General features: G+C 40.6%; 2 protein-coding genes, 1 long non-coding RNA gene and 1 other non-coding gene across 5 annotated transcripts; 2 read left to right on the top strand and 2 right to left on the bottom strand.

The window, feature by feature from the left end:
* Positions 1 to 16,934: 16,934 nt before the first annotated feature.
* Positions 16,935 to 17,881, bottom strand: LOC122687515 (cyclin-dependent kinase 2-associated protein 1-like). Its single transcript, XM_043893046.1, has one exon. The coding sequence runs from the start codon at positions 17,755 to 17,757 to the stop codon at positions 17,494 to 17,496; it is 264 nt and encodes an 87-aa protein (XP_043748981.1). The 5' UTR covers positions 17,758 to 17,881; the 3' UTR covers positions 16,935 to 17,493.
* Positions 17,882 to 43,514: 25,633 nt separating this feature from the next.
* Positions 43,515 to 84,581, bottom strand: LOC122687514 (T-cell receptor-associated transmembrane adapter 1). Of its 2 annotated transcripts, XM_043893043.1 has the most exons (6): positions 84,368 to 84,581; positions 67,989 to 68,099; positions 60,127 to 60,163; positions 52,440 to 52,501; positions 50,263 to 50,348; positions 43,515 to 44,496 (listed from the first exon to the last, which is right to left on the bottom strand). In XM_043893043.1, exons 1-6 carry the CDS (start codon positions 84,372 to 84,374, stop codon positions 44,218 to 44,220), a joined length of 582 nt encoding a protein of 193 aa, XP_043748978.1. In that variant the 5' UTR covers positions 84,375 to 84,581; the 3' UTR covers positions 43,515 to 44,217. The 2 variants fall into 2 exon arrangements, with proteins under 2 accessions (XP_043748978.1, XP_043748980.1); XM_043893045.1 differs by lacking the exon at positions 60,127 to 60,163 and having other exon boundaries at positions 84,368 to 84,385.
* Positions 55,066 to 55,137, top strand: TRNAC-ACA. Its single transcript has one exon. It is a non-coding gene; the product is annotated as a tRNA-Cys (tRNA).
* Positions 84,582 to 84,704: 123 nt separating the features above from the next.
* Positions 84,705 to 97,237, top strand: LOC122687528. Its single transcript, XR_006339164.1, has 3 exons — positions 84,705 to 84,975; positions 95,414 to 95,535; positions 96,323 to 97,237. It is a non-coding gene; the product is annotated as an uncharacterized LOC122687528 (long non-coding RNA).
* Positions 97,238 to 144,179: the final 46,942 nt, after the last annotated feature.

Below are 144,179 nucleotides of genomic sequence, written 5' to 3'. Positions count from 1 at the left end.
TAAATGGGTGTGGGTGGGGGGCAAACCTCTGAGGTCCCACCTCTAGTTTTCTATGATTCCATGGAGCTTTTATAATGCAGGGAATGACACCTCAGTCCTTCAAAATGATAAGTTGTTTAGAAACACAATTTTTTTTCCATTTATTTTTATTAGCTGGGGGCTAATTACTTTACAATATTGTAGTGGGTTTTGCCATACATTGACATGAATCAGCCATGGATTTACATGTGTTCCCCATCCCGATCCCCCCTCCCACCTTCCTCCCCATCCCATCCCTCTGGGTCTTCCCAGTGCACCAGCCCTGAGCACTTGTCTCATGCATCCAACCTGGGCTGGCGATCTGTTTCACCCTTGATAGTATACTTGTAGAAACACAATTTAAGAAGACTTGTTTGAACCAAATCTCAGGAAGCCCAGATAATTTCAGGTTCAATGGCCAATGAGTTTCAGGCTGCTACCCATGGGCTCTGGTTCTAGTTGTTACTTTTTGTCCTATCTCTCTTTCTGAGACTCGCCATGAATGGAAGGGAGGGCCCGTGACAGGCTGCCTACATAGAAGTCACCTGCATGCCTTTTCCAAAATAAATGTTTTTATATCCCTGGTGGTTCTAACGCATGACCAGTTATCTGCTCACATCTGAGAGACCCATCCCCAGGGTCATCCATCCACACTGTCTCCCAGCATTGACCTTTAAGTTCTCTGGGGCCATGGAGTCCTGCATAATTCATTTATATGATACATACAGCAAAAAAGATCAGTCTTGTATATATGCATGCATGCAGACTAATTTCAACCTACTGCCTCCTTCACCCCTGTCAATACAGGGTATTTCCCTCAGTGAGTGTTTCCCTCAGTGAGTCTGTCTCCATGCACATGAAATGAGATTAAAAACACTCCAATGAGTTATGAAGATGACACAAGAGGCCATATGTAAGCGCTGAGCAAAGTGCCTGGCCTCCTATATGCTTAGTATGTGCTTGTTCCTCTAAAGTCTAGAATATTTAAGGCCTTAGATATATAGAGTTAGGGCTCCTTTTTAGGTAGTAGATTCCATTCTGGCCTAAAGCGACACTATATGCTTTTCCCAGACATTTTAATCCCTTGGTTCTCTAGCTATTAAAGGTATGCAGCTGACAGCCCACCAGGCTCCTCTGTCCATGGGATTTTCCAGGCAGGAATACTGGAGTGGGTTGCCATTTCCTTCTCCAGGGCATCTTCCTGACCCAGAGATGGAACCCACATCTCCTGCATTGCAGTTGGATTCTTTACTGACTGAGCTATGAGGAAAGCTTCCTCTCTAGTTATATTTAATTGGCCCTTCTAATGAAGTCTGAGAGAATCACTGTCTATGAACTAGTCAGTATTTGGGTAGGCAAAACTTTTAACACACCCACATGGAATGGATTATCTGTCAGCTGCAGAGCTTTGATATTTTGTCCAAGCTCTTCAGATGACAATGAACCCTCGTATACATTTTCAGACAAGAGTCTTCCAGTTAGACTGCACTCTTGGTCCCTGTTCCAGCACATAGTTCATTTCTTCTGATCATGCACTTTACATTTCTATAACACTATACTTTTATGAACATTTTAAGAAATGTAAATAGCAGTTTAAGAATTTAGATATTACAATTATTTTATGGACAACTGTATGAGAATATTGAGTAAAAATGTCCAGAACTTGACCCCCTTTGCTACCAAGCTCCCGCCTCCCATACCACCAGCTGCTCTAGGCTACATCATCCCTGGATTACGAGGGGAACCTCCTATAGACTCTCTGCTCCCACCTTCGACCCTCCAAAATCTTAATAGAGTAGCCAGAGTGCTCCAACTATAGCAAAACACAGAGCATGTCAGTCCAGATGCTGTGTGGCTTCTGCTGCATGCTAAGCCACTTCAGTCACGCCCAATTCTGTGACCCCATAAGCAGTAGCCCGCCAGGCTCCTCTGTCCATGAGATTCTCCAGGTAAGAATGCTGGAGTAGGTTGCTATGCCCTCCTCCAGGGGGTCTTTTCCTGACCCAGAAATCTAACCTATGACTCCTGCATTGCAGGCAGATTCCTTACTTTCTCTTGAAGTGAAAGTCAAAGTTCTCCTCTCGGAGTGGCCTTCAGGCCTTTGTAGTCTGCCCTCCTCTCTCCTGTCGCCTTTCTCAACTCTCTGCTGCTACTCTTCCTCTCTGTCATCCTCTGCTCAGCTGCAGTAGCCGCTTTCTCTTCCTAACACATCTCAGGCACCAGCCCTCCCCAGGGACGATCTTCTTCTCTCGGACTGGTATGCTTTTCTCCAGATAGCAACAAGGCTTTTCCTCTCACCGGCTTCACACTTTATGCTTGACTGTCTCCTCCTCCATAAGGTCTTCCCTGACCACCTACCTAAAGTTGCAAATATCTTCTCTCTCCACCCCCACACTCCCTAGGCCCCTTCTCTACTTAACTAGTACATGGAATAAGTGTATCTTCTAACCTACTATCTCATTGGTTAATTTGCTTCTTGGCCTCTTCCCATTAAAACAAATTCTACAAGCCAGAGATTGTCAGTTGTTTGATTTATTAACATATCTCCAGCACTTAAGACATAGCCCAACACATAGTAACCACTCAACAAGTATTTGTTGAATGAGTGGAGGAATGTGAAACTTGATAATGATTATGCATCTTAAGGGTGACTGGTGCTAACAGAGCCCTTCCGAATCTCTCCGCAGAGGCTTTCTTCCACTCCATGTGGCCTTTCCTTATGTCATGGAGGCCAAAATGAGGAATAACTTCTTCCCTCATCCTTCAAATTACCTTCTGTATGAGCTCATATAATCCAACTGATGCTGCCATTTAAAAAATGCTTTTGAAATAGGCTTTTAAGCACTTTCTTGATCACATAAGAAAATCATAATGTTATCTTATCACAGCTGGCTAATGCTTTTGTTTTTCAATTTGTTCATTTTCTTACCAAAATGATATTTGTGTATCTATACTCTGATTAGACCCTGATGCTGGAAGGGACTGGGGGCAGGAGGAGAAGGGGACAACAGAGGATGAGATGGCTGGGTGGCATCACTGACTCAATGGATTTGAGTTTGAGTAAACTCCGGGGGTTGGTGATGGACAGGGAGGCCTGGCGTGCTGTGATTCATGGGGTCTCAAAGAGTCGGACATGACTGAGCGACTGAACTCTGATTACCTGAATTAGCTATGAATGGTTTCTGGGTCTTTTTAGAATTAAAAACATATTCTCAAAGAGTAGAATATGTCACCATTGAGAGCAAAATGGCTCTCAAAATGTGAACAGATTTTTAAACAGTTAAAAATTTAAACTATTAGATCAAAAATTAAAAGATGAACAATTAAATATATTTGTACCAGTGTGACAATGTATTTAAAATATAAAAGTTCAGACATTTATAGGTAAAATACAAACTCTGAAGATTACAAGTTATCAAGAAAAAATCTGCAAAGGAGAAAATACAACTGATTATTGATCAACAAACACAAAGAAAAGTTTTTAAGGTCACAGATAATAGGAAAAAGCACCACAGATTTGAACAAAACAATTTAACATGTCAAACTTAAAGTTTATTCTAAAAGTCAATCATGAAATGGTAATATTTGGGGATGTGGGCTACTAGATATAAATAAGGTAATTCCTTTTGTACTATTTTGCAACTTTTCTGTAAATCTAAAATTGGCTCAAAGTTTGTAAAGAGAATAGATGGCTTTGCTCTGTCTCTATCCCTTCAATGATTTACTCTGAATTACCACACTAGGGTAACAAGGCTTTATGTGGGATCTGCTTTCTTCTTGGCAGTTGTCTCAGCATTCTTCACCCTTTCCCATATACAGTGCAAAATCAGCTGGTCAGTGTAAAATCACTGTTGGGATTTTCCACCAGAATGACATTGAACTTACAGGTCAGCCTGGGGAGAATGAGCTGAACGACAGGAGAGGTGTGTGTCTGCCTCTGTCGGTGCTCTCTGAGCTCCTTTCCCAGGTCCTGCATGTGGGATAAAACTGAATCTGATCAGAACTTGCGTGCATTGCTCAGTTGCTCCAGTCATGTCCAGCTCTTTGTGACTCTTCAGGCTGTATCCTGCCAGGCTCCTCAGTCCATGTTATTCTCCAGGTAAGAATACTGGAGTGCGTTGCCATTTTTCCCCTCCAGGGGATCTTCCCAACCCAGGATCGAACCCAGATCTCCTGCATCGCTGGCAGATTCTTTACCACTGAGCCACTGGGGAAGCCTGATCAGAGCTTAGATCTCTCCAGATTTACTAGCTGGTCTGATGGGTATATTTTTCCACTTGGATTATTCCCTTCTGATAAAATTTTAATCTGGTATAGAAAATAAAGCATATTTCTGTTTTCTAAACTAAGTCCTGTTTTAACAGGTATGTGTATCATGGTTTAGAGTAAATAGATGACCCTACTTAAACCACCTTAGGAGTAGAAGGTGCGGATTAATTCCAAAGAGTAGTCAACAGCAGAAACCTAGCTCAAAATAGCTCAAGTGTTTAATAGAAAAGGGAATCTACTCACACAACAAACATGCAGACAACGAAATATACGGCTCAAAGAACACATCAGTTCTCTGGATCTCATGTCCAGTTGTCTTTGTACTTGGCCTCATTCTCCCCTCAGGCCACGGATGAACCTTACCTGAATTATTTTTACAACTCTCCATTCCAAAGAAAGGGAGCTTCACAGGCTAAAATGATCTGCTTTGCCTTTCTGGGCATTTAAGTTCAGGGCCACTTCTAGATGCTAAGTCCTCTCTATATAACCTGGGCAAAAGGAATTATTTATGTAAGACAACCTAACTCACTAGAGTTGGGTTCCCTGCTGGAATAAAGGCCTCAGAGTAACAAGGTGTGTTTTATAGGTCATAGAGATACGCTAGGTTCCATATATACAGAGATATATCAATGCACATGTTCTTGTGTGTGTGCTAAGTCACTTCAGTCATGTCCGACTCTTTGCAACTCTATGAACTGGGGCCTGCCAGGCTCCTCCATCCATGGGATTCTCCAGGCAAGAATACTGGAGTGGAGCCATGCCCTCCTCCAGGGGATCTTCCCAACCCGAGGACTGAACCCGCGTGTCTTACATCTCATGATTGATAGGCAAGTTCTTTACCACTAGTGCCACCTGGGAAGCCCTCAAGGTTTCCTAAATCCCAAATGCTAATGTTGAAACACCTTGTATGCATGTATGTACTTGGAGATATCTTGCCTTTAACAAGAACTTCCATGACTATCAAAGAGCCGTAAAAGAGGTGGACGCAGATCTCAATGCTTCGTCACCAAGAAAAAATTCCAAAGAATCAGTAATTATGGGGGTATAGGGAGTGGGAGTCTCTAGTTTTACTTAAAATTCAGGGTGTGGTGGACATAATCATGTTGCCCAGGTTCCTCCTCAAGGAAAGACTTATTGATCCAGTCACTGAGCATATTATCATTAGACAAACTCCAGCTGTCAGCGCCGTCTGAGATTGTGCCAGATGCAGAGAGTGGCCTCATTCAAGGTCATACCCTGGTGGTAGGAGGGGATGGCCCACACGGAATAACTGATAAAGGGCAGGGGAGAAAGCCCTAGCCATTTCAGACCAAGAATAAGCACTCTAGGATCACTTCCGCTCCAGAGCGACTCAGTGGGGTCAGACAAGGCTGTTCAGCCTGCATCACAGCTGATTTTCCCCTTGCTTTCCACTGGTGTTGTTCACAGGTGCTCCATAATAAACATTCTGCACACTATCCCATCTCAGAGTCTGCTTTCCAGACAGTCTAACCCGCAACAGTGGTCTTTCTATTGTTGTTTTTCAGTTGCCCAGTTGTCTCCACCTCTTTGCGACCCCATGGACTGTAGCAGGTCAGGCCTCTCTGACCCTCACCATCTCCCGAAGTTTGCCCAAGTTCATGTCCATTGCATCGGTGATGCCCTCTTCTGCTATCCTCAATCTTTCCCAGCATCAGGGACTTTTCCAATGAGTCAGCGGTTCACATCAGATGACCAAAATACTGGAGTTTCAGCTTCAGCACCAGTCCTTCCAATGAGTATTCAGGGTTGATTTCCCTTAAGATTGACTGGTTTGATGATCTTGCTGTTAAAGGACTCTTAGGAGTCTTCTCCAGCAACATATTTCGAAGAAATCAATTCTTCAGTGCTCCGCCTTCTTTACAGTCCAACTCTCAGAACTGTTCGTGACCACTGGGATAATCATAGCCTTGGCTATAATGGACCTTTATCAGCAGAGTAATAGATCTGCTTTTCAACACACTGTCTAGGTTTATCACAGCTTTCCTGCCAAGAAGAGAATGTCTTCTGATTCATGGCTGTAGTCACAATTCACAGCGATTTTAGAGCCCCAGAAGAGGAAATCCGTCACTACTTCCACTTTTCCCCCTCTATTTGCCATGAGGTAATGGGGCAGGATGTGACGATCTTAGTTTTTCAGTGTTTAGTTTTAAGCCGGCTCTTTGACTCTCCTCCCCCACCCTCAAGAGGCCCATTAGTTTCTCTTCACTTTCTTCTGTTAGAGTGGTATCCTCTGCATATCTGAGGTTGTTGTTTCTCCCACCTATCACGATTCCAGCCCAGCGCTTCTCATGATGTGCTCAGCATATAGACTGAATAAACAGGTAACAGACGGCCCTGTCACACTCCTTTCTCAATCTTGAACCAATCAGTTGTTCCATACAGGATTCTAACTGTTGCTTCTTGATCAGCATACAGGTTTCTCAGGAGACAGATGGTCTGGCATTCCCATCTTTTAAGGAGCTTTCCACAGCTCATTACGGTCCACTCAGCCTCAGCTGTTTGCACTCATCTCCCATGCTAGCATTGTCATGCTTAAAATCTTGCATGCTAGGCTTCAGCATTTTGTGAATCAACAACTTCCAGATGTCCAAGCTGGATTCAGAAAAGGAAGAGGAACCAAATACCAAATTACCGACATTTGTTGGATCATAGAATAAGCTAGGGAATTCAGAAGACATCTACCTCTGTTTTATAGACTATACCAAAGCCTTTGACTGTGTAGTCTTTCTATATAAAAGTATATAATAGTATATTCTTGAAAAGCCACATATTCTGCAAAAATTGTGCTTGAAAAATTACCAGGCTTTTGGAAAGTATAGTGCTGGACGGAAAGTATTAAACGATGCAAGTATATAAGTCAAACAGACACATACACAAAAACCAGTAAAAATTGTAAGAAAATACTAACCAGTTAAGTAGACACCAATGGCCTTAAACCCCAGCTCAGATTCCTCCATCAGTACGTGCACCCCTGAGAGTGTTTGCTTCTGGTAGAGGCCAACTTCATCAAAATTAAAATGAAAAGGTAGCTTTCATCAGTCACCTTTTCTTAGCCAAGGGGAGAATACATCTTTCACAGATTCTTTATCTGCACTCACAGCCTCACCAGATAGTTTAACAATATGGAAACTGAGGCAGTTCAGCCACTATTTGACTAAAAGAAGACACTCTTACAAGACGCTTAATTTTTGTGTTTTTTTTTCGTTAAGTTTTCCTATATTGTTAAGGTTTTTTCTTGAATTGTGAAAAAACTTGCCTTGATCACTTCAAAACACTAATAAGATGAAAATTTCATGTAGGGACCAAGGCAGTTTCTGTGTTATACGGACACCAACCCCTGACTCATTTCAAATTCAAGACGAGAAAGAGAGAAGACTGTGTCAGAGTTCGGAAAAGGAGACTCTAATCATGTATTATCTCTATTAAAATTTTAAATGTGTCTATATGAAAGAGGCATTCTGGAGAAAGGGAAACTAAACGTGAGTGATACTTTGGTATAAAATAAGAGCAATAAAACAGACACACAACATGATTTTTTCAGCTTCCCCTGACTCTTTGGACATTAATCCCTGTATTAAGAACTGTTCTTCACTGTTCATTTGTTACTTGTAGGTTTACTGATCTGCCACCAGCTGAGTCAGTCTTACCCACTGTTCTTGCATTTTCAGTTCATTTGGTGACAAAGGCACCAGGCAGAGTGAGGATTCCGTTGTCTTAGGCTTCCCAAAGTTGCTTCCACATCCCACATTGCTGAACATGATTAAAGGCAGTTTAGTGCAATAGAAATAACCTTGATCTGATGTCAAAAGACTTGGATTCTATTCCTAACGCTGCCCCCAACAATATGGCTTCAAAGGTGGAATAAGTAATGGATACAAAATTAGCAAGACTGATGGATGCAACTTTCTGTGCTCCCCTCATCACCTACCACACTTACGTCTAAAACACCAACCTCACCAAATAGCTTCCAATTTTCACTTCTACAGCTTGTCTCCACACTTACTTCCCTAGCACTTAACTGAAAGACAAAGTTAAAAACCGTGGAAGTATATAGTAGGGACCAGCCAGACGTGGACAAAAAGATGCGTGCACCGACTTTGTGTTTTAGTTGAAATGGTTCTGACAGCCAGGCTCAGGAGCAGGGAACAGCTTGCCGATGCTGACTTACAGTGACTACAGTCAGTTTTGGAAAGGATGTGATGGTTAGGCTGTTCTACTCTAGTGAGCAGTTTATTAGGTTGGAGATGCCTGTGAGAATTGAGCTGTTGGTGGAAAGTTTGTAAAAGACAACATCCTTGCTGAGTCTTGACATCTAAATAGTTTACAGTGAGAATTCTTAAGTTGATTTGGATTCAGCATTTTTGTTGTCTCTTGCTTATATAAGTTTATATTTTGAATTTTTTTCCCAGATAATTTTTCCTCTCCTAAGAGGAAAGAGATTTTTGTTTTAGACAGTAGACATAGTAAACAGAGTCCTGAATTAGCACTGCGTCTCATTGATTGATGTCACAGAAAGTGAATCTACACAAAGAAAGTCGCTAATGAAATGGGAACATGATATTACACTTGCACACTCTCCTGTCTGTGACAATGTGACGTATGCATGAACTTAGTCCACAGAGGCAGATATGTGGAGAATGTAATAACTTTTCTGTAACTGGACTTAAGATTACCATTCTTAGTAGTGGACATGTAGTCTCCATTTAAAGACTCTTTCCTTCTTTCACCTGTTGGTGAACTTACACCAACGTCACCAACCTTTCCAGCTGGTCCTCTGCAAGCATCCTTCTGCACAGAATCACTCAAGCCAGTGAAACAAGAGTTTGGTTCAGGAGCAAAGGGAAGTTTTGACGAAAGACTGGAGAGGTGCGGACAGACCTGAGCTCCAGGGGACACGTCCGCCCAGAGAAAGGCCCTCGGGGTCTACTTTGTAAAGCAGGGATCCCATCAGTGAGGAAGGAAAGGGTGCGGTTCTCACGGGGCTGGCGCAGCTGTGCTGCTCAGGCCCCAGGTCGCAGTGCGACGACAGCGTCTCTGTTCAAGGCCCGCTGCTGCCGTCTTGAATCCGCACTTGCCCTGTGAGCTACGTGGTGAAGGGCTGGGTTTGAGGCCTCTGCACATGGCTCCCTGTGAGCAAGTGCAACTAGGCTAAGTGGGAGGAAAGAGAAAGGTTAGACTTTGTCACCCAGATTTTATTTTTATTTCTCAGGATTTGTTAATGGGCTTTGCTGGTGACACTGATGTATTGGAGGGTGGAATCTGGTGTGTGTTGCCGTATGTCCAACTGACTTCGTAGTGATCAAGGATCATTATAAATACACTAGAAACATTTAAAACAAAATGTCACAGGCACAGACAATCGAAATGGATGCGTGTAGTAACTAATTAGTACAGATGGACCGCATGGACTGATGCCCTTGGCCTTTTTGGTCTTCAACTATCGGTTCACCCAAGCTCATCATTTTGTCCCCCCAGAACATTCTGAGCCATACTCAAGTGCTTCATGGGAGCAGTAAATGTGTTATACTATACCCATCTCACTTTCGGCCATAAAAAGTGTCTTCTTTACTGCTCCTTGGAATTATGGGCCTTGCATCTTCATGAATTCTACTCAAGAATTGGAGGAGGAGGTTTGGTATCAGAGGGTTACCCTGCTCTTGCCTTCCTCTTCCTTGACGGGGTTTGGGTTGGGTTTGGACCAGGTTAGAGGCAGGGATCAGGTACCTGAAATAGGGCAAAGATAATTTTTAGAAATCCTCAATTTCTAACTTTGTTTCCTATTAAGTTCTTTCTAAAGAATCTTTAATAGTAAACAGCATAGCCTGGCTCCTCATATATTCAAATATATCCAAAATTTTGTTTAGGACAAAAACATCATGGTCTGAGTCCTTCACCGTCCTTTGTCTTGACTCTTGGCAAACAAGGGTCATTTTTCTGTTCTGTTTCCCATCTACTGAGACAATAAATGTTGTCCATTAAACAGAATAGATGTTCACAGCATAATAAAAAAAAACTCATAGTGGTAAAACTGATCAGCTACTGCATACCAATCCACCATATCAGCTTCAAGCATCTGATCCATCTGTCAAGTCTCTACATCTCATTCATGGCCACAGGCTTCCTCCTTGAAAGCCCACCCAGCCTTTGGGTCACTCTATTAGGAAGCTATTTGTTGAAATGGTCTGAAATCTGTCTGTATATAACTTTCCAAGTTATTTAGGAGAAAACCACCAGTCACTTTGGTATTATCACTTTTCTCTTGATCTCTCTTCAGATAACCAGTTCTGTTCACCACTTTAATGACCCGAGTGAGGGCAGACCCCAACACCAGCGCAGAGATGGAAAATTGACTTTTTGGACCACACTGTTTTGTGTGACTTTTCTACCATCTAAATTCCTGCTCCAGATCTCTGCTTCCCGATTAGTAGTATGGGCGATCAGCTCTTTATCAGCATTCCTTATGGTCCAGTGAAAAGAATTCCAAGCCCAGTTGGCCTGTGTGTAAGGGAGGTAATTCATCCATCATTGGAATTCAAAAGCTCCACAGGTCATCCATATGAGGCTTTATAACGCTCTGCTTTTTCTGGCTTTGTCTGTGAGCCTCAGTTCACAGTTCACATTGTTCTGCCTCTGTGCTTTCTCCATAAGGGGACTTTGGTCATTTTTCAGTTTCTCTTCAGACCATGCTTCCTCTTGACTTACACAGCCTTTGCTTTGCTGTGACTACTCTCAGAAAAGATGTTGTTGTTTTTTTTTTTCCTATTTATCCAGTACTACTCTCCTTCAGCATTTCACATGATACATCCTTGAGTAAATGTCCCCAAATTCCCTAACAACATTCCCTGTTTGTCTTTTTTCAGAGTCATTGATTTATACTTGCTTGTATGATTATTGATTTTCCTCATTCTACCCTCAGTTATCATTCAACTGGCAAATGGCAGGAGCTGCAAAATAGTTCTTGAATGAATAAATAAACGAAAAGTTCATACCTACATGTGAAGCTAAACCTGAGGCCACTGACTCGGTACGTCTTTCTCCACACTCCCTCCTCTTTTTATCTCTAAATGTTTCCTTTCCCTCTTTGACTGCAGTGCCTGTTTCACTGGAAAAAATGAAATGGAATAGAATGAAATAGACAGGAAAATGTGTGTAGTTTTTTCCTGAAGGCTAATCACAGGCTATGGTGATGATTATACTATGGAGTCACCCAGAACTCGCTCAATGAGCAACGTGAATCTATAGGTAAACAGTTTTTCCCAGGGTTTGAGCTGAATATTGCAGAGAGGTTGGAAAAGGAAAATGGTGAAAAAAAATTTCCAAATGTCATTTACGTTGCTTTGTATTATTTACAGTATATCTTGTTAAGAATTCCGCCTATTAAAGGGTGAAATGGCAGAATCATCTCATAGTTGATATAACAAAACTCTACTCTTTTTCATATTTCCTATCCAAAATGTAACATATCTTTGGATGTCATTATAAATCTTTTGACATATCATTTCCCTTCTGATGTAGCCCACCAGGTTACACAAAATATTACTGAAATATATCATTTTTCACAGAAATCAGATATGTTAATTTGAACATTTAAAGTAGTCCTAAACAAAGTCTTGATTACATTTTTATAACTAGTAATGTTTTCTCCATATGATTTCTTTCCAGCAGCAGTTTTAGAAACCTACCAGGCACGATATTCCAGCAATATTATTCTGACCGTTTGTTTCTTTAGAGAGATGGTATTAGACATTCTGTTGACATAATTTTGAATGATAATCTTGTACATTGGTCACAAAAAAAATTAAGCCTGATAAGTGATGGCAATTTGAATATGAACAGTTTACTGTCAAGCCAATCCAAGCCTCATTTTCTACAGTTATAATTAAAGTTGATAAACTCAGGAATAAGATATACGTTTACAGAAAGATGGCTTCAAGTAAGTTAAAAGTAGCTTATTTGGAACTGAGTAACAAAAAATGAGGCAGATGTATGATGCAGACATGTGGATCAGTTGCATTACCAAGAATCCATACAAGTTTAGATATGGAAAACTCTTCTGCAAATAATTCAATTACACACAAAAAAGTTAAAGACATAAAATCACCACCTGAAGCACTGGTCACTTTAATTTGTTTCCAGGACTGTTCATTTGGGGGAGAGACTTCTTTGGTTTATACTTATGCTTAGAAAAAAATTTATTAAACTTACATAAAGAAGATATGGCAATTTGTTCAGTGATAAGACACTGTTGAGAGTAAGATAGTTTGATTTCAAAATATTGTTCTTTGGGTTTTTCCCAAAGTAATCTATAAAGGTAGTCTGTGATCCAGCCATGAATTTGGGGGGCTTAACTGTACTGCATCACTTTGAAATCCATCCTCCAATTTAATATGAGATGGGCTAGGAAAGGTGAGCAAAATTATAACCAGTAGTAGGAAAGTGGGTTTTTGGAAGTAAGGGAAAACAGGGAGCTGGAGAGTAGACAGAGAATCAAGATAGGTGCACTGGAAATGCAATACCTACATCAGCTCTAAATTGCTGTTTCTCCCTGGGCAGCCCCTGAGCCCCTGCTGTGAAAAATGGGACATTCGTGCAGTGCCATTGAATGTCCAACACAATTAACATAACGTGGACAACGCAGTGACCTCCTGGTGTGAAATAATTGGTGTCGTTATACAAATGAAAATTAGTAGCTCTCTACATTGCCCTCTGTTCTGACTCAAGTTAGGAAACGCATTTTTTTCTATGTAGGCTAAGACTATCCATTAAATACACACTCTCAGCTTGTTTCCTAATTTGAAAATTATTCAGTATTTTCCAACTACATTCTTCTGGCAGAAATACATTTCAACAAAACTAGTGTGATAAGAGCTAGTATACCTTATATACTGACTGAAGAGATTAAAATTTTTATTTTAATCAAGTAAGGTCATATCAAGTAATTAAAAAATGTGTGGTTTATTTTGGATCATGAAACATTAAAATGCAGACACTATAGTAGAAGATAAATTATTTTTCTCCAATTTGTTAAGATTTGTTAGGATGACCTTTTGACTAAAGAAGTCATGAGGAAAACCAGACCAATGGTCATGTAGCTCAAAGAAAAAATCTCTAACCAAATCTAGATTACATGAACTAGGACTCAAAGTGATTATGCACAAGTATATTATTCTCAACTGAGTGGAAACCAAGGTTTTTCCTTTATTTATGTAGTTTGATGTACAATAGTATGTTAATTTCAGATGTCAAATTGCTGTGTACATTTGCATACATTGCAAAATGATCACAAGTCTAGTAAACATCTAGTCCAAATGAAATTGTTACAGTATTATTGACCACATTCCTTGTTACATTAATAATTGCATCCCCATGGCTTATCTATTTTATAACTGAAGGTCTGTGCCTATTAATCTCCTTCTCCTATTTCTCCCAAACCCCCACCACCCTTCCCTCCAGGAAGCATCTATTTGTTCACTGAATCTGTGAGTCTGTTTTTTTGTTTTGTTTCTTAGATTCTGCTTAAGTGAAATCACATGGGGTTTGTCTTGGACTTATTTCACTCAGTATAAAACCCTCTTGATCTACCATGTTGTCACAAAAGGTAAGATTTCTTAATGGCTGGGTAATACTCCATTGTACTATGGATCCTTGAAGAACATGGGCTAGAACTGTGCAAATCCACTTAGACACTTTTTTCATTGCTAAATGCATACTTCAGTACTGCACAATCTATGGTTGACTAAATATGTGGATATAGAGCCAAGAATACTGAGGGACAACTGAAGTTAGGGTCGGCTCCCTTAACCCTCATGTGGTTCTAGGATCAGCTGTGTGTGTGTGTGTGTATATGTATGTATATATATATACACACACACATTTTTTATTAATATCAACGGACACAGGTTGCTTGCTTATCTTGGTTATTGTTAATAATACGGCAATGAACATTGGGGTGTATATATCTTTTCAAATTAGTTTTTTATTATAAGCAAGCATACAGAATTGAATGCTGAATCATACAGTATTTTTTTTTTTTTCAGTATTTTTAATTTTGAGGAGCCTCCATGCTGTTTCTCCTAGTGGCTGTACTCATTTACAATCCCACCAACAGTGAACGAGGGTTCCCTTTTCTACACGTCCCCTTTGTTTCATTTTTTTCAACCACTTCTTTAGAAGGCAGGAGCAGCAGCCATCGCCCCAGGTAGGGCTGGATGGCCCTTAAATGTATGAGCTGAAATGAAGTTGCATCTACACTTACCTAACCGCAGCCCCCACTGAGCCTACTGCCCAGGGAATTCTCCAGATAGAAAGCTAAGTCCATGAGGCTCTTTGCTGCTAGGAGAGTAGAATTGATGAAATGGGCAGAAACGGAAAGAGATATTCATTAGTTTAATTCATGAAATATCTATTGTAGACCTCTTGTCTGTTGGACTCAGAGAGACTACAGATAAGAGGCAATAAAACCAGACGTGCACCATGGCTTCTTTGAGTTTCCATGCCAGTAGGCATTATTAACCAAATAAATGACATTAGGAACAAAAAACCACAAGTCTTGAGAAGCACTGTGAAAGACAGCAAGGACAATTCAACTCAGCGTTTTACAAACAACGGTAATTCAATTTTCCAGTGGATGTGAAGTTTTCATTACCCTTTCAGAATAGCTTTTGAGATCTTGGAAGGGGCTTATGTCACTGCCTTTCCTTGTTTCTTTGAAGGATGTGTGGTTGAATTGCTGTAAAAGAACAAGGAAGTGAAATTATGTAGATTTGCTGTTAATGTTATCTGCAAGAAAATAAAATTCTCCAGAAAGAAATATTTTAATTTTATCTTAAATTAATCAGTCACTACTTGTGCGGGCACAGCAAAACTTCTCAAACCTTGGAATCAGATTGGATACCATATTTTCTGTTTCCATATTGATTTTCACATAGCAACTGGTTTTTGGTTAAACTTTTATTTCTAGATAACTGTAGATTCGCATGCAGTTGTAAGAAAAAAATGCAACTTTTTCTGTACCATTACTCAGTTTCCTTAATGGTAACACCTTGTACAACTGTAGTGTGATATCACACCAAGACATTGACACTGAGAGAGTCAAGGTACAGATATCTGCCTGGCCACGGGATCTCTCACCTTGCACTTTCACAGCCCCATCTTCTTTCCTCCTCCCTCCATCCCCCAAACTCCGGTAACCACTGACGTTCATTTCCTTAAATTCGGTATTTCAAGAATCATACAAATGAAACCACGTGTGTAACACTTTTGAGCTGGCTTTTTAAGCTCAGCATAATTCTCTGGGGATCCATTCAGGTCGTTGTGTGTCAACAGTTGTTTGTATTGCTGAGGACTCTCCTGGGGGCTCAGTGATAAAGCATCTGCCTGCAATGCAGGAGACCCGGTTCATCCCTGGGTCAGGAAGACCTCCTGGAGAAGGAAATGACAACCCACTCCAGTATTCTTGCCTGGGAAATCCCATGGACAGAGGAACCTGGCGGGCTACAGTCCATGGGGTTGCAAAGAGTCAGACAGTACTGAAGAGACAGCACCTACATTCCGGAGTAGGGATAGATTACAGTTTGTTTCACCATCTGAGTTGTTTCTGGTTCTTAAAGATTATGTAATAAAGCTGCAAGCTATAAACATTTACATACAGCTCTAGGGTAAATATCCAAAAGCGATTGTTGGGTCATACAGTAATTCTTATTTTTTTTTTTTTTTTAAGGAATTCCCATATTGCTTTCCAGAGTAGCTGTTCCATTTTACATTCCCACCAGCAACACGTGAATAATCCAGTTTTCCCACTTTCTCACCAGTTTGTAGCTTGCCACTATTTATTAAGCCATTCTGATAGGTAGTAATACCTTATTATATTTTTTCCCCTTTTCTAATGGACTAGATTTATTAATTTATTTAAGGCAATTAGCATGTAAGTTGTCCGGCCAAAGGATTTGTGAAACATTACACCAAAAGGAGAGAACAGGCGGTGAGAAACAGCCCCCGCTGCCCCGGCCCAGCCCGGTCCCCTGGGCGCGTGCCCGTCCTCAAGAGGCCCAGGAGGAGCAAGGCTCCATCCATCCCCGGTCCCCCGTCTTCCCGGGGCGGCGCCCGAGAGGCGGGCCGGGCCCGGACACGGAGGCCTACACACGGCCTGCAGCAGGTCTGGGGCACGGAGGGAGTGGCCTAGCCCCGGTACGGACCGAGCCCGGCACCAAGAATGAGTTAAATATCAGAGCCCTAAAGTCACTAGCAACAGCATCACTGCGCCCCGCCAGAGGCGGCAGCGACCGAAATGTGGTGCTCGGAATACCGAGGACCCCCCACTCCTTCGCGCCCGCCAGGAGGGAGAGGAAGCAACGTCAGTCACTGCTTTAAGGTGCAAAGCGATAGTCCTGCGAGAGGACCGACCTCCTCACAGTTTTGCGTTTCCCTGATGGTTAATGGGTGAGCAGCTCTCACGTGCTTATTTGTCATCTGTATATCCGATTTAGTGGAATGTCTTCTGCCTATTTTCCAACTGGATTTTTTTTTTTTTTTTTTTAAATCTACATACAGTCTTAGGAAAAATTTCAGGGGTCCTTGTTAGGTTTGGTTTGGGAGGTTGCTCTTTCTTCTGTATTTATAACTTGTGCATTTTAGAATGGACTTCAAAGCACTAATAATCATGCAAATATGCTTAAGCAAAAAAGAAGTTACATTAAGCAGAATCTATACCGTATGGCAAACGAGGGGACTGGCTACTAGGTTAAGTGTGCTGTCAAGTCTGTACTACTGAAAAAAAAACTTCAAGGTATATCAGCTTGTGAAAAGGAACACTGAACAATGTGGGTTAACATAAATGTATTCAAAAGAAAACCTGACACTGGTATCTCAGAGTCAAAACTAGTTTGCTGTAAGACAGGTAACTTCTACGTGCATCTTTTGAATCAATGCTTTTAAAAAAAGAAAACAAAACCACAAACACCTGGAAAGTTCCTAACTATTTCCAATGTAACTCCTAATCAATTGCAAAATCTTTCCTCAATCTTAAAGAGACTGTAGATTCAGAGCCTAAATGAACCACGGGAGGGGCAGAGGGACGAGAAACTGAACTGGTTAACTTGAAAACAAAAGTTTCATCTCAATAAGGGAGGTGAACTGTAACTTCTCCTCTGGGAAGAAGCTGGAAAACCTTCCAGGCTCACAAGGCAGCTAGGACCTTGCGTTTCGTTCCGTTTCAGCCAGGCACTCCCGCACCAATCCTCGGGCATGGATGATGCCTTGTTTTAGTCTCTCCATCGCACTCTTGCTGCCCGCGTAGGTGGGTCTGATCGCCTTCCCCAGCTCTTCGATGATGGCCAGCAGCTTGGCATATTTGCTCTGGGGCACCTGGCTGTTCCCAGTACCCTGGGTGTAGCCTAGAGATGGCGGCCCGTAGTCACTCAGCAGCTGGCGGTACTGTGAAGACGTGGCCATGCTGGTGGAGGGCGGGTGGACGCTCCCAGCGGCGTTGAGGAAGGCGGCGGGCTTGTGTGCGGTCAAGTTCGGTTTGTAAGACCCCGAGCGGCGAGGCGCGCCGGGGCGCAGCGGGGCCCGGCCCGCTAGGGCGGCGGCGGCGAGGCGGTCCCGGCGTCCGTGCGCCCGTCCGTGCGGCCGCCGAGCTCCCGCGCCCTTTTTGTTGTTGACGGCTCGGGCCGCACTGGCAGATATGGCCGTCCCTCACCCTGACCTGGATTTTTTTTAATAGTTGAATTTTGAGCGTTCTTTATATATTCCAGATATTCATCTTTTGTCATGTGTGTTTTACAAACACTTTGTAGACTATTTCTTTTTAATAGGATCTTTCATAGTCCAAAGCTTTTAATTTGATAAAACTAATTTATCAATTTTTCCTTTTATGATCAGTACTTTTGGTGTTATTGAAGAATTCTTTGACTAACTCTAGAGCCTAAACATTTTCTCCTATGATTTTTTTTTCTAATGGTTTATAGTATTTGACATTTAAGTCTTATCTGTTTTGAATTAATTTTACGTACAATGAGATTTGAGTCAAAGTTCATCTTTGTGCCTACAGATGTCTGTTTGCTCTGGCATGTTTAATTGAAATGACTCTGTTTCCTGTACTGAATTGCCTTTACAACTTTGTAAAAAAAATAGTTGGATATATTTTGGGTTCCTTATATATGAGTCTATTTTGAGTAACCTATATGTCTTGAAATTAAGTAAATGGATTACAATCCCTTTATCTTTTCCAAAATTGTTCCAACTATATTAATAGCTGTAGAAATATTTAATTTTGTATAAATTTTAGAATATACTTTTTTATATCTAAAAATATTGCAGAGGTCTTTATTTCCCTCATGAATACAGAAACAAAAACCTTGGTAAAATATTAACCAATAGAGTTTGGCAATATAGTAAAAAAAATTATAAACCATGACCACCAAGCATAGTTTACTTCAGGGTGACACTTGTCCAGCGTTCATAAAAAAATCAGTATCATTCACCCTCTTAAGGGACTGAAGAAAAATGATCATATGATCACATGATGGTATCAATTGATGCAGAGAAGACATTTGACAAAATTCAACACACATTAATGACATGAATGTCTTTGGGTTTATCCTGTTTGGGGTTTGGTCCATTTTTTCATCATGTAGATGTGTGTCTTGCTAAATTTGGGAAATTTTTAGCCACGTTTTCTTCAAGTACTTTTTCGGCTCTGGCTTTTTCCTCCTTTTCTGTGGCACCACCCTAGTAGGGATTCGGGGATATCTCTTTACAGCATCGCGAGTGTGGAAGTCTAGGCTTCTTACTCAGGCTTTGCTTGCAGGCTTGGAGGTGGGGCTGCAGTTTTCTCTATGGCATTTGACCGGAGCTGAGCAGTTACTGTCTAAAAGATTTTTTGTTTTGTTAGGCGGCCTCTTTCCTGGCCCTTTAGCTAAAGAGAGGAAGCTTTTTCGTTTGTTTGAACTCATTGGCATTTTCAGGTTGCTCATCTTCTTTAGTTCCAAACAGGCAAATTCTGGGAGATGGCAAGGGGCAGGAAGGCCTGGAGTGTTGCAGTCCATGGGGTAGCAAAGAGCTGAATACAACTTGGCGAATGATCAATAACATGGGACGCACCGGATCAAAAGAAAACCCAGAGAACTCATGACTCTGTTTCTTGGGAAGCTAGGTTGCTGGATGGTTTGCTGCTTCCCTCAAGTTCTTCTGTTTGTCTTATATCACGCTCAGGGGTTTTCGTTGTACTTAGTGGGGGAAATAGGAAAATTATTTATATTCCATCTTCCTGGAAGCAAATGTCATTTTTTTCAATTAGTGCATTTTCATTCAATAAATGCTTTGAGTTTCATACATAGAAGGATCTAAAAAACTCAGAAAGGAACATGAACACTCTCAAAATACACACCCAGAATCCAAGCACTCTTCTTTGCTGCTGCCGCTGTGGCTCAAACCATCATCTCCCATCAGAATTACTGCAGTTATCTCAAGGTTACTCTCCCCTTGACTGCCTACTATTAAATCTAATATAGCAACTGGGGAGACGCTATTAAAACAGACTAATCACTGTGCTCAAAATCTTTCAAGGGTTCCCTGTCACCAAAGCCAAACTCCACTGGCCTCTGTGGTTGCATTCATTCCCCCTCCCTCCCCCTCCATTTACCTGGAACTCCTTTCCTCCTGTTCTCCCTGCCGCAGTTGCCGTCACAGCTAGACTGCTCACATGCTGGACACAGTCTCTTTCACTGGAAACGCTCTTGCCCTGTCCATCCTCATGAGTAGCTCTTTCACCTCCTGCAAATCCCAGTTGTTACCTTCTTAGGCCTTTCTTGACTACCCCACTTAAAACTGTAACTACCCATCACTTCCTCTCCCCGTTATATCCCTCTTTTTGCTCTATTTTCTCTGCAGTTTTCCTTCTAATAGATCAGACAATTTACTAATTTGTTTATCCTCTGCCTCCTCCCAATAAAATATAAGCCCCACGAGGGACATGGTGTCTTGTCTGCTCTTTGCTGCGTTGTCCACATCAAGAGCAGTGCCTAGCATAGACTAAGTGCTTGATAAATAGCTGCTGAATGAATAAATGCCCTGTGTGTCCAAGTTTCAATGAGACAAATATCTTCATGGCACAGCAAATTGCTCTAATGGTCCAATTGATGGGAACTCTGGTGATACAAAAGGAATTCTAGTCAATCTTCCTTTGGAGCGCTTATGTATAGATCCGTGTTCTCGTGTTCTACCCCATGTGTCTCAGATCCTCCCTCTGTTTCTTATTATCTGTCTCATTCTAGACCCACTACAAATTTTTTTCAGTAATTAGAAGCCTAAAAGAATAACAAGATTGACTTCGGTCCAGTGATATTGTCATACCGTAGCTTGAAAAAATCCTTAGATCACATTATAGGTTAGTGGCCAGGGCCTACCCTTGGGTCAGTTGTGGGTCAAGTATGTGTATAGTATGTGACCACCTCAGCTGGATAAATTGCTTTGGGCAGTTCTCTCAAAAGCAGCAAGTGGGCAAGGCAGAGGCCCAGAGAAGAGTAGATTCTTTTCTCATATGCAGAACCACTCTGTCGATTTGCAAAAAATTGTACAAATTTAAAATCCTTAAATTCTTTCCTTGACTATGATACCTGTGTACAGGTTAGCCCAGACATTAGAGAAAAAGAAACCAGATTATGATTCTGCATTTATCAAAGAGCTCTCTGACCTTTTCGACATTCTATCTGGTAGAGGACTTTGCCCCTTGAAGAACTTAAGAATCTATGTGCAAGAAATAACAAATAGTTTGATTTGACTCAACTTTTATTTTTGACAGGAAATTGAATTTCAATACAAAACAAACAGAAGAAGTCTTTCCTCTTGAGTTTATGCATTGTCAGAAAAGTGACAACACTCTTCACTTTGCAGTATATCCTAGAGGGATCCCGCAAGACCCTTGAGAGTTATTGGGGGAGGGGGGTGCCTTGCTTCAGATCGTATGGCTCCACTACAGTGCTTTTTTGGGCTCTCTGAGCCTTTGGAAGCATACATAAATAAAGTAGAAGTGTCAGAACTAAGTGCTGAGAAGCATGATAGGTAAGGGACGGCAGTCTGGAGTCAGTATGGATTTGGAATTTTTGGTTAAAAATTCTTTTCCGGCTCTACTGGGGCAAAAACTGTTTCCAACACACAGGGCATAATTAGGCTCAGTGTAAAATCTCTCACATTTTATGTGATATGAAAATACTTCATATACAAACTGTTATGTGACAAGCAGCTTTCAAAACACAACAAAAAGATGAGAAAAAAATATTAAACATATTTTCTTTCCCAGGAAATTTCTATCACCTCCAATAGCTGTTGGTTATTACGCTGTTTGGTGGGCTTCTTCCTTACCGCCATACCTAATGATGAAAGGAAAAAGCTATTATGAATAAATCATGATGAAATTATTAAAGCCCAAAGAACCAATGGAATGATTTAATGAGTATGTTTTAGTTTTGGAAAAATGGGGCTAGTTTCAAATTTTAACAGAGACTTTTGTTTTCACTTCAGAATCTTTTCCTTTTCCTTATTGCACACAAGATACTGATTATTAAGCAAACATTTGTTTACTTTTCACTCAACAACCAATTGACTTTGAAAGTAGACTCAGAGTTTGCCTTTTGCTGGTGACGCATAAGCAGGTGCTATTAAGCAAAATGCACATACAGATAGCTGCTTCCACTCACCTGCCTTATGGAAGACTCCTTTATAATTGAGTAAGCTTCAGTTCCCCTGATTAGAATGCAGCATTACCCAAATTGAAAGGAGGTAGATTAAATAGTAGCGTGTCTGAGCTTACATGAATTATCTTCTGATGACATTAGAATGACAAGTGATTACCATGCTTTTTTCATCTTCATTTGCCCAATTATCATTGTTTAATTATCCTAGATAGAAAGTAAGGCCAATAAAATTGTCAAGACAGAAATTTGTATCACTTTTGTACAGCTTTATACTAATAAGCAGTAACCAAATAAAATGATCAGGACACAGAAGTGTTAACATTTAAAAAGTCAATTTGATGATATTGCTTTGTTAGCGTTTAGTACACTTACTGTCAGGGCCACCTGAGGCAAGGACAGTTATTAAACAAAGGCCTTGAAAGAAGTTGTGCTCCGTATGTTTGCCTTTCCTCCTTTTCTCTGGCTGTAGTGGTGTGATTTATTTCTTCAAGAGAAACCCTGCTCATTTGGGTTGGTGTGTCTGAGTAGATCAGACTCTGAAGCAAAAGTTAAATTGCTTTTATTGTGAGAGTCAAACTGATTCTGGCTTCATCCCTTCAGTTGTTGAGACTGTGTGAAATTCAGTCTGGAGTGTGTTTGGAAGCCCCTCCACGTCTCTAGGGGGAGTCTTTCGTATTGTCTGAGCGGGAGGTCCTGCCAGCACCTCCGCTCCTGCTGCCGTCGCTGTTGACCTGTTTCTCTTAGGAGTCCTCCCCCTGTTCTGTCTCAGAAACCTTCAACACCACTCTCAGAGTGACTCAGATTCAGGGCCTGATTCAGAGCCTGCTTCCAGGAACATTTCACAGCCAACACCAAATATGGGGCCCCAGGAGTAACTAAGACACATTTATCTGCCCTTTGAACACGCCCCCTAAACACCCACCATCTCGCACATGCCTGCAAAAGCCCTCCGTCTTTTTCTCCTCTCTCTCTCCTGCTTCCTTCCTCCTCCTCCTCAACCACCTGCCTCATTTTTTGGTGTGCCTCATGTCCCAGCAACAACTTTTCTCCCCAACTTTACTCTCCTTCAAAAACATTTTGGCTATTCTTGGCATCTACATTTCTATATAAATATTAGAATCAGCCTTTAACTTTCACAAAAGAGCCTATTGGAGTTTGGATGGAATTACGCTGTGGCTCAAACAGTACAGAATCTGCCTGCAATGTGGGAGGCGGGGTTCAGGCCATGGGTCAAGAAGATCCCCTGGAGGAGGAAATGGCAACCCACTCCAGGATTCTTGCCTGGAGAATTCCATGGACGGAGGAGTCTGACAGACTCCAGTCCATGGGGTCACAAAAGAATAGGACATGACTGGGCAACTAACACTATAAGATCTCTATTTATACAAATATAAGTAAATGTAAAATATGCATAGTTTTATTCCTCCAGCCTTGACTTAGTTACACAAAAGGCAGCATACATTATACACTATTACAGACTTTAAAAAAAATTTTTAACCTATACCCTGAAAGCTTTTTATATCAATGCACAATGTGTCTTCATTCTTCTTTATAGTTGCATAGTATTCAATTTAATGACTATATCAGAATTCACTTAAAAGATTCATATTGCTTTCTAAATTTTGTGTAGAAATATAATTTCAAAGATATCCTAATATGTCCTAATGTACCTGTAGAATGAATGCCTTAAAATGGGAGTGCTATAGCAAAGAGCAAGTGAATTTGTAATTTTTAAATATATTGCCAAATTGCCCTCCATTGTGTACTGTTTTATATTCTTTACCAGTAGAGTAGGAGAGTGCCTGGGCTTCCCTAGTGGTACAGATGGTAAAGAGTCTGGCTGCAATGTGGGGGACCTGAGTTTGATTTCTGGGTCAGGAAGATCCCCTGGAGTATGGAATGGCTACCCACTGTAGTATTCTTGCTTGAAGAATATCTTGCACAGAGGAGGCAGGTGGGCTACAGTCCATGGGATCACAAAGAGTTAGACACGACTGAGCGATTAACACATATACAGGAGAATATCTGTTTCCACTAGGAAGATTGTAAAATATCGAGCCAAATTTTGTAACAGTTGTAGAGTAATTTAGTTTTTCTCTTTTTTTCTTTAGTTTTGGTAAATTTGTATTTTTCTAGAAATTTATGCATTTTGTCTAAATGTCTATTCATTTCTGTATACATTTGTTAGTAAGATTCTAATTCAGTTCAGTTCACTTGCTCAGTTGTGTCCTACTCTTTGCGACCCCATGGACTGCAGCACACCAGGTTTCCCTTGTCCATCACGAACTCCCAGAGCTTAATCAAACTCATGTCCATCGAGTTGGTGATGCCATCCAAAAGTCTCATCCTCTGTCATCCTATTCACCTCCCACCTTCAATCTTTCCCAGCATCAAGGTCTTTTCCAGTGAGTCAGTTCTTTGCATCAGGTGCCCAAAGTATTGGAGCTTCAGCTTCAGCATCAGTCCTTCCAATGAATATTCAGGACTGATTTCCTTTAGGATGGACTGCTTGGATCTCCTTGCAGTCCAAAGGACTCTCAAGAGTCTTCTCTAACACCACAGTTCAAAAGCATCAATTCTTTGGTGCTCAGCTTTCTTTATAGTCCAACTCTCACATCCATACATGACTACTGGAAAAACCATGGCTTTGACTAGATGGACCTTTGTTGGCAAACTAATGTCTCTGCTTTTTAATGGGCTGTCTAGATGGGTCATAGCTTTTCTTCCAAGGAGCAAGCATCTTTCAATGTCACGGCTGCAGTCACAACTGCAGTGATTTTGGAGCCCCCAAAAATGAAGTCTGTCACTGTTTCCACGTCTATTTGCCATGAAGTGATGGGACCGGACTCCATGATTTTAGTTTTCTGAATGTTGGGTTTTAAGCCAACTTTTTCCACTCTCCTCTTTCACTTTCATCAAGAGGCTCTTTAATACTTCTTCGCTTTCTGCCATAAGAGTGGTGTCATCTGCATATCTGAGGTTGTTGATATTTCTCCTAGCAATCCTGATTCCAGTTTGTGCTTCATACAGCCAGACAATTTGCATGATGTACTCTGCATATAAGCTAAATAAGCAGAGTGACAATATACAGCCTTGATGTACTCCTTTCCTGATTTGAAACCACTCTGCAGTTCCATGGCCAGTTCTAACTGTTGCTTCTTGACCTGCACACAAGTTTCTCGGGAGTCAGGCAAGGTGGTCTGGTATTCCCATCTCTTTCAGAATTTTCCACTGTTTGTTGTGATATACACACTCAAAGGCTTTGGCATAGCCAGTAAAGAAGAATTAGATGTTTTTCTGGACTCTTGCTTTTTTGATGATCCAGCGGATGTTGGCAGGTTGATCTCTGGTTCCTCTGCCTTTTCTAAATCCAGCTTGAACATCTGGAAGTTCACGGTTCACATACTGCTGAAGCCTGACTTGGAGAATTTTGAGTATTACTTTGCTAGCGTGTGAAATGAGTACAGTTGTGCGGTAGTTTGAACTGTGGTGTTACAGAAGACTCTTGAGAGCCTGTTGGATTGCAAGGAGATCCAATCAGTCCATCCTAAAGGAAATCGGTCCTGAGTATTCATTGGAAGGACTGATGCTGAAGCTGAAACTCCAATACTTTGGCCACCTGATGCGAAGAGCTGACTCATTGGAAAAGTCTCTGATACTGGGAAAGATTGAAGGCGGGAGGAGAAGGGGATGCCAGAGGATGAGATGGTTGGATGGATGGACATGAGTTTGAGTAAACTCCAGGAGTTGGCGATGGACAGGGAAGCCTGGCGCGCTGCAGTCCACAGGTTCACATAGAGTCTGACACAACTGAGCAACTGAACTGAACTTGAAGATTCCTTGGCATTGCCTTTCTTTGGGATTGGAATGAAAACTGACCTTTTCCAGTCCTGTGGCCACTGCTGAGTTTTCCAAGTTTGCTGGCATATTCAGTGTAGCACTTTCACAGCATCATCTTTTAGGATTTGAAATAGTTCAGTGGGAATTCCATTACCTCCACTAGCTTTGTTCATAGTGATGCTTCCTAAGGCTCACTTGACTTCGCATTCCAGAATGTCTGACTCTAGGTGAGTTATCACACCATCATGGTTATCTGGGTCATGAAGATCTTTTTTGTATAGTTCTTCTGTGTATTCTTGTCACCTCTTCTTAATAGCTTCTGTTTCTGTTAGGTCCATACTGTTTCTATCCTTTATTGTGCTCATCTTTGCATGAAATGTTCCCTTGATCTGTAATTTTCTTGAAGAGATCTCTAATCTTTCCCATTCTATTGTTTTCCTCTATTTCTTTGCATTGATCACTGAGGAAGGCTTTCTTATGTCTCCTTGCTATTCTTTGGAACTCTGTGTTCAAATGGGTATATCTTTCCTTTTCTCCTTTGCCTTTAGCTTCTCTTCTTTTCTCAGGTATTTGTAAGGCCTCCTCAGACAACCATTTTGCCTTTTTGCATTTCTTTTTCTTGGGGATGGTCTTGATCCCTGCCTCCTGTACAGTGTCACAAACCTCCATCCATAGTTCTTCAGGCTCTCTGTCTGTCAGATCTAATCCCTTGAATCTATTTGTCACATCCACTGTATAATCATAAGGGATTTGATTTAGGTCCTACCTGAATGGTCTCGTGGTTTTCCCTGTTTTCATCAATTTAAGTCTGAATTTGGCAATAAGGAGTTCATGATCTGAGCCACAGTCAGCTCCTGGTCTTGTTTTTGCTAACTGTATAGAGCTTCTCCATCTTTGGCTGCCAAGAATATAATCAATCTGATTTCAGTATTGACCATTGGGTGATGTCCATGTGTAGAGTCTTCTCTCGTGTTGTTGGAAGAGGGTGTTTGCTATGGACCAGTTCATTCTCTTGGCAAAACTCTGTTAGCCTTTGACCTGCTTTGTTTTGTACTCCAAGGCCAAATTTGCCTGTTACTCCAGGTATCTCTTGACTTCCTGCTTTTGCATTCCAGTCCCCTAGAATGAAAAGGACATCTTTTTGGGGTGTTAGACCGTTCAACTTCAGCTTCTTCAGCATTACTAGTTGGGGCATAGACTTGGATTACTGTTATATTGAATGGTTTGCATTGGAAACAAACAGAAATCATTCTGTCATCTTTGAGATTACATCCCAGTACTGTACTTCAGAGTCTTTTGTTTGCTATGATGGTTACTCCATTTCTTCTAAGGAATTCTTGCCCAAAGTAGTAGATATAATGGTCATCTGAGTTAAATTCACCCATTCCAGTCCATTTTAGTTCACTGATTCCTAAAATGTCAATGTTCACTCTTGCCATCTTTTGTTTGACCACTTCCAATTTGCCTTGATTCATGGACCTAACATTCCAGGTTCCTATGCAATATTGCTCTTTACAGCATAGGACCTTGCTTCCATCACCAGTCACTTCCACAGCTGAGTGTTGTTTTGCTTTGGCTCCATCCCTTCATTCTTTCTGGAGTTATTTCTCCACTGATCTCCAGGAGCATATTGGGCACTTACCGACCAGGGGATTTCATCTTTGAGTGTCCTATCTTTTTGCTTTTTCATACTGTTCATGGTGTTCTCAAGGCAAGAATACTGAAGTGGTTTGCCATTCCCTTCTCCAGGGGACCACGTTTTATCAGAACTCTCCACCATGACCACCATCTTGGGTGGCCCTACACAGCATTGCTCATAGTTTCACTGAGTCAGACAAGTCTGTGGTCCATGTGATCAGTTTAGTTTTCTGTGGCTGTGGTTTTCATTCTGCCTGCCCTCTGATGAGTAAGAGGTTTATGGAAGTTTCCTGATGGGAGAGACTGACTGAGGGGGAAACAGGGTCTTGTTCTGATGGGCGAGACCATGCTCAGTAAATCTTTAATCCAGTTTTCTGTTGATGGGCGGGGTTGTGTTCCCTCCCTGTTGTTTGACTTGAGGTCAAACTATGGTGGAGGTGATGAAGATAATGTCACCTCCTTCAAAAGGTCCCACGCAGGCACTGCTACACTCAATGCCCCCAACCCTGCAGCCGGCCACTGTCGACCTCCGCCGGAGACTCCTGGACACTCGCGGGCAAGTCTGGGTCAGTCTCTTGTGGGGTCACTGCTCCTTTCTCCTGGGTCCTGGTGCACAAGCTTCTATCTGTGCCTTCTAAGCGTCTATTTCCCCAGTCCTGTGTGAATTCTGGCAGCTCTATAGTGGGGCTAATGGCGGCCTCCTTCAAGAGGGCCTGTGCCATACCCAGGTCTGCTGCACCCAGAACCCCCGCCCCTGCGGCCGGCCACTGCAGACCCAGACCTTCACAGGAGACACTGAAATACCAGTCTGGCTCAGTCTCTGGGGGGGGGTCTCTGGGTCCTGGTGCACACAAGCTTTGTTTCATCCCTTGAGCATCTCTGGCAGGTAAGGGGTTTGATTCTAAATGCGATTTCGCCCCTCCTACCATTTGCTGGGGCTTCTCCTCTGCCCTTGGACGTGGGGTATCTTTTGTCGGCGTTGTCCAACATTCTCCAGTCGACAGTGGCTCAGCCCCGAGTTGTAGTTTTGGAGTTCCCCCGGGAGAAGGTGAGCATACATCCTTCTACCCCTCCATCTTATGTCACCAATGTTAAGGTTCTAATTATCCTAATATTTTTCTGTATTGGGGGACATGAGCCCCTTCTCATTCCTAACATTGTATATTAATGGCTTCTCCCTATTCTTAATCCATTAAACTGAATAGGATTTCTCAACTTTGACAGTTCGGGTCAACGATTCTTTTTAATAGGAGCTGTCCCGTGCACTGCAGGATTTTTAAAAATTTATTTTTTAATGGTTGGCTGTGCTGGGTCTTCACTGCTGCACAGGCTTTCCTCCAGTTTCCGGTGAGTGGGGCTGCGCTAGTTGCATGTGCAGGCTTCTCACTGCGGTGGCTCCTCCTCTTGGAGAGCGTGGGCTCTAGGCACCTGAGCTTCAGTGGTGGTAGCGTGCGGGCTCAGTGGCTGGGGCTTGAGACATAGGCTTCAGTGGTTGCAGTTGGGTCTCTGGAGCACAGGCTCAGTAGTTGAGGCACACTGGTTTAGTTGTGGCATGCGGGACTCTCGGGATCAGGGATTGAACCTGTGTCTCCCGCATCGGCAGGCGGATTCTTTACCACTGAGCCCCCAGGGAAGCCCCCGTGCAGGATTTTTAGCATCACCTTTGGACTCTACCCACGACATGCTGTTATAGCCATGCTTTCCGGGAAACAAACTCACTCAGAAGGACAATGCAGATAGTGGAGTGCAGTTTATTATACCGGCGGGCCCAAGGCAGAGTCTCCTCTGAGCCAAGGACCCCGACCAGCATTTGTGAAAATCTTTTATACCCCGTGTGTACCTGTCCAAACCCACCAGCCCAAATCCCTTGAGGCTTACAAAGGAATGGTAAATACAATCACAATAACCCCATCATTCACATGTTATGTGTTCAAACGGTTAATAATCAATAAGCCTGTGGTTATATTCCAACCAGTTAATAACCGATAAGCCTGTTGTTACATTTCGATAGATACTGTCCGGAGGCAGGGGTGATTAGTGTCTGTTTTCTCTTAACCTGGATGTGATCTTCAAGATTCCCCTGCCCAGAGCGGGTCTTATCCTTCCATTGTCATTCCCACAGGAGCTAAGCACAGAGTTCAGAGTCCATTGGAGAGGCGGCCTAGCAGGATCAGCACAGACAGGCCTGAGATGGAGTCCAGGCCCTATGAATTCCTTCTTCAATGCCAGTGACACACGCCACTCCAGGTTGTATTTCCAATTACAGTTTGTCTTCAGTCATTGCTGAATGTTCCCTGGGGAAAGGTTGGGCGAGGAGGAAAGCAAAATTGCTCTCAGTTGCAGATCACTGATCTAGACGTTTGAAAGAATTGACAGTGTACCTTATCAAATGATTAACTTTGGCTTTGCAAATTCTATATCTTTTCCTAATTAATTGCTGCTCTTTGATTACTTCTCTATTTAGACTTATGTTTATCGCCAACATTTTACAGTTGATATTTAAGGCTTGGTTTTCATCCTGTTTTTTTAACATGAGCTGTTAAGACTACATTTCCTTCTAAGTAGCAGTTAAAACAACCCACAAGTAGGTGGAATCATAGTTCAGTTTTACCTCTCAGTTTTAACTTTCATTATTCTTTTATCCATGGGGTATTTAAAAATGTGTTTATCATTTCCAAATTTACTTACTTTTTTAACTTATTTTTTAACAAAATCAACTTCTATCTTAATTGTCAAAGAATGTGTCTGTAATTCTGCTTTTTTGACATGTACCAAGGCTTAGTTTATGGCTTAGAATGTGGTCAATAATTTTCATAACTCTTCTATGTGTTCCTAAAAATGTCCAGTTACTGAATATAGTTTTCTGTAAAAGCCCACTGTCGCAGTTCCTCAGATTTTTCATATCCTGTATTAGTAGCATAAATGACTGAGGTTACTTGAGGTCAGATGAGGCTGGTCTGAGAGGCTCAGGACACCTACTGTCAGTACTCCTAGGGCAGGGAGACCTAAGATCTGGGCCAACTTGTAACCTTTCACAGCATAACAGTTTGCCAGAGCACAGAAGCTTATAAGTTTTTCATTGAGTCAATATTAACTATATTTTCTGCATCTTCCAAATCCTTATTGATTTCTCTGTGTATTAATCCATAAATTACTGGGAAAGTTGTGTTTAAGTTGATGTGGCTCAGGGCAGGCCGTGACAAAATATGCCAAAGTGGTATATTGATTATTTTAAAGATATTTAAGAAACAGCCAGTGCCAGAAGGACACTCTGACCCTCTTTGTCCCCTTCCTTTGCTCCCCTGAAAGTAGGAGATAAATCTCCCATGTGACAGGTAGCCTCCCTATAGCAGGAGGTAGAGAGACATGCTTATCACCAGAGACAGGCAATTAGGGCTGAGAAGGCTGTATAAACAAATTCTGTTAGATTCTTCACTAATTAGTACTCAGACCTACGCTTCTTTGTCCTGTCAGTTCCTCACAAATTTATTGTTTCTTTACCTAAAATGTATGAAAGCTTCCTTCTTTGCCTTGGTACCTTTTCTGAGTCTCAGGTTTTTGGGAAACCCCATAGCTGGTTTTAGAAAAGGCAGAGAAACCAGAGATCAACCTGCCAACATCCACTGGATCATTGAAAAAGCAAGAGAGTTTTAGAAAAACATCTATTTCTGCTTTACTGACTATGCCAAAGCCTTTGACTGTGTGGATCACAATAAACTGTGGAAAATTCTGAAAGAGATGGGAATACCAGACCACCTGACCTGCCTCTTGAGAAACCTGTATGCAGGTCAGGAAGCAACAGTTAGAACTGGACATGGAAAAACAGGCTGATTCCAAATAGGAAAAGGAGTATGTCAAGGCTGTTTATTGTCACCCTGCTTATTTAACTTCTATGCAGAGTACATCATGAGAAACGCTGGGCTGGATGAAGCGCATGCTGGAATCAAGATTGCCAGGAGAAATATCAATACTCTCAGATATGCAGATGGCACCACCCTTACGGCAGAAAGTGAAGAAGAACTAAAGAGCCTCTTGATGAAAGTGAAAGAGGAGAGTGAAAAAGTTGGCTTAAAGCTCAACATTCAGAAAACTAAGATCATGGCATCCGGTCCCATCACTTCATGGCAAATAGATGGGGAAACAGTGACAGAATTTATTTTTCTGGGCTCCAAAATCACTGCAGATGGTGATTGCAGCCATGAAATTAAAAGACGCTTACTCCTTGGAAGGAAAGTTATTGACCAACCTAGACAGCAGAGACATTAAAAAGCAGAGACATTAGTCAACAGAGGTCCGTCTAGTCAAGGCTATGGTTCTCCCAGTAGTCATGTATGGATGTGAGAGTTGGACTATAAAGAAAGCTGAGCGCCGAAGAATTGATGCTTTTGAACTATGGTGTTGGAGAAGACTCTTGAGAGTCCCTTGGACAGCAAGGAGATTCAACCAGTCCATCCTAAAGGAGATCAGTCCTGGGTGTTCATTGGAAGGACTGATGCTGAAGCTAAAACTCCAATACTTTGGCCACCTGATATGAAAAGCTGACTCATTTAAAATGACCCTGATGCTGGGAGGGATTGGGGGCAGGAGGAGAAGGGGACAACAGAGGATGAGATGGTTGGATGGTGTCTCCGACTCAGTAGACATGGGTTTGAGTAAACTTTGGGAGTTGGTGATGAACAGGGAGGCCTGGTGTGCCGCGGTTCATGACAAAGAGTCGGACACGACTGAACAATTGAGCTGAACTGATAGTTACAAAGCTAAATTGGCTTTTCTTCTATTAATCTGTTTTATTTCAATTGTTATGCCAGCCAAAAGAACCAGTAAAAGTAGAGGAAAAATTTCCTCCTCAGAGTCTTATTTTTATACTTTCTCTTTTTGGTTCTGTAAATTTTGGCTTTATGATATTAGGTACATATGAATTAGAAGCACTATATATCTTAGTAAATGTTAAGTTTACCAATTGCAGTGCTTTATTATTGTTTTCTGTTGTCATGTCTGTTTTGCTTAACACTATTGTAACTGTCAACTTATGTTATTTGCTTATTATATCTGTTTTTAATCTTTATTTTAAACTTTTGTATCCTTTTTTTTTTGATATATTACTTATAGGACATTTATAGGTGGATTATTCCTCCATTCTCAAAATATTTGTAAAATATTATTCCTGATAAGTTAGTTGACTCACTCTCCTAGTTAAAACAAGAAAAACTGCAGTCATTGGCTTTAAGTTTTTTGATCACGATTGTGACAAAATTGGAAAATGCTAGTGATTATTTCCTGATGTGACTTACAACAAGTATTTTTTAGGTTGGTACAAAAGTAATTGAAGTTTTGGACATGAATTTTAAGTCACAACTAGGCTCAAATACATCTTTACTAATAAAAATAGGGACCATTGCAATCAACATATTTTTGCCAACGAGAAATAAGTCTGTTTATTCCTGTAGTGTAAAAATCCATGCTTCAGGATTCGCTGAACTCTTGGAAAGCATTTTCTGCCTTCTGCTGGTTGTAGAAGCATTTTCCCTACAACAAGTTGTCAAGATTCTTGAAGTGGCACTCGGTTGGCAAGAGCTCAAGTGAATATGGTAGATGAGGTGTAACCCAATTTGCTCAACTTTTGAAGCATTGGTTGTATAACCTGTGGTTGGGCGTTGTCATGGAAAATAATTGGGTCCTTTCTGTTGACCAATGCTGGCTTCAGGCATTACAGTATTCAGTGCATTTTATCAGTTTGCTGAGCACACTTCTCAGATGTAATGATTTCACCAGGATTCAGAAAGCTGTTGTGGATAAGGCCAGCAGCAGACCACCAAACAGTGACCATGACCTCTTGGCCCAAGTTTGGCTTTGGGAATGAGCTGTTCATTGTTTGCTGTTTTGTAAAATACCCTTTGTTGCATGTCAAAATCCAATTGAGGAATGATTCATTGTTGTTGCATTGAATAAGAGAACACTCCTCAAAATGACAATTTTAAAAATTTGTAGTCAGCTCCTGAGGCACCCACTTATTGAGCTTTTTCACCGCTCCAATTTGCTTCAAATGCCGAACAACTGCACAGCAGTCGACATTGAGTTCTTTAGCAACTTCTCATGCAGTTGTAAGAGGATCAGCTCCGATGATCGTCTCAGCTGGCCGTTGCCAACTTCCAGTGGCCAGCCAATGTGCTCCTCATCTTCAAAGCTCGCATTTCCTCTACAAACTTCTTGAACCACCACTGCACTGTACATCATTTGCAGTTCCAGAGCCAATTGATGTTGTTGATGATGATGATGCAATTTGTCTCTGCTGCTTTGCAACCCATTTTCAAATAAGGAAATTGCTCAAATTTTCTTTTTGTCTAACATCATTTCTATAGTCTAGAATAAACAGCGAGTAATAAGTCATTAGGAAAAAAACAAAGTGAGAAATGTGCATTAAAATGATGTATAACATAACCACATTTATTTTAGGACATATTCCAATATCATTGCAAGGTTCAACAATGCAAAACCACAATTACTTTTGCACCAACCTAATACAATCTTAAAAAACACTGAGAAGACAGTTATAATACTGTCAGCTTGGGTAAAATAACTAATCAGAACTGCAAATTTCTTTTGATTATTATTACAGGGCATGGCAACAATCTCTAAAGTCTTCAAAGTCTTATAAGAATCTTATCTTTAAATGTTGCTTCCAAGGACAAATTTATATTAATAGAACAGTTATGAATATTCACAAATCCCCTTGTTGCACAGGAAACACAATTGATATTCTTGTGAATACTCTCTATTTAATACTTTATCAAATCAGACCATTTGAATTTGTTTTATGATGTAGAAAGCTCTCTGTAACTTCAGGAGAGAGGGGACATCGTTTCTTTTAGACTCTTGTTAATTGTGAAGACTTCTACTTTTTTAATGCGAGTCTTTGTAAACTTCATTACTTAGCATAAAAAGTAAAGAGCAGGCCTGTGACCTCATTTTTACTTGCAAAAATGGAATAAGAGATGAATGGGATTTTATTTATTAACAGTGAGAGAGGGTGCATACAGCATTAATCTTCCACATTCTGATTTTGCAAATGAGATATGTACTATTTCTCATTGAGTGCAAAGTATGCAAGAATGGCAAAATGGACAAGACAATGTCAACAGATCCAGGAAAAGGTATTCCTTTTTTTAGGATAATTAAAGTTTCAAAACTATAGCACACAGGACACTGCAGCGCTCCTGGCTGGAGGAGGAAGGAACTTGCTTTTGCCCAAGTGCCCTGCAAGAGGCTGCAGACCTGCCTCCCTGGCAGAATCTGGCCACCTCGCATCCCCACCGCTCTGCTCTGACCTGTAACCCTGCAGGCCACGTGATTTACATCTTCGCTGGGACCTTGTCTTTCAGAGCCAGCTAAGCTGACTGGGTTAGGTCAAACCGATACCAACTCGGTAATTAAAAATACAGCAAGTATTATTGTCCTAACAATTTTAGAGTAAGATTTAGAGTGGATGAAGCATAATCAGTTAAGAGATAATTGTTGGCCTTTTAAAACTGGTTGTTTTAATATCTATTTAAAATGTCTGTAAATGTCTTGCTGAATTTTCAGTGATCTCCTTAAAGCACAATTCTTTTGTGTCTCCTCTGAACTTGTAATAACCAATAAAGGTATGCAAGTGTAGTTTTCAAAATCATACGTAATAGTCTAAATTTAAAAGGAGGAGAAACAAGCTTATGCATATGTGAGGAATCTCAATATGCATTTTGATTCCTAAAAACTGGCTTTTCTATGATCTCTAAGATTATTCTTAATAGTATAAAACAGATACTAACCGTGGATGTATGTCAATGGGTCTCATTTTACAAACTCCCCTGCACCCTAAAGGACACAATTTTAGCATTCCTTATTTCCTCTTGGAGAAAATTAGCTAAAAAGGGAAACCAAGGTATTTGTGGATGCATGACTTAGATAAGGCCCGCCTGGAAGTAAACAGAAAGCTCAAAATAGCAATGGCTTAAATAAAACACATTTCTCTCACGTTAAGAAAGCTGGACATAGTTGGCCCAAGGTTGGAGCGATGCCTCATGTGTCAGAGGCTTAGCTGCTTTCTGTTGCTTCTCTGGCTGCCAGCCTTAGATCTAACACGGCTGTTCAAATTCATCCAGCACATCTTTTTAATCGAAGGATAGTTGACCTACAACACTGGGTTAGTTTCTGGTGTGAATCAGCAAAGTGATTCAGTTATTTATACTGTTTCATATTTTCCATTATGGATTATTATGGATTATTAGATAGTTCCCTGTGCTAAGCAGTTGGACCTTGTTGTTAACTCCAGATTATACCACCCGCATCCCACTTCCCTTTTGGTAACCATAGGTTTGTTTTCTATGTCTATGATTGGTTTTGTACACTTATTTGTATCATATTTTAGATCCCACATATAGAGGATATGGTGTGTTAAGGCCTGTTTCCATGTGTGCTCAGCTGTGTCCAACTCTTTGCAACCCCGTGGACTGTAGCCCACCAGGCTGTGTCCATGGAATTCTCCAGGCAAGAATACGGGGTGGGTATAGCCATTTCCTCCTCTAGGGGATGTTTCCAATCCCAGGGAATCAACCCTGTGTCTCCTGCTTTGGAAGGCAGATTCTTTTACCACTGAGCAAACTGGAAAGCCCTAAAGCCCACTTGGTCACCAATAAAAATATCAAGATTCTGTATCGAGAAAGAATAAATGGGATTATGGAAACTAGAGGACTACTGGCAGTTTGCCTCTGCTGGCTCAATAGCATTCTCTCCATTCTTTTGAAGAATACAAAAACACAATAATGCTTAGTTCAGAAATTAATCTTTCTGTTAGTAGATTTTCAGGTGCTGCTATTGCTTGTGTGATAACGGCCTGTATCACAGTCAGCTGAAATTTGTCCCACCACCAGGGTTGTAGACTTCCCAAGAGTCAGTTCAGTTGCTCAGTCGTGTCCGACTCTTTGCAACCCCATGCACTGCAGAACGCCAGGCCTCTCTGTCCATCACCAACTCCCGGAGCTTACCCAAACCCATGTCTATTGAGTCAGTGATGCCATCTAGCCATCTCATCCTCTGTTGTCCCCTTCTCCTCCTGCCTTCAATCTTTCCCAGCATCAGGGTCTTTTCCAATGAGTCAGCTCTTTACATCAGGTGGCCAAAGTATTGGAGTTTCAGCTTCAGCATCAGTCCTTCTAATGAACACCCAGGACTGATCTCCCTTAGGATTGACTGGTTGAATCTCCTTGCTGTCCAAGGGACTCTCAAGAGTCTTCTCCAACACCACAGTTCAAAAGCATCAATTCTTCAGCTCTCAGCTTTCTTTATAGTCCAACGCTCACATCCATGACTACTGGTAAAACCATAGCCTTGACTAGATGAACCTTTGTTAACAAAGTAATGTCTCTGCTTTTTAATATGCTATCTAGCTTGGTCATAACTTTCCTTCCAAGTAAGCGTCTTTTAATTTCATGGCTGCAATCACCATCTGCAGTGATTTTGGAGCCCCCCCCCAAAAATTCAGCCATTGTTTCCACTGTTTCCCCATCTATTTGCCATGAAGTGATGGGACCAGATGCCATGATCTTAGTTTTTTGAATGTTGAGCTTTAAGCCAACTTTTTCACTCTCCTCTTTCACTTTCATCAAGAGGCTCTTTAGTTCTTCTTCACTTTCTGCCATAAGGGTGGTGTCATCTGCATATCTGAGGTTATTGATATTTCTCCTGGCAATCTTGATTCCAGCTTGTGCTTCTTCCAGCCCAGCATTTCTCATGATGTACTCTGCATATAAGTTAAATAAGCAGGGTGACAATATACAGCCTTGACGTACTCCTTTTCCTGTTTGGAACCAGCCTGTTGTTCCATGTCCAGTTCTAACTCTTGCTTCCTGACCTGCAAGAGTCAGTGGTGTTTGTCTTCTAAACTTGCCTGCTATGCTTGTTATTGTAATTACATAAGGCAACTATTATGTGTCCTAATGATATATGAGTATGTCTAGAACTTTCTGAATGATAAATAAGCTTACTGTTTTGCAAAGAAAAAAATGTGACTTGCTTAAAAATTGCTGCCAATTTAGATGTGGGTAAAGTTCCCATAAAAATCTTGGAAGAAAAGGTCTAGAGGAATTCTGCACTTAGATTTCATCACAGATGTTTCTTACATTAAAGAAACTAAAACTGGGGCTATAGACATTATTTTATGGATAGTGAGATTTATATAAGAAAGATGGCATGAAATTCCCATCATAGACTTTTTTAAGAAATGGCCTTGGGCCTACATCAAAGGTTTAATAAAAGATGTTTATACATTTTAAATTAAAATGCTAATGGTGCATTTTTATTACTCAACACTTGGACCAGTTTTTAAAATTAATCTATTGTCTCAATCAATTTAGATGAAAACCAAACTAAATGTCTAACTCTCAAGTTTGGTGATGGATACTGACTTGTTAAGAGAGCTAATTATATCAAAAGTGGCCAAAGATAGTACTGACTGAAGCACTTATTCCATTCTTTCCATTTTGGTTTAAATAAAAATTTCTAAATAAGATAGCTTTCCACACCCATGTTCAATATTAGACAAAACTGGGCACAAAACCAGGTGCTACCTGTAACACTGAAAATTTTTTTGCAAGTTTGTTTTGGATTTTGTCTTTTATAGGGATGGACATGACTTTAGCATCCAAAGTCACTGAAGTGGTGACCTCTCTTTCCCCTAAAAATGGGATAGAAGACTGCTAAAGGCAAGGCATTTAAAAGCAAGTGGCATTAATAAAATACTTGCCTATGAAAACACTTTAATATGAACCTGTTGTGGCAGATGTCTTGGTGTTTCCTGAAAGCCGTAAACTCTCATTTACATGGATATATATTTAGATTCACCCTAAATTAGAGACGTTCTTAGTATGTGAAAACTGCAATTAATTTTTGTTATTTTTCAACATTTCTAATACTTTTTCTTCAGTTTGTCTTAGTTAACCTTTTTTATTTTTAAATATGAGAAACCTAGTATATTTATTTATTTTTATTTTTAAAATTTTTAAAATTAATTAATTTACTTTACAACATTGTATTGGTTTTAGCCATACATTGACATGAATCAGCCATGGGTGTACATGTGTTCCCCATCCTGAACCCCCCTCCCACCTCCCTCCCCATCCCATCCCTCTGGGTCATCCCAGTGCACAAGCCCCGAGCATCCTGTCTCATGCATCCAACCTGGACTGGCGATTCGTTTCACATATGATAATTTACATGTTTCAATGCCATTCTCCCACATCATCCCGCCCTCGCCCTCTCCCACAGAGTCCAAAAGACTGTTAAATACATCTGTGTCTCTCTTGCTGTCTCGCATACAGGGTTATCATTACCATCTTTCTAAATTCCATATATATGTGTTAGTATACTGTATTGATGTTTTTCTTTCTGACTTACTTCACTCTGTATAATAGGCTCCAGTTTCATCCATCTGATTAGAACTGATTCAAATGTGTTCTTTTTAATGGCTGAGTAATATTCCATGGTGTATATGTACCACAGCTTTCTTATCCATCCATCTGCTGATGGACATTTAAGTTGCTTCCATGTCCTGGCTATTATAAACAGTGCTGCGATGAACATTGGGGTACACGTGTCTCTTTAAATTCGGGAGAAACCTAGGATATTTAAAGTAGAGATGATTATGATTAAATAGATAGGATGTAGGGACAATCCAAAACTTGGGCCTAAGGTGCTTTTAACTAACTGAAGGGGTCAAATTCTCAACTTATCCAGTTCTGCACTTGGACTGCTGTTTAAATTCTGAATCTACAATATATTTGTGAAATATTGGGCAAGTTAATCTTTATCAGCCTTGGTTTTCTCATATGTAAGATGATAATAGCATCCATCTTTTAGGGTGTTACATGGTTACATTAGGTATGCAGATAAGTACTTAGCCCAGTGTCTCGCACTTGGTAAGTTCTTAATAAATTAGAGTTGTTATGATTCTCTGATTGATCACAGTCTTGAATTCCATTCTCTAGCAACAATCTTCTTGTGTTTGCTCTTGGTTTCTGCCCCCTGGCAACTGTGACTTGTTTCAGTTCAGTTCAATCGCTCAGTCGTGTCCAACTCTCTGTGACCCCATGAATCGCAGCACGCCAGGCCTCCCTGTCCATCACCAATTCCTGGGTTGTTTACCAAGCACCAAGTTCTCTTTAATAGCATCCTGTTGGCTCTGCCCCCGCTGATAGTGCGTCTTCTACGCCACTCTATAGGTTAGATAGCTATCTTGGTTCAGGTACCCACTTCAGGCACAGTCAGCCATGACTTAGAGGAAGCTGTGAGTAGGCAGGGTGGCTCCTTCGAAGAGGTTAAAGGAACCCAAGCATCATTACTAGTGCATCTGTTGAATTTGTCTTATTATCTTCTGTGAACTTTAATGTTCTTGTTTTTCACTGTCTTAATATAAATTATCAATTCTTTTTATCACATGAAGGCAAAACCTCAGAGATTTAAGTATATGTCAAAACTAATCATACTGCTTTTAATCTGCTAGAAATAAGTCCTTTAATACCAAAGGAAAATTAGTTACTGCTCCTGCTCTTGAGATTTGAGTTGAACTTTTTGGAACCTTAAGACATTTTCAGTGAAAATCTTAAGACTGTGGAATTCATCTGTTTTTTCAGTCAAAATGTTCTCTGTTTTCTTTACATTTTTTCAGCTGAAATGTGAAAGTTTATAATGATATGTAATACTAAAATAACAGATTTATAACTAATAATCCAGCCATGAAAATAAAATGGAATCATAAAATACTGATATAATCTAGAAGATGTCATAAAAAGAAGAAAACAAGAACAAATGGGACAAATAAACATGTCAAAAGTGTTGCTTTGAACCCAATAATATCAATAACTGCACTAAATGAAAATAAATGCCCCAATTTAATGATAGCTTTTCAGACCAGATTTTTTAAAAAAGCAAAACTATATGTGGCCCACAAAAAGTGCCCTTTAAGTATAAAAGATATAACTAGGTGGAAAAGGTATAAAAAGATATTTCATGCTAACATTAATCAAAAGAGCTAGAATAACAATATTAATATTAGACACAGTAGATTGCAGAGAAAACAATACTACCAAGGATGAAGATGGTTATTTCATAATGATGAAGATTAAATTCATCTCAAAATAATGCTCTGAACATGTATGCCCTAATAGAGCTTTAAAAAACATGAAGCGATAACTGACAGAATGGTACAGAGAAAGAGACAAATGTACAAATACAGTCAGATCTCAACAATCTCCTCTCAATAACTGATAGAACACATAGGAAAATCAGTGAGGATACGCATGTGTGTGCATGCTCATTCACTGCAGTTTTGGCCAGCTGTAGCCCACCAGGCTTCTCTGTCCACGAGATTCCCCCAGCAAGTATGCTAGAGTGGGATGCCATGGCCTCCTCCAGGGGGGTCTTCCTGACCCAGGGATTGAACTCACGTCTCCTGTGTCTTCTGCATTGGCAGGGGGGATTCTTTACCACTAGTGCCACCTGGAAGACTTGAAAAACTCTTATCAACCAAATTGACCTAATTGACACTTACAGAACACTCTATCAACAATAGAATATACATTTTTCAAGTGCACACCGTTATCCACCAAGATAGACTATATTCTGACAGTAAAGCCGCAATAAATATAAAAGGATTCAAGTCATATGTTCTATGACCACAATAGAATTAATTTAGGAGTCAACAGAAGTATCTGGAAAATCCTCAAATATTTGGAAACTATAAAATACATTGATAAGTAACCCATTGGTTAAAGAAATCAAAAGGGAAATTGAAAGTATTTGAAATGAATGAGTATGAAAACAGATCAAAATTTGTGGGATATAGCAAAACAATATTTTAGAAAGGGGACATTTATGAGACTGCCTACTTTAGATTTTAAAAGTTTTATATTAATGACCTCAGCTTCCACCTTAAAATGTTTTTTTAAAAAAGAAAAATGAAACATAAAATAGGCAGAAGAAAGGATATAATATAGATCAGAGGGTAAGTCAATGAAACAGAAAATGTAAAAACAATAGAAAATTGAACGATAACTTTTTCAGGGAATCAAAATTAACAAACCTCTAGATGGATAAAAATAAGCAAATTATCAGTATAAAAGAAAAGTCACTACAAATTCTACAGATATTAAAAGAATAATAGAGAGTATTTGAACAATTTAATTCCGATGAATTTAACAAATTCCCCAAAAGACACATTCACCAAGATCACACAATAAGAAATAGGTAACTTAAAGAGCCCTGTATTTATTAAAGAATTTAAATTTGTAGCTAAAAATCTTCCTAATGGGCATCAGATATATCTGGTATACAAAACTTTAAAATATTTTGGAATTCAAATGATATAAACCACAGGCAAAAAATTCAAATATTTCTAGATGCCAGGTAAATAATACAAGTGAATCCTGTGAAATAATTACAGGAAAAAATAGCTGCCATAAACACAATCTAACTTTATTGAGCCATAGTAATATATAAACATGTAACAACATAAACATGATAGCAAAAATTTTATTTTAAATTAAACATTAAACACAAAGTCAATATATATTATTAACTCCATTTTGGTTCTTTGGAATCAGAAACCTGACTTCTTCTGACCTTAGATACTAATATTTCTTGCCTTTTCTATGGCATTGTGGACAAATTGAAATATTTTGTAATCAGCATTTAATTTTATACAGATTCATAATGGAAAATAATTATTGATAGAAGTAGGTACTTTCAAATAGGGATAGAAGTTTTACACAAAATGTGCTCTTCCTTCCTCTCTTTATGTGGGTGGTTCTTTCTCATTGTTCAGTTCTCAGAATTAAGACTTCCTTCAGAGATGCCCTCTCGCTGTTATTATCTCTCATTTTTTTTCTTAATAGTATTTCTTTTTTTTTTTTACTTAGTAGCTACACTTTTCTTTAGCTTCCCTGGTGGCTCAGATGGTAAAGCGTCTGCCTGCAATGCGGGAGACCCGGGTTCGATCCCTGGGTTGCAAAGATCTCCTGGAGAAGGAAATCGCAACCCACTCCAGTATTCTTGCCTGGAGAATACCACAGATGGAGAATTCTGGTAGGCTGCAGTCCATGGGGTCGCAAAGAGTCGGACATGACTGAGCGACTTCACTTCACTTCACTTCACGCTTTTCTTTAACCTAATACTCATCTTCTATCCTAGCCTAGTTCAATGGGTGCAGAGCCTGTTTCCATCATCACTGTTTAACTTACAGCATCAACTGCCACGGGATTTCCACAGATAACTGAAGAGTCACTAAAACCTTCTAAGCTCTAGTCAGAGGGCAGGAGCAATAGCTGTCACGTATAATGTTTTTGTTCAGTGATTTTGACCCAATTGTCTACTCCAAATGGAGCAAGAGAGAAAGCATTTTAGAAAAAAAATTTTTGGAGAGCAATTTAAGAGCACTTATTAGCGTTTAAACAGGGCACACACTTTGACCTAGCTCTTAGCCTTTCAGAAATATAATCTATAGAGCCTTATACAATGCACACCTTTTAAAGCAACAATCCTTTTCCTAGACATTCAGCCACAAGAAAGTCAGACAAGTACCAAACATGTGCAAAGACGGATTCTCATTAAAATGTTATTTGTAAAAGCAAAAAACCAGAGATTGGAAATGAGCTAAATGTACTTCAAAATTATTTAAGTTTTCGTACAATCATCAATGAAATACTATGCAGTCATTAAATTTAAATTATTATAGTTAAAAATAACAGTGGAAAGAAATTTATGATATATTAAGTGAAAAAAGTTTAAATAATATGTGTACAATCATCATTCCCCCTTTTCCTTTTTTGGTTAAAAAAAAAAAACTAGTGGGCCTATAAATGGGTATATGTATGTTCATGCTTGGGGCTTTCCTGGTGGCTCAGAGGTTAAAGCATCTGCCTGCAATGCAGGAGACTGGGGTTCAATCCCTGAGTCGGGAAGATCCCCTGAAGAAGGAAATGGTAACCCACTCCAGTATTCTTGCCTGGAGAATCCCATGGAGAGAGGAGCCTGGTAGGCTACAGTCCATGGGGTCGCAAAGAGTCGGACACGACTGAGCGACTTCACTCACTCACTCATGGTCATGCTGAGAAAAATATCTAAAAGAATATATAGAAAGTTGATCATGGCAATTATCTCTGGCTAGTGGAATATCTAAATTATTTTTGATACTATTTACTGTTATAAGGAATATGCATTAATTTTATAATTTCTAGAACCAAAATTTCCATTTGTGAAAAATATTAAAAAGCCTACCCCTCTACTCTTAGAAATAAGTTTAAATGCCTCTCATGCTTTTCAATTAGAAATTTCCTCCAATTATGGGATATTTCACATTCACAAAGGAGAACTTAAAAAAAATTGACTTCTTTCAACATGATCAAGAACATATGCTTAAAACCTTTTTTCAGGTCAGGTTTATATCACTGAGCATTGTTCTGAAGTTATAGCTTCTATCAGGATCAATCTGCAAACTTTATTTTATTCACATTTGACTACATAGGTGTTTTTTAAGTGAATTCAAATAACTAAATAGCTAATGTGTATGGTATTCCATTTGGTGTGCATAACATAACCTCTGGATAAAAGGTACGCGTCCATCCCACCAACAGACGATCAGATCATCAACCTGACAAGTCATGCTGTGTCAGATGGGTCTTCATTTCTTTGACAAATGCGTCCAGCAAGAGCCACTTCACTGAGCCAGATCGTAGTCCAGTGAGTGTAAACTTTCTTTCTGGGCACGGATCAATCCAAACAGCCTGATGGGATCATCATGAATGTTTTCCTCCATTGCCTCGCTTTCCGGTGGGAAACTGTCCACCAAAGTGGTCTTAGAAAGGCTGATATCCATTGCATGCATCTGCCCGTCTCCATCCTTGTCTGACAAATGAGTTTTCTGTTTCTTGGGCTTTCTTCGCTTCCCCTCATTGTTGTGATCTAATGAGGCATAGCACATCCTTACTTCAGTTTCCTGAAAGAGAAAGGCATGGTAAGTTTTCACTGTTAGCCATTCTTTAACTTTGACCTCTGGGAAACTCTAAAGCCTACCAAAAACACACAAGTTTGTTTTCTGGTCTTCATGGCCTTATTTGCCAAATTTGTCAATTAGAGTGATAACTACAAATCGTAAATTCAAGATTTTGGAGTGGAAAATGCTTAAAAGAAAACAGTTTTCTTTCTTATACTCAGAATACACGTGAACTTTTTAGATGGATTTTTTAACCATTTTCTCCCCCTGCATTCACCTCAGGGAGTGACTGCCCTGTACATCACCTACCAAGTAACAAAACTCTGATTTGTTAAACTGGGAGCAAAGCATGACAGGAAGGAATATAACCAATCAAATATGCTCTACATATGTTTAATAACTGGCTATTTGATACCCACAAAAGTCCCTACTTTCTCTACATTTGAGACTCAGAAGTATAAGGTTAACAGGGTTTATTTGTATTACTGGGACTTCCCTGATGGCTCAGTCAGTGAAGAAGATACTTGCAATGCAGGAGACCCAGCTTTGATTCCTGGGTTGGGAAGATCCCCTGGAGAAGGGAATGACAATCCACTCCAGTATTCTTGCCTGGGAAATCCCATGGACAGAGGAACGTGGCAGGCTACAGTCCATGGGCTTGCAATGGTTGGACGTGGCTTGGCAACTAAACAACCACCAACAACCATTTATATGACCAGCATTTGGCAAGAGTTGCATTTCCCATTTTCCCGTATTACTTCCTTCCTGTGTACCTGTCCCCAGATCCTCTTGGAGCTCATTTAGTTTGGTCTTGGATTCATTTGCATCCAAGAAAGCCTGGTGGTCCTCTCTGGCCTAAAGCTGGGTCAATACTGGATTAGGAAGGGCAGGAGACTAGAGAAACTTGCAGAAAGCAATAAGCCTGAAGACAAGATCTTGAATTTGGTGTTTGAAATGGGACTGAATTCCAGCTGTGACATTCTGATCATGGGACCTTGGGCAGTTTGTTTTCTAAACTATCAATATTTTTAACCTCTGGCTATCAAGTGAGAATACCTATCTTAGAATGTTGGGTGGGAACATCCCCTGGAGGAGGGCAAGCAACCCATTGCAGTATTCTTGCCAAGAGAATTCCATGGACAGAGGAGTGTGGTGGGCTACAGTCCATAGGATTGCAATGAGCTGGACATGACTGCAGTGACTTAACACACATCTTACAATGTTATTAGCAAATGGAGGTAACTTACAGTTGACCCTTGAACAATGTGAGAGTGAGGGATGCCAACCCCTTGAGCAGGTGAATATACATATAATTTATATGTAATTTAATATTAAATATAATTTTATAGTCTGCCCTCCATAGCCACAGTTCTGCACCCACAAATTCAACTAACCCCTTGCTCTATAGCTCTGGAGTATGCATCTAGTGAAAAAACCCCATGTTTAAGTAGACTGCACAGTTCAAACCTGGTTTTCGAACCAAGATAAGGTCCAAGGTATGGTGGTATTATAATTATCAGAGCTGTAGGCTAAAACTTTAGAACAGCCTTTGAATAAACAAAAATAAGGGTTTACCATTCAGAGTAAGCCAAAGTTATACCAATCTGTGGGGTTTTGGGTAAAGAAGCAACATTTGGATTAACAACCCCCCGATGCATGGATTAGCTTTTCCCTGTTGGCACTTGTTTTCATGCTAAAAGTCTTATCTCCTTTACCAGGCAGGGAGATGTTTCTATTTACAACCTCTCTGGTATCTTTGGTCTGACTTTATTTCTAAAATAACTTCTGGATAATTGTAGATAGGTAACTGGTATCGTTGCCATTGCATCTCTATACTCTGCCAGTTAGCTCATATTGCTATTTTCAAATTATCTTCCTAAGGCATAACTTTTATATTTTACCATCCTGGACCCAAAACTTTAGCCTAGAGTCTGAGTTTTATAGCATAACAGTCAAGGTTTCCTATGCTCATAATTCACACCTTCTATTTGATTCCCAGTACTCCCGTACATAAACTCTCTATTTCAAGCAAACTAGACATTTCACTGCTTTCTTAACATACATCATGTTTTAAGACCTGATTTGCCTTTGCCTAGATAGAGAGCATGTCAGTGAAGTTAGCAAAATTACCAGAAGGCATTCAGTAATATAAAGGGGTGGGTAACTTTTTTGACTGTCTAGCACTTTGTTCTATTCCCTTTCTTTAATAAATTCTCCACTTTGTTTTAGGAAATTTCTTTCCTCCATCTGGTCCTGGAGAGCCTATCAATTACAATACTATCCCATCTCAGCACAGGAATAAGCATTTGACCCAGGCTGGAACCAATTACACTATCCATTCTCCTGTCTACAGAAGCTGGGCCAAGGGTAGGCATATGACTTCAGCAGAGCCAATTACATGGCCTTTTAGGGACTGAGGTACAGGTGCAGAAGTAGAAAAGATATCTTTCCCTGGATTTGGGAGAAAGAAAATCTGGGTCTCCTGTGGCTTTCCCAGCCTCAGTGGAAGAGCCTGTTGGTAATAGAAGAGAATAAAGTCAGTAACAAAGAAGTAGGGAGAAGAAGTGGAGGAGCCCTCATGTTCAGTCATTTCAAAAACAAGACACCCTCATATCTCAGCTACATGAGCCAGTGATTTCCTTTTTATGATATAGCTTGAATTGAATTTTTGTACTTATTACTGAAAGCATTCCAAATGTTTGGTCAACAACTGGTCAACATTTATCAAATCCTGCAGAGGTCAGCGAATGTGAGTCTTGAGAAAAGACCACAAATTGTACGCGTAATGGTCATTTGTGATTTACCAAGTACTGTTTCAGTTGAATAGATGGGTGGAAAACATACGTGCGCTGCATGCTCATGCATGCTCAGTTGTGTCTGACTCTTTGCGACCCCATGGACTGTAGTCCACCAGGCTCCCCTGTGCATGGAATTTTCCAGGCAAGAATATTGGAGTGAATTGCCATTTCATCCTCCAGGGGATCTTCCTGACCCAGGGATCAAACCTGTGTCTCCTGTCTCCTGCACTGGCAGGTGAATTCTTTACCACTGAGTCGTCACCTGGGAGGCCCAGAAAATATATAGACAGGGATAAAAAAATATGTGTATCTGTGACTATAAATGAAAACTGGAGAAAAGTAAAAACCAGTTTAGGAATTAGAGACAAAAACAGATTGAAGTAAAAGTTTTGTTGTTTTGTGTTTTTAAATATTGCAGAGATTTGCGTATATTTGTAAGTCAATAGTACTTCATTTATTTAAAGAAATGGAGACAAATAATTGAAGGTACAAGATCTTGGAAGAAGTAGAAGAAATAGTCAAGAGCCCATGTAGGACTATTGGCTTTGGAAAGGGGAGAGGATGCTTCTGACATGGAGGGAAAGGAGGGATGGGTGAGGATTTGATGTGAGGATAAGAGAAAAATAAGTTCATATTCGTGCCCCTCAAATTTTTTAGGGAACTCTCATGAACCCATTCTTTCACTAGATTTCCCAGTCAACTCTTCCTGGTTAATAGTATAGACTGAAATTGCAACTTTTGAACTGTATACATCATTTTCAAAGGACAAGGGGCTTTTTCCTGTTTCCAATATTTGATCCATCAAGCTTTTTTTGCATTGCATTATGGATTCTTCACACTTTTGTAACTGACCAAAGTAACTGAGTACCATAGTAGCTAACTGGGCAGTGTTTTGATGATAATTGTCATTGTGACCCCATGCACTACACAGTTCATAGAATTCTCCAGTCCAGAAAACTGGAGTGGGTAGCCGTTCCCTTCTCCAGGGGATCTTCCCAACCCAGGGATCGAACCCAGGTCTCCCACATCGCAGGTGGATTCTTTACCAGCTGAGCCAGCAGGGCAGCCCAGGAATACTGGAGTGGGTAGCCCATTCCTTCTCCAGTGGAAATCTTCTCCACCCAGGAATCGGACCACGGTCTCCTGCATTGCAGACGGATTCTTTACCAACTGAGCTACTAGGAGAGCCCTCTAATAAAATGGAACTGAGCAAGTCTAAAGAGATTACTTCTGGTGGGATAAATTGGGAAATTAGGATTGATCTTTGCACACTGCTTACTATATGTAAACTAGATAGCTAATAAGAGCCTACTGTATAGCACAGGGAACTCAACCCAATACTTTGTAATGATCCATGTGGCAATAGAACCTATAAAAGGGTGAATATACATACATAGCTGATTCACTTCATTGCAAATCAACTATACTACAATAAAAATTAATTTAAAGGTAGCGATTACTTCTAATTTGTGAAATTAAATTTGTGAGAAGGATACAGACTAATTCCCTTAGAAGTGTCTTTAAATATATAATTTATAAAATAGCAGACTTCTAAAGACACTTTAAAGCACAGCACAATTTCCTCTTGAGTGTAAACCAGATGCAGCATAAATAAGGCTGGCCCATTTAATTTACATGTATTAAACAGCAACAGAAGTCTCAGTTCTATTATAACTAAGGTGCTGTGGATCTCTGTATTTCAGGTGGTATAGTTATATTTTAACCTTTCTCAAAAGGTTTTCTTTTTATTACTGTGAATTTTGCAAATCATATTATAACAAGCAGTTTTTTCATACCTTTTATCTAAAATACATTTAACAATTAATTGAATGTCACATGGCAGATTTGTCCATGAGAGAGTTATTTTACAGTCTGCTTAAACCTCACCACATCTTGTTTTCATAAAAAAAAAAAAAAATTAAGAATTTGATTTTTAGAAGGCTCCTATAAAGAAAAAGGAAATTCTATCTTAATGGGAAGTTTCCAAGTTTTGACCATCTTTGGGAGGAAAAGGTTTTCTGTCAAGTGGGACTAAGTTCGGATTCTGTTTCCCCACTTAGTTTCTGAGTCTCTAGGGCAAGTTTTATATCATCTCTGTCAACTGGGAATAATCATGCTGCCTCCCTCATAGGAATATACAATGCTAATGCCTATAGAGCGCATAAGGCCAGTCTGACGCATGACGACTACATAAGAAATGCTGGCCCTCTGCCTGCTTCTAGGAAATAGCATGAGAGCACATAGCAAAAGGGATGGGGCAGGGAAGGGGAAGAAAGGACCGTTGTAACGGAAGTTTATAGCACTTCAACCGCACATACACGAAGCATTGTCAACAGTAGTGCTATGTCTGAGGAGGCTGAACTGAGGTGGGTAGGAAAAGTGTAAACTACCCATTTCTTCTTGGGTTTTTCTATTTCTGCTTATGCTTTAGTCCTGCCTACCCCCTACAAACCACATGTAAATCTTGCCATAAGACAATAGCCATAGAGCTTGTATTAAATTTACACTCATTTTCCTTATAAAACAGAAGTATGTTCTTTTATAGTTAATTTCTTTTCACTAAGGTCCTTCTCTCCCCATCCACCTTCCATTCCTGACATCTAGGTCTTCTGAGCATTCTGTATGTGTCACTTTTCATAATTATTTCTATGATACATGTAACTTTTTTTTGCCCTGAAAGAAAAAAAGCTTAATTATTTAGGAAGAGAATCCACTTTTCCCTTGATGTCTACTGCCTTTGTAGTTGTACACAATTTTGACTCTTTAAGTGTAGCTCTGAAAACTATTTATTTGCCTTCTGAGTTTTTCATTAGAGCTTAGGCTCTAGAATTTGACAGCGGTTCAGAATGCAAAATTTCTAACAGGCTGCTTCTGATGTTTATCGGAATGTGCTGCCTTTATGCTCTTGAAAGAGGCAGCTGTGCTGTGACCTAGGCTGAATCTGGCCCTTGATGCAGAAAACAAAACTTACCTGTGAAGGGGGGGCGTCTTGTAGTTTGTTCACAGATCTGTCTGGTCGTGCTTTCATCTGTTCGTAGCAGTTTTCATCCACTGGTTCTGGGGAGTTGAAAAGAGATTTACAATGGAAAAATTTTAAAAATGCTGGCACAAATCATAATGCATGACCCAAACAGCACTTAGCTATAAACGTGAAACCTGCGAGGGTCATTTGATTAGTCTATTTTTGTGGCCATGCAAAGGTAAGGAGGGATAAACTGCGCTCTGCAGGTCAGACTGCGGAGAAGCCTGTTGCCCCACAGTATTAACAATTAGACAAAAGAAGGTCACTTGGATAAAGACGAGATCATCTTACTCTTTTTATACCATCGCAGGACATGGCAGTCTCAGCTCAAACTACCATTTATATGTCCCGGGGATCCCATGAGTGAAAGGCTTGCCTGTGCCCTTCTATTTAAGTATGATTACAGATGGTGCAGGTGGCGTAAAGCACAGAGCACATATATTGATGATCAAAATTTGGTAATTTTTTCCATAAGAAAGATAGTTGACGCAGAGGCCTTTTTAACCCTATACTATTTTTGAAAAAGAAGGTTTAGATTATGTTTGTTGTCCCATATATCAGTGACAGGACAGGTCATCCAGGCTGTTTTGAGGGGTATACCGTGGGGTATGTAATGCTGATGCTAAGTTGTTGAGGGGTTTTGGCCATGTCCACCAGCCAGCAGACATGAAACCTATTTGCTTCTGTGGGGGATGCTTACTGAGTCACCCGTACCTTTCTTTCCCCAGATACTCTATTTAAAAGGGGGAGGAAGGAGAGCTAATGACTTGTAGGATAGAGAGTAATCTTGCAGAAATGTTGATTGCACCAATTCGACCCCACAGAGGAAAAGATGTGTTTATAATACCAGGTACTTTGTAATCCTCCAACCCCTTCTGAAAAGCGATGTAGAGGACTGGCCCATAGAGTAATGTTTCTCAAAGTATAAACCATGGGCAACATGAGTTAGAATCACCCAGGAGGCCTGTTAAATAGGAGTTCCTGAGCCCTACTGTGGAATGACTGAATCAGAACCTGTAAGACAGGCACCTGGGCTCACTGCTCGTGAAGACTGCAGATACGGTGGGCTTTGAGCTACCAAGATACAAAAGAAATTCAAGTCCTCAAATAGTATAAGTGGGCACCACAATTCTGCAAGGGGAAACAGGAAGGAAAATTCTTAATAGTCTATTCCTGAAAAATAGTTTTGATTCCTCAGAGTGCAGAGGATTAAAGGATACTTTACAATGGTGGAGGTGGGGAGACTAAGATTATTTAAATTCTTGACTCCTATAAAATTCTCATGTGTTTAACTGTAGGAGATTTCATACTGTCTTGATATATACAGATTCAGATAAATTTAATCCAATACTGGGAATCTGTGTTTGAGAGCCAATTAACAGGAGTTAAACCCACCTACCCACCTTCCACCCACTTACAGGGCAAGGATAGAGATAATTGGTAGCCCTTGTCTGACAGCTTCTCTCATCAGAGGGCTGGGATCAGATCACAGCTGTTTGTTTTGAGACACTTAGGGGCTTTTTAGTTGTGGGGGAGTGGGACAGTTTCAAGGAACAAAGGATGCTGGGGATTGAAGAGTACTTGTTACAAAAGAACAAAAGGTGTGTCACCCGTGACTCAGTGACGGTTTGGCTCTTCTCTTTCCCTGATTGTCATCAGTGTAACCCTAGACCCCCTACTTTAAAAGAACCAGTTAAAACAAAGGAAACCAGAGAATCTGTTCTTTGTTCCAAATTATTCACTGTAGATATGCTTTTGTATACAGAGCATAAAGCACTGTTTCCCTGGGCAATCTTCTGTTCTAGAAATAGCTTTATTTCATAGAAATCTGTGTGTGTCAGAGTTCATGGTAATTGAGTCTTCCGGTATTCTCACTACAAACTAGAGTGAAATAGAATATAGAAAAACAGGATGTTGATTCACACTGAAGGTTGCAATACAACTTACAATATGCAGCTTTGAAAATACATAATAAGTGGTATGCTAAATATACTCGAATGTATGGGTACCATTGGGATATTTAAATATGATTGCGACAAGAAATAAGGTACCTCAAATTCTTTGTGGAATTATGAGGGGGAAATTGATTTATAGGTAAATTTAATTTTTGGAAAAATAAAACTTACCTAAGGCCACATTATCTACGTTACCATAAATTGGTGCATCTTCGAGATCATACTCATCTTCCCTATAAGAAGGAAATAATTTGCCTTGTTAGAATCTACATAGTTCATATCTAATTTCTCAGCTATATTCTGTATTGGGTAAATTATTGCACATTCTTATCCAGCCTTGACCACCCAAGGTAGATATGCAAGTGAGTCAGTAAATACAAGTGTGCATGCATATGTGTGTATGAATTTGAAAAGTGTATTCTGGATCTTCTTTTAGTGAATAATAGCAAATTCTTATTTAGCATTTACTGTGTGTCAGGAGTTACTTAAGTGCATTATATATATATTCATTCCTTTTATATTTCTCACAATAATTTAACCAGACAGGTGCTATAGCATTCCCATCTTTTAGATAAGGAACCTGAGACACAGATTGGTTATATAATATGCTGAAGGTCACAGAACCAGGAAACGGCAGAGCTGGGATTAGAACATGGATTATCTGTGCACTAAACTCTACACTGTACTTCCTGTTTGCTTGTCAATAATATCACTCAGAACAGACCCCTAACACAGTTTACTAAATATTGATAGTGATTAAAAAATAAGAGGCCAGAGAAATATTGTAGACTCAGCTTGGCAGATGCAATAAAAAGATTGATTACCTATTACATCCAAATACTGTGCTGTTTTACATACACTATATAAAAAACCCAGGGAAATTCTACAGAAATATTATTTCCCACTTTTCAGATAGATTAACATATTTTCCCTAACCTTATGTGTAATATCAGCAATAAATAGCAAACACGAAAGCTTTTCCTTATGCCAGTGCTCATTCAACCCTCAGGACAACCCTACGAGATTCATTTTTCAAAACTCCCCATTTGTGCACATAAGGAATTTGCAAGCTGTAGAGGCAAATTGTCAAAAGACACATAGTAACTGACAATGCTAGGACTATAATGCAAGTCTGGTCCTAAAGCTCTAAATATTACTTGCTCTTGGTGTTTGATTAAATGTCCTTGTTGCTTTATCCGAATAATCCTATTAGGATTACAGTAGACAACTACTATTGTCACAGGCAGTGACAATGGTCCCGGTGACCAGCTTTCACAATAGCAGGCTGGGAGCAGAAGAACATCTTAGGCAGCGAGCGGCATTTCATAAAATAGCAGCAAGTGCTTTAACTTTGAGATTATATATCACCAAGAGCTAGAGGGAATTGCATCAAAAGGAGAAACCTATATTATAGTCCCATGCTTCTGAAAGAAGACAGTATACTTAAATATCAAGAGTGTATCCTTAAAAAAAGATCAAATGATACCTGTATGAAATTATTTGAAAAGTCCTTTGCTGGTACGTATTTGCCTTATTTGATAACAAAGAAACTCATTCATACCCTTTCTGTTGGTAATTCACTACAGCTTAATATTGGGATACAAAGTTAAGTCCCTGCTAATGGTTTTTCTCTGGCTATGCAGAGAATAAAATAGCAAAAGGTGAGGAATTTTTAATAAGACAATCCATCCATTTTCCCAGCACACATGAATAGCAGATACAACCTGCAAATGATAAATCATGTCCAAAAAATGAACATCATTTCATTCCCTGTGAAGAAAATAGGATGTGATTTATAATTCAGTGGCCTGTGTCTGCAGGCAGGTCTCAAACGATTAATCATCACAAATAATCTATTATAAAGAAGCAGTCTAACCAACAAATTAATAAGTATATTTTTAGTTGGCAATGCCAAATAGCTCCAGCCTATTGAAAATATCTAATAAACTTCAAGCACAAATGTTTGGCAGTGTCTTATGTTGAAGACATTACTATTTAGAGTAAATTAATAAATATGCCCAGAGGCTAGTGCACCTCTGAGTCTGGGGCCAGATCATGTTCTCTGTTGTTCTCAGTATGTCTGAAATGATCCTCTAACCAATTAGCACATTTGCTGACACTCCAAAATTTAAAATAGTATTGTGACTGTTGTGTTGTTCAGTCGCTGAGTCATGCCCAGCTCTTTGTAGCCCCATGGACTGCAGCACGCCAGGCTTTCCTCTCCTTCACCGTCTCCCGGAGTTCGCTCAAACTCATGTCCATTGAGTCAGTGATCAACCATCTCGTCCGTCCATCCAACCGTCTCATCCTCTGCCACCCTCTTCTTTTGCCTTCAGTCTACATCTTTAAGGTTCAGATTTTCCACTTTCACGTAAATTTCTCCAGTCTCTATTTTTAAAGTTCTTATTCACACTTTATCATTTTTATTGTGAAGTCCTTTTAAAGAAAATGTCCCATACTTTATTATTTAAGATTAAATAAGTGAGTTCAATTTGTAAAAAATCACTACTTTTGCCTGGGTGACTTTGAACATAAATTCCTGAAGTTTAAATTTCCTGATTTAAAAAACAGAAATATTAAATTATTCCCTATGTTGTTCTTTTCAGCTTCCAAATTCTAGGACATAAATGTGGGTTTCAACATCCAAATAAAAATGAAAAACATTTCTGGAAAACTAAATAAAACTATTTTAAGGGTCTGGAAAGTTGAAAGATTGAGGAAAGAGTAAGCTCAGGGGTCTGTCAGACATTGGTTTTGATTAACTTTATTTGTTTAATAGATATTTGTTTGAAAGATTTCCCTGGTGGCTCAGACGGTAAAGCGTCTGCCTACAATGCAGGAGACCCAGGTTCGATCCCTGGGTTGGGAAGATCCCCTGGAGAAGGAAATGGCAGCCCACTCCAGCACTCTTGCCTGGAAAATCCCATGGACAGAGGAGCCTGCTAGGCTACAGTCCACGGGGTCGCAAAGAGTTGAACACGACCGAGTGACTTCACTTTCTCTGAGCAGGCAGATAAACGTTTGGTCTTTGCCCAGTGTATAAACGTTACTTAAAGCCAAGGAGAGAGGATGAGATCACTAATGACGTGAGTGTAGATCGAGAAGAGGTCCACTAGGTGAGCCCGGGGCACTCTGTCGTCCATGGTTCAGGAGCCAGTGGAGGAGAAGGAGCTGCAGGTATTGAGCAGGAAAGCTAAAACGGAGGGGGCCTCAGAGCCTGGATAAGCACGCGTCTCAAAACTGGCGCTGCTGGTAAACCCGCCTGTCAGCGCAGGAGACCTAAGAGACGCGGGTTCGATCCCTGGGTTGGGAAGATCCCCCAGAGGAGGGCATGGCAGCTCACTCCCGTTTTCTTGCCTGGAGAATCCCATGCACAGAGGAGCCTGGTGGGCTACAGTCCATAGAGTTGCAGAGTCAGACACGACTAAAGCAACTTAGCACACACACCAGAAGTAGAGAATGACAATGTGTCACGCGGCAGATGGACCACATGTGAGACTGAGATTTGCCACACATGTTTCACTGGTGACCCTGACAAGAGCTGAGTCAGTGGATCATTGAGGACAGAGAATTGAATAGAGTGGGTTCAAGAAAGAAGAGGAAGAGAAGCCAGCAAATATGGACAGAATGTACGTGGAACTTCCAAGTTTTCCTGTAAAGACTACAGAACAATGGAGCGGTGACTACAGGCAACCTGTAATCGAGAGAGTTTTCCTTTAAGATGTGAGGTGTTACTGTCTGTTTATACACTGATGGGAATCAGACCAAAGAGACCAAGAGAAAGCAACGACGCAGGAGAGGAAAGGGGAAGTTGCTGCAGCGATGTGTTCCTGTGTATACGCTCGATAAATTTGTACTTTGATAGGGACTGTATCATGAGTGTGGGTTTCCTGAACTTGGCATGAGTGAACATCAAAGGTAGATGCTTGGTCCAGGAGAAAAACGTAAACCCTAGCAATTTTTGTATGGCTAGGGTTAGCTAAGAACCAGCAGTGTTTCCTATGAGGAGAGATGTTAATAGGGTCTCAGAGATATGATATCTAATTCTAAATTTTTATTTTGATCAGTGTTCAAGTTCTCTTCTAATAATGCCCACTTTTTTTTTTTAATAAAGTCAAACACAGAGGCTTGTATTGCCAGTGATTTGGAGTACTTAAAGGACACTTAAAAAGTGTTTTTTTTCCCTCAAAGTTTGAGAGAAGGGAGACTGGAAAGAGCTGCCATCTTGAAGAACTGTAAAGAGATGGGAAGGAAACCCAGAGCAGTGGCACAGAGACAGTCAAGAAGAAGATCTTTGAAACCTGTAAGTACATTTCGGGAGATTCTCACAAAGACTTGGGCACGGGACGGGACTTCGTGCATTCACGTAGGGTTGGAGTTTGGATTATGGTTACTTGTACGTTAAAACAAACAGAAGGCTGGAGAACATGGAGATGTTTTGGTTCCAAATGCAGCAGTGGTTATAATGAGGGCCTCTTCTGTGTATCTACTTGGAAATCTGATGCCAGGGAAGGCTACCCAGGAGTTCCACTACCATCAGGATGTTCAACCCTGGGAACAGGTGGAGATGACAGCTGAGACAAAAGTCTGTTCCAGGGCACCAGGTCAGTATACTCAGCAAAGAGGGGAAGTGAAGCAGGGTCCTCAACCTGCAGAGCTCTAGAAATCCAAGAGATCATTTTAGGTAGAAGAATAACTGAGATGAGATACGTTTTGTGATAAAAGTACCTTTCAGTGCCAAGCAGGAGGAGACCATGCAACAGTTGCTAGAAACTTGTCCTAAGTCCTTGAGACAGACCCTGAAAATTGAGGAGCTATAATAAGCTTAATGTAAATCTGAACTGCTTTCCTGATTATCTGAACCACTTTCTTTAATTAAGGGGTAAATATAATCCAAATGGGTGGGTATTTTCTTAGACCTTAATTTAGACCTATAGTCAGCTTTTTTTTTTTTTAACCATCTACTCTCTGTAAGTGTAGTATTATGTTATAATTCAGCTTCAGAAATGCTCATTTTCCCAAGATTACAAACCTAGTAATTGCAAGCATTTGATTAAAATCCAGAACTGTTTGGATCTCAAACCCATGTTATTCTCACTGCATTATCCTCTTAAAACAGATCATAAGACAAGAATTGTGCAAAATTACGTTTAAAGGAAAAATAAAGTGCCCTGGGATAAATACCAGGAAGCAGGCATTTAACTTTCTATTAGATGTAGATACTTTGCTGTCCTTTAAGTGATCATGTTCCTGACTTACTAATGCAGGAAGAGAAGATCAGAGAGGCAAATTTCTTTCCCCTCCAGCTTAGCTTCCCACCTAAACCAGTGCTGAGAAGGAGCGGGGACAGGGCAGCAGGGAACCCAGGGTAGGGGAAGCTCGCCTCTCTTCTACTGGCCTCAAACCACGTAAGGAACTGCGGAAACAGCCACGACTTTAGCCCTACCTAAGAAAGATACCTGCCTAAGTCCTACCTAAGAAAAGTCAGTACTACCTAGGAAGAGTCAGTCCTACCTAAGAGCCTCTTGATGAAAATCAAAGAGGAGAGTGAAAAAGTTGGCTTAAATCTCAACATTCAGAAAACTAAGATCATGGCATCCAGTCCCATCACCTCATGGCAAGTAGATGGGGAAACAATGGGAACAGTGACAGCCTTTATTTTTGGGGGCTCCAAAATCACTGCACATGGTGACTACAGCCACGAAATTAAGACACTTGCTCCTTGGAAGAAAAGTTATGACCAACCTAGACAGCATATTAAAAAGCAGAGACATTATTTTGCCAACAAAGATCCATCTAGTCAAAGCTATGGTTTTTCCAGTGGTTATGTATGGATATGAGAGTTGGACTATAAAGAGAGCTGAGTGCCAAAGAATTGATGCTTTTGAACTGTGGTGTTGAAGAAGTCTCTTAAGAGTCCCTTGGATTACAAGGAGATCCAACCAATCCATCCTAAAGGAAATCAGTCCTGCATATTCATTGGAAAGACTGATGCTGAAGCTGAAACTCCAATACTCTGGCCACCTGATGCGAGGAACTGACTCATTGGAGAAGACCCTGATGCTGGGAAAGATAGAGGGCAGGAGAAGAAGGGGACAACAGAGGATGAGATGGTTGGATGTCATCACCAACTCGATGGACATGAGTCTAAACAAGCTCTGGGTGTTGGTGATGGACAGGGAAGCCTGGCGTGCTACAGTCCATGGGGTTGCAAAGAGTCGGACACGACTGAGCAACTGAACTGAAAGAAAGATAGCCCTTATTTCCACTTGCTGTTTTAATATTAATGCCTTAATGGCGGGAGATAGTTCATTTGTTTTTTTTTTTTGTTTGTTTTTTCTCTGAAGCCTCCATGCTCTCCTATAAAGGTGACTTTGGCTTCCAAACTACATAATCAGAGAAATAGACAAGCTGTGAAGTACATACATAAACTTGTGAATTAATAAGATAGCCTCTTTATAGATACAGTCTGCACCGTATATTCAAACTCTGCCTAAATGGAGATTTATTACAGTTGATAACAGATTATTAAATCCTTGAGGGAAGGATCCGCATCTTTTCGTCTTTGTATCTCCATTGTCTAACAAATGCTTATTTGTTAAATGAATATTTATTGACGGAATGAATGTTATAAAAGAACCAGCCTTTTTTTCTGAATTTTCCCTGCAGCCAAAAGCTTGCTTGCTTTGAGCTGGGTATTTTACCAATTTTCCTTTCTGATTTCTTATCATCCTAATTAAAAAACCACCATTCCTGTCTTTGGTAGGATGATTGTATCACACTACTTTCTATAACAATGCATCTTAACTACTTTTCAAGTGAAGAGTGTGAAACCAATTGCCAGATTAAGTTCTGCATGGCTATGTAGGAGTCTTTTTGTCAGTTTTTTTTGTTGTAACTGAATCAGCAAATCATTCTTGATATGAACTAATGACTTAAATTATCTCATGTTGTAAAATATAATGTTAAAAATAATCATAAAATATAGGTTTTCTTTATTGTGTAGGTCTGCCTGTAGCCCAGATCTGAATCTTCCAGAGACATTTCCACATGGAGAATTTTTTAAAGGACGTTTTAGAGGACAATAAAAAGCTTACAGTGTTACCCTATACCAATGAGAAAGCTCTATGTTTTTGAAAGGCATTTTCAACCTTTCAGTTTACCATTTCAAAAAGGTCTTAAAGAATCCTCTAGAAAACTTTCTATATTTAGATTTTTTTTTGTCCCAAAAGAGAAATTTCCAATTTAATGACACACTTGGGTCAGAATATACTGCCTAAGAAAATGAAACTTCTTTACTGTGACATCATAAACCTTCTCTTAAAAAAATATTATACAAATTTATCTGCAACTTGCTTAATAAATATGTGATTAAGTTATGTTAAATCTATAACTGCATATTATTTAGAGTTATTTATTGGCAATACCTTTAAAACGGCACAGCACAAAATGTTCTTGTGTATGTGCACACATATCTTAAATTGTATTAGGTATTGCCAGATTTCCTTCCACCTCGAATTCTTAAGAACCACACAATTCTATATTTAATTGTACTACATTCTTACAGTCTGAACTGAATCGTAATCTAGGGATATCTTCTTCCAAAATTAACGAGGATTCTGTAGATAGCAGACTAGTTTCATTTTCATCCAGCTCTCTTATTGACTCAGGGAAAGTAAATAACTAGGGTAGATAATGTTACAACTATTACTCTTCAGATGGAAGTAAAAGTAATTAAAACTCATCTTTTATTTTAACCCAAGGGAAACATTCCTAAGTCAATCCTATGAAGCAATATAACACTAGTTACTTTCCATATCATTTGGGAACCGTAACCCATGACTTGTTTCCTACGTACCTGGGAAAGTAGTCGTCGGAGTATGCGCATATTTTTTCTGAAAGATATTCAAAATAGACAAGAGAAAATATGACATGTGTTAAACCTTTCAGAGCATGTTCTGAGAGGAGCTTAGTAACAATGTCAGTTCACATCTTTAATCAAGCCACTTAGCTATCACTTAGGGGTAAAGGTATTCCCCGGTGTGGGCCAGTCGCGTTCCCTCTTGGTAATCTGGATGGCAAACATCGTACAGCTTGGAAACCGTGTGAACTCGAGTGAGCGGCCGCTTCACGCAGGGGAAACGCCAGGCTGAGCCGGGGACCCCGTGCCTGCCTGTTCTGTGGCCCCAGCCTGTTGTGGGGCACAGCCGCGCTTCTCTGCCTCGGGTTCCACGGAACAGCTCTGCTGCTTACTGACAAAGTGCCCTCTTTGCCCTTACAGATTTGAATAGGCTTTTCTTCCTTATCAGAAAAAAAAGTCCCTAGAAGACACTTCTATTTATCTAATTTTGGAGTGCTCGTCAACTTTTCTTGGTGTGTGACAATCACATAAAAATTATCTAATCATCAACAAAATTTCTTTGAACTGGATAGATATATATAGTGTGATATCTTTTATATTTTGATTGCATATTATTAACCTGGCATTAAATAAAAACCAAAATCTTGCAAAGGCTATCATATGAAAGTGAAGCCCAGTATTATCTCTCTGACAGTGACTCAACTGTGTGTTGGTATTAAACTAACAAACATTTCCAAATAATTGAACAAGTCACCAAACAACTACAGAAATTATTTTTAGTTAGACTGATGTATGACAAAGTTATTATCCAGACAAGTCATTACATGTTAGAGAAATATTATTCAGTAATGTTTCAAATTATTAAAATCACCATGTTGGAGGGTAAAATAGACATGCCACATGTCCATATATTTGGAAGAATTCTGTTAAGGGCCAAATGTGGGAACTTTTTGCAAATAACAAACATCAAGCAGCTATGGGACCAGAAGTGGTGAATGTAACCTGTTTGGGATCTGTCACAAATATGCTTCTTTAGCCCACAGCAAATGTCTTACCATGGACTGCATCTGAAAGATGTAGCTGTTTTCAACTACCTTCAGATTAGTCTTGTGAATATGAATGTAACACGGATGCTGGAAGAAGCCTAGAGAAGCCCGCTGCTGCACGGTACCCACAAGTTAATGGAAGCCCAACAAATGAGAAAGCTTGAGAAAATGTAAATAAGTTCAATAAGCATAGAAATAAAAATTAGTTAATATAGACTAGAAAATTGTTCACTGGAAAATATAAAGTATGTATTGATTTCTTTTTATATGAAGTACATGTTTATACTCAGGTCATTATTATTCAAATTTGTCTGAAACTAAAGTGCATACATAAGAATTTAGTCAAACTGTAGCTTTGATGTATCATGGAACAGATTCAGGGTTAGGAATCAGAACTGGATTTGGGTACCAGCTCTTCAGTGTATTTCATTGCAGATGAACAAGCAAATCATTGTAGAACTCATTCTTGGTGTATCAGTAGGGTTAATAATGCCTATATCATGGAGTAGATGTGGGCGATAAATGAAGTAATTTGTATAAAAACATTATAGAAAGTCGGTTATCAGTATTATACATTCTAAGTCCACATCCTATAACAAGCCACGTTTAATTGTGCTAACTTGAATTTGGGAAGTTTTCAGATTAAATGGATTAGCTAAAAAGTAGCTGATAGAATATAACTTAAATGCTATTTTGAAGACTTATAAATAAATCTTGATTTGAGATGTAATCTTTTGGGAAGAAGATTGTCATCAACTGAGTAGTAAATTCAAAGAAAAGATTAAAACTAAACAAAAACAGTGACAGTACTTAAGTAGAGTGAGAAAAAGACAGAGGTGTGGAGTAAAAATGTTTCTCCAAACTGACTAATACTTCTTAAAGATGATGTGGGTTTTCCAACTGGAGGTGCTTAGCGTATAAATGATGGTGCCTGGAAAATACACTGTTGTAATTGTAGAAGGATCGCTCTCTAGAAGGAAAATGCAGTTCAGTGTATTAGCAGCAGAGAAAAGCAAAACGAAGATTTGGACCAAAAAGTTTTGTGTGAAAAAGGAAAGAGAAAGGGAACTAAAACAACGTGAAGAAGAAAATAAGTAATGGGTGAAGGACTTTGTACATCAGAACAAATCATACTGAAGAAGCACCCTGAAAGGAAACATTACAAGTTCAAGGTCACCATATCACACTACTCTTAAAATTTAAATGTATAATCTGAAGTGAGACCATCAGTACTTATGTCCTTTTAGTCTTACAATGCTTATCATAAGAAGCGTAATAGAACATGATATCTTTAAATAGGGGTACTACAATAAAAGGTTTAGAGCTTACAGCAAAGGAAAAAGATCAGTAACTTCAGACTCCTGGAAAGAGCTTGCCCTATTATGAGTGCTTATAGGTTTAAATGACATGATTTAAAAGCTACTTGAACATTTCAGTTATATTTAATAAAAGACAGTTTTTATTTTATTATAAAGCATGTATGTTTGCAAGACTCAGTTTGAGAAAAGCTGGGTGAGTTTTCATAATCCTCTCCTGTGATTCAGATATAAACGCTGTGGTCAGGTTCATGGTTGAAAGGGTGCGAGCTGACATTTGCTTTTGTTTTCCCCTTTGTTGTGTTCACCCTTCCGTGTGCAATACGAAACAATAAGAAACAAGAGTACGTGGCTTAAACTCCATAATACAAAGTTTATGATACATCTTTAGTGTGAAATATGTGCCGTAATTTTCTAGCAAATGGGAGATACACTGATAGGACTTTGATGTATGAACAAACCGTACAGTTGTTTATCCTTCTCAAAACAGAGAAGAAAGGTTAAAGAATATTTTTTAGGCTTAAAGGAAGAAAAAGTGGATGCATTCCTATTAGAAAGAGAAATAAATGTGATCCTCCTAAAGAACATATTTGGACAAAGAATCACATAAAAATGAAAGATTTACTTGGGGGGAAGGGAGAACTCCATTTCAAAGCTTCTAGGAGCCCTGCCTGCTATAGAAAACATCAAGGAGAGGCTTATCTTGTCTATCTGATTGAATGTGTAGATACTGCATTGTTGCTGGAACAGAGATTTTCTTTTGCAAGCTATTTAATACAACCAGAAAAACTTATTCACTAACTGCTCGCCAAGGTGGAGTCATATCTTGCAAGTTTCTTAGCCACAAAGAATAGCACAAAGATGTAGAAATAAAAGTTACATGAGGCCAGAGGTAGGAGCATTGTGTACAGAGACCAAGGGACAGCAAAGCTGGCTAAATAGGATAGAATCTCTGGTAGTCTGTCTGTCCAGGAGAAACAAGTCAGGGAGGGTCCTCAGGCTGACAGCCAAGGAATCAAACAGTTTGCAGGACTAATCCCAAATCCACCTGGAATCTCTGGATAAGAAAGAAAGATAGTGTCCTTTGCTCATGTGAAGTAGAAAGGATGGTGATCAGTTAGTAATACTGCAGTAGTTGGGAATGGGCTACAGAGAGAAAAGGGGGGATGGAATAAGAACATCCACAAACGTTGTTCCAAGGTTAATCTTAGATTTGCACACCAGTAAAGTGCAAGACCCAGGGTAACATGCTCCTCCTAAAGAGTGAAGATCGAGTAAAGTCAAAACAAAAAAAGTCTTTTGTTTTTCCTGGATCCATGAGCTGAGGGGTGAGCGTATCCATGACTCAACCCAAGCCCTGGTGGAAGAGGGTGGTACCATAATTTCTAGCAGATTGTGGGTCTAAGGGATTGTGGAGCAGGTGTGGGAGAAGGAGGGTATCTAAGAATGGGAAGGTGCACATAATGGTGTGAAGTAACACCCATGTGTAAACTGGACCCTGTGCTGAAACTTGGGATGCCCCTTCTGAAAACCTCACCCTGCCTGGAGTAGTCAGACAGTTTGGACCTGGCTCAGACCTCAGGAGGGTGCAGAGTCCTTGGCTGGAAGCGGTGGGGCACTGCTGCGTTGAGGAGCCTGAGCATCAGGGGCCTGTGGCAGGATTGGGGTACTCCGGCATGGCCCCCCTCCCCCTCCCCAGGTGCCTGTTTCTCCCCATCCCCGGGGTCTCCCTTTCTCTCCATCCTTAGAAAGGGAGGTGCAGGGTCTGCAGCAGGGCGGCCCACTGGGCTCATACATCTGCAAGGCCTAAAATCACCATGAAGGAATTGGTGTGGATACAGAAGAGGGACACATTCCAGAAGTCTTTAGCTCTTTACTGCTCAAATAAGTTAATTGAAGGCAGGCTGATATTTAGAAGTAATTCTAAGAAGCCTACACAAAATTCTCTAAAATGAACCTGTATGTGATTTGAACAAACTGTTACCACTAAAACTCAGGTTATTGTACAGACACGTTAAATGAGAGACAGGGCAGGAATTGGGATGAGAGCTGGGGAGTGTGGGGACGGTGGGAGGGGTGACGAAGCCCCAGAAACGAATGTTCACTGAACAGAGTAACGGATAAGGGAGATGTGTGGTATGCCCACACAAAGGAATATTACTCAGTCATAAAAAGGAATGAAATTAGGCCATTTGTGGAGATGTAGAAGGACCTAGTCTGTCATACAGAATGAAGTAAGTCAGAAAGAGGAAAACATCATATTCACATGTAATGTGGAAACTACAAAAAAGGCACTGGAGAACCTCTTTGTAGGGCAGGAATAGATATGCAGACGGACAGAATGGATTTGTGAGGCCAGGAGGGGAAGGGGAGGGTACGAAATACCGGCAGAATAGCATCGACATGTATGCACCACCCAGTGTAAAACAGAGAGCTGGGGGGAAGCTGCTCCCAGCAGCTCCGCTCCGCCGGGCGAGGGGGCCCAGCTCGGCTCCGCCGGGCGAGGGGGCCCAGCTCGGCTCCGCTGGATGAGAGGGGGCCCAGCTCGGCTCCGCTGGATGAGAGGGGGCCCAGCTCCGCTCCGCTGGATGAGAGGGGGCCCAGCTCCGCTCCGCCGGGCGAGGGGGCCCAGCTCAGCGCTCTGCGCTGAACTAGAGGGACGGGAGGTCCAAGACGAAGGGGATATAGGTACCCAGATAAATGATTCTCACTCAGCTGGTAAAGAATCTGCCTGCAAGGAGGCAACCCACGCCAGTATTCTCGCCTGCGGAATCCCCACGGACAGAGGAGCCTGGCGGGCTACCATCCCTGGGGTCGCAAAGAGGCGGACACGACTGAGCGACTCGGCACAGCGCAGCACGTGGCCAATCCGCCTCACTGCGCAGCAGAAAGCAACAGGAGACTCTGGAAAGCGACCACACCCAGAGAAAACGCGGGGAACGTGGAGCCCTAGTGAAACAGCAAGCACCTGTGGAAGGGAGGCCCAGAGCCCCAGAGCAGTGCCGTGGGCTGTGCCTTGCGCAGGACCCACCTACTAAACCCCAGCACTGCGCTAAGGTGACTGCGTGCTTCTCACAGAACCCATGGTCTAGATAGTATTCCCTACACTTTGGCTATAAAAAATCCAAAACTCAGAAGTTACATTACTCCAACAAGATCTCTCAGGTAAATAGTAGCAGAGTTCTAATACAGGTCACGTTGATTTCAGAAGTCATGATTTTAAAAACAATTGAAGGAACCAAAATTGATTTTTTTTTAGAGTACATTAATGTAATTTACAATCCTCTGTTTCTTTTTAAGTGTTCCTCCCCTCTGCCAATTTTAGGCAAGAGCCATTTATAGCATGCCTGAGGTGGTAAGGGACTGTGCAATTATAAGTGGGAAAAAAAAGTCTGTCTTCTAAAAAACCTGCTTTTTAAAAATTTTAAGTTTAGGCAACTGTCTTTTAACCGTGGCCAACTAATCATCATAAACAACTCCCGAAAAAAGTTTGTAGGGTGGGAAAATGGTGTGAATATGGATTAATAAATTCCAACACACAACCAAAAATGAGAACTGGAAAACCTATTCACATCGTGTTGTAACAGATTAGCACAGCCAAATACTTTTGGGGCAGTGTCGGGGTCCTTTAATGGACCGGAACCTGGTGGTCCGGAGCCGACGATAATAAAGTGAAAGAGAAAGAAGCTAATATTCCCTGGGTTACACAGAGAACCAATAAAGCCCCAGGACAGGGCTTGCACCGCTCACAGAGGCACAGGGCACCCTCTCGAAGAGGTCTTGAAAGCCCGGGGAAGGAGAGTGAGCTCTGCAGGTTTCCACGCTCCAGAGAATTAGCCGGAGGGAGGGAGGGAGGGGGAGAGACATGGGGATCCAAGTCTCTGGTGGAGCAAGGGTGTTTTAATGATCTTTCCGTGAGTATATAGAAATTTCTTTCTGTCGAATTTCTTTCGACAATGATAAAGATCAGAAAACCAAACGTACAGCAACCATTATCAAGGGAACAAGGAATCAACAATGGTCATAAGGTCAGAAGACAACCCATATCTCCAGAGAGAGGGTCGTGACTAAGCAGTTTTGTTGCAAGGACAATGTTTACTGAAGGAAATCCACGCATGTGTCTCATCCTATGACCTCAGTCCTGGGAGTGGCGTGGGTTCCCCTCATTCCTGTTACCAGGAACGGATAAGGAACAGAGGATTTATGAGACACAGAAAACACCACGCAGGGATCCTCCTGTCAAACGTTCGCTGACAGGGCAGCAGTAATAGGTCAGTAAAATTAGACCAGTCCTGATCTTATCATGCTGATGAAAAGTGATTCTACACACTGATATTCACCACAGTTCCGTGCAGTCATAGGGCTGAAATAAGGGACTGCGTAGGTTGAAAGTGGGCTTCCCAGGCAGCTCTATGGGTAGAGAACCTGCCTGCCAATACAGGAGACTCCCTGGAAACTGACCACGGTTCCAAATTAGCTTCATGTACTTTTCCTCGAACACACATGTCTAACTCAATTTTGTTACTGCTGCTGCTAAGTCGCTTCAGTCGTGTCCAACTCTGTGCGACCCCATAGACGGCAGCCCACCAGGCTCCCCCATCCCTGGGATTCTCCAGGCAAGAACGCTGGAGTGGGTTGCCATTTCCTTCTCCAGTGCATGAAAGTGAAAAGTGAAAGTGAAGTCGCTCAGTCATATCCGACTCCCAGCAACCCCATGGACTGCAGCCTACCAGGCTGCTCCGTCCCTGGGATTTTCCAGGCAAGAGTACTGGAGTGGGTTGCCATCGCCTTCTCTGCAATTTTGTTAACTTTGCTTTATTTATTTTCATCTGTTTAAAGAAACTGTATTTACATTTTCTGTTTATCACTTAAATGTCCCACTTCCAAGAGTGTTCTGGTTCTAGAATATTAAGAGCACTGAGAAATAGTTGAACTTTCATTCCTACATCCACCCATCCTTGTATTCAACACACACACCTACATTGAGTGCCTACTCTGTGCAAATACTGTGCCCCTTACTGGGCATCACCTTAATCCAATCATGGCACAAGAGGGTGAAAGCCACATGGGTAAAACTTCTGCCCAGTTTATTGAAAAGAGACGCTGTCGGTGGCTGACCCTGGGAGTGTTTGATAACAAGCCTGTGGTTCAACCTATCGCTTTTCTATTCCCTTCTGATCTTGCAGGCAAGTCTGCTGCAGTTTAGAGGTCCTGAATAATACTGAGAAGCTTGAGTAGACTTGAGTGGAACCTTAAAGAGCTAAAATTGGGACTCTGTTTACATTTCTAACATGAATACATGCTTAAGCAAACCCTCAGGGTGAAAAAACGTATCAAATAGATTTTCTATAGATAAAAACATATTATGAATAACATTTCATAAAGTTATCTTACTCCACAGGTTTTCCAGTGACTTGGAAATGCAATGGACATTGGAAATTCCAATGACTTTGGAGATGCAAAACAAGTATCATATGACTATTTCTCAATGTCTTACCTTGTCGCTGCTTTTCCACATAGTGGAAAATGTTGAAGATCAGCGATATAGTCAGAGCTAAGCCCAAGAAGGCTAGAATTGCCCAGACAGAAAAGTGGCATTCAGGGCTTCCTGCAAACAAAAGCAAACAGATGCTTAGTAATACTTGCTTACTCATTTTTTCGGAACTGGGTATTCCCAAAATCAAAACCACTGTATTTATTCAGAACGAAGGACAAATCTGTCAAGAAATAAGCTGGCATTTGTTAGTCTAGCTACTAAAGATTCAGTTCTAAATCAAGAACTTCAAATTATGCATAATAATAATTGGCTGCACTTATCCCCTTTTTTTAATCCTCTGTGTAGTCGTACATGCTTTCGTTACTGTGGAGGATCACTTATTACCTTCTATTAATCCCAGTACTACAGGACGCTGTGTGTTGGGATAAAAACAATAACACTGGAATCAGAGTTACCAGTTTTGTCACGACTAGCCATGAGGAGTTTTCTCATACTATTTGGAGCCCCAAGAAGAGATAATGGTGGGTCGATTACAGTCCTCCCTCCCCTCTGTGAAGGTCTTTCTTTCTTCCTGAGCTATAAAGGGCGTTTTGTGAGATACTGACCATCAGCTGCCCTGGGTTATTTATGCCAATCTTGACACACAGATGAGTGACTACTAAGATAATTAGCCTAATTACAAATATATTATAAAATATAAATGGAATATATTTACATACATGTATAAAATTCAACTAATTATCTTAGTAGTCCTATACCCATGTGAATGCTAACCCCAGAAAAATAGCATGTGATTCTATAATGCTACATATTTGTGTATTCACTCAGTATCAATTAGACATTTCTTTGTGCCAGGAACTATGCCCTATGTTATGGAATCAAAGATAGAAAAAACAGAATCTTTGTCCTCAAGGAACTCTGTTTAGTTGGGGACATGATTGTGTAAACACATAATTAGGAATGCAGTGTGAAAAAACAATTGCAATAGAGATTATGTTCCTTCATAGTCCCCACTCTCTTTCTCTCTGTGACTCCCTGGAACATTTTAAGCCCTTTCAGAGAAATCCAAATACCACGATGTTAAACACAATAAACAGTAGAGGCAAAAGCTTAATAGGAGGAAAATGAGTTCTACGCCCTTAACCTACCTTTAAACCATCAAATAAAGACTCCCAAGCACAAATGTCCTTTGTGTTGCTCTATTTCACTTGTTTTTCGTATCTCAGATTTGACATTTGAATTGTTTAATTTCCTTCAAATTATTGACCTTGCAATGGTTGTTGAACTGCCTTCTGTGTATTTGAGTTGCTTTATTTATTTATCAGAATCATTTATTTTTAAATGAGCATAGTTAGGCATGCTGCTGCTGCTAAGTCACTTCAGTCATGTCCGACTCTGCAACCCCATAGACGTCAGCCCACCAGGCTCCTCCATCCAAGGGATGCTCCAGGCAAGAATACTGGAGTGGGCTGCCATTTCCTTCTCCAATGGTTAGGCATAGAGGTGATTAAATATATAAAATATACATTTCTGATATAGATGTACATATACATATAATTTGCATGTCACTTATTCATCCATACATTGCTTTTGTTGAACTAGCCTGCGGGTATTTTAGCACACCAGAAACTCTGTCTACTAATGTCTGTTCTCCCTTTAATTTTGTATTATGTAATTAGATGCTCAAAATATTACAAGTCTCACAAAAGAGGGCCATTTCTGTCTTCTGTTCTGCTATGCCAGACATATAGTACATATAGGATTTATAAAATCTTTTCAAGAATTGATAAATGGGAAAAGTTAACTGATAATGGTAGTGAAATGTGTGGTTTCATTTTCCTTTATGGGAATTTTTATATTTCATAAAGAATCAGAAAACTGAGAAGACAAAGTCTTCTGCAGTAGTTTAATAGACAAACTTCTGCAAATTAATTTCGTTAAAAGCGCTGAGATTTGGAGGGGCCTAATTTATTCATCATGCACATAATCCCACAAATATTTATAGAATTCTATAACATAGTAAATTATCTTAAGTATATTAGAAATTCTAGTTATTTCATGATACTGCATATATTTTTAGAAGTATTTGATTTTTATGTCTAATGGTTTAAAAAAAACAGGCACTTACTAGTACAAATTTTTAAAAGTCTGACTATCAAAATATAGAATAATATTCAAGGCCCTCTATTTAAACATAATGGAGAAGGAAATGGCAATCCACTCCAATATTCTTGCCTGGGAAATCTCATCGACAGGGAAGCCTGGCAGGCTACAGCCCAGGAGATCACAAAGAGTTGGACACGACTAAGCAAATGAACAGCTTTAAAACATAAATAGTGAGCTTCCAAGGTGTCATTAGTTATAAAGAACCTGCCTGCCAATGAAGGAGATAAGAGATGTGGGTTCGATCCCTGGGTCAGGAAGATCCCCTGGAGTAGTAAATGGCAACCCATTCCAGCATTCTTGCCTGGAAAATTCCATGGACAGAGGAGCCTGGTGGGCTACTGTCCATGGGGTCGCAAAGAGTCAGACATGACTGAGCATACAGGCATGCAAGACACTAACATCATACTTAGTAGCCTTCAAAAAAAAATCCTACCAAAAAAAAAAAAATCCTACCAGTGTGTTTGGCAGATTTTTACCATATTAGTATGTTACTTTTAGTGGTTACATAGAATTTCAGTAGTGTTGCAGTAATGTAAATGACATACCCAATTCTCTAAGACAGACGTTCTGATTTTTTTAAAACATTTTTCTTTTATAAACAATAATGCAAGAAAGTCTATTGGATGGTCATTTTCCACGTATGCAGACTTATCTACAGAAAGGTTCCTGGCAGTAGAATTGCTGGGTTAAAGCAAATTTTTAAGACAAACTTTCAGAGCTTGATTGTTCCCCACCTCCTTTTGATAACAACCCCTTTTAGGTGGTTGGTTTAACTGTAATGAACAATGGAACCAGCAAGCTCTCATGCCAGATGCCTCTCAGTTTCTTTCTTCGCTGTTCCAATGTGTGTGTGTATGTGCGGAGTTGTGTCCGACTCTGCAACCCCATAGCCCACCAGGCTCCTCTGTCCAGGGGACTTCCCAGGCAAGAGTCCTGGAGTGGGCTGCCATCGTCCCGACCTGGGATTGAAACCATGTCTCCTGCATTGGCAGGGGGATTCGTCACCGCTGCACCACCTAGGAAGCCCGTGCTTTAATTGCCACGGTCACAATACAGGGTTGTTAACTTCTGATATTAAAATAATGATTTTTATTATTAAAGATTTTTCTTCCTTTCTTTCCCTTGTATATGTCCCTTTAGGACCACAGTCTAGATACAGTCTAGATTCTTCCACATTTTAAAGCAATTTGAGCGCACACTGTCTTTTCTATTGTGGTATGTCACAACTATCATTTTAGGTTCTTCACTCAACCAAATGTGGACTCTCATCATCACCATCTACACTCACTGTGTCTGGTGACACTTAAATAAATGAACTTTAATTGCTACAAAAAAGCCAGACTTGTACAATCATCCATGTTCAAAGTCAAAAACAATTAGTAAACTCAGATAAGCTAAAAAAGATAAGAATCAACTATAATCCTACTATCAAGAGACAGTCACTGTGAACACTTTGGTTAATGCACTTTCAAACTTATTTTCTGTGTAGAAGCTGTTTTGGTCATGAAGCATATGATTTAATTATACTGACTATACTGTTATCTGCTTCCCCCTGATAATTATACAGCACGCTTCTTTTCCTAGAAGCTAAATATCCCTTCATTTCTTTTAGCTGCCCTATATTCCACTGCATGGATTTCCCATAATTTAATCAATCCCTTATTTTTAGACATTTAAATTGCTTCTAATTTTTAGTTATGTAAGAAATTTTGTGATGATTATCTTTAACCAAAACTATACACCCAATCTTAATTTATTTTAAGGTAAAAATTCCTGAAACTGAATTACTGGATCAAAGAATTTTGCCATCTTGATGGCCAGTGTTTGAAAACAGAGTACTAAGCAGACCCTTCTCAGGTCAGCTTGGCCTCTGTTCCTATTAGTTCAATTGGCCCTGACTTTGTGGCTCTTGGTGTTAATCCTTGCTCCATCAATCACCGCTCTTAACCCAACAACTATCTTTATGCACGCTGTTCCCATACACTCCTCTTTTCCAGAGTTTCTGGAGAAAGTTGTCCCTTTATTTTTTCTCTGGAGTCTGTGACATACGTCCTTCAGGAGAAGGTGGCTGCTCCTACCTCTGCCCTAAACGTAGAGGACATCACACTTTTCTTTGCATATTGTGTGCTCAGGTGTGTCCAGCTCTTTGTGATTCCATGGACTGTAGCATGCCAGGCTCCTCCGTCAATGGAATTTTCCAGGCAAGAATACTGACGTGGGTTGCCATTTCTTTCTAAGGGGAACTTCCTGACCCAGGGATTGAAAGCGCGTCTCTTGCATTGCAGGTGGATTCTTTACCACTGGGCCGCCTGGGGATCCCTTCTTTTTCTTTACCATGAGTTTTGTCATTGTTGTTCAGTCACTAAGTCATGTCCGACTCTTTGCAACGCCATGGACTGCAGCCTGACGGACCTCCCGGCCCGTCACTGTCTCCTGGAGTTTGCCCAAGTTCATGTCCCTTGAGTTGGTGATGCTATCCAACCATCTCATTATTTGTCACCCTCTTCTCTTTTTGCCTTCAATCTTCCCCAGCATCAGGGTCTTTGCCAATGAGCTGGCTTCTTCCCGTTAGGTGGCCAAAGTATTGGAGCTTCAGTTTCAGCATCAGTCCTTCCAATGAACATTCAGGGATGATTTCCTTTAGGATTGACTGCTTTGATCTCCTTGCTATGCAAGGGACTCTCAAGAGTCTTCTCCCAACGCCGCAATTTGAGGGCATCAGTTCTTCAGTGCTCAGCCTTCTTTATGGTCCAACTCTCACATCCATACACGACTACTGGAAAGACTATAGCTTTGACTATACAGACTTCTGTCGGCAAAGTTATTTCTACAGAATATTACTTTAAATTTTCTGTCTGTCTTTCAGGACTTGTCTACTACACACACCCAATAATAGACCATGCTCCAGTCATTCTGAAGCACTTGCAATTTTCAATAGAGACCATACTTTATGTCTGGACATTTGCCCCTTTTCCTGAAATACCTTTCTCCTTGGCCATCTGACAAATCCCTAGTCACCCTTCAAAAGTGCCTTCTCTCTGAAGCACTCATGCAGTTACTGCCTGTCCCTCACCACGTGACAACTCATCTATCCCTCTACATTTCAACAAACATCAGAATCATCATTTATGTATGAAAACTCCTCCCTGCTAGACTGAACTTCCCAAAGGAGAGAAAGAGTGTCTTATTGATCTTTTATCTTCACACTTCAATTTCTTCAATGCACCTATTGTTAATAGGACTCATTGAGTAAAGACATATAAAGAGATTTGTGTAATGATGTTTCTCACTAATAAAATGCTCAATAAATGGTAGCTATTGCTATTGTTATTATCTTCTTACTTTGGTCACCTGATGTGAAGAGCTGACTCATTTAAAAAGACCCTGATGCTGGGAAAGATTGAAGGCAAAAGGAGAAGGGGGTGACAGAGGATGAGATGTTGGATGGTATCACCAACTCACAGGACATGAACTTGGGCAAACTCCAGGAGACAGTGGGGGACAGGGGGGCCTGGTGTGCTGCAGTCCACAGGGTCACAAAGCTGGACATGACTTAGCGACTGAACACACATAATAGTAAGACTCATTCTATTATTTCTATTTCCTATTCAGCACAAAGTAGGTGCTCACTAATTATGTGTCAACTGACTAAATGAAGAGTAAAGTGAAGAGGGCAACTTAATAACCAGGGCCAACAGAAGGGTTCTGCTCAAGTATGAAATCCAGACACATCCACAACCCAGGAAAAGACAGATTGAAGATTCTGTTACATCTGTCTCTAGTACTATTGAGAAGACCTATTTCCCAGCAGCTAGGAAACAGACCACTGAGAAAGAGTGACTCATTGTCACTCTGGTGACGCTACTCATCAATTTACCATCCTAATTCTCTTTGCCCTGAGCCTGTATTTGCCAAAAAATCTACCTGTAAGTTGTATCCTAGGAAACTTGGTACAAGAAAGCTGGGGCTAACAGCTGGCTATCTGATTAGATTTATGGGTGGTCACAACTATAAAGGTAAAATTTTATTTTCTTGTTTAAAAAAATCAGTCTTTGAGGAGTTTGAGTAGTGTTCATTAAAATCTCCTGAAAAAAGGAATTTAGAAAATACCATTAGCTGAGCTAAGCTGTGAACTCTATTGCAACCCAGGATACATATGCTTGCATAAAACTGGGTTGCTTGCATAAAACACGAGAGTCAGGGTGAATAGAAACAATCGTCACAGACCACATAATCACTTTGAGAAGCATGAAATGGGGATGTGCTTTCATTCTCTTCTCTTCAACCTTTACCTTAAAAACCTCATATGTTTACTATTATGTATTAAATGTACACTTTCCTACTATGAGAACAGAAAAATGGATGTCTTCCTATAAGCTGACAACAAGGTTCTATCTACATAAACCAAGAGTTGCCTCATGAAATAGTTGTTTTGTCTATTCTTTATCAGAGAATAATGGAAGACTAACTCCTGCATTTAAAACTCAAATAAGTTTTTGGCAGATGTTCTTTATGATTTATTTTTGGCCTAGAAAATAATATAGTGTAGTATAGTATAACTTATCTAAGAATATAGCATATTAACCGAAAAGCTGCACTGCTTAAAATTAAGAATTTAATAAATGTTTTAATAATCTACCTTTGGTCAAAATTAGGGGTGGCTTGTAGCCTTGCTTGGGCTTCCCCAGTGGCCCTGTGGTAAAGAATCTGCCTGCAGTGCAGAGGTCTCAAAAGCTGCAGGTTCAATCCCTGGGTCAGGAAGATCCCCTGGAAGACGGCGTGGCATCCCACTCCAGTATTCTGGCCTGGAAAATCCCCTGGACAGAGGAGTCGGGCAGGCTATAGTCCACAGGGTCAGAAAGAGTCAGACAGGACTGAAGTGACTTAGCACAGTATAGCCTTGCTTTAGAAATGGTCCATCTAGAATTCAGTTCAGTTCAGTCACTCAGTCATGTTCGACTCTTTGCAGTCCCACAGACTGCAGCACACCAGGCTTCCCTGTCCATCACCAACTCCCGGAGTCCACCCAAACCCATGTCCATCGAGTCAGTGATGCCATCCAACCATCTCATCCGCTGTTGTCCCTTTCTCCTGCTTTCAATCGTTCCCAGCATCAGGGTCTTTTCCGAAGAGTCAGCTCTTCGCATAAGGTAGCCAAAGTATTGGAGTTTCAGCTTTAGCATCAGTCCTTCCAATGAATATTCAGGACTGATTTCCTTTAGGATGGCTGGATCTTCAACACCACAGTTCAAAAGCATCAATTCTCCAGCACTCAGCTTTCTTTATAGTCCAACTCTCACATCCATACATGACTGCTGGATAAACCATAGCTTTGACTAGACGGACCTTTGTTGGAGAAGTAATGTCTCTGCTTTTTAAAATACTGTCTAGCTTGGTCATAGCTTTCCTTCCAAGGACCAAGTGTCTTTTAATTTCACAGCTGCAGTCACCATCTGCAGTGATTTTGGAGCCCCCCAAAATAAAGTCTGTCACTCTTTCCACTGTTTCCCCATCTATGTGCCATGAAGTGATGGGACCAGATGCCATGATCTTAGTTTTCTGAATGTTGAGTTTTAAGCTAACTCTTTCACTCTCCTCTTTGGCTTTCATCAAGAGGCTCTTTAGTTCTTCACTCTCTGCCATAAGGGTGTTGTCATCTGCATATCTGAGGTTATTGATATTTCTCCCGACAATCTTGACTCCAGCTTGTGCTTCATTCAGTATGGCATTTCTTATGATGTACTCTGCATGTAAGTTAAATAAGCAGGGTGACAATATACAGTCTTGACATACTCCTTTTCCTATTTGGAACCAGTCTGTTGTTCCATGTCCAGTTCTAACTGTTGCTTCTTGACCTGAAAACAGATTTCTCAGGAGGTAGGTCAGGTGGTCTGGTATTCCTATCTCTTCCAGAATTTTCCACAGCTTGTTCTGATCCACACAGTCAAAGGCTTTGGCATAGTCAATAAAGCAGAAGTAGATGTTTTTCTGGAATTCTCTTGCTTTTTCAATGATCCAGCCGATGTTGGCAATTTGATCTCTGATTCCTCTGCCTTTTCTAAATCCAGCTTGAACATCTGGAAGTTCATGGTTCACATACCATTGAAGCCTGGCTTAGAGAATTTTGAGCATTACTTTGTTAGCATGTGCGTTTGGTGCAATTGTGTGGTAGCTTGAACTTTCTTTGGCATTGCTTTTCTTTGGGATTGGAATGAAACCTGACCTTTTCCAGTCCTGTGGTCATTGCTAAGTTTTCCAAATTTGCTGGCATATTGAGTGCAGCACTTTCACAGCATCGTCTTTTAGGATTTGAAATAGCTCAGCTGGAATTCCATCACCTCCACTAGCTTTGTTCGTAGTGATGCCTCCTAAGGTCCACCTGACTTCACATTCCAGGATGTCTGGCTCTAGATGAGTGTTCACACCATCGTGGTTTTCTGGGTCATGACGATCTTTTTTGTATAGTACTTCTGTGTATTCTTGCCACCTCTTCTTGATATCTTCTGCTTCTGTTAGGTCCATACCATTTCTGTCCTTTATTGAGCCCATTTTTGCATGAAATTTTCCCTTGGTATCTCTAATTTTCTTGAAGAGATCTCTAGTCTTTCCCATTCTATTAATTTCCTCTATATCTTTGCACTGATCACACTGACCATCTAGAATTACTGCATCTAATCATCATGTCATATATTTTAGGGATTTGATCATTCATTCATACACATGGTTAAAAGGTGAAAAACAGATTTTGGAAGATTTTTTTGACTCTCCCTGCAGATTTTCCCTAGATCAACCTCTGAATGGAGGCTTTGATTATTTCTACACCAGGACATGTCCTAGTTAAGTTCCCCAGATTTCTTAAGAGAATATAGAACTTGCTTCCATCTCAGCTGATGACCTGTGTAAAATAGCAACAGAGCTAAACTTCAGGTTGTAGTCAGAAAATAAAAATTAACTCTTTATTGCTCTTTTTATTCTCTTCCATTTTCTACATCTTCTGCCTTTGTTATCAGGACAAAATAAAACTTATTTTAAGAAAAAGAACCAACTGTATGAAACTTGCTGCTGAATTTATAGAGATGCTATGGACTAGAAGACATTGTTTAATACATCACTGGTATCAAAAATGTAATGAAATACAAAGCTTCTGAATGAAAATCTTCCTGCTGGTAACTCAGACCACGTTACAAAAGGTATAAGAAGCTGAGGATCTCCTCGAGAAAGGATAAATGTTTACTCTAATAATCCATGTGAATATTGTCACTGGTCAATATTGTCAGTGGTCACCTGTCTGACCTTGTGTATCATTTGACACGCAATAGGGTTATATGCTGCTCACTTTTGTGAATTAATTGTACCCCTTGCTCCTTTTCTCTTTGCGCTGATTTCTTTGGTTCTCCTGTTTGTGTGCTATTCTATGTACTATTTATATGTACTGTTCTATGTATTAGTACTTCTCTTTCTGGGGGAAGGGTAAGAGAGCAAATAAATGCACAGAAAATATAATAAGTCTACAATTTATCACCCTTGGGAGAACGAATAAAATCATCCTTTGGAGAACTAACAAAATCAGTCTCCTTTGTACTTACCTTTTTTCCCTTTCCATTTCCCACAGAATCTAGTATTTAGTATATACTCAATAAACAGTTGAGTAGGAAAAGGTGTACTTCAAAGCAGCAAGCAGAAAATCCTAATTTCATTTTAAAATTACACTGATTCTAGCTGTAAATTCTTATCATTCACAAAAATACATTTCACTTATGAATTTTCCTTAGTCCATTAATTGTTACAAGAAGATAATTTTGCTCTGAGCAGCAAAGAAATAACCAATATCACAAGATTACACTTATACTAATGGCTTTAGGAAAACACTAATAATTTTCATGAAATACACCAGCAACTCCAAGGAAAGAACTTGGACCACACTGCACATCCATTTAGGGCTGGGTTTTGTCTTTGACTAGAACAGTAAATTTGCTTTGATCAGTTGCAGACATTTTAAAACAGGTTAAATTCTAATATGTCTGGATTTGTTTCACATGGTCTCTAGTTTTCCCCTGATTTTAGGAGTCTATGATTCCTGTGTAACCCTTCTATTTCCCAAGGTATTTTTCTTTTGTAATGTGATCCGAGTTAAAAGTAGGAAGGTTTTTATTTGGAAGCTTTGTATTTCATGACACTCTTGATATCTTTCAAAAATTTTGATTGCCAACAATAAATGCCCTATTTTGAAAAGCAAAACAAAAACCACAGAAATGAGAAGATATTGAATAACTGAATGGTGGAGATTTTCAACTTGAATGGTAGTTTTGTGTAAATGTTCACATATACAGACTCACACATATACTTCATACCACCTCTTACTGAGTTACTTTCCGTATGCAGTATACCCGTGTGGGTATCTATTCAATACTAACAGTGCCTCTTATAGCAGAGGATGTGCAAAGTACCTACAATTTCTTGCCTGACAAATGCAATCTTTAGTACCATTATTCATTAGTTGTAATTACTTGCATATAGCTTTTAAATAGTACTCTTACACAATTTTAAGTTAGCTATCTATACTGTTAAAAAACTAAAATTTTGGTACGTTATCAGTGAGGCGATGTCAGGTAGGAAAAGCATGACTGAAGTTTCTAACTAGCTTTCAACTAAACCAGGGGCTAATGTGTGTGTGTGAGTCGCTCACTGATGTCGGACTCTCTGTGATCCCATGGGCGATAGCCCACCAGCCTCCTCCGTCCATGGACTTCTGCAGGCAAGAATACTAGAGTGGGTTGTGATTTCCTTCTCCAGGGGATCTTCCTGACCCAGGGATCAAACCCGGGTACCCACATTGCAGGTAGATTCTTTACCAGCTGGAGCCAGCAGGAAAACCCACCAGAGGCTAATAGTAGTAGTTCAAATATAAGTTGGCTTAAAACTCAACATTCAAAAAAACTAAGATCATGGCATCTGGTCCTTTCACTTCATGGCAAATAGATGGGGAAAAAATGGAAACAGTGAGAGTCTTTATTTTCTTGGGCTCCAAAATCACTGCAGATGGTGATGGCAGCCATGAAATTAAAAGATGCTTGCTGCTTAGAAGAAAAGCTATGACCAACCTAGTCAGCATATTAAAAAGCACAGACATTACTCTGCCAACAAAGGTCTGTCTAGTCAAAGCTATGGTTTTTCCAGTAGTCATGTATGGATGTGACAGTTGGACTATAAAGAAAGCTGAACGCTGAAGTATTGATGCTTTTGAACCGTGGTGTTGGAGAAGTCTCTTGAGAGTCTCTTGGACTCCAAGGAGATTCAACCAGTCCATCCATAAGAAAATATTCATTGGAAGGACTGATGCTGAAGCTGTAACTCCAATAATTTGACCACCTGATGCAAAGAGCTGACTCCTCAGAAAAGACCCTGATGCTGGGAAAGACTGAAGGCAGGAGGAGAAGAGGACGACAGAGGATGAGATGGTTGGATGGCATCACCGACTCAATGGACGTGAGTTTGAGCATGCTCCAGGAGTTGGTGATGGACAGGGAAGCCTAGCATGCTGCAGTCCATGGGTCTCAGAGTTGGACATGACTGAGCGACTGAACTGAACTGATAGTTCAACATAAAGGTACTGATATAACAGTCCCCATGGATTCTCCTCATGAAATGAACATTTCTTATTGCGGGGATCATTTGGTTGCAAACTAGGCACATTATTGATGACTGTTTGTTGCACACTGCCACTGTCTACACAGCCTCTGCCACTACTGTCCATATGCATTATCCCACCAATAAAAGGCATTAGAGTCATGGACTGGGTCACTGGAAGAGATTCTCAAATCTAGTCCCAGGCTTTCAAGTAAATAAGGAACTTTTTAATGCAAAAATTGAAAACTGCCAAACTTAAATGTGTCTATTAAGAATAGGTTATTTGAAAAGTGAATGATACATGTTAGGAAGGGGCCATGATGGGAAGAGGAACATTAGCAATATGAAGCTTTGGAGTGTCTGTTTTGGAACAGTGTATAGGGAAAAAGGCAGAAGGTGTGACTTTCTGCAGATCACTGACCCTCGCCATAAAGTGAAAATGAAAATTTCTCAGTTGTGTCTGACTCTTTGTGATCCCATGGACTGTATAGTGTATAGACTGTATAGTCCAGAATACTGGAGTGGGTAGCTATTCCCTTCTCCAGGGAATCTTCCTGACCCAGGGATCAAATCCAGGTCTCCCGCATTGCACGTGGATTTTTTACCAGCTGCTCCACAAGGGAAGCCTGACCGGCATTCTAAGCCAAGTATAAATCTGGTGTTCAGAGACCATCTGTGTGACATAAAGGTCCCCTCTTTCTAGTACACGATGATTCCTCTTAACCAATGCCCACTGATTACCCGAGGAAAGTGTACATGGCAGAGTGAGACGGAGGCTAGATTTTAAGACAGCATGTTATGATTCCTCTAGTATTAGACTCGTCATTTCTTTCATAATTAAACTCAGAATTGGTAAACTTGGGAAGACCTATTGGGATTTTGAAGTCTGCCGAAACCCCTGCTGTAGATGAATCTGTGTTTTTCTGTACTTTTCGCTGCTCCATTTTGTATATGTACTTGCTGTTTCCTGCGGGAGAACCACCTTGGCAAGAGCCTCTGAAGATGGCATAGGTGTGTGCAACTTCATCCAACAAAATACTGTAGCCACTACGTTTCTTTAATGTTTTAAGAAGGCTTGTTAATTGTTTCTTTCCTGTTTAAGTCAGGAATGCTGAGAAAATTAAATGAAAAAAAAATGTCTGGAAAAGAGATCAATATTTATTTATTATTAACTAGCAATTTGTAGGTATTTATTTCTTAGAGTTGTGAGCTTTACGTGCCAATCATTGCTGGGTTAACTGTTCTTAAGATCACTGTTGATTATTACCTAATTAAACGATTGTGTTGGACCTGCTTTTAAAGAACACCTGCACTGAAACGATTCATGAATGAGTCCTATCTGGTCTCTGAAAGACAAGCTTTTCGTTGCTCTCCAAAGATGACCGAGGATCCAGGGAAAAGAAACTGAGTAAAGACAATGAAAATCTTTTTTTTCCTTCAAAAAACAGCGATGTGTAACTAGAGTGAATCATTGTTTAAATTAAATTAATAGCAGCCCAAAGGAGCCGTTCTTGCCATTTGGTTCGGCTGATCCTGACTACGTGGACACAGAAGCTCGGGAGCATCTTGGATGCTGGCACGCTTACTGATGCAGGGAGGACAGGCCACGTGAACTGTGCTGTGCTTGGCCGCGCGGTCGTGTCCGACTCTCTGTGACCTCAGGGGCTGCGGCCCGCTAGGCTGCTCTGTCCCTGGGGTTCTCCAGGCAAGGATACGGCAGAGGGTTACCGTGACCTCCTCCTCCAGGGGATCTTCTAGACCCAGCAGTCGAACTGGAGTCTCCTGCATTTCGGGCAGATTCTTTACCAACAAGCCATTTAGGTAGGAGAGAAGGAAAACTTTGGATTTTACTTTTCATACATTCTTTTTACTCAACTAGGAATCATCTCACTTTTCCATTGTGTTCACATTTATTTTCTCCTTTACTTCACCTATCTAATTTAAAAAAATACTCTGAGTCTCTCTTTTCACATTAAGCATGTTTCGTTTTGTTTCTTGGCTTTTAAGATCTATGAGGCTTTAATGGCAAGTACTGTACATATTTTACCTTCTGTGGAATTTTAGGTCTTAATTGTCAATGGAGGAGTTCCTGCATTACACTGGAAAAATCTAAACATAAACCATGAAATCCTAAGGAGAATATTTTATCCTCTCCTCTAAATTTAAAATTAATTAATGGGAAATAGCTGAATGTCATATTCACTGCCCTCAGCCTTCCCACACTTGCCAAGTTCCCCATGACTGTCAGCTCATCGCAATTATTCATAGCATTGCTATGTTCATTTCTGCAGGGCACTAGCAAAATGGGCACAATCGTTTTCATTCTTTGCTAATATATGTACATGTACCTGGGAAAGATAAAGAGAATTGTGAAAATCATACATCAGTTTACGTTCCCTGTGGAATAATCCAATCACTCGATCTTAAAATCCATCAAGCAAAACACTGGGAAGCAAATTCACAGATATTATAATATCTATTATCTTCTACAAATGGCTCATACATATTGATATTAAAAATACTATTAGCACAATTAAAAGCAAAAGATGTAATCAGGTAATTCACAAATGATAGAATTATAAGCAGTTTAAAAACCCACACAAAAACGTTCATTTTCATTATAATCAGAGTAATACATGTTAAATAATGGCTTAGCATGTTGTGCTTATCAAATTAGTAAAGATTTATAAAAATGAGGCCAGCTTGTTAAGGAGAAACACTTCTAGGGTGAGAGTGAATTGACAACAACTTTGGAAAAGCAATTTGACAATAATGATACTGAAAATGTTCATAACTTCTTATTCAGTAATTCTGTGTCTAGGAATATTTCCTAAGAAAATATCCTTAATATAGAAAAAGCAGAGTTGTTCATCCCTCTGTCATTTAAAATAGAAAAAGACTGGATGCAACATAAATGTCTAACAATAAACAAATGGCTAAGTAAACTATAACTCAATTGATGTTACTGTGCATCCCTATAAAACAACTAAGCAGAAGTTACTGTGAAGATGGAGATGGTGATAATGTTAGTGAAAAACACTGAACATGATTTTATAAATATTATTATTTTAGTTATGAAAAGCAAACCAAGTAGAATACATAGAAGCAAAAGTTGGAAGGAAATACAACATAATATTTTCTAGAGTGATGGAAACTAAATTTTTTCATTTGTATTCCACACTTCTCCCACTTTATATATTATACATATTTCTCTTATAATGGGGCTTCCCCCAATAGCTCAGTTGGTAAAGAATTTGCCTGCGACACAGGAGACCCCGGTTCGATTCCAGGGTTGGGAAGGTAGGCTGGAGAAGGGATAGGCTACCCAATCCAGTATTCTGGGGCTTCTCTTGTGCTCAGCTGGTAAAGAATCTGCCTGCAACGCGGGGGACCTGGGTTTAATCCCTGGGTTGGGAAGATCCTCTGGAGAAGGGAAAGTCTGTACACTCTAGTATTCTGGCCTGGAGAATGCCATAGAATCCCAAAGAGCTGGACAGAACTGAGTGACTTTCACTTTTCTCTTATAACATTTATTTAAAGAAATTAAAAGTACATTAAAGAATAAAGGAGGAGTGATAGTCAACGTGGAGCAGAAATTAAGCTAATAAATGTGCGTTCAACCCTTATAGTCCATTCCAAAGGTGATGGTATTTTCACTGGCCTTTGCAAATTGTCATCTCTCTGAAAGTTGATGTTTCAATTGATTTCTGGGAAGACAATATAATGCCTAAAGTGTAAGGAATTAGAATGTTGTTACTTCTAACCTGCTTTATTTTTTAACTTTATTTTATGTTGCAGTATAGTTGATTAACAATGTTATTAATAATTTCAGGTGTCCAACAAGGTGATTCAGGTATATGTATGCATGTCTCTGTTCATTTTCAAATTCCTTCCTTGATTAGGCTGTTATATAATACTGAGCAGAGTCCCCTGTGCTATACAGTGGGTCCTTGTTGGTTATTCATTTTAAATATAGCAGTGCATAAATGTCAATCCCAGGATGCTTTTCTTGCTTTATAGTTAAACTGTAAAAAGGAATATGCAAGGTCAAGGAAAGATCCTCTAAAAAGAACAAGTACTTTGAATGGGATGAGTATCAAGGAACAGGGGCTTCCCCAGTGGCTCAGCAATAAAGAATCTGCCCTCAATGCAGGAGACCAGGTTCTATCCCCGAGTCAGGAAGATCTCCTGGAGAAGGGAATGGCTACCCACTCTTGCCTGGAGTATTCTTGCCTGGAGAATCCCACAGACAAAGGAGTCTGGCGGGCTACAGTCTGTAGGATCACAAAGAGTCGGACACGACTGATGCAACTTAGCATACATCAAGGAACACATACCAATAGCTACAATTAGCTTTATATTATAAAATACGGTCCAAATTTTTAAGACAAAGTAGGCAATTTATGTTCATTGATATACTTCAAATACATTCTAATTATTATAAAGTTCATCTCACACTTTTAAAATAATTGTGTAAACTTAGTTACTTTCCAAACCTTTATTAAGTATCTTTTTGCTAGAGGCTTAGACATTATTATGTAAATTCTTAGGCACATGAATTGAGCAAAATTTAAAATGCCACTTACCTGCCATGCTTTTTTTCTTTGAGAAATCCTTATGTAGCCATAGGCAAATGTATGAATTAAAAATACTCCCGCAAGCTTTTTTTTCTAAGTAATGTTGCTCTGTTAAGTGAGAAGTGTCAGTAAACTTTATCTGTACCTCCGTTTTTTCTCTCTTCTTAAAATCTTCTGCGTGTACTTTGTTCAGTTACAAACAGGAAATGTGGTGATGGAGGCTTCTAGAGTTTTGATCTGAAACCAGCAGGCTGTTAAATTTTTTGTGAAACGTGAGAAGTAAATCCCACAAGCCTCTGTACCCTGGTATTTGAACTTTTATTAATACCTAACTAACGTTAAAACAAATAATAAAATCAACGTGTAAATTAGACTAGGCAGAATGAGATGGTTGGATGGCATCACTGACTCAACGGACGTGAGTTTGAGCAAACTCCAAGAGATAGTGAAGGACAGGGAAGCCTGGCGTGCTGCCGTCTGTGGGGTCGCAGAGTCGGATACAACTTAGCGACTGAACAACAGCAAGGATTTCCCATCTCCTAGGAGAAAATCTAGGGATCTCCTCCCAAGTGAGGTCATGTGAAGACAAAATAAAATACACTAACTGAGGAGGAACGGTAAGAAGCCCCCAGGCATGCTCAGCTGTTGATTGTTATATCTGAGGGGTGTCAGAGGAAAGAAAATTAACACTCTTGGAACACTTACTGATCAGGTACCTTCTGTACCTAACCCCACTGGGAGATTGGGTGCCTGCCTTCTTTCCTGCCAACCTTGCCCCTGCAACGTGAGTCTGTCTGTCCAATCTAGGGCCACGTGGTGACAAGCTCCAGCTCTCTCCCATCCTGGAGTCTCAGCATCAGAAGTCCTTAAATGTCAGTGTGCATAAGTATGTTATGTAGCGTTAGTTTAACATGCATATTCCTTAGCCCTGCTGAATCAGAATATTTGGAGTGCAAATCTGCATTTTCACAATTACCCTTGCTTATTTTAATGTAAGTGTTCTGGATAATTCTCTGAGAAATCCATATATATGTATATATATATGGTTGTGTGTGTGTCAATAATAGCATTTTATTTCTAATGTTAGATAAAAAATTATCTTGGTCATATCTATGTATACAGTTTATAAGTATTTCTGTGTATATATACCTGCTGCATATTTGCTTATGTGCTTATGCATATTTGCTTATGTGCTTTGCCACTTTTCTTTAATTATAAAGGAATGAATCCAGTTTATTACAAAAAGAGATGTTCTTAAAGCTTTAAGAACTCAAACTTAATGTAAAATTAAAAATGAGACTTTTGATGCACAAACTCAGAGTGAAGATATTAGGTGGCTTGCTTTAGCTTCTCTAAGATTCCCGAGGGCAGGGAGAGCACTGATCTTATCTGTCCTTAACACTCCAGCGTCTAGAATAATGACTAGCACGTTGTAGTCTCAATAAATATTCTCACAATGGTTGAATAAATAAGAGAATGTTAGTTTTCTGCTTTCTCCCTGCTCTATCACAGAAAAGAACTTCCCAGTAAATAAAAATACAGTGCTTCTCTATTCCTTGGACAGCATTAATTAAGTACTAACAAATTTTTCTACCTTGATCACTTTCCTCCAAAACACTGAATTGGCCAAAAAGTTCTTGTGAATCTTTGAATCAGAATCGATAAAACTGAAAGAAGTCATGGGGAATCCCTAGCTTAATCTTCTAAAAAATTTTTCAAAATACATTTCATAGAATACATTTTGCTCTAGGTTTTCAAGAAATCCTTGGAAAAAATAGTCCTTTAACAAATATATTTGGAAAAATTGTATATTTTCACCTCTATGGATGCATATCAGTATTTTAAAGTCTTAGGCATAATCCTACAAAAGAGGAAACCTGAAAAACATTTTTAGCAGAGCTTTCTCTAAACTTCTTTGTCCAGAGGACGTTTTGTTCAGCTGCCATCCGTTAGTCGGGCGGCAGATTGTACGAAATGGGCCTGGATGCCCACAGACAAAGATCTCAAGGAAACAGACGTCTCAGGCACATGTAGGGACAAAAGGACAACAAAAATCAGAAGGACCCATCCAAGATTAGATAGAACAGGAATGGAGACTGAAGAGCTGACTCCCAGATTTCCAGAGAGGTTTGGACACCGGCAACATCAGTTCAAGAGGAGAAGGCCGGCTCAGGTGGCCATGAGCGGTTACCCTTTGGTCTTAAAACAGGATGATTGGAAAGAAGGGTAGAAGCCCCAGGTTCAGAAAGGAACTGTATAGATTCCCCAGGCAGGACCTTAGCTTGGGGGCAGGGTATTGATAGCTTCCCATTTATACCAACTGGGGCCTGCAGAGGACAGGGGAGAAAGGGTTTCAAGACTGGACACTGAGGTATGCGCACCCCCTTGTTAGAACAGGAACTGTGCTGAGGATGGGAGCGAAGGTGAGAAGGTGCCGTCATCCTGGCTGATCCATAAAGCACAACTCTAGAAACGAGAAGGGGCGTTCAGCAATTGGCTTTGGATGCAGAGAAAGTCAGACTCAGCGATAACGACTCAGGTCAAAATGTAGGAATTCCGTGGTGTAGCTCAAGAGGTGTAACTCTCAGGACAGACCACCAGGGGAGGGGCCGGACACCTGTGGGACAGCGCCTGAAGATGGCTGAGGCTCGCCTGTCTCAAGTTTGCAGCCTCACAAAACCACGAGTCAGCAAAGATCTAGAAAGACAAGGGCAGAGGAGACAGGCAGGGACTGAGCCAGGGTTTACCCCCCACTCTGGGTCAATAAGGCAGCCTGTGGTACCTGCAGAGTGATTGCCTACTGGCTTAAAAGAGTTAACGTACATGATTGTACATAATCTGCATGACTGGCATTTCCAAAATCGTCAAGCTTTGGCTGATAAATCCGAGCCACTTCACAATTTCTAATTATTGTAATGTTCCTGAAAAATAACCTGCATTATAATGTTTCCCCGAGTCATAGACTTACATACTCAGGAGATAGAACAAGATTGTCCAAGGTCATACGGAAAGTCCGTGTCTGTGCATTAGCTAGCTCCACAGATGTTTGAAATCTGCTAGGGAAAAATGATAGCTTTTCATCAAATATAGATGGCTGAGCACATGAAGACATTATCAGAATATAGACACCTACAGATATGCTTGTTATGAAATATATTAGTGCATTCAGAGATTTGAATCATGCCTTCATGAGTCATGTTCAAATAATAAATAAACATGAGGCTTCTGTACGGCTGTTTAATGAGAAGGGTGATCAAAATGAAGTACAGAATATAGCTAGACAAAGGAGAAATGTCCTGACTAGATTGAAGCAGTTAGATATGTTGCAGAAAATTTAGGGGAAAGGTATGGTTTTGATGGGCACCTGTCAAGAAGTAAGGACTTTAAGGCCAACAAAATTGAGGTTTTGTTGCCAAAAGAAACTAAAAAACTTGTCAAAATGGCAAGAGATTCCATACTCAGAAAAAGGGGTCATGGAGTCTAAAAAGAGACCCAGTTTCCAGTGTATATTCTATGCTTATCAGTTTTTTAATTACTTCCTATCACTGTAGTGTGTTCATTTGTATCTGTATATATGCATGCGTATATTATACACACACATATTTAAGGTGTTACAAAATGTTTTGTTTTTCTCAAGGAGTTCCAAAATGTTAAGAGTAGCTGTTAGCAGGGGATTATCAGGGACTTTGACTTTACATTTTACATAATGATCTATTGTTTAAAATTATTTACAATAACTTGTACTACTTTTATAGTTGGAATGAAAAATGCTTCCTTATTTTAAAGGCTCATTGAAATACTTTGTTTTATAGAATTAGAATTTCTCTCTCTGTGATTTTTTCCCCTTATTCTGGAAAATCATTCTTTAGTAAGACTGAAGCTAGTACAAAGTAAGCAAACAATTTTATGAAAAACAAAATGGAAAGGGCCCCCGTGCTTCCAATTATGCTGTTTTAAAATATGAAATTATTTAGAATTAATTAGAAATTAATTAGAATGTTACAATTGCATCTGATTAAACCGTACTGATGATTCATATTTTCATCAAGTTTATACTATAAGATCCTCCAGAAAACATAATTACTCAGATGGAAAGAAATAAAAGTTAAAAGCAATAGAATGCTGCATAGATTTGGCCTAAGATTCTCAGATCTTTTTATTACACTTATAATAGCCTTGTAGAACCAAAAATCAAACACTGGAAAATCAAACACTGAAATAAAAGTAGATAACAAAAATTCAGAAATGAAAGAAATTTTCATTTTCCTACATGTAAAAGGCGTAAGCACCCATATTTTCTGGAAGAAAACAATTCGCCCCATTGCACAAATTTCTATGTGATGTCCTTTAACAAAGTTAAAGCATTCTGAGAAATGTTCTTATTTGAAACACAACTGGCTCAAACAAAGCAAACCAGTTTATCATAAAACTTCTCATAATTTTAGTGAGCTAATATGCAATTTCACTTCTCAGGAGGATATATTATGCAGCGTTTCCAAAACTTATCATATAAGAGAAGTATTCCCCCCTTTTTTTTTTATACATTTTGCAGAACTACTGTCTGAGGTATGTATTTTAGCAACTTTTTCTTCCTGTTGAACTGGGTCTCACTTTCTGCCCTCGTTCCACATTTGGGGCCTGATTTACTTGAGGAGTACTATGGAGAGTATCAATTTTACCATCTTTATAGAAATTTCCATCTTGAGATGTTTTGCATGAGATTATAAAAGAATAGGCCCTTAAAATTCAAATGTCCCTGGACAGGTAGCAAACTTAGAATCCTCAGTATAGCTTGCACAGTGAGACAAGTTCTAGTGGATCTTCCTTCAAGTGAGACATACATTACATTAAATTTTTATCAAAATAAGATTTAGGGCTCAGACCATTCTAAGGGAAGGTAAGCTCTAGTTGGAGGACCCTAGGGAGTAGGAACATAGAGTAGAAACAGGAAAACAAGTGATGGGCAGTCAGAGTCCTGGCTGAAAACACATGCACCTTCGAAAGGAGGAGCTGAATGAACGACTTTAATGAAGTGACTATTGACAGAGGGGCAGTCAGGGCGAATGGAAAGAACAGGACAGGGTGAAGCCCTTGCCAGGTAACAACAGAGGGGGTCCATGACAACTCCTAGGCTTCAGGGTGTTAGAGGAGTGTCAGTTACTGGAACCAAGTGAGATGTATAGCTGCAAGAAAGGGCTGCCAGGCAGGGACTATGGCTTTGTTAACGCACCCCAATGCCCACCCCCACCAAGAAAAACAACAGTGTCAGTTATGGCCAGGCACAGGGAAATCTGTGGGAAAACATCCCCATTTTGTTCTCTGCCCTCCAATCTCAGTCTCCCACCCAATTTCCTCATTTAAACACAGTCAACCCAGGGAAGGCAACCTGAAGAAACAGTCTATAGAGGTCAGCCTCATACGGTCTGAGAAATGTGAAGAACAGAGAATAAGTCTGGAGAGAAAATGTGTGAGTAAGTGGCTGGGAATGAATTTAATTTTAATAGGTACTATCTCTCCTGATAGCGCTTCCCTAGTGTCACAGACAGTAAAGAATTAGCCTGCACTGCAGGAGACTTGAGTTCAGTCTCTGGGTCAGGAAGATCCCCTGGAGAATGGAATGGTTCTCCACTCCAGTATTCTTGCCTGGAGAATCCTATGGGCAGAGGACCCTAGTGGGCTACAGTCCATGGGTAGCCAAGAGTCAGATACAACTGAGCAATTAAGTACACACAAATATCTCTCTTGACACACATAGACTTTACAATTTTTTAAGTAGACTTATTCTCCAGAGCACAGAAGACTAAATAAGAGCAATCAATTTTGAAATTTTTAACTAGATTCATCAAGGCAGTTTTATTGACCTTATAATAAGAACCTGAGTGAGTGAGTGATAGTTGCTCATTCGTGTCTGACTCTCCTCATCCATGGAATTCTCTAGACAAGAATATTGGAGTGGGTTGCCATTTCCTTTTCCAAATAATAACCTGAGATTCCTAAAAAATAGGTTGGTTCTGTCCCAAGGAAACAAAACTAAGGACAAAATTTATCCCAAGATGGTACCAAAATGATGGAAGGGAGTACATAGTAAAGGAAACTATATGTGAAAATTTTCCAGGGTTTAAGAAAAATAAAAAATTTTTAAGTCTAAAGATTCGAAGGTAGTGGGAGGGGAGAGAGATGGTAAAACCAATGTGGCAAATGGTTAACACTTGAGGAATTTAAATGAAAAGTATATGAGAATACTTTGTATTATTCTTGTAGTTGTTTTGTAAAGTCTGAAATCATGTCAAGTGTAAAAGTTAATAAATACATGTAAATTACTTAGAAGAGCATATGGTACATATGAAACAGTAAGCATGGATGTTGATGATGTCAGTATTAACCTGACAGCAAAATCAGATAAAGACACTAAAAGAAAAGAAAATGACAGAAAAGTTATTCCTCATAAACATACATAGGAAAATTCCTAAAACTTTAGCAAAACTAAGCCAGCATTATATTAAAAGGATAATATATCGTGACTAAGTGGGATTTATTCCAGCAACAAAAGATGGTTTAACCTTAGAAAATCAATGTAAATCATCAGGTTAACAACTAAAAAACTCAAAAAACAAAACAACCATGCGATCATTCAACAGAGGCAGAAAGACTACATGAAAAAAATCTCAACTTGCTTTCCTGACTTAAAAAATAAAACTCTCAGGAAAATAGGAATAGAAGGGAGCTTCCTTAACAGAATTAAGATACTTAAAAAAACAGCCTATAACTTATATCATCCTTAAACATTAAGTAGGGGCTTCCCTGTTTCCTCAGACAGTAAAGAATTTGCCTGCAACATGGGAGACCTGGGTTCATTCCCTGGACTGGGAAGATACCCTGGAGAAGGGAATGGCTACCAATTCCAGATTTCTTGCCTGAAGAATTCCATGGACAAAGGAGCCAGTGGGATACAGTCCATGGGATCACAGAGAGTTGGATACAACTGAGCAACTAACATTTAATCATTTAGGAGGTCATCCTTGTAAGTTGCTGAATGTTTTCCCTCTAATATGGACATAAGGCAAGGATATATACTCCTACCACTTTAATACAACATTGTACTAGAGGTTCTAGTCCAAGCAATAAGCAAAATAAATGCATCTGGATTGGAAAGCAAGAAGTAAAGAAAGAGGTCTCACCATTGACACGATTTTAGGAAAATTACAAAAACAGTCTGCTACAATTAATTAGAAAGTGCAGCATGGTTTAATAATATAAAATTAATATATAAAATTTTATATTTGTAACAAAAATCAGAAATTAAAATAGGAACAGAAATGAGATTAGTATGTTTGGGGGCTAGAAGTTGAAAGAGGGATTGACTGCAAAAGGACAAAAGGGAACTCTTTGGGGAAAATTTAAAGAGGTTTATTTTGACTCATGAGAGTACATCCTGATGTATGCAGAGTACATCATGAGAAACGCTGGGCTGGATGAAGCACAAGCTGGAATCAAGATTGCCAGGAAAATATCAATAACCTCAGATATGCAGATGACACCACCCTTATGGCAGAAAGCAAAGAAGAACTAAAGAGCCTCTTGATGAAAGTGAAAGAGGAGAGTGAGAAAGTTGACTTAAAGCTACACATTCAGAAAACTACTATCATGGCATCTGGTCCCATCACTTCATGGCAAATAGATGGGGAAACAGTGGAAACAGTGACAGACTTTATCTGGGGGGGGGCTCCAAAATCACTGCAGATAGTGACTGCAGCCATGAAATTAAAAGATGCTTGCTCCTTGGAAGGAAAGTTATGACCAACCTAGACAGCATATTAAAAAGCAGAGACATTACTTTGCCAACAAAGGTCCATCTAGTCAAGGCTATGGTTTTTCCATTAGTCATGTATGGGTGTGAGAGTTGGACTGTAAAGAAAGCTGAGCGCCGAAGAATTGATGCTTTTGAACTGCGGTGTTGGAGAAGACTCTTGAGAGCCCCTTGGACTGCAAGGAGATCCAACCAGTCCATCCTAAAGGAAATCAGTCCTGAATATTCATTGGAGTGACTGATGTTGAAGCTGAAACTCCAATACTTTGGCCTCCCGATGCAAAGAACTGACTCATTTGAAAAGACCCTGATGCTGGGGAAGATTGAAGGCAGGAGTAGAAGGGGATGACAGAGGATGAGATGGTTGGATGGCATCACCGACTCAATGGACATGAGTTTGAGTAAACTCCGAGAGTTGGTGATGAACAGGAAGGCCAGGAGTGCTACAGTCCATGGGGTTGCAAAGAGTCAGACACAACTGAGCGACTGAACTGAACTGATTTTGGCTCTATGTAAAATTAAACTTTGATAAAGCTAACTTCAAAAATTTGGAGGCAGCAAAGAAAAGAATCTATGAGTCCATGTTGATAAGTAAAATAAATAAATAAATGTTGAATAAGCAGTAAGGGGAGTTTGTTTCTTAAAATAGAATGGAAGGAATAATGATGGTAGAACATCCAACATTTTGAAACTATGAACTTAGTAACTGATTCAGAGAAAATGGTCAATATGTCCTAAACTAGTAAGTAAATGACCAAATTTTAAGAAATTACAAACTTTGACAAAAGTTCTACAAGTTACTCACTAATTTAAAAGGAAAAATATTAATTTATTGATAGAGAAACCTAGCAGATACAATCTTAAGTAAGTATTAAAGTTAATGTTGTCAATAATGAAACAAACTAAAGTCATGTATCTACTGATAATGTTACACCAAGGTAGACTTGAGAACTGACTGCAACTTTGAAGCTGTTCTTCACACACATAACCTCAATTGGCAACATCTGGGCAAGTCTTGGAGAATCAAGGTGTCTGCTCAAATCATTGACTGACCACTAAATTATGTAGACAGAGCAGCCCCAAAAAAGAAACATGAAAAGAAAATGACCAGATACATTCAGTTTAAGAAGATAGTCTGTGGTTTAAGTCCAGGCAGATTACCAAAACAAACAACAGAAACCCACAATACAATGAACCTTAGAAAAATAGAATATACAGCGGCTACAATCTTATCTAAAATTCACAGTTATCTGCCCTATCACCATCACACCACATCAGTCTCAAAATTCACACAATCATGACAAGACATGTTAAGAAACAGAAGAGTGTGACCCATATTCAGCGGGTGGGGGAGGGGGATGCAGTCAATAGAAATTGACTCTTGAGAACCCAGATGACATAACCAATTGGAAAGTCTAGATTTGAAAAGTACAATAACTGAAATAAAAAATTCACTAGGTAGACAACAGCAGATTTGAAATAGCAAAAGTAAAAGATTTTTTAAAAAGGAATAGTCTCAAAGATTTGTAGAACAATTTCAAGAATGTATGTATCGGGAGTCATAAAAGGAGGAGTGATAGGGAGACAAGACATTATATCAAAAATATAATGGCTATACACGTCCCATTTTAATGAAAAACATTTCCAGACCCAACGAACACTAAGAAGCTCAATGAACACAGGCAGATATACAAATAAAACACAACTGGACACATCATATTCAGATTCCTAAAATCAAAAAAAAAAAAAGTCTTGAATGCAGCAAGAGAAAAGCGACTCATATAAAAAGGGACTACAGTATGATTGATGCTTAACTTCTCATAAGAAACAATAGAGGCCATAAGAAAGAACGGACATACTCAATGTGCTGAAAGAGAAAAAAACAGGCCGCCAAGTAGCCTAGTAAAATTCGTCTTAAAGCAAAATATATGTCTAGATTTTAAAAAATTAATAGTATTTATTGCTAGGAGACCTGAAAACACAAGGGAAGTTCTTTAGGTTGAAGGAAACGACCCCAGACAGTAATTCAGATCCACAGGAAAAAAATGGACGGTCACAAGAAATATGTAAGGAAATAAAAACTATATGCACGTATGTATCATGCTTTCCTTCCTTAACTTCTTTACAGTTAGAAGATTGGTTAAAATCTTAATTCTAGCACAGTATTAGATTTACAATACATATATGAAGGTTTTATATATATACGTCAACAAAAAAATAAGGAGAAATGACATAGACATTTACTAGCATGCTACATTTTAATTATGTCAGTGCTAACTTTAAGTGAATTGTGAAAGTTAAAAATGAATATTTTGATCCCTAGGGCAGCTAACCACAACACAAAATTCTCAAAGAATACAGTGAAAATAACGAACAGAGGAGTTTAAATGGTATCAAAAAAGTTTTTGCTTAACATAAAAGAATTTTGCTTAACAGAAATTGAGCAATAGAAGAACAAAAAGAAGTGAGATATTAAGAAAACAAATAGCAAAAAGGCAGATATAAATCCAACTATATCAATACTTACATTAGATATGAATTAGATGAACCCTCCACTCCAAATTTAACACTTAGATGAAATGGATAAATTCCTAGAAAGTCACAAAGTACTAAAAACTGACTTGAGAACTAATAGAAAATCTGGATATACATATGCAAAATAATTAAATAGCAATTAAAAATGAGGGAAAAGGGGGAATGCAGGGAAGGTGTTTATGAAGCTCTGTATTAGTCGAATCTTTTATAATAAGAACAGAGTTCTGAATTATCTATGAGATAATAGAAACATCAGTTGCCTCCAGTTGTAGTTATTTAGAGTTCAACTTAACAGTTAAACTCACAGGACACATCAGACTTCACCCAGCACCAGGGGCTGTTTAGTCTTAAGAAAACAAACAGGAAATAACCCAGCATATACAACGAAGCTGCGGTCCCGGGCCTCCCAGCCCTAGCTCGCGATGTGCCAGCCATGCTGCTTACAGGGCACACGTGGTCACAGAAACGAAGCTGAGGATACAGAGCCCCGACAGCTCAGGGACTCTGCAGCTCTGGGGGCCTCTAAGCCTTTAGCCCGCGTCTCTCTGGCCTCATGTGTGTGCCATTAGCCCCACCTCTCTGCAGCTTCACCTCAGATACCAGTTATTCAGCACTCATTCTCAGTGATGAGGTACAGCTTGGTCCTCTAGTCCTTGCCCGGATCCTCTTTAAGCATAGAATTGCTCAAGTCCTGTTTCTAAAAATTCTTTCAGGTAAGGAAGGAAGACTGAATGTGGATGAAATCTTCAATCATAAGACTGAACAAAAGTCAAAGAAACAGCTGTTAGCTCCTTTTAAAAGGTCTGGACAGATATCACTCAAAAATTAATAACAGGTATGTGTTATTATTACAAGCATTTTTTTCTTACTGAAATTTTCACCTCTTTTGTAATTTTACAACAAGCACTAATTAATTCAGAAAGATGAAGCTATTTTCCAAAAAAAATTTATAAGGAATATGTATACTTATGGCTGACGCATGCTGATGTATGGCAGAAAGCAACATAAAATTGTAAAGCAATTAGCCTTCAATTAAAAATAAATTTTAAAACATTTATAAGCAATCAAGGGTTTGCTCAGTTGAGGAAAGGAATAGTTGGTACAGATGGCAAATACTCTCACACTTGCCAATGTTGGAGTAACAATGAATGTCAGTGCTGTGTGGCATCCTTAAAAATTACATTTTATGCAAAACAGAAAAAGAGACACAGAAATACAGAACAGACTTTTGAACTCTGTGGGAGAAGGTGAGGGTGGGATGTTTCAAAAGAACAGCATGTATACTATCTATGGTGAAACAGATCACCAGCCCAGGTGGGATGCATGAGACAAGTGCTCGGGCCTGGTGCACTGGGAAGACCCAGAGGAATCGGGTGGAGAGGGAGGTGGGAGGGGGGATCGGGATGGGGAATAAGTGTAAATCTATGGCTGATTCATATCAATGTATGACAAAACCCACTGAAATGTTGTGAAGTAATTAGCCTCCAACTAATAAAAAAATTAAAAAAAAAAATTACATTTTAATTTTAACTAATTTTTTAAAAAAAATTCAAGCTTCCAAACAAACTTTAAAACTGGAGAAAGGAACCTATTTTGAGTATATCTAATTTCTATTTTTGTAGCAGGTTGGGTTCTCAGGAAGGTGGCTCTGAGACAGACAGGTTTGCCAGGAGTGCACTGGGGATCAGGTGAACCTGGAGAAGATAAGAGAGGAAAGCAGGACAAAGGAAAAGGTCAAGGGGCGATACCGTCTCGAGCTTCGGGATCCCCAGCTCTGAAGACAGGATGACCGTTCAGAGCTGCCCTGAGAATGGAGAGGGATGGAGGGGCAGGCGAAGGGAAAGAGGAGGCGGAGGGCCCTGACAAGCCTGTGTTGCTGAAGATGGCCTTGAAGCGGTACATCCTTGGTAAGGTCACTCTTGACGTGAAGAGATACCTGAAGGGAGCTGAGAGCTGGAGGCCTGTTTTCCTTCCAGCAAACCTCCCAGAAGCTGGGTAATCAGTCCTTAATTCCTGAACGGGAGTCTGGGCAGGGCTTTATAATGTTCACCACGATTAGAAAATGACCAGTGAGTTAAGCTGAGTGTGTCTGGGAACACAGTCCGTGCGGCAGACACTATTAGTTGGCCGGTCAAGATCCAGCTTCTCCTTTTGAAGCAGGATGTCCTTAAGTCAGGTGACATAAGAGTGGTGTCTAAACCAATTACGAGAACTCTGTTCTCTGCTTCCCGGAGCCTCCCCCGACCCTCCCAGCCTCTGCTCGGTTACCTGTGGTCAGGGACCCTGATGGTGATAAGATGACGAGACTCGGGGAAATGTCCACAATAGGAATTTTGAAAAATATTTTGTTTTCTTTGTTAAAAAGGAACAGACGAAGCTGGCATCCTCCTAACCTCTTCCTAATCCCTTCTTCCTTCTCTTGTACCCAGCTGTGGTGCTTACAGCTGCAGGAGTTATTTTGCAACTGAGGGGAAAAGAAAGGTCAAGAGAATTTTTGAGTTTGTTCTGACATTCATGAGCCACTCAATAAAGCCACAAACCCATCTCTTGGTTTCTTGCTCTTTGAAGAAAATAACCCCTAATTACTTCAGTAGCTAAAATTGGATATTTTGCCACTGAACAGCAAAGCATAACCCAAACCGACCCAAGTTATATGCTCGGATGATGGCTCTTGAAAATACATCATTGATATACATGTGTGCACGTTTATCAAATTATATGTTTTCAATAAGTTGGAAAACACCAAATACTGTATCACCCTCTGAGACTTCACACTGCATATTAGCATGAATGATATTAATTATTTGCATTAAATATTCTGCCAGGGATAAACCTACTTCAACAAAGTTTATGCTACTTAAACATATTTGACCAAAAGGTACCTTTTGAAACTTCACCTGCTACTATGGAATGGATTGGGAAACATTATTTAGGATGGGTTCTGATCCATCATGATCTATTAACGTGCTCCCTATTTCTAGGATTATTTTCTGCAGTAGCATGCCTTGGAACATCCAGTCGAAGTTGAATTAATCAAAAACAGTAGAATGTGGTCATATTTTTTCTTATGCTTATGACTAGACCACTCAAGTAAGCAAACTGGCTCAGAAAAATCCATATGCTGAACTGCGTTTTAGGATGTGGTCAAAGCCCCAAAGATAAACATGTGTAGCAGCGCATTTGCAGGTTACAACTGACTTGCAAACTTTGTTTGCTGGTCACAATCAGCATCCTGTGTCTCTCTACCAGGGTTATTTTTATCTGCCTGCAGTCAGCCCCCTTTCACTGCTGGGCTGGCTTGCTCATTGACGGTGCAGAAAGAGAAGTGCAGCTTCCCACGCTGGAGGAGGAGGTTGCCCTCTATTTTGAGACAGAAAGTAATGATTGTTGTGGCCACTTTAACAAAGGTCCTGAGTGACTTCACCGCCAGGCATCTCTATGTCTGTAATGTATACATATCATGAAGGGCTTTGGTACACCCGCTCCAAAGCCATTCTAGTGTAAATGACTGCATCCTGGCCTTGCCTTTCTCCTTGACCTGCGTCAGCAACGAGCCATTTTCCCTCAATTGTTATTTGTTCAGGTATTCTTCTGTAGGATGGCTCAGAGTGTCTCACAGGCATGTCAAACTAGAACTTTCTGAACCTGAACTTCTGATTTCTTATCCATCTTCCATATTTTGAGAACGGCACCATCACCACCAAGAAACGTGAAGCAAATCAGAAACCTGGAACTCACCCTTGCGGCCTTGACATGTCCCTTACCCTCACATCTCATCCATTTTCCTGTCCCGATTTGAAGGCTATGAACTCAGCACACCGGCATGAGTGCCCCCTGGAGGCCAAGCATCTCCATCTCTTGCCCAGACCACCACGAAGTACCTCCCTACTTACACTCTGATGGTTTTATGATCTATCTGTTCCCTACACATCATCTAGAATATTTTAAAAACTAAATCAGGCAAAGTCACTCCTTTACTCAGTGGGAACTTTCAATTGCTTTAGATTGCACTAATGATAAAATTCCAGCTTCTTACTATGCCCTCAGCCCCACACAATCTGGACTCTGCAGTGTTCCAGTTTCAACACATTTCTTTTGCTCTATAGTCCAGACCACAGCAGGGCTTCCCTCATAGCTCAGTCGGTAAAGAATCTGCCTGCCATGCAAGAGACCTGGGTTCGATTCCTTGGTCAGAAATATCCCCTGGAGAAGGAAATGGCAACCCATTCCAGTATTCTTGCCTGGAGAATCCCATGGACATACAGTCCTTGCGGTCACAAGAGTCAGACACAACTTAGCAACTAAACCACCACCACCTCCAGACCACAGCAAACTACAGCCCATGGGCCAAATCTACCCCATTGCCTGTTCTTGCAAAGTTTTATGGGAATACAGCCACACTCACTCATGAACATCTATGGCTACTTTTGTGTTGTAAAACAGAGCTGAATTGTAACAGACAACACATGTCCTGAAAAGCCTAAAATATTTACTGCCAAACACTTTAGAGAAAAAAATGTGCCCACTCTTCCTCTAGAGTCTCATTAGCTTCCTTCCCCTCCCCTTAATCAAGATAAACTTTTAATTACCTCTAGCCTTTGAACTCATCTTCCTTTCTGCTTGGAGAGCGTGAAAAATGTTTCTTTACAAAGTTTCCTCCATCTTTTCCTCAACGACTCATCTCAAAACTTAAATATTCAGAAGAGCTTTCCTTCATAACTCTAACTAAAGTAGGGCACCCATCTGCCCAGGGACACTCTACACTACCATATCCTGTTTCCTGCATTACACATTAAAAGAGAAATTGTCTTGCTCATGTTTTTGTTTGCCTACTTTCTTCCACAAGACACCAAGTTCCAGGAAGTGAAGGTCCCATGTCCGTCTTCCTCAGCACCGCTTCCCCACCGCCTAGAAAGTGTCTGCACTTAAGATGTAATCAGCAAATACTTGTTGATTAAAAAAAAAGAAAAGTAACTGTATAGCTAACTTTGCTAAATGGCGTTCAGTCATTTGATTTCACATCTAATATACATTTTCCACAAGAAATACTGTGTTTCCTCTGCCCTCAAAACAGCCTAGAATACAAGAGAAGAGAACAACAAACACGCTCATGGTAACTTGAGCAGCTGACTGTTTGCTCTTTGTATTTATTCACACATTTACTAATCCAGTGAGGCTTCCCCGGTGGCTCAGTGGTAAAGAATCTGCTTGCAGTGCAGGAGACCTGGGTTCGATCCCTGGGTTGGGGATTTCCCCTGGAGGAGAGCATGGCAGCCCACTCCAGTGCTCTTGCCTGGGGAATTCCATGGACAGAGGACCGTGGTGGGCTACGGTCCATGGGGTCACACAGGGTCAGACACGATTGAAGTGATTAAGCCGCAGCAGCATTCATCCAGCAGATACAGACTGATACCACCTGTGGGACGTGTGGGGCAAGACATGATTCGGTAGACTTGTCCGTTGGGCAGAAGCATGACTGTCGTTATCTTACTATGACTAAGAGATTTTGAAAATCAAAGGGATGCCTTCTGAGATTTCCCCAATGCACTACCCTACTTATCCCGAACCACCGCCTCAAAGACCCAGCAAGAATTTTTCTGTTAACCCCAGGACAAGAACAGTCAGCATTGATCTTCAAAGCCCCACTGGAAACCGCTCTGCAGAACTCAGCGTGGTTAGATGTAGCTGAAGCATTCTGTAGTGGGGATAAAGGAACGGGTGTTTCTTCTCGTGGCTGTGAGTGTGAATTAGGGAGACGAGGAGCAGGTTGGAACGGAGGACCTTTCTGGGGCTCAGTGGAATCATGCTTGGGCTTCCCCAGTGGCTCAGATGGTAAAGCGTCTGCCTGCAATGTGGGAAACCTGGGTTAGAGCCCTGTGTTGGGAAGATCCCCTCTAGAAGGAAATGGCAATCCACTCCAGTACGCTTGCCTGGGAAACCCCACGGATGGAGGAGCCTGGTGGGCTACCGTCCAGCAAAGAGTCGGACATGACTGAGCGACTTCACGCTCTGCAATGGAGAATTTCAGACCATGTTGTCACTGGGTGTTTAAGGAGATAGACCGAATTTCATCTGACAGCTGAAGATAGGGTGAAGAAAAACCAAAAATAAAATTGTCCTGCTTTGAATATATGTGTGTGTGCTTGGTCACTCAGCCGTGTCCGACACTTTGTGACCCCATGGAGGAGCCCACCAGGCTCCTCTGTCCATGGGATTCTCCAGGCAAGCATACTGGAGTGGGTTGCCGTGTCCTACTTCAGGGATCTTCCCGACCCCGGGATCCAACCCACATCTCTCACATCTCCTGCACTGGCAGGCAGGCTCTTTACTACTGAGCAAACTAGAAGCCACCTTGAATATATGACACTGTGAATCATTTAATCACTTCTCTTTGGCCATGGCCACATCTTGCAGGGACTTACCTTATTTATCTTTGCAGCTCTATAATGCCCAACTCAGAGATGTTCACAAAGAATTTCTTAGCTATTTGCTGAAGTAAGTAGCAAGTACACTTTGAGAAAAGAGATTTTCCCTATGATTTCATCGGCAATGAATGCACCCGGAGCATTTGCATGTTTTTCATTTTGTTTTTTTACTACAGTAAGGTTGGTGTTCCATGCTACTAAATCCAGAGGTGGCTAATATAATCAGCTTCTGAAACTTTCTGTAAATTGTACATACAGATAAATTTGCAGTGACAGTATTAAAAGATACTAAAGGTTTCTGGTGTTACAAGATAAAGCTGCCTGGCAGTCGTCATCTCGTTTGGAAATGGCAAATGATGGACTTCAGAATGATTAGCAAGCAGTGATTTCATTATCCTGCCCTTCAAGTGAGTTTTACCATGAGCTGCAAGATGGATATCCTGTGGGAAGTTACCACTCTGCCCCAACCCTCTCTTTCCCATCACTAAGTCTTAACTGACATCATTTTATCATTTTCAATGAATCTCTGCAGAGTTACTAAATAATAATAAAGTGATTATTTTAAGCATCTACACTTCTAGACAAAAAGGGGAAAAGGAAGGAATGTATAAGTGTTGTGTATACAGTTGCTATTTGTTTAGTCTTACTGAAGTATTTTGCATATATTGGTAAAAATCTTTTCAATTTTAGCCTGTTCTCACAATGGAGAAGATTGTTTTTAAAAGACTCTTTTGGCTATTTTCATTTTCACACTTGAGAGCCTCCCCTTGCTAAATTATTCCAGTAAATATTCATCCATATTTTTCCTATTAGCCACCATCTTTCTTACATCAGTGAGTCTTTGTATTAGAAACATCAAAATTAATCGCTAGCAATGATCATGTTAATCCAAATTAATAATCCTTTTAATCCAAATTAATTAATACTAAAGCTCAATATTTTCCTGTTATTAACAAAAGCAAAATTGTTAGGATGGAAGAGATCATAATGTAGGGATTTCGCTTTGCTTGGAAATCCAGGTCTTTATTTGATACCAAAAAACCCATGCTGAAGCCCTTAAAACCATCCAGATAAAAATAAGAAGATAATAAATTATTTTAAGAATTGTGGCCAAGGATAAATTTTTGTATTTCACAGCTTTTTAAGGAATTTTCATGTATTTGAACAACTGTGAATTTATTCTGACCAAAAGAAAAATGAAAAAAATAGTTTCCAGGTAAGGAAATGTAGACAAATTTTTTCTTTTTTTTTTTGATAAATTTTTTAAAATAAAAAAATAATAGTATTCTAGCTTAATATCAGGGTGAAGGCAATGGCACCCCACTCCAGCACTCTTGCCTGGAAGATCCCATGGACGGAGGAGCCTGGTGGGCTGCAGTCCTTGGGGTCGTGAAGAGTCAGACACAGCTGAGCAGTTTCACTTTCACTTTTCACTTTGATGCATTGGAGAAGGAAATGGCAACCCACTCCAGTGTTCTTGCCTGGAAGATCCCATGGACAGAGGAGCCTGGTGGGCTGCTGTCTACGGGGTCACACAGAGTCTGACACGAATGAAGTGACTTAGCAGCGGCAGCAGCAGCAGCTCAATATCAACCGAACTATCATGTGGTTGAGAAGAAACAACACTCGAGGCCCCCTTACAGGTGAAACATACAAACTCACTGTCCATCAAAACCTTGCAAGGCAAAGGTCCAATGTATTTCTGACTCTACTGTTACAAAATATCTGAATTTGTAGGAAAGGATAAATATTGCAGAAGTTGTAGTTAAAAAACTTCAGGCTGTATTTTGCAATCTTCTTAGGGCAGACTCTATTTCTTATGCATTTTTGTGATTTTCCATAATGCCTAAAACAGTTCTACAAATATAGGAGATGCTCAATGCTCATTTGCTAACAGAATGGAATTAGTGCTAAATCAAACTGGTAAACCTAGACAGTCCTAAATTATACAGTGACTTATCCACACTTTACACTTAAATATTATGAAAAGCCTCAATTTGTCATGTGTTTAAAACTTTTTAATCTCTCCTGAAAGTTCAAATTCATATAAATGGATAAATTAATACCAGTTCTTAGTGAACAATAAGCAGATTTTATAGAAGACTAGTTTTTGAATTATTTATTCTATCAGCCTAATATATGGTTATGGTTTATCATTCAGAGTAAGCGAAAGAGATGCTGTGATCTTTAAGATGCACATTTCAGAGCAGCTTTTCTTTCTAATTCAAAGATACTTTATATTGAACTGTCTTGCCTTATTTTTCATTCAAATAATTCTTTATCCACCTATTAAAATAAACTTGTAATTTTAGAACACTTTTCAGTTCAGTTCAGTTGTGTCCAACTTTTTGTGACCCCATGGACTGTAGCACACCAGGCCTTCCTGTCCATCACAACTCCTGGAGCTTGTCCATCATGTCTGTGATGCTATCCAACCATCACATCCTCTGTCATCCCCTTCTCCTCCCGCCTTCAATCTTTCCCAGCATCAGGGTCTTTTCCAAAGAGTCAGTTCCTCACATCAGGTGGCCAAAGTATTGGAGCTTCAGCATCAGACCTTCCAATGAATATTCAGAACTGATTTCCTTTAGGATGGACTGGTTTGATGGCCTTCCAATCCAAGGGACTCTCAAGAGTCTTCTCCAATGCCACAGCTCAAAAGCATCAATTCTTCAGTGCTCAGCTTTCTTTATAGTCCAACTCTCACATCCATACATGACTACTGGAAAAACCATAGCTTTGACTAGATGGACATTTGTTGACAAAGTGATGTCTCTGCTTTTTAGTATGCTGACTAGGTTGATCATAGCTTTTCTTCCAAGGAGCAAGCATCTTTTAATTTCATGGCTGCAGACACCATCTGCAGTGATTTTGGATCCCGAGAAAATAAAGTCTGTCACTGTTTCCACTGTTTCCCCATCTGTTTGCCATGAAGTGAAAGGACTGGATGCCATGATCTTAGTTTTCTGAATGTTGAGTTTTAAGCCGACTTTTTCATTCTCTTCTTTCACTTTCATCAAGTGGCTCTTTAGTTTTAGAATTATAGATTTATAATAAAGGCAGGACAGAGAGCTCCCATATGCCCCACACCCAACTTCCCCTGTTAACATCTTACATTACATGGGTTACACTTATCACAGTTAATGATGTATTGTTTCCTATCCCTTCACTTTTAACCTGTCAGTGTCTTTTATATTTAAAATCAGAAATACTTGGCTATTTTTAATCTACCTTGACAGTCTTCTTCTAATTAATGCATTTAAATTACTCACATTTAGAATGATTATTGATATATTTGGATGAATATCAACCAGTTTTAGAACTTTTAAAATTCATTTTTAGTCGGTTTAAGACGTTGCACTGGTTTCTGTCGTACATGAGTCAGCCACGGGTGCGCACATACACCTCCCCTGTTGGAGCTCCCTCCCAGCTCTCAGCCCACCCCCTCTCTAGGTTGTTGCCCAGCAGCGGTGTTAGGCAGCACCTTCCCATCAGCTAGCACAGTTTCTTTTACAAATGGTAACGTGTATATTTCAGCGCTGCTCTCCATTCGCCCGCCCTCTCCTCCCCGTGCTGCGTCTGTTTTCCATGTCTGTTTCTCTACTCCTGCAAACACGTTCACCGTTACCGTTTTCCTGGATTCCACATACATATGCTAACATATGGCGTTTGTCCTTCTCCTTCTGACTGACTTCACTCTGTACAACAGACGCTAGGTTTCTCCACCTCACCACAATCTGACTCAGATTCTCAAGTGTTTTCTGTTAATTGCTAGAAGCTTCTCTTTCTATCTTCTCCCCTTCACTCTTTTATAAGATTCCAGTTTCTCTCCTCTGTTAGCATGCCAATTATATTTTATACAAACAGAATTTACCGTTTGAGCTAGAGTTTCCAATATGTATTTTTAACTAAGTCAACCTTCGATAAGACTCTTCCACTTTGTGTATAGTACGGGAACTTTCTAACATTCCTCCTCATCCCTTGTGACATTCATTCATTCATTCATTTATCCACTATTTTATAATCACCCAATTCACTATTACTACTTTTGCTCCAAATAGTTAATTTTTAGATCAATTATTTTTTTAAATTATTTTACCTTTACTTATTCTTTCTCTAAAATTTGCCTCTTATTTACCATAGATCTAAGCTTCTGACCTATATTATTTTCCTTTTACCTGAAGAAAGTCTTGACATTTTTTGCACAGTAGGTTGGCTGGTGATGAATTCACCTCATTTCTGTTTGTCTGAGAATGACTGTTTCTCCTTTACTTTTGAAGGATAACTTCACATAGAATTCACTATATAATTCTGGGTTGATAAGCTTTTTTCTTTCAGCACTTTAAGTGTTACGCTTTCCTCTAGCTTGCTTCTTTTCTGACAAATCTGCTTATGACTCTTACCCTTGTTCTTCCATAGGTAGGTTTTTTTTTTCCCCCCTGCTTGACTTCAAGAATTTCCTGTTATCTTTGGTTCCATGCAGTTTGACGATGATCTATCTAGGCGTACTTTTTTGATATTTATTGTGTTTCGTATTCTCTGGACTTCCTGGATTTGTGGCTTGATATTGTCACACTTTTGGAAAGTTCTCAGTGACATTATTTCAAATATTTCTGTTATTCTTTTCTCTATTTTCCTTCAGGTATTTCAATTGCGTATAAATATACATTGTATAAAAACTGTCTTACAGTTCTTCTACATTCTATTCCATTTTCTTTATCCTCTTTGCATTTCAGTTTGGGGATTTTCTATTGCCCTACCTTTAGGGACACTGATTTTTCAGCCATGTTAAGTTTTTTTTAGCACTTCTTGTTGATTATCTTAGAATTTCTGTCTCTCCTTATAATATCCATCTTTTCTTGCGTGTTGTCTATGCTTTCCATTAGAGACCTTGACACATTCATCACGGCTATCCCTTTGTCTGATAATTTCAATATCTGTGTCATATCTAAGTTGATTTCTAACGATTTGTTTCTTCAGACTGTTTTTCCTTGCTTTTTGAAACACCTTGTTGATAGCCAGATAAGTTGTATTTGGAAACAGGAAGTCAGATACCTAGGTCTCTGGTGTGAGGATTTACATTCATGTGGCTAGGAGTTGGGCTGTGTTTAATGTCTGTGGTAGCTATGGGCACAGAGGCTTCAAATTTCTCTAGTGTCCTCATTTTTACCCCCATCTTATGCTGGGCTCCCTAAGAATTCCTCTTCAGAGGCAGTCAGTCACTTGTAGGTCTTTCAGCCCTAATCCCCTGTGACTGTACTAGAACCTCGCTAATGTGAAGGTGAGGTGTGTATGTGTGTTCATGGCGGGGGTGGGGTTTGAGGCAATTTATATCTTCCCACTAAATCTCAGCCTCTCCATGGGCCTATGTCACTGGGCTATGACCTTCACAAGGATTTTGTCTTTCATAGCTCTTCCCCACCTCCCTTAGATGAGGCAGGATGGCTAGATGGGGCTGGGGTGAGGGGAATGTCTTTCTGCCATAGCTCTGGAGCAAGACTCTGATAAGGTCTTTCCCCATGAGAAGTAAGCCTTTGTTATGGGGGAGGCTTCCGGCAGATGAATTTCACAACGATTACTCTCCTTCCCCCAAGCAGAACTAGAGGGAGTATCTTTTTTATACCATTACCACGAGAACTTGTTGGGTTTCCTGGAGGTAAAGCTGATAAAAAGGGTGGTGTAACCTCTAAAACTTTGACCCCCCCACCTCCAGGATTTACTCACTCTTATCCTAATCCATCAGCAATTCATCACAATTACCACTTAAGTTATTTCTATCAGTTTTTACCTTCAGGGACTCTGTTCCAGGTAAGCAAGTCTCACTGTGATGTGGGATTTACCTACCTCTCCAGATTTGAGGGCAGTGTTTCGCACTGGAAACTCAGTTCTCTAATGGATCGAAGAAATGGTGTTGATTTTTAGTTTGTGCAACTTCTTTTTATGGTAAGGATAGGAGTGATGACCTCTAAACTCTTTAAATATTGGAATTGAAACCTGCATTTAACTTTCATTGGCTGTCTTTTGCAAATGAAAGTTTCATACTTAAGTCTTAAAAATGTGCTTTTCTTCTTGACAATATATCAACTGTCATTGATTTAGATTTTTATCACCAGCAATAAAAAGCCCACAGACCATTTTATATCTCCTGCTGCATGTTTTGCATCTATGAGGCTTTCTTTTATTTTGCTGAAAATGCCTGGTTTTATATCCTGCAGTAGCAAATCTAAAGTGTACAAATGAACATAAATTACTAATACATGAAATAGCCCGTTTTGATGTATGCATAGATGGCTTCCTTATGCTGCGCTTTTTACCTTTTTATTTTGAAATGGATACCTAAAAGAATGCACAAGACACACACATACAATTTAGAGAATGATTCTAAAATCATACCACCCATGTTAAGAAGAACAATATTGCTAGTTAGAAGCCTCTAATACAATGTGAAATAATTATGGAAATAGTGGGCATTCTTGCCTTGTTCCTAATCTTATTGGGAAAGCTTCTGGAGTTTCTCCATTAAATAAAGTGATTACTTTTAAGTACCAAACTATATGCTTTTCATGTTAAGAATGTATCTCAATTACTATTTTATTTACTGGTTTTTCTCAGAAATGAATGTCCATTTATGTTCAAATATCTCTCAATATGTATGGAAATATTCAAATTACTTTTCTCTTAAGTCTATTAATATGGTGAATTAAATTAACAAATTCCCTCTAATATTGAATAATCCTTATATTCTGGAGGTAAATCCTACTTGATCATGACATTTTTTTTTAATGCGCTGGTAAATTCAAGTTGCTAATAGCCATTTCCTCAATTTTTACATCTATTCATAATTGTTAGCAACTCATTGATAATAGTTTTTAGTATGCTAACTATCAAGTTTGTGCTATATTTTATCAAGTATAAAGTCTGGATGTCAGAATTACACTTGCTTTATAAAAGGAAATTTGATAGCTTTTTCCTCTTTTTTCTGTATCTGGGGACAGTTTCATAGCATTGAAATTATCTGCTCTTTTGAAAGGTTTGGATGCTCCCTCCTATGAAACTGTCTGCTCCTGGTATATCTGTGAAGTTGTCCTTTGATAACTTTCTCTATTTCTTCTATGAAAATTGTCCTATTTAATCTCTTAGAAGCAGACAGTAGAATATTTGCAAGGGGCTGAGGGGAAGGAAAAAATTCAGGAGTTTCTGTTCAATGGGTATAGAGTTTCAATCATGTAAGATGGAAAAGCTCTGGAGATCTGTGGTATATAATTGTGGTATATAATGTGGTATATAACTATATGTATATAATTAACAATATTGTACACCTAAAATTTTGTTAATAAGGTAAATTTTATCTTATATGACTTTTATCCACAATAAAAATGAGGGTTTTGTCTATTTCATTTGGCCTCTTTTGTTTCTGCTTCATGAAAATGGTTGCTATGTTATCTGGCATATAAATAAATGTGCTGAATCATGTCCTTCACCATTATAAAGAATCCATATGTGTGGCATTTAAATTTGGGGACTGAATTCTGTTTTTACCACCACAGCATTTCAAACTGCTTTATTAGTACATATATATAATGTATATATATGTTATATATAAAACTTGGTAATACTTTGCCTATCTTTTAATTTTTAGCTTTTCTTAATCACTTTCTTTTAAAGGGAGCTCTTGTATATGACACAGGGGGAAGGAAATGGCAACCCACTCCAGTGCTCTTGCCTGGAAAATCCCATGGACTGAGGAGCCTGGTAGGCTACAGCCCATGGGGTCGGAAAGAGTCGGACACGACTGAGCGACTTCACTTCACTTCACTTCACAGTCTTATAATCGTTTCGTTTTGATAGAGAATTGAAACAGTTTTGATCTATTGATATCACCATTATGTTTAATTCTTTCATTGGATTTTTATATTTACTCTTTGCAACACATTTATTGTATGTTTTCCCTTAATGATTAGTTTATATACTTAAAAAAATATCTTTGGGGTTTTACGAAGTTTTCTTTTCCTAGTGTTTAAATTTATACTTATTCTTTTACTATGTATTTTTTTATTTTTCAGAATGCCTTTTGTTTGTACTTTTTGGTTGACCACTTTTAGATGATACACTTTGAGTCTCACTTATTGTCTTTGCAGCAACTGGTAAGATCGCTCGTCTTCCTCCTCCTCTCTCCCTTCCCACTCATTTTTTCCTTTGTCGTTTTGACACAAGGTTGAACTTTTCAAAGCCTTTGCCTGCGACTCTTGTACTTTTCCTCTCATGTTCGTGTTTCACGTGGACCTGTTATTAAATGTTCCTTTTGCTTACCATCAGTTCCTTCGCCAGTTCTCCCAGTCATCTTGTTGATGAATAAGGTTAATCCTCTGGTTGATTCTTCCAGTATAGCACCTTAGTACAGTAATCCCTGGATTCTTTTATGTTTAAATTTTATTTCCCAGAGCCTTGAATGCTTGAAGAAAAGTTTAGTTGAAACTCCTTGGCTATGTTTTTTTTTTTTTTTTTCACTTGTTTTTCTTGAAAATGTTGCTCCTCTGCTAACTTACGTATGTGTAGCACATGAAGATGAATAAAAACATGATTTTCTTTCCGTTTTAACTGACTTACACTTTTGTCAGATTCTTTTCCTCATCGTATCTATTTTTTTACTGATTTGTATTATTGTACATATCATACATATTATACATATATATATTTAAATTATCCAGTCTGCGTCAATTTTCCTGGGTACACAGCGTGTGTTTTATTATAATCTTTCTGTTCAATTTTTTCCATGTTTTCCCCCCTCAGTGTTTTGTTTTTTTTTTTTTAATATCCGTAAATGCTTTTTTAAATGTGTTTAATTTAGGTGTACTATTTTTACAATTTTTTTCTGCCTCGTGTTTGTTATTAAGAAATTTTTTCAAAATGAAAGTTTTGATTCTCCTGGCAATGGCCTTGGAACTTGAAAGGACCAAAGGTTATTAAATTGGCAGAAATGGATTTGCTTTCCTCTTCCTGTGGCCTGGGAGCAGAATCATTCTAATTGAAATTTCTTTCGGCTTTTTGGATACATCATGGTATATGCTCTTTATAATATGTTGACATCTGTTTCATAACACAAAAACAGTGTTTAAAAAGGTGGCCAGAAGAGAGAGAGACTTGTGCACGCCTTCTTGTCTCACAAGCAAAACGTCGCTGCCCTCAGAGGTTCGATTACTGAAAGCTGTGAGTTGAGGAGAGGGAATACTGTGTGTGGACTTCCCCCTGTTGGCTCAGCGGTAAAGAAGCCACCTGCAATGCAGGAGACAGGGGTTCAATCCCTGGGTTGGGAAGATTCCCTGGAGGAGGGCATGGCAACCCACTTCAGTATTCTTGCCTGGAGAATTTCACGGACAAGAGGAGCCTGGTGGGCTACAGTCCATGAGACCACAAAGAGTCAGAACAGTCCATGGGGTTGCAAAGAGTCAGACACGACTGAGCGAGTGAATAATAACAATAAATGAAATGAGTCCTAAGTGATTCATTTCTCTATCATCAAAACTCTTACCCACCTCTTAAACATTTCCTTGTTTGCATTTGTCTTGTCTTGTGCTAATAAATAGCCAGAGTGTACTCCATATATTATGTGTTGAAGGTTCAGCTGAAGAATAATCTGCTAAATAAGCTAAATTTATGAGTACAAATTTATTCTCAAAATGGTAAGTAAATCCATATGTTTCCCTACTTTACCCTTTGCCATGGTGGTTTTTTCTTTTATTAATAAAGGAAAAATAGCAATTCAATCTTCAGTTTGAAACTCTGACTAGCAACTTGTCCTGGCTAAGAAAACATATATCTTTATAGCAAAATACTATTTTAGAAAGTATGTAACTTTTTTAAGGGCTTTCCCAATGGCTCAGTGGGTCAAAGAATCTGCCTGCAGTGCAGGAGACACGGGTCCAATTCCTGGGTTGGGAAGAGATCCTCTGGAAAAGGAAATGGCAACCAGTTCCAGTATTCTTGCCTAGAAAATCCCAAGGACAGGGGAGGCTGGCTAGCTACAGCCCAAAGGGTCGTAAAGAGTTGGACATGACTGACTTAACACACACGCTCCTCTTTTAAACTGATGATTTTTACCCCTGTCTTGGACATGCAAAGGCAGACTTTGAGGCAAAGTGTCTTGCTGCTACATTTGAGAGATTTAGTGGCCATGTAAGCATCCACTTTGGGATTCATGTTTCTTACAGATTTGGCACCAATTTTCCCACATCCTACATACGTTCCATTCAATAATGGAATGCTTGATTAAAAAAAAACTCTTGCTAAAGTTTCATCAGTTATTTTACCATCAAGTATGTGATAAATTAATCTGACATCAGACAGTACTGGTATGAATGTAGTCATAAAAATAAAGTGATCACTCAAGTCTGTATTTTCATTCAGCTCAATGATAATCAAGCAAAATTTTACCTTTCAGTTACTTGTTCAAATCCAAGCCTGTCTACAGCACAACGCTTCGTCAGATTGTCTCCTCTTTTACAAGGTCCACCTTCCAAAGTAATCACCAAAACTAAACTTGAGGAAAAATATCGGGCAATTTAATTCTGCCACTTGATTGTGCGTTTGAGTATAATTCCTTATCAAGATTTCTCTTCTTTCTTTTAGTCTCAGGAAAATAGAAATTTTACTACTGAACAATTGATTAATTCATGAACACCCTCACTTTTCATTCTTAAGGATGCCAAAGATTTTTTTGCATTTTAAGTCGTCTCCTGGGCTCTCCTAGGTTCTAAAGAAATCAGTAATGAGGAGGGAACAGTGAGAAAGACCAGTGGGAATTCTTCATTGGTGTGTCTAAAATGGAACTAAAATGACACTAAGGTTGTGTGCATTTGCTCTAAGAACTGGAGGCCAGGGGCAGCTGAGAGAGCTCAGCAGAGGGGAAGAACTGAAGGAAACAGACACTTCTTGGGTGGAGGATACAGAGTGGAGAACGACGGTAACAGAGGGTTTTGAAGATCCCCACCTGGCTTTAGACTTTCCTCTTACAAGGTCCATTGAGAGACTGATTAAATGATCACATCTTTTAAGTTACCTTTTGGCTGCCAGACCAGTGTGAGCTTCGGGATCGGACTGGTTTACACTTACATGACCTCGGGGCTTTTTAACACAAGAATCCCAACAAAGAAGAACGACAAAGAACAAACTCTTCCCAAGGATATGATTTGGCTACAGCAAGATTTTCTTCACCAGCTCGTTCACCTGTGACTACACCAAACCACCAAATTCCTTCCTGTCCCAATAAGCAGATCCATCAGGCTTTCCCTGAAAAGCCTCCTGGGAGAAACCTTAGGAAGAGGTCCTCTCAAGCAGGCCTTCCACAAACACTTCGGGAGCAAAGCAGCTTCAGTTTGTGGCTTGCGTTTGCTATCATGCTCCCTGTTCATTTCCCTCTTGTTTTGTGTCCCTTCCTTCATGGGAATGCCCGTCGGTCAGCACCGTGACAGAGAAGGGAGCTCAGCTAAGTAGGGGGCCCACAGCTGGGAGACGGAGAAGGCCTGGCGAAGCGCCAGTGGAGAAGCTTCTTCCTGCCTGCTGAGAGTGACAGGCCGCTTCTCAGCTTTTCCAAACCCAGGGTGCTAGCTGAGACAAGCAAGCATTCAGGGGACACATTTCCAGCCCCACTGCCAGCGCCCCCACCCTCTGTCGGGGCGCAGAACCCAAGCCCCGCAGAGCCGCGGACAGGCCCCGCTCTGCCTATCTCGTCCGCGGGGGGCGGCGGGGGGTGCGGCCGGGTCGGTTGGTTCTCAGCTGCCACTCTCTGCCCATCTCCTCGGCGGGGGGCGCTGTATTCAAGCCCCGCACGCGCGCGGACGGGCCACGCTCTGCCCATCTCCTGGGCGGGGGGCGGCGGGGTGCAGCCGGGCCGGGTCGTTCTCAGCTGCCACTCTCTGCCCATCTCCTGGGCGGGGGGCGGCGGGGGGCGGCGGGGTGCAGCCGGGCCGGGTCGTTCTCAGCTGCCACTCTCTGCCCATCTCCTCGGCGGGGGGCGCTGTATTCAAGCCCCGCACGCGCGCGGACGGGACACGCTCTGCCCATCTCCTGGAAGGGGGGCGGTGGGCGGTGGGAGGCGGCGGGGTGCAGCCGGCCCAGGTCGTTCTCAGCTGCCACTCTCTGCCCATCTCCTGGGCGGGGGGCGGCGGGGGGCGGCGGGGTGCAGCCGGGCCGGGTCGTTCTCAGCTGCCACTCTCTGCCCATCTCCTCGGCGGGGGGCGCTGTATTCAAGCCCCGCACGCGCGCGGACGGGACACGCTCTGCCCATCTCCTGGGCGGGGGGCGGTGGGCGGTGGGAGGCGGCGGGGTGCAGCCGGCCCAGGTCGTTCTCAGCTGCCACTCTCTGCCCATCTCCTGGGCGGGGGCGGCGGGGGGCGGCGGGGGGCAGCCGGGTCGGGTCCTTCTCAGCTGCAGGACGGACGGGGGCGGGGCGCGGGCGGCGCACCCCAAACCACACCGGCTCGCGAAGCAGAGCCGCCTGTGCCCGGAGCCCCGCGCGGCTAGCCTAGATAGCGCGCGGTCCTCGGGAGTGGGAATAACACCTTACTTTGTGGTTGGGCCTATATATAACCCCGCCTTGTCAACCCCAATCTTGAAATATCTTCCACCTCCTTTGTTCTCCACTGTTAGGGTGCTTTTAACTTTTCTCTCTGATGCTATTTCCCTCACAGGTGGGAAATGATAGCGCACTTGAGGTGAGTGTATTGTTTTGAGAGGGAATTAAATCATCTCATTGTAACGGCTGCGCAGCCTCAAAGGGCCAGCCACTGCGCAGACTGCGGTTTCCCCCAGCTCCGCTTGGCCTCCGCTAATGGGCTCTCGCGGAGAGGAGAGACTGTTTCCACTGCTGCCCCCACTTCTGCTGATAAAGGGAGCTGCACCCGCATTGCATCACTTTTCCTTTCACCACAGCACCGCGTCTTGTGCTAATAAGGAGAATACAGAGATGAGATACTGCAGCCTCTCTGATCTACCAGAGCCCAGGCAGGCTTACTGGGCTTACTGGGACACGCAGTAAAGTAAGTGTAGGGCAAAGGCGTTTATAAGATGCCATGCTCAATCCAGGTGACAAGAAGACATCAATGAGAAATTGGCATTTGAGAAAGGACTTACAACGAGTAAGTGGAGAAGGCAGGAAGGGGCTTTGCCACCAAATGGAACAGGATAACTTACACCAGAGAGGCATCAAAGAGCATGGCATCGACTTTAAATCACTTGGGTTAACTACTTTTCAAATCCTTTATGTCCTTGTTATTGTCATTATCATTATTATCATTTGAAATGCCGAGCTCTGTGGAGGAGTTTGTTTTCTCCTCTATTTTTCCCAATTTTCCTTTTACTTGTATTATTTTTTAAATTTCCTGTATTTTATGCTCTGTTAATCAGGATCTAAACTTCCGTCACTATTTTATCTTCCTGATTGATTACATTTTTACTAATAAATTAAACGGTTACCTTTGTGTCATTTAGTGTTTGGGGCTTAAAGTTCTACTTTTTTCTAATGTATTACTTTCATTAAATAAAGTAGTTGAGTCTATAACAAAGGGACCTCAATCTTCTGCCTGGAGCTTGAGAAGGAATAAAGCAATGAGGGATGACCGTAATTTTTGATATTGCAGCCTTGATGGCAGTGATCAGAAAGACGTGGGTTGTTTTTTTTTTTTTTTTTTGAAGATGTGGTTTTGGTGTGTAGGAACTTGGGAAATAGCAGAAGGAAATTTTGTAAGAGTTCTGAGTCCCAGACATACACCAGAGCCAATACAGTTAATGTGACATTCATTTGTTTTTGGAAACCCAGACTGACTCCTCTAACTCTTCTAATTTTAAGAGATGTGAGGCCTTATAGACTTGAGCTGTTGTCAGAGAGAAACCATTTATACTTCCTGGATGCCTAGCAACCTGCATGTTCTCTCCAAGAGGAAAAAAAAAAATGTTTCTTCAATGAAACCATTTTACCATGGGACTAGAAGTGGAAAAATGGGAGGTAGTGGGTTACATTTTCTCTTTGTTCATAAATAAATAAGTCAATTTATCATTTTGGTGGAATCACCTGAGCTAAGGAGAAGTGTCATTTAATTCAACTGGGCTGGAAGCCACTAGTCATTTTAACTCCTGTTCAAGAGACTTGGCTAGGAGGGCGGTGAGATACCAGCAAAGTGAATCTGCAAGAAGCAGACAGCCCAGACGCCACAGCTGTTGTCTGAGCTCAGACGGGAGCATGAAGATCCCCCAAGTGCAGACAGAGAAAGAGCCAGGCCCTGACAGGATACGTGTTCTGAGGACGGGAGTGCGTGTACACGGCCCGCCCCATCCCGCCTGTCTCCCTACCTGCATTGCCGCTGCAGAGGGCTTAGGTGAACTTGGGGGGAAGGCGGAGAGGGGGTGGAGGAGCTGGAAAAGGAGGTCTGCTCCCAAGGAGTTGTACTTAAAGAACTGCACCCAGAGCTGAGGAGACATCCTCCCCTCACTGGATATAATGACAAGATCTGGATTTGGGGGCTGATGAGACTTTGGGAGTAATTATATGTCACATGTAAGAGTGATGTGAATTGTTGTGTCTGGAGACAAGACTGTGACGGTCTGTATTTTCCAAAGATGGATGTGATAAGATCTGTCCTTTCACCAGACACCTCTTGCTTCCTTGGTCCAGCCGCACGCTCTACTGTAATGTGACCTTGTCACTCCCCATCGGTTCTCCTCTGCTTGAATCTGATTTGACCTTTGGTACTTATTTTCCCAATAGAAGGTGGCAGAAGTGATGTTACACATTCTCAAAAGCCTTGCAGCTTGCTCCTTGGTCTTTTATAATACTTGGTCTTGAGAAACCCTTTTTACAAACCCAGCCACCATACTGAAGGAAGCCCAGGCTCATGGAAAACATGTACTGTTGCAGCGAGCAGTCCTATTTAAGCTCCCAGCCAATGGCTAGCAATGTGCGTGAGCCCTCAGACCATCAGCCCAGCTGAGCCACTAGATGCCAACATCTGGCCATGAGTACTTGAGTAACCCCAAGTGAGAACCATCTAGCTGAATATGGAAGATAGTAATAAATGTACTAGTATTCTCAGACTGTTGAAGTACTGAGCTTTTGGCCCCACAGATGATGAAACTATCTGCCTTTCCCTTTCCTTTTATGAACATCATAGATGCTCAAAATAAAAATGTTCTTGTTCCATCCCTTTGTGTCCTGCCTTCCTTCCTTAGAAAATTGATTTCTGCTCTTCAAAGATTGTTTTCACTATCTGTGGTTTCTATTTGCCTTTAGAGTCTTGCTTAATTTCACTCTGATTCTCGGAAGTCATTGAAGAAAGATGTCTATTTCAATAAAATTTTATCATATAGTTTTGCAAAGCTCAAGAATTGAGCCTTGAAAACTCACTCACTTGTCAGTAGTGCAAGGATGAAGGGACAGCAGTTAAGTGGAATTATTTAAGTTGAAGTACTGCTTTTTAACAAAGTTTATAACATCCACTATTTTTTGATAGAATAACAAGCAAAATTTAATCCACTATAAATAATATGCCTATACAGGTACCATTAACTAATCATTCATAGGTTTAATTTAATGTAAAGTACTTCAGTAGTTGCCTCACTGTTCTTACCTTATTTGAAAATCCTTTTTTTTTTAATTTTTATAGTGACAGGTAGAAGTTGGGTGACTTTAAAAATCAACTTTGAAGAAATGTTGATTGGCATTTTGAGAAAACAGTCGAAAGCATACGAATTTTTCAACTAACTCCATCTGGTTGAGTAGTTTTCACGTGAACTTGGGTAAGTCACAGAACCCTCTGAGGCTGATTCCTCCTTTTTAAAGTGGGGAATGAGGCCAGGCCTACTGTGAGTAATTCACTGAAGTACAAAGCATGCTGCAAGTTGTGAATCCCCAACCCCCCTTACTTAGCTGGGTTAGATGTCTCTCTGTGTACTTCCTCAGCCCCTATAACAAGCTATTTTCTGGTATTACAATTTGTCTGAGTTATTAGCACTTATGCTCCTCAAAGGCAGGGACTATATACTGTTCACCATTATATGCCCAGTTCTTAGACACATTATCTAGGCCACACTGGGCTCTTAGCCAATGTTTCAATGAGTGAATGAATGAGATATCCAAGCTTGCTCACTTCTCAGAGTTTCTGTATTAGTAAAGGTACTTTGGGACATTTCCATCATCCCAGAAATATCTGTTGGATGGTGCTGCAACAAATGAGTATTAAACAGTAACCAGAAATAGTTTTGAATGAAGAAGAGATTTTTTACAGGAACAGTGTAAGACTGCATGTTGTATTTATTTAAATATGTAACAGTTATCTTCTGGGCATGTTGCAGACCCATTTATGTGACTTACTTAAACTCACTAGCATAATATACAAACCACACCTATTTAACTCAAGTAAAAATAAACCGTCTTTACGATGAATGTTAAAGAGGCGTCTTAGGTTTATACAGGGCAATATATGTGACCAGACCAGGATTTTCTAGAACCAGTTGAGTTGTAATACAGACACACCAGTAAATGTGACTGGGTGCTAAGACTGCTCCAGCCGATCTCCTAGAAAACTCTACTTGTGAATAATTTTAAGTCAAGGAGGAGGTTGGCCTACATCTTCAGTGTCCTTCCTTCTTGGGGGAAAAAAAAAAATTCTGTGATTACATGAATTTAATGTTTTAATGACAATCCTCAGGAGGACTGTCTGATATTTGGCCAAATGAGAGATGCAAAGATGAGGATTTCCCAGTTCAGGAAAGAGATACCAAAATATTTTTCTAGGAGAGGAGGCAGACATTGAACTTGACCTTCAGATGGCTTGCTCGTGTTTATTCCTTTCACGCAGTCAGAAAAGTCTATCCCACAGATTAAAGGATATGAGAGCATTTGAAGCTCATTTGGAGTCTTTTTTCAGTTTCTGAGGACACTGTTTGCAATAGAGGGCTCCTAACTGCTCCTCCTACCTCTGCGCCAGGATCCGTGTCCCAGGACGAGCGCTGTGCTGTCCTTAGTCCTCCGTCGTGTCTGACTCTGCGGCCCCCGGACTGCAGCCCGCCAGGCTCCTCTGTCCATGGGGATCTCCAGACAAGAACACTGGAGTGGGTTGCCATGCCCCCGTCCAGGGGATCTTCCTGACCCAGGGATCGAACCAGGTCTCCCACATTGCAGGTGACTTCTTTACCATCTGAGCCACGAAAGCTACTTGGGTTGAAATTTACAGGCCACCACTTACTAAGCATAAATAGTTCATTATTTTATCTTCTAAGACTTGAAGTAACAGTGCAAGAATGCTTATGTCAGCAAAGAAAGCATTCTTCTAATTTATTTTCCCATCCCAAAGCAACCGCTGTACCCCTTTGGACATCCAGCCTGTTTGCTATTTTTGCTGTCCTGCTCCTGCACTCAGAACAAATCTTTATATATTTTTATTAAAGCATCTCATTAAACTTTTATCACAGTGCATTATGAAAAAAGATGCTTCCTTCAAAATGTTACATACTGAGTTGCTTGCCTGGATGTCTCATCTAATCAATAGCAACTATGAATTTTTAATAAAAACACATTTCCTCCTCCTTTGCCCCAATAAGTTTCACGGACTGAAATCATATGCTGAAGTCCTCAGCCCCCAGGACCTCAGCATGTGACTGTATTTGAAGACAGGGCCTTGCAAGAGGAACTTAAGGTAAAATTAGACTATATGGGACTGGCGTCCTTATAAGAAGAGGAGATTAGGCCACAGAAATGTCCAGAGGAAAGAACATGTGAGACAGAGGAGAAGATGGCCATCTACCAAGGAAAGAAACCTCAGGAGAAACCCACCTTTCCTATTGCCTTATCACAGACAGCTGGCCTCAAAACTGTGAGACAGTCATTCTTGCTGCTTAAGTACTTTGTTCTGGCAGCCTGAGCAAGCTAATAAAGGCGTCAATCAACAGAAACACATGATTTCTGACGGCAGAGCTGAGACCTGGAGTGGAGGTAAACATGTGAGCTCGCATTTAAAACTCAAATTCAAACCCAGGAAGCAGACTGAGGAGAGGGCACGACTTTAATATTTTCTCCTCCCCTGTGTTTGCTGCTCTTCCCTCCCGACAACAAGGCGTCTCTAAACATAAAGAAATTCATCTGAGCGAAGCAGGGAAGAATAAGACCAAATGAGGAGAGTCTGGTTTTAATTAGGCAGTCTTATGTATAAGACAAAAAGCTAATTTTTAAGGTGACTAGAACAAGGACAGAAAAACTGAAATAGGAATCAGCTTAATGACTGCCATTTCCAACACTGAATAATGCAGCAAACAATATGTGAGCATGGAGGAAAGAGCTAAAAGCTAAATACGTGACTAGATTCTCCTGTTGTTTACACCACAAGAATGTAAATACCAGGAACATTTTGTTTTAGCAATAATTTCTGAAATGAAAGACTGTCTTTGGGTATGAGGTTATTATTTCACTATGAGTTTGGGTGTGATTTATTAATTATCTCAGGCCTAGAGACATACTAGAATGAAATAACATTTTGAAGCTTCGTCTTTCAAACAAAGCTAGCTGCCTTGACCATGAAAAGAATTTGTCTCTCCATGTTCAAAATAAGCCCATTCAGGTCCAACAGCCTATTAACCAATATTTAGCTTATTGAAATTTGATTCAGAGGAGGAAAATAATTCACAAATATAATTTATTACTGGACATAATAATAACTAACAAATGCCCGTAATTTTGTGCACATAGCCCACTTAATCCTCGTCACAGCCCCTGAGCCACTGTTTCCCCATCATGGTGAGGAGGAGGCTAAGATCCTAAGCAGCTACGTGCCCCTTGTCTCACAGCCAGGAGAGTAGGAAGTGGTGTCATCTCTTGAGGTTGAATCGAAGGTTATTTTGAGATTTGAGGCAGTGCAGGGAATTTAGGGCAGTCTTGAGGGACATGCCATAATTTACCAATAAGAAACAACTAAGAGCTCCAAGAAGATCAATAGAAGTTATTCAGCTTCAATATTTAGTAGATGAAGCAGCGTGTTCTTTTTTTTTTTTTTAATTTTGTCCAAAACTTTCGGCAGCCAGAGACAGAGACTGAGAAAAATAATACTAGAAATTGGCCAGGCAAAGAGAATGGTCAGAGTGGGAGGAGAATGATGAGAAAGTATGGAGGAGAATGTGGAAAACTAGGAAACATACTTTTTTCAAAGAAGTTTTTATGAATGTGATATACTGGATGGCACAGGAGCACGGCCAAGAGGAGCTACCCCAAGTCCAAGGTCAGGGGCATTAGCGGCACTTTGCTGGAGCAGCCGTGAAGAGACACCCCACGTCCAAGGTAAGAGAAACCCCAGTAAGACGGTAGGCACTGAGAGGGTATCAGAGGGCAGACAGACTGAAATCACAACCACAGAAAACTAGCCAATCTGATCACAGGACCACAGTCTTGTCTAACTCAGTGAAGCTAAGCCATGCCGTGTGGGGCCACCCAAGACGGCCGGCTCATGGTGGAGAGGTCTGACAGAGTGTGGTCCACTGGAGAAGGGAATGGCAAACCACTTCAGTATTCTTGCCTTGAGAACCCCATAACAGTATGAGAAGGCAAAATGACAGGATACTGAAAGAGGAACTCCCCAGGTCTATAGGTGCCCAATATGCTACTAGAGATCAGTGGAGAAATAACTCCAGAAAGAATGAAGGGATGGAGCCAAAGCAAAAACAACACCCAGTTGTGGATGTGACTGGTGATAGAAGCAAGCTCCGATGCTGTAAAGAGCAATATTGCATAGGAAACTGGAATGTTAGGTCCATGAATAAAGGCAAGTTGGAAGTGGTCAAACAGGAGATGGCAAGAGTGAACGTCGACATTCTAGGAATCAGTGAACTAAGATGGGCTGGAATGGGTGAATTTAACTCAGATGACCATTATATCTACTACTGTGGGCAGGAATCCCTTAGAAGAAATGGAGTAGCCATCATGGTCAATAAAAGAGTCCGAAATGCAGCACTTGGATGCAATCTCAAAAGCAACAGAATGATCTCTGTTCATTTCCAAGGCAAACCATTCAATATCACAGTAATCCAAGTCTATGCCCCAACCAGTAATGCTGAAGAAGCTGAAGTTGAACAGTTGCATGAAGACCTACAAGGCCTTCTAGAACTAACACCCAAAAAAGATGTCCATTTCATTATAGGGAAATGGAATGCAAAAGTAGGAAGTCAAGAAACACCTGGAGTAATAGGCAAATTTGGCCTTGGAGTACAGAATGAAGCAGGGCAAAGGCTAATAGAGTTCTGCCAACAGAACTCACTCGTCATAGCAAACACCCTCTTCCAACAACACAAGAGAAGACTGTACACATGGACATCACCAGATGGTCAACACCGAAATCAGAAATTATATTCCTTGCAGCCAAAGACGGAGAAGCTCTATACAGTCAGCAAAAACCAGACTGGGAGCTAACTGTGGCTCAGATCATGAACTCCTTATTGCCAAATTCAGACTTAAATTGAAGAAAGTGGGGAAAATTATTAGACCATTCAGGTATGACCTAAATCAAATCCCTTGTGACTATACAGTGGAAGCGAGAAATAGATTTAAGGGACTAGATCTGATAGACAGAGTGCCTGATGAACTATGGACAGAGGTTTGTGACATTGTACAGGAAACAGGAATCAAGACCATCCAAAAGAAAAAGAAATGCAAAAAATCAAAATGGCTGTCTGAGGACACCTTACAAATAGCTGTGAAAAGAAGAGAAGTGAAAAGCAAAGGAGAAAAGGAAAGATATACCCATTTGAATTCAGAGTTCCAAACAATAGCAAGGAGAGATAAGAAAGCCTTCCTCCGCAATCAATGCAAAGAAATAGAGGAAAACAATAGAAGGGGAAAGAGTAGAGATCTCTTCAAGAAAATTAGAGATACCAAGGGAACATTTCATGTGAAGATGGGTTCAATAAAGGGCAGAAATGGTATGGACCTAACAGAAGCAGAAGATATTAAGAAGAGGTGGCAAGAATACACAGAAGAACTATACAAAAAAGACCTTCATGACCCAGATAATCACAATGGTGTGATCACTCACCTAGAGCCAGACATCCTGGAATGTGAAGTCAAGTGGGCCTTAGGAAGCATCACTACGAACAAAGCTAGTGGAGGTGATGGAATTCCAGTTGGACTATTTCAAATCCTGAAAGATGATACTGTGAAAGTGCTGCCCTCAATATGCCAGCAAATCTGGAAAACTCAGCAGTGGCCACAGGACTGGAAAAGGTCAGTTTTCATTCCAACCCCAAAAAAGGCAATGCCAAAGAATGCTCAAACTACCGCACAATTGCACTCATCTCACACGCTAGTAAGTAATGCTCAAAATTCTCCAAGACAGGCTTCAATAATACATGAACTGTGAATTTCCAGATGTATAAGCTGGTTTTAGAAAAGGCAGAGGGACCAGAGATCAAATTGCCAACATCTGCTGGATCATCGAAAAAAGCTAGAGAGTTCCAGAAAAACATCTATTTCTGCGTTATTGACTATGCCAAAGCCTTTGACTGTGTGGATCACAATAAACTGTGGTAAATTCTTCAAGAGATGGGAATACCAGATCACCTGACCTGCCTCTTGAGAAACCTGTATGCAGGTCAGGAAGCAACAGTTAGAACTGGACACGGAACAGCAGACTGGTTCCTAATTGGGAAAGGAAGTACGTCAAGGCTGTATATTGTCACCCTGCTTATTTAACTTATATGCAGAGTACATCATGAAAAACGCTGGGCTGGATGAACTACAAGCTGGAATCAAGATTGCCGGGAGAAATATCAATAATCTCAGATATGCAGATGACACCACCCTTATAGCAGAAAGTGAAGAAGAACTAAAGCGCCTCTTGATGAAAGTGAAAGAGGAGAGTGAAAAAGTTGGCTTAAAGCTCAAATTCAGAAAACTACTATCATGGCATCTGGTCCCATCACTTCATGGCAAATAGATCGGGAAACAGTGGAAACAGTGGCTGACTTTATTTTCTTGGGCTCCAAAATCACTGCAGATGGTGACTGCAGCCATGAAATTAAAAGACACGTACTCCTTGGAAGGAAAGTTATGACCAAGCTAGATAGCATATTAAAAAGCAGAGACATTACTTTGCCAACAAAGGTCCGTCTAGTCAATGCTATGGTTTTTCCAGTAGTCATGTATGGATGTGAGAGTTGAACTATAAAGAAAGCTGAGCGCCGAACAATTGATGCTTTTGAGCTGTGGTGTTGGAGGAGACTCTTGAGAGTCCCTTGGACTGCAAGGAGATCCAACCAGTCCATCCTAAAGGGGATCAGTCCTGCGTGTTCATTGGAAGGACTGATGCTAAAGCTGAAACTCAAATACTTTGGCCCCCTGATACGAAGAGCTGACTCATTGGAAAAGACCCTGATGCTGGGAAAGATTGAGGGCAGGAGGAGAAGGGGATGACAGAGGATGAGATGGTTGGATGACATCACCAACTCGATGGACAGGGGTTTGGGTGGACTCCGGGAGTTGGTGATGGACAGGGAGGCCTGGCGTGCTGCAGTTCATGGGGTGGCAAAGAGTCGGTCAAGACTGAGTGACTGAACTAAACTGATTCTGGAAGTGAGAGGGATTTAACAGGACAAGAGGAGAATGTGTAGAGATGTTAGGTAAAGAGAAAGGAAAGAGATATATCTACTGTTGTTTCCTATTTCCCACATCTGAATCTCTGTGTTATTCCAAGTTAGGAGAAACGTCAGAGTTAGTGTAGAGATCCTGGCTCCCCTAGAACCTCAGGATCTATCTGTAGCCTGAGTGAATAAAACACACCTATTTAAATGTGGGGCAGTCATGAGAAAGCCTTCACAGACCTCCCCCTCCAAGGAATGTAATAGAGGGAGAACCCCATTCACTAATGGAAATCCATCCATGTGTCAGAGGCATCGCAAGTCACAGCCCCCACCACCCTCACCCAGCTACCGGTCACCTCCCTGTTTCCTTTCCTCAGGCTTTGCCCCTAATAAAATCCTGGTGACTGTATACCAAAAAGTGTTTTCAGTTGAGTTCAGTTCAGTCGCTCAGTCATGTCTGACTCTCTGCAACCCTATGGACTGCAGCATGCCAGGCTTCCCTGTCCATCACCAACACCCGGGGCTTGCTCAAACTCATGTCCATTGAGCCAGTGATGCCATCTAACCATCTCATCCTCTGTCATTCCATTCTCCTCTTGCCTTCAATCTTTCCCCACATCAGTCTTTTCCAATGAGTCAGTTCTTCAGATCAGTGGCCAAAGTACTAGAGTTTCAGCTTCAGCATCAGTCCTTCCAATGAACACCGAGGACTGATCTCCTTTAGGATGGACCTGGTTAGATCTCCTTGCAGTTCAAGGAACTCTCAAGAGTCTACTCGAACACCACACTTCAAAAGCACCAATTCTCCAGTGCTCAGCTTTCTTTATAGTTCAATTCTTACATCCATACATGACTACTGGAAAAACCATAGCTTTGATTAGATGACCTTTGTTGGCAAAGTAATGTCTCTGCTTTTTAATATGCAGTCTAGGTGGGTCATAGCTTCTTCTACCAAGGAGCAAGCATCTTTTAATTTCATGGCTGCAGTTACCATCTGCAGTGATTTTGGAGCCCCAAAATATAAAGTCTCTCACTGTTTCCACTGTTTCCCCATCTATTTGCCATGAAATGATGGGACTTGATGCCATGATCTTAGTTTTTTCAGTGTTGAGTATTAAGTCAACTTTTCACTCTCATCTTTCACTTTCATCAAGAGGCTCTTTAGTTCTTCTTTGCTTCCTGCTATAAGGGTGGTGTCATCTGCATATTTTAGGTTATTGACATTTTTCCCAGCAATCCTGATTCCAGCATGTGCTTCATCCAGCCTGGCATTTTGCATGCTGTACTCTGCATATAAGTTAAATAAGCAGGGTGACAATATACAGCCTTGACGTACTCCTTTCCCGATTAGGAACCAGTCTGCTGTTTCGCGTCTAGTTCTAACTGTTGCTTCCTGACCTGCATACAGATTTCTCAGGAGGCAGGTCAGGTGGCCTGGTATTCCCATCTCTTTAAGAATTTTACACAGTTTGTTGTGATCCTCACAGTCAAAGGCTTTGGCATAGTCAATAATGCAGAAATAAATGTGTTTCTGGAACTCCTCTTGCTTTTTCCCAATGGATGTTGGCAATTTGATCTCTGGGCTCCTCTGCCTTTTCTAAATTCAGCTTGAACACCTGGAATTTCACAGTTCATGTACTGTTGAAGCCTGTCTTGGAGAATTTTGAGCATTACTTTGCTAGGGTGTGAGATAAGGGCAATTGTGCAGTAGTTTGAACATTCTTTGGCATTGCTTTTCTTTGGGGTTGGAATGAAAACTGACGTTTTCCAGTCCTGTGGCCCCTGCTGAGTTTTCCAAATTTTCTGGCATATTGAGTGCAGCACTTTCACAGCATCATCTTTTAGGATCTGAAATAGCTCAACTGGAATTCCGTCATCTCCTTGGGTGTCATTGCAAAGTGTTTTAGTATTTTCCAAAGGTGTAAGGATAATGATATAACAAACCCAAACTCTAAAGGTATCACTGAATTCCTCAGCAGTTTCTGTTGTTAATACTACGTATTTAGGTTTGCATCTCTTATGTCTGACCTTCTTTTCATCCTCCTGATGTTACCTTCCTCCTCTGTCCCCGAGGTTACTCATCCTCCTAAGGGTCTCCCTGAAAGGACCCTTGCTCTTTTCTAAGCCATTCTCTGTGTGGTCCCCAGGGAATGTTCCTTGAATGCAGATATTTAACAAACAGAATCTTTCCTAATTGTTTTAGTGAATGAGTAGGACTTGACAAGCTAAAGTCCTCATGAAGTTCTATCCTTTCTCCGGTGAATGGTCAACTCTGCTTTCTATGCCTCACTTTCTCCATGTTAGGATGAAGTCTCAAGCAAGTCCTGTAGCTTTTCTGGGTACTCTTGAGAGAACCAAATAGGCCCTTTGCTTCGGCATGTTGGATCCAGTTCCAGCCCATGGTTTCCTAGCCAGGTGAGTTACCTTTGAGTGAGTTTCCCTCCCACCCCAGCCTGGCCTTCCCCATCTGGAAATCTCTTGGTGGGAGGGGCTGCTTCCTGCTCTGGGCCTCTGACTTCCCACCCCAGACTAAGTTCTAGTCATTTTCAGGTCACACAGATGTCACCTCCACGGAGGAGAGTCCTCTCTGCTTCCTCACCCTGGCTCCTAAATGGTGAGTGTGTAGTTATTTCTGTGAGTCATTCTTTGATGGTTAATGTTTTTATCCCCCACTAGACTGTAATGTCTGTGAAGGCAGCGGTTGTCGTTCACTCACTCAGTCGTGTCTGACTCTTTGTGACCTCATGGACTGCAACACGCCAGGCTTCACATTCCTTCACCATCTCCCAGAGCTTGCTCAAACGCATGCCCATTGAGTCGGTGATGCCATCCAACCATCTCATCCTCTGTCGTCCCCTTCTCCTCCTACCTTCAATCTTTCCCAGCATCTGGGTCTTTTCTAATGAGTCAGCTCTTCACATCAGGTGGCCAAAGTTTTGGAGCTTCAGCATCAGTCCTTCTAATGAATATTCAGGACTGACTTCATTTAAGATTTACTGGTTTGATCTCCTTGCAGTCCAAGGAACTCTCAAGAGTCTTTCCCAACACCACAGTTTGAAAGCATCAATTCTTTGGCACTCGGCCTTCTTTACAGTCCAACTCTCAGAGACTATGTTTATTTTGTTGGCAGTCCATATCCTGGACTCTTAATAGTCTCTCAACAAGATACTTTAATAAATGAATACAAAAACTTTTTCTTACTGGATACTTGGAAGTCTGACCACTATCATGGAAGTGTAAGTGATATTTTAAAAAGGGCTCCTTCAAAAAATTGTTTGGAAAACCTGTTCTGGTTCCCCTATAATGGTGACACTGAGGTCCAGCGTGGGCTTTCATACATTATTTCTCCACCAAGAACAGGCTCAGGAGTGTGACTTGGAGGAAGGATTTGGGGGAGCAAAAAAATCACAGTATGAAATAGAAGCAGCATTAGAATGTCAGATGGTATTCTGTTTCTCAAGTTCTAGTCTTTGATTTAAATAATAAACCATTCCTCAGGAGAAAATTCAGAGGAAAGGATACTATGCGTCCTGTGTACTCCACCTCACGCTTTGTGAGGAAAATGGAAAATGAAAACCAAGAAATGCACACCTGAAATGAGCATTTTCCTCGGGGATGAGCTAAGGGGTTGGAGAGAACTCTGGATGGGATTGTCTTACCTTACCTGGGCTGGAGACCTACAAGGTGCTTCAAGAGGAGATGGGAATCTAGATTTGAAAATGAAATACCCTAGGGTTAAATGTGAACGGATTTTTTTTCAAAATGTTGTACAAGCCAAGCTCTTTTGCCAAAATTTGCTTTCTTTATATTATTAGATCTTCTTCATTTGCACCTACTCTTATTCTTTTACCATTTCACTTTGTCCCAGGGTCTGCTAAACTGCTGATCTCCTGAGTCCTGACTCTTTCTCTAAATGCCATACATATGGCATTTAAAGCCCTTGACCCTGATGAAAAATCTCTCCAAAAGCAAGGGTTAGGTTAGATTAGTCCTGTTAGATTAGGTTAGGTTAGATTAGGTTAGGTTAGATTAGCTTAGGTTAGGTTAGGTTAGGTTAGATTAGGTTAGATTGGATTAGATTAGGTTAGGTTAGCAGGTTGCCAGCTCTTATTCACATATTGCCCATATCTCCAACCCTAGCCCCAGACCTCCAGACCCCACACAGAGCAAGTGGACAGGGCTCCATGCCGACAGAGTGACAGCCCTTCCCCCACAACACACACAAACGTCCTGGGCCCGTGCCAGATTTATGCAAGCATGAACTGTTGTCTTGCTGGCTGGCGGAAGAGTGAGATGAGTGAGAAATAAAGGCTGTCAGGACTAAAGAAGTCTCAGACATCACAGAGCTTTGTGCCAAACTTGATGCCAGTAGGGAGTGCTGAGGTCACACCCCAGATGTCTTGGTTGGCATCAGAAAGCTTCAGAAAGAGCCAGTGGCTTAAATTCTGCCCTTAATTCTGGGCCAGAAATTCTTCACACCAGGGAGGAAGTGCAGCAGGAAATAGGAGGGCCCCTCAGCAGAACCAGCTCCTTGACTCTAAGCTACAGACACAAGTGGCAGGTTTGGGCATATGCGGCAACAGTTCCTGGTCCTTATATTTTCTGACGCAGCTTTGAAACCTCATACCTAGCACAGGGCTCTTGGGCAGGGCTTGGCATGGAAGAAACAAAATGATGATAATGGAGGTTGATCACAGAGGAATATGTCAGTGAGTGTGACATCCATGAGGATCATGCCTGGGGGAGATGAACAGAGAAAAAACTGCATATTGAAACTAGCAGTTGTCAGAATTCTTTTTCCCGAGCCCCACATGCTCCTGCTTAGTTTTATAATAAATATCAATTACCCAGTAGGAGAGGAGCGAGACAACATCCATCACCAGGCATCTGGCTTTGGAAACACTTTGCTGGGAAAGCAACCTGAGAAACGGAAGCTGTGCACGTCACTCTCTGCTGGTCTCAGGCAGTCTTGCATCCAGAGAAAGAAACCCCGTTGCAATTTTATTTGATGGTTATACTTGGAGCACTGCATAAAACTTTTGGGCTGCATAACTTTTTGGACCCTCTTTTATGACCTACGATCCCACTGAAATGTGAAATGTTCCTAAAATTAGCAAAGGCCACGTGTTTTATCCTACCTCTCAGATTTCACTGGGCTGAAATAAGTGGGACAACATCATATAAACTGTAATGCAGAGGAGCAGAGAGACTTGGGGGCGGGGGAGGGGTCCTGCCCTGAGCCATCCACAGGTACGTTGGAGAAAGCGTGCTCTATCAGTGAGGAAAAGGGGCACACACACAAAAACACACTCCAATTTGCTGGCCCGTCGTAGACCACCACCATCTTTTCTCACCAGACCCCCTTTCAAAGCACAAGCTGCTCGTGACTGCAGTGAAACTTCCATATAAACATCCGAGGTGATATTTTCAGGAAGTTATGGACAACCATAGCCAGCCTCAACTTCCTTTTTAAGATGAATGTTTATGCCGCTGTTTCCGTGATCTCTTTCTGAGTTAACACCCCAACTGGGGCTTGAAACAACAGCATTTTTTCTTTTTCATCCTGAGGGGTTGATGGGAAGGCTCTTTTGCCGGGCTCGCCTGGGCTCACTCAGGCACCTCGCTGCATGCCGCTGGAGAGCTGCCTGGCCTGGAAGGGCCGTGATGCCGTTCATGGCGTCTGGCGCCTGGTCCTGCCTGTTGGCTGGGGTGCCTTGGTTCCCTTTTGTGAGGCCTCCTTCCTTCCAGTAGGTTAGACTGACTTCCTTCTGTGGTGGTTTCGTGGCAGCACTTCAAGGGAACAGAATGGAAGCAACAAAGCTTCTAATGGCCTAGCCCCAAAAGCTGTACATTATTTCTGTCACATCAAGTCACAAGGTCAGATCAGGTTTAGGAGATGGGGGAATAGACTTCGCTTTGTCTCCCATCAGTGAAAGGACTCTAAGACACTCATACACAGAAATCAGAGGGCTGGTTGAAGCCCTCTTCACCTCCATCTGTCACAGACATCTTTTAAAATAAAAAGAGAATAAACCATTATAATTGTAGAAAAGGTAGAATATATCAATAATTATAAGTAAGAAAATGTCCAAAATCACCCTTAATAGCACCACACCAAGAGAGTGACTGTTAATCTGATCAGCATAGGCACCCCCAGAATTTTCCTATACCTGTCTATATCGGGTCAAAAAATGCATACTGTGCCCTGATTTTCATAATGTGACAGCAGACCCTAAACATAATATCATAATGTACATAATATCTCATGTATATAACATGCTACAATTTATTTAAATATTTCAGATATTTTTACTACTATAAATAGTAGTGAACTTTAAAAATATAAATCTTTGTGCATGTATCTGATTTTTTTAAAAGATTAAACCCATAAAGTAGAACTTCTGGGCCAAAAGAAATACATATTTTAAAGTTTTGAGATATTTTGCCAAATGACCTCCCATAAAAATGTATAAATGATTTTATGTTTTCTGCAGAAAAATACCCCAAGGAACTCTTGCTTTCCTTGTTTTCTTAACCCTGGAGAACCTGAGAGGTAAAAATTGATGTTCATAGCAATTTCCATTTGTATATCATTGTGAATTAATAATGTTAAACAATTTCTTCACTTTCATCAGCCTTTGGCATTCTCTCACCCACTCAGTCTACTGCTTGCCTCTCCCTCTGGAAATATCAAGGAGAGAAAATGTAGAAGAAGATGTCTTAATGGAATGTCTGCCCTTAATTGTCATTATATTAGTCTCTTTTTCCTATAGACAAGTAGTGTGAGTATAAATGTGAGTGTTTAAAAGTAATAACAAGAACTATGGCTCACTAGTCAGAGAGACCAGAATTGGTGGGGCAGGGAGAAGAAAGAAAGAAGGAAGAGAGAAAATTAGGATGGAAGGAAGGAAGGAAAATGAAAAGGGAGGGGAGAAAGGAAAAGAAAGAAAGAAAAGTTATTTGCTCAAGAGAAACGTCAGAGAGAGGTGGAAAAAGAAAGCTAGAATTAATTTTATGAGCAGAGATGGATCAGGGAGGTTTAGAAAACTGCTTGCTAGATAGCTCTGTAGTGCTAGATGAAAATAACATGTGGTCTAAAAATCAAGGAGACTGGACAACCCATTTAGGCATCTGAGGAATGGTGGGGTTGACCCTTTTCAACCCAAACTCAGTGATTGTCCTTTCAAAAAAATTACAAAACGTATGTTGGTATACTTCCACAGCATGAAAAACTCTAACTTGGCCCTCATGATAGAAGCAGGGTCTATGGCCATACCACCTTGAACACGCCCGATCTTGTCTGATCTCAGAAGCTAACCAGGGTCGGGCCTGGTTAGTACTTGGATGGGAGAACCAGGAAGAAATATGTAATAAGTAGGCCAAAATTCATCCTCTTATTTATTCAACTGACCAACCAACAACTACTGACATCTGCCATGTGCTAGACACCGTGAGTAACGGAGATAGAGAAGAATTAAGCGATGATTCTGGCTTTTGAGCCGCTTAAAAATCTAGTAAGTCATCAACATCAGGGAAAAGAAACAAGTGGGCAGGGAAGAGATACCTGGTGTCTAATTATTCAGGCTTATGGATCGACGATGTGTTCATAGTTAGACCTTGAAACTCATTTGTGGCATTAAGGTTGTCTTACCACTAAGAAGAAACAAGTGAGAAACATGATTTTGCTCCAAACTATATCTTAAACGTAAGCACCCCCGAGCATCTCCCAAGGTGCTTATTATCAAATCACAGGCAATAAATACCAAAGAGGATTCCAGGCTTTTCCAGAACTAGTTTCAAGTGTGAGCCACTATCCCCGGTGTGGAGCCCAGGTCATCCAGTCTAGACTCCCTCCTCCTTCCTAATGGGCTCTCACTTGGGATCTCGGTGTCCTTTTATGTTAGCAGAACCCATTCACAACCATCTGAATCCTCAAACTTTGAGTCAAAAGAACCATCTTAGTCCTAAAAGTATGACTCTAGACATAAGGTTCTAAAGAGTTTGAACTTGAAAGTGAATTGTTAGAGGCTCTACCCCTTTTCTCCCAGTAACCTCTTTGGCCCCTTTATAAACTTGGCTCCCTTCTCCCTGTGACCCAGCTCAGCACTCCAGGAATCTCAAGAAAAGAGTGAGTCAAATCCTAGCCAAATGTTTCCCAATCCCATGTTTTATTCCTGGGTACCTGAAGATGATTTATCAGTTAGAATTAAGCCAGTGCTTATGATGTGAATTAGAATCTGGTATCAAGGAATGCTATCAACATGGCCGTTTAAAATAGGTGGCCAGATATACAGAGAGTAAAACCATAAACCTGACTGGGCTCTGGAAAACCATACGTGTTGCTCATGTGTGTCAGCTCGTTACCATATATGACCAATTACCATGCAGCACAACAATAATAATGTCATTAAAATGCATGTGAATCAATACTGTGGTAGAATTTTCTGTCTCTCTATGCATATCACTAAAGACAGAGAGGGAGATACACAGACATGCTCAGGCCACCTAGCTTGTCCGTGACCAGCTCTGATCTCCTCCTACACCTTCAAAGAATTAGAGGAAACAGCCTGAGTTATGGTGAATCTACCGTCGCCCTAACCCCTATTTTACTGGCAGAACAGGAGTTCTTTCACAACAGCAGCAGTTGGAGAGTCAAATGGTTAGGCATCCACTTGTAAGAATATGGCATGAATAATCCTACCATCCACACACGACCACTGGAAAAACCACAGCCTTGACTAGATGGACCTTTGTTGGCAAAGGAATGTCTCTGCTTTTTAATTTGCTGTCTAGGTTGGTCATAACTTTCCTTCCAAGGAGTAAGCGTGTTTTATTTTCATGGCTGCAGTCACCATCTGCAGTGATTTTGGAGCCCAAAAAAATAAAGTCTGACACTGTTTCCACTGTTTCCCTGAGAGCTGGACTGTGAAGAAGGCTGAGCACCAAAGAATTGATGCTTTTGAACTGTGGTGGTGGAGAAGACACTTGGAGTCCATTGGACTGCAAGGAGATCCAACCAGTCCATCCCAAAGGAGATCAGTCCGGGGTGTTCATTGGAAGGACTGATGCTGAAGCTGAAACTCCTATACTTTGGCCACTTCATGTGAAGAGTTGACTCTTCCTGAAGCTGGGAGGGACTGGGGGCAGGAGGAGAAGGGGATGACAGAGGATGAGATGGCTGGATGGCGTCACCAACTAGATGGACATGGGTTTGAGTAAACTCCGGGAGTTGGTGATGAACAGGGAGGCCTGGCGTGCTGCGGTTCATGGGGTCACAAAGAGTCGGACACGACTGAGCGGCTGAACTGAACTGAGCTGAATCCTACCATAGACCTTTTGACAGCCCACTGCCTCCTATTGCCTCCTCTGGGGAAAGGGGCAGTTTCCACAGGTCTCTCTTCTTTTCAGGGGCTCTGCTTTATCTCCCCTAGATCTATCCCCTTCCTGAATCAGAGCCCTGGAATCCTCCATTACTTCTCTCTAGCCAGCAAACAGAGACAGAACAAGTGAGGAAGAGAACCCTGAGCTAGGATGGCTGCCGTGGTGCATGGTCCTAAGGTGAATCTGACCACGCAGACTTAACCTATGTCATCTTTAAATGACTCCAAGAAATGCTCTCTACTTCCAGGAAATCCATGTGCCTGGACATCTTCTAGCCTCCACCGTGCTCATCTTCTTTCTTTTGAATTCCTCTTCTCTATTTTCTTCCCTGGATGCTCTTCTTTCATTATTTCCTCCCCAGTGACTCTCTCTGTAGTTATTCTCCACTCAGTATTTCTGTCTCTCTCCACAGTTCAGTCTGTTACCTAAGCAGTGAGACAACTAACTTGATGATAGAGAATGCCAAAAACACACTGTGGTCTCTATCAGAGGAACAACAGCTTTGGAAAAATCAATCCATCCAGCCATTCTAGGATATTTTTATATATTCTTTTTGGTCTCCAGAATACAAATTCTCTTCTTAGGGCTGACCTGCACTTGATTGGAACCTTGATGAGAAGAGAAACTTTATGGTTTCACAGCTAATTGAAGGCATCAGCTCATCAAGTTTCACAGAACCAATTTTGCCCCTGCTTAATGATGCAGAGCTCTTCAGTCTTAATCAGGTATCTCTGCAACCATTGAGCAGATTCCAAAATCATTTTTGAGGGACATTTTGCCCTATCTACAAGCAAATCTATGACTAATCTCTATTCATGGTGGGTCAGCCTCTCAATTTTTATCAGCATCTCAGTTTTTAATCTCTAATATTGACTTGACTGATTTATCATGTCATATCTGAAGTATATGAATTCACAAGATGAAACTGCAGCATTTAAATGCCTCATCAGAGAGTTCTCCAACTGTAGCCAAAAACAGAGCTGAAACTTATCTTAGAGACCTGCAAACTTCCTGTGGCTCTTGGTATTTTTTTTTTTAAATACACCATGAGTTTTTAAAAATTAAGCATCCATTTAAATGCATTTTAAAACTATAAACATGTAGTAAGATTATTTTTACCCTAAAACATATACAGACTGAAAATGTTAAAGATTGAGAATAAAGTAAATATAGAAGCGCTGTTGTTCACTTCGCATAACTCAGTGGGTTATTTGGTATCCCTTTAGGGTTCTGTGTTCCACACGGAAAACTCCTGCGCCCAGGTGCAAGGGGAGTCACAGGGAACCAGTGCTGTGCCTGAGCCTCACCTGTAACAGATGACCCCGTCTCAGCACCATCTTTCCTACCCTTGCTTTTCCCAATTGTCCGGTTACTTTTACTCAGATTTATGCCCCTGTTCTGTGCAGCCTCTGTCCTATGCTACCAACTTTTGCAGCTTTTCTTTGCATCCTGTTTCATTTTACGTAAGTTCAGTTCAGTCGCTCTGTCATGTCCAACTCTTTGCGACCCCAAGGACTGCAGCACGCCAGACTTCCCTGTCCATCACCAACTCCCAGAGCTTGCTCAAACTCATGGCCATTGAGTCAGTGAAGCCTTCCAACCATCTCATCCTCTGTCATCCCCTTCTCCTCCTGCCTTCAATCTTTCCCAAATCAGGGTCTTTTCCAATGAGTCCGTTCTTTACAGCAGGTGGCCAAGGTGTTGGAGTTTCAGCTTCAGCATCAGTCCTTCCAATGAATATTCAGGACTGATTTCCTTTAGGATGGACTGGTTGGATCTCCTTGCAGTCCAAGGGACTCTCAAGAGTCTTCTCCAACACCACAGTTCAAAAGCATCAATTCTTCAGTGCTCAGCTTTCTTTATAGTCCAACTCTCACATCCATACATGACCACTGGAAAAACCATAGCTTTGACTAGATGGGCCTTTGTCAGCAAAGCAATGTCTCTGCTTTTTAATATGCTGTCTAGGTTGGTCATAGCTTTTCTTCCAAGGAACAAGTGTCTTTTAATTTATGGCTACAGTCACCATCTGCAGTGATTTTGGAGCCCAAGAAAATAAACTCTCACTGTTTCCGTTGTTTCCCCATTTATTTGCCATGAAGTGATGGAATTGGATGCTATGATCTTAGTTTCTTAAATGTTGAGTTTTAAGCCAGCTTTTTCACTCGCCTCTTTCACTTTCATCAAGAGGCTCTTTAGTTCCTCTTCACTTTCTGCCATAAGGGTGGTGTTGCCTGCATATACAAGGTTACTGATATTTCTCCTGGTAATCTTGATTCCAACTTGGGCTTCATCCAGCCTGTCATTTCACATGATGTACTCTGCATAGAAGTTAAATAAGCAGGGTGACAGTACACAACTTTGACATACTCCGTTCCCAACTTGGAACCAGCCCATTTTTCCATGTCCAGTTATAACTGTTGCTTCTTGACTTGCAGACAGGTTTCTCATGAGGGAGGTAAGGTGGTCTTGTATTCCTTTCTGTTTAAGAGTTTTACACAGTTTGTTGTGATCCACGCAGTCAAAGACTTTAGCATAATCAATGAAGCAGACGTAGATGCTTTTCTGGAATTCTCTTGCTTTTTTGATGATCTAGCAGATGTTGGCAATTTGATCTCTGGTTCCTCTGCCTTTTCTAAATCCAGCTTGAACATCTGGAAGTTTTCAGATCACATACCATTGAAGCCTCGCTTAGAAAAATTTGAGCGTTACTTCGCTAGCATGTGAGATGAGTGCAATTGTGCACTAGTTTGAACATTCTTTGTTATTGCCTTTTTTGGGGACTGGAATGAAAACTGATCTTGCCAGTCTTGTGGCCACTGCTGAGTTTTCCAAATTTGCTGGCATATTGAGTGCAGCACTTTCACAGCATCATCTTTTAGGATTTGAAATAGCTCAGCTGGAATTTCATCACCTTCATAGCTTAGTTCATAAGTGGCGCTTCCTAAGGCTCACTTGACTTTGCAATCTAGGATGTCTGGGTCCAGGTGAATGATCACACCATCATGGTTATCTGGGTCATGAAGATCTTTTTTGTATAGTTCTTCTGTGTATTCTTGCCACCTCTTCTTAATATCTTCTGCTTCTGTTAGGTCCATACCATTTCTGTCCTTTATTGTGCCCATCTTTACATGAAATGTTCCCTTGGTATCTCTAATTTTCTTGAAGAGATCTCTATTCTTTCCCATTCTATTGTTTTCCTCTATTTCTTTGCACTGATCACTGAGGAAGGCTTTCTTATCTCTCCTTGCTATTGTTTGGAACTCTGCATTCAAATGGGTATATCTTTCCTTTTCTCCTTTGCCTTTAGCTTGTCTTCTTTTCTAAGCTATTTGTAAGCCCTCCCCAGACAACCACTTTGCCTTTTTGCATTTCTTTTTCTTGAGGATGGTCTTGATCCCTGCCTCCTGTACAATATCACAAACCTCTGACCATAGTTCTTCAGGCATTCTGTTTATCAGATCTAATCCCTTGAATCAATTTGTCACTTTTTCCACCATATAACCATAAGGGATTTGATTTAGGTCAAACCTGAGTGGTCTAGTGGTTTTGCCTACTTTCTTCAATTTAAGTCTGAATTTGGCAATAAGGAGTTCATGATCTGAGCCACAGTCAGCTCATGGTCTTGTTTTTGCTGAGTGTATAGAGATTCTCCATCTTTGGCTACAAAGAATATAATCAATCTGATTTTGGTATTTTATATAAGTAAACAGTGAAAAATTAAATAGATGGGGAAAGCAGATAAGACAGATTAAAAATGTACCTCCACCTTTGAGCCATTGGGAAAGGAGTGCACTCTTAGGAAGAGAGGAGCTCTACGGAGAAAAGAATATTAAAAGACTCTACTTAGTCTATGGATTTTGAAGGAGCAAAAACCTTTCTTCTACCTTCTCTGTGTAGCAGCTTCTGACCATTTTCCAAGAATGCTGAAGTGGAAATTCTACCTTGTGGTGGCTGATTACAGGCAGTGTCTTCATACTATTAAAATAAGCCATGACTATCAAAGGTAGAGGCCCAGGAAAGAAGCAGGATGTTGTCTATAGAGAATTTAAAAGCACAAATAAATCTCAATAAAAGTCAACTCAACTCCTGTTATCGCCATATACATGCAATTCTAAATAGTCAGTGGTAAAATACTCCTCCTCCAACACATAAGTTGTTAGGCTAAACAATGCTATGATTATTGTTGCTTTAATAAAACTTATGTAAACTTCAAATTAACACAGTGTTATTATATATCTTCAAACAAGTGTTGTATTCTACATGGAATTTAGTTCAGAGTACTTCCAATTACATCGTTGGCCCCATGTGTTGATACTTGGCCTCAGCTATATGCCTTCATTTTTAAAGTCAGTTTGTAACACTTAAAAAACATTTCAAGTTTGCGTGTGTGTCTACAATTCCTATCCTTCTATGTATTCCTGCTGTTAAATAGTAGAATCTAAATAAGCAATGACAGCCTGGTGATTGCTAAGACAAATTAAACAGAACTTGAATTATATCAATTTTGTTATTCTATATTATATGGAGTTTAATTGTGCTTTAAACTTAAATTCAGAGAGTGCAAACTGGGAGGTATAATAATTTTGGTAAGTGCAAATTTTAGTTCACACAAAGGTACATACTGAATTTAAATAGCATCTTTAAAACTGACATTTGCTCCTCTTAATAGGTTTTGTTTTGTTTTAAAACTTTAGAATTGGTCAAGAAATAATGATTATTACTGATCATTACATAATTATTACTGGAAGTAATTTTTTTATATAAAGAATGGGAGTGTTAAAGAATGATCCCCTTTGGGGAAGGGTGTTGAGGGACAGGCAAATGGGTAAAGGGGTCATTGTATGTTGATGAATGAAAAATAGAATCTTGGTGGTGATCATGCTGTAGCATATTCAAAAGTCAAATTATAATGTCATATACATGAAACTTACATAATGTTATAGACCAATGTTACCCCAAGAGAAGAAACATCTAAAACAGGATACTGAATTTCATCCAATTACTGGTAAGTCTTTTTAAAAAGTTCTATAGAGGAAGGGAATGGAAACTAGTAATTCAGGAAACTAGTAATAATGTAATATTTTTGACTATTAAATACAAGCTTCACTTTATTATTTTAACTTTATAATTTATTTTTAATTTTTAAAATTGTGATAAGATACACATCACATAAAATTTACCACTTGAACCATCTTTAAGTGTACAGTTCAGTAGTGGTAAGTACATTCACACTGCTATGCAACCAGCCTCCAGAACGCTTTATCTTACAAAACCAAAACTCTATACCCCATTAACAATTTTTAATCCACCCCTCCTGCCAGCCCCTGAACACTACCCTTCTACTTTCTTTTTTTTTTTTTTTTTTAAATATATTTATTTATTTTATTTATTTATTTGGCTGTTCCCGGCCTTAGCTGCAGCATGTGGGATCAAGTTCCCTGACCAGGGATTGAACCCTGGCCCCCTGCATTGGGAGCACAGAGTCTTAGCCACTGGACTACCAGGGAAGTCCCTCCTTCTACTTTCTGTCTCTTAAATTTGACCACTCTACATAGCCCACATAAATAGAATCATACTGTATTAATACAAACTTTACTTTTGCATTTTAAAAATGGGTGGTAGATGCCAAATTGCCATGACAAATAGATTTCATTGCATATATTTTTAATAAGTGTTTTATTTTAAACTGGTAAGCCTTTTGCTATTATTTACACTTATGACTTAAATTTTTGAAAATCAATTCAAAAGGTATAAGGCAATACATAGTCTAAATCTCATTTAGGGAGAATGTGAATAGAAAAGATGCTCAGTGGTCCTAATTTGGTCTTTTGTGTTATATATGTGAGATTAAATGATTTGCATACAGAAATCTAATGCAGCAGAAGGAATCTAAGACCCCTGACACCTAAGAGCTCCCCAAAAGCCAAGATTCTGTTGTCCACAAATTTTATACATTTGTTTCCATTTTAAGGGCACTATTCACATATAATCTTATTTGTGAATACCTTGAATAGCCAAGAATCTTTTTAAATGAAAAGTACCCTATATCTTAGATTTCCTTGGTGGCTCAGTGGTAACGATTCACCTGCAATGCAGGAAATGTGGATTCCATCCCTGGGTTGAGACCATCTCCTGGAGGAGGAAATGGCAACACACTCCAGTATCCTTGCCTTGAAAATCCCATGGACAGAGAAGCCTGGCGGGCTACAGTCTATGGGGTCACAAAGAGTCAGACACAACTTAGTGACTAAACAACAACCCTGTATCTCTAGTGTGTTTGATTTTTATATAATAAACACAAATAGATAAACCTATATTTGGTAATATGGTTAATATTTTGTTTCAAGTAATATTAAGTATATTATTCTGGCTCGGTGGTAAAGAAACCACCAGCAACACAGGAGACTTGACTTGTAGATGTTGGAGAGGAGCTGGAAGTCAGAAAATACAGAAGAATACACTAAGGCGCCAGGCAGTAAAGTGCCCCAAAGAGCCTTCAGGGAATTCTGACCCATATTAAATGTTAAAGACATGAATTCTGTGACTATTCACAAATATTTCTTAACTTTTAAAAAATATTCTTGAAAACTGGTCAACCACTTGTAAAAGAATAAAACTAGAACACTTTCTAACACCATATGCAAAAATAAACTCAAAATGGATTAAAGATCTAAATGTAAGACCAGAAACTATAAAACTCCTAGAGGAGAACATAGGCAAAACACTCTCTGACATAAATCACAGGAGGATCCTCTATGACCCACCTCCCAGAATATTGGAAATAAAAGCAAAAATAAACAAGTGGGACCTAATGAAACTTAAAAGCTTTTGCACAACAAAGGAAACTATAAGCAAGGTGAAAAGACAGCCCTCAGATTGGGAGAAAATAATAGCAAATGAAGAAACAGACAAAGGATTAATCTCAAAAATATACAAGCAACTCCTGCAGCTCAATTCCAGAAAAATAAAGGACCCAATCAAAAAATGGGCCAAAGAACTAAACAGACATTTCTCCAAAGAAGAAATGCAGATGGCTAACAAACACATGAAAAGATGCTCAACATCACTCATTATCAGAGAAATGCAAATCAAAACCACAGTAAGGTGCCATTCCACGCCAGTCAGGATGGCTGCTATCCAAAAGTCTACAAACAATAAATGCTGGAGAGGCTGTGGAGAAAAGGGAACCCTCTTACACTGTTGGTGGGAATGCAAACTAGTACAGCCGCTATGGAGAACAGTGTGGAGATTTCTTAAAAAACTGGAAATAGAACTGCCATATGACCCAGCAATCCCACTCCTGGGCATACACACAGAGGAAACCAGATCTGAAAGAGACACATGCACCCCAATGTTCATTGCAGCACTGTTTATAATAGCCAGGACATGGAAGCAACCTAGATGCCCATCAGCAGACGAATGGATAAGGAAGCTGTGGTACATATACACAATGGAATATTACTCAGCCATTAAAAAGAATGCATTTGAATCAGCTCTAATGAGATGGATGAAAGTGGAGCCCATCATACAGAGTGAAGTAAGCCAGAAAGATAAACACCAATATAGAATACTAACACATATATATGGAATTTAGAAAGATGGTAACGATAACCCTATATGGAGAACAGAAAAAGAGACACAGATGTACAGAACAGACTTTTGGACCCTGTGGGAGAAGGCGAGGGTGGGATGTTCAGAGAGAACAGCATTGAAACAAGTATACTATCAAAGGTGAAACAGATCACCAGCCCAGGTTGGATGCATGAGACAAGTGCTCAGGGCTGGTGCACTGGGAAGACCCAGAGGGATGGGGTAGAGAGGGAGGTGGGAGGGGGGATCGGGATGGGGAACACATGTAAATCCATGGCTGATTCATGTCAATGTGTGACAAAAACCACTACAATATTGTAAAGTAATTAGCCTCCAACTAATAAAAATAAATGAAAAAAGAAAAAAAGAGAGATCCTTTAAGAAACTTCAAAATACATGAATGGAATAAAAACTTACTAACTCCTCTGGGTGTCCGATGCGCTCGACATGCCAACGACTGCGAGTGTTGCCGAGTGGGCGGTCACCCCTCCTGCTGTCAGGGCTCACCTTAACCCGAGAGCTCTCTCGGGATCCCGGGTTCTCTTTTTCCGCTGTCACTCTCAACAAACCCACTAGTCAATGCAAAATTCATATCAGTAAATCAGTGCTCTTCTGGGCAACCACTTCTCAGCTGCTTTCTTTACCTGATTCCCTAACCACAACAACAACAAAAAGACCAGATTTCTCCTCTTTATTAGATTATCTATGCTATTACAGGCGGCACTAATGCCAAGGAACCCGCCTGCCAGTGCAGGAGACGGAGAGATGCGGGTCAGGAAGGATCCCCCGGGGTAGGCAGTGGCCCCCACTGCAGTAGTCCTGTCTGGAGAACTCAGTGGGCCCAGGAGCCTGGCAGGCTGCAGTCCACCGGGCAGACTCGGCTGAGCGCCTGCTCACGCCGTCTGCGGACCGACCGCGCTCGGACGCGCGTCTCTGCCTCTCCGCTTTCCTCGGAGCCCTAGACTTGTGTCCCCGGCTCCTTATACCGGAGCTCCGCCTGAGTGTCTAATAGACGCGTTAAAGCGATCATAATCAAATGGGGTTGAATGTTTGCTACGCCTACTCTTCCCCCCAGGGGTCCTCATTTCAGTCAGACTTTCACTCTTCAACAAGCTGTTCAGAACATAGTCTTGATCTTTCATGAGTCTCTTTCTCCTGTTCTCCACACACAGCCCGTCAGGAAATCCTGAAGAGGCGCAACCTTCTCTGTATCACCAACCCACCCAATTCCCACTCCCTCCTCCGCCACCATCTGAGTTCTAGAACTCTGCCAAAGCCTCCTGCCTGATCTCCTTGTTTACCTGTTTTCCCTCCAATCCCTTTCCTACAACAACAGCCTTGGAAAGTTTATAAAACATAAATCATCTTGTGCCACTCCCCTGAGCGAAACACTCCGGTAATTTCCCGTCAAATTTACAGTGAAACCCAGAGCCCTCACTCTGGCTCAGAAGTGCTGCATGGGGGGACCGGGCCGTGTTCTAGACGCCAGTCTGGCATTGCTTTCCCTTGCTCATCTCACCCGCTTCAGTCCCACCGCTCCCGCTGCTGATTCCCCCGACACAACACCCATCTCCCTGCCTCGGGCCCTGCTTCTCCCTCAGCCTGGAACATTCATCCCAGCTCTGTGCACGGCTCACCCACTCTTCCGTGGGTTTCTGTTTCCTGAGACACTTTCCCTGGACACACTGCGTTGTGTACAACAGCACAGAGGCACCCTTGATTGTCTTTCGTTCTTTCTTTAGTTCTTTATCACAAAAAAGTTTCAAGCATGTTCAGAAATAGAATAGTATCAACCACCAACTTCAGTACTCTACCATACATGACTAATCTTATTCATTCACACCCATCAACTCTCTCCTGCCTAATAGATTGTGTGTGCTCAATCTCAGCAGATCATTTTGAAGCAAACCCCTGATATCATATGATGTCATATTTCAGTATGCATCCCTAAAAGGTCAAACCACTTAAAATGATTACAGTATCATTATGATACCTAAAATAATAATCATAAATATTAGCAAATATTCAGTCAATATTTCCCTAATAGCCTTCTGAATTTTTAATGGCCTTTTTTTGTTTGAATGAAGACCTATATAGGATCTGTATTTTGAGAGTGGTTGAAATTGATTTCTTTTTCTTCAAGGCATTGTCCAATATCTGACATATTATATCTTTACCTCCCATATTAGAATGTCATCTCAAGAAGGCAAGGACCTCATCTTCATTGCCCACTGCTGAATCACCGGAGTGAAAGTTGGCACAGAGAAGCTCTATAAACAGTCACTGAATTAACAAATGAGTTAATCTTCCCAACTTCAGACCAAATCTAAGCCTGTGCTCTCTCTTGCTCTCTATCACTTTTTCCTCTTCTTGAATTTCTGTCTGTCTGCCTCTTGCTGGCATCACTGAGCCCCACTCTCAAAGCTGCCTGAGGGGGAGAGATAAAGAATAAAGAGCTGCTCACCAGAGGGCGTCTCTGCGGAAGGGGCAGTGAGCCTGGCCACAGTGGAAGCGGCGCCAGGCTTCCCCCCATGACTGCCTCTAGTAGTTCTCATCCAACTGCCGTTCTCTGCTTCTTCATCTTGCTCTTGAATCACGGGATTCCTCGCAGTGATCACATGCCCCATCCTGGAGGATGAATCATAGCACCCCTGCTCCTCTTGGCCATATACAAGTCCTCAACCACTATTGCAAAATCTAAAGGGCTCCACAAGCCTAAAGATGTTCCCCCGAGTTTGAGAATAATTCATTTGACAGCAAAACCTGCCATGGCCTGGTGTCAGGCTATTTGTGATCTTTTCCCCACGTTTTGTGAATATTCATGTTACTGCAGCAGAATATTAAGATGTTTCATTACAGGACATTGCCCCAGATCCCTTAGTAATAAGCACAGCATAATATACAGAACTTGCACCCTCTTTCCTTCTAAAATCTGAAAATTTTTGAATTCTGAAACATGTCTTGGATAAGGGATTGTGGAGCCTTATTCAATTACTCAGCCACACAGGTGGGAAGGGATGTCATGGGGCCCAGAACTGAACAATGAAGTATAACAGGAGATCTGCTTGATCTTCTAGAGGAAATCCTTGCTTCTAAAATGAAGATGCAAAGCCTCCAAAGAGCATTGGCTTACCCTAATCCCTTCTTCCTGCTCTGGGTATCAGTGGAGGATGTGAGTCCTGTGACTTTATGACCATGAGAAGACAAGGTCAAGGATGAAGAGCCAATAAACTGAAGATGGTCGAGAAAAAGGGGGAAAGATCAGGCTGTTAATAACTCTGAGTTTCCCAAAGAACCCTGAACCAAGCACCATGTCTCTGGTTAAGTAAATAATAAATTTCTTGTTTATAAACCAGTGTTAAGCAGGTCTTCTGTTACTTTCCTACAGATGAGATTAGCCAAGGACAATAAAACAGTGTCTAAACAGATAAGGAGTAGGGCCCTCACTTGGCAGACCATAAAGTGACCACTTCCC

This window comes from Cervus elaphus, chromosome 31, assembly GCF_910594005.1.
Source record: "Cervus elaphus chromosome 31, mCerEla1.1, whole genome shotgun sequence".
Classification (NCBI taxonomy): Eukaryota; Metazoa; Chordata; class Mammalia; order Artiodactyla; family Cervidae; genus Cervus; species Cervus elaphus.
The sequence above is the reverse complement of the archived record's forward strand: the minus strand, read 5'-3'. Positions and strand labels throughout refer to the sequence as shown.

What these genes read in the sequence shown, in the direction of transcription:
- LOC122687515 (XM_043893046.1), bottom strand. Translation starts at nt 17,757, where the DNA reads ATGGCCACGTCTTCACAGTACCGCCAGCTGCTGAGTGACTACGGGCCG.
- LOC122687514 (XM_043893043.1), bottom strand. An exon ending in TCCGACGACTACTTTCCCAG is followed by an intron (nt 52,502 to 60,126) that starts GTACGTAGGAAA and finishes TCCTTCTTATAG; the next exon opens with GGAAGATGAGTATGATCTCG. An exon ending in AAGACGCCCCCCCTTCACAG is followed by an intron (nt 44,497 to 50,262) that starts GTAAGTTTTGTT and finishes TTTCTCTTTCAG; the next exon opens with GAAACTGAAGTAAGGATGTG.